The sequence below is a fragment of the Phaseolus vulgaris genome, chromosome 2 (assembly GCF_000499845.2).
Source record: "Phaseolus vulgaris cultivar G19833 chromosome 2, P. vulgaris v2.0, whole genome shotgun sequence".
NCBI lineage: Eukaryota > Viridiplantae > Streptophyta > Magnoliopsida > Fabales > Fabaceae > Phaseolus > Phaseolus vulgaris.
In genome coordinates, this window is record NC_023758.2 from 43032406 (window position 1) to 43169956 (window position 137551).

General features: G+C 31.5%; 18 protein-coding genes and 1 non-coding gene across 26 annotated transcripts; 11 read left to right on the forward strand and 8 right to left on the reverse strand.

The window, feature by feature from the left end:
• The first annotated feature begins 1878 nt into the window (after positions 1-1878).
• Positions 1879-7100, forward strand: LOC137812351 (uncharacterized protein At3g49055). The gene is made up of 5 exons (XM_068614295.1): positions 1879-3819; positions 3914-3990; positions 4174-4285; positions 4489-4605; positions 6465-7100. The coding sequence occupies exons 1-5, from the start codon at positions 2473-2475 to the stop codon at positions 6816-6818; spliced, it is 2007 nt and encodes a 668-aa protein (XP_068470396.1). The 5' UTR covers positions 1879-2472; the 3' UTR covers positions 6819-7100.
• Positions 7101-11170: 4070 nt separating this feature from the next.
• On the reverse strand, positions 11171-13448 carry LOC137812352 (uncharacterized). The gene is made up of 2 exons (XM_068614296.1): positions 11876-13448; positions 11171-11715 (listed from the first exon to the last, which is right to left on the reverse strand). The coding sequence occupies exon 1, from the start codon at positions 12989-12991 to the stop codon at positions 11942-11944; it is 1050 nt and encodes a 349-aa protein (XP_068470397.1). The 5' UTR covers positions 12992-13448; the 3' UTR covers positions 11171-11715; positions 11876-11941.
• Positions 13449-15516: 2068 nt separating this feature from the next.
• On the reverse strand, positions 15517-19813 carry LOC137812353 (pentatricopeptide repeat-containing protein At1g13040, mitochondrial). 4 transcript variants are annotated; one of them, XR_011081249.1, is made up of 4 exons: positions 17900-19707; positions 16917-17781; positions 16654-16710; positions 15517-16121 (listed from the first exon to the last, which is right to left on the reverse strand). XR_011081249.1 is itself a non-coding variant. In XM_068614297.1 (2 exons), exon 1 carries the CDS (start codon positions 19498-19500, stop codon positions 17917-17919), a length of 1584 nt encoding a protein of 527 aa, XP_068470398.1. In that variant the 5' UTR covers positions 19501-19813; the 3' UTR covers positions 15517-17781; positions 17900-17916. The 4 variants fall into 4 exon arrangements, 1 of the variants encoding a protein (XP_068470398.1); XR_011081248.1 differs by having other exon boundaries at positions 16654-17781; positions 17900-19813; XR_011081250.1 differs by having other exon boundaries at positions 16654-17781; positions 18073-19701.
• A 5467-nt stretch (positions 19814-25280) lies between these two features.
• Positions 25281-27135, forward strand: LOC137812355 (protein-tyrosine-phosphatase MKP1-like). 2 transcript variants are annotated; one of them, XM_068614299.1, is made up of 2 exons: positions 25281-25449; positions 25563-27135. In XM_068614299.1, the coding sequence occupies exon 2, from the start codon at positions 25592-25594 to the stop codon at positions 26855-26857; it is 1266 nt and encodes a 421-aa protein (XP_068470400.1). In that variant the 5' UTR covers positions 25281-25449; positions 25563-25591; the 3' UTR covers positions 26858-27135. The 2 variants fall into 2 exon arrangements, with proteins under 2 accessions (XP_068470400.1, XP_068470399.1); XM_068614298.1 differs by having other exon boundaries at positions 25284-25449; positions 25547-27135.
• Positions 27136-28067: 932 nt separating this feature from the next.
• On the reverse strand, positions 28068-30733 carry LOC137812356 (uncharacterized). Its single transcript, XM_068614300.1, has 7 exons — positions 30406-30733; positions 30233-30332; positions 30051-30171; positions 29798-29919; positions 29431-29552; positions 29171-29340; positions 28068-28372 (listed from the first exon to the last, which is right to left on the reverse strand). Exons 1-7 carry the CDS (start codon positions 30530-30532, stop codon positions 28334-28336), a joined length of 801 nt encoding a protein of 266 aa, XP_068470401.1. The 5' UTR covers positions 30533-30733; the 3' UTR covers positions 28068-28333.
• Positions 30734-32056: 1323 nt separating this feature from the next.
• LOC137812357 (uncharacterized) lies at positions 32057-37897 on the forward strand. Its single transcript, XM_068614301.1, has 15 exons — positions 32057-32480; positions 32732-32807; positions 33724-33883; positions 33978-34235; positions 34433-34607; positions 35076-35137; positions 35261-35424; positions 35563-35660; positions 35953-36011; positions 36121-36255; positions 36344-36579; positions 36680-36839; positions 37077-37152; positions 37264-37314; positions 37507-37897. The coding sequence occupies exons 2-15, from the start codon at positions 32743-32745 to the stop codon at positions 37719-37721; spliced, it is 1914 nt and encodes a 637-aa protein (XP_068470402.1). The 5' UTR covers positions 32057-32480; positions 32732-32742; the 3' UTR covers positions 37722-37897.
• Positions 37898-38045: 148 nt separating this feature from the next.
• On the forward strand, positions 38046-40069 carry LOC137812361 (large ribosomal subunit protein P3-like). Its single transcript, XM_068614305.1, has 2 exons — positions 38046-38832; positions 39555-40069. Exons 1-2 carry the CDS (start codon positions 38635-38637, stop codon positions 39714-39716), a joined length of 360 nt encoding a protein of 119 aa, XP_068470406.1. The 5' UTR covers positions 38046-38634; the 3' UTR covers positions 39717-40069.
• A 5460-nt stretch (positions 40070-45529) lies between these two features.
• On the forward strand, positions 45530-52360 carry LOC137812358 (eukaryotic translation initiation factor 4B2). Its single transcript, XM_068614302.1, has 3 exons — positions 45530-47243; positions 51382-51816; positions 51994-52360. Exons 1-3 carry the CDS (start codon positions 46024-46026, stop codon positions 52016-52018), a joined length of 1680 nt encoding a protein of 559 aa, XP_068470403.1. The 5' UTR covers positions 45530-46023; the 3' UTR covers positions 52019-52360.
• Positions 52361-54247: 1887 nt separating this feature from the next.
• On the forward strand, positions 54248-56591 carry LOC137812359 (GDSL esterase/lipase At3g26430). Of its 2 annotated transcripts, none has more exons than XM_068614304.1 (5): positions 54248-54572; positions 54652-54861; positions 55293-55462; positions 55752-56022; positions 56096-56591. In XM_068614304.1, exons 1-5 carry the CDS (start codon positions 54332-54334, stop codon positions 56128-56130), a joined length of 927 nt encoding a protein of 308 aa, XP_068470405.1. In that variant the 5' UTR covers positions 54248-54331; the 3' UTR covers positions 56131-56591. The 2 variants fall into 2 exon arrangements, with proteins under 2 accessions (XP_068470405.1, XP_068470404.1); XM_068614303.1 differs by having other exon boundaries at positions 54250-54572; positions 56113-56591.
• An 823-nt stretch (positions 56592-57414) lies between these two features.
• LOC137812362 (chloroplast sensor kinase, chloroplastic) lies at positions 57415-62840 on the forward strand. Its single transcript, XM_068614306.1, has 9 exons — positions 57415-58083; positions 58348-58512; positions 58616-58936; positions 59293-59358; positions 59435-59503; positions 60258-60350; positions 60854-61080; positions 61595-61868; positions 62313-62840. Exons 1-9 carry the CDS (start codon positions 57706-57708, stop codon positions 62568-62570), a joined length of 1851 nt encoding a protein of 616 aa, XP_068470407.1. The 5' UTR covers positions 57415-57705; the 3' UTR covers positions 62571-62840.
• Positions 62841-71639: 8799 nt separating this feature from the next.
• LOC137812363 (early nodulin-75-like) lies at positions 71640-73179 on the forward strand. The gene has a single exon (XM_068614308.1). It carries the CDS (start codon positions 71657-71659, stop codon positions 72935-72937), a length of 1281 nt encoding a protein of 426 aa, XP_068470409.1. The 5' UTR covers positions 71640-71656; the 3' UTR covers positions 72938-73179.
• A 3504-nt stretch (positions 73180-76683) lies between these two features.
• LOC137812364 (uncharacterized) lies at positions 76684-85050 on the forward strand. Its single transcript, XM_068614309.1, has 15 exons — positions 76684-77152; positions 80395-80539; positions 80659-80767; positions 80885-81025; positions 81940-82044; positions 82757-82840; positions 82923-83038; positions 83187-83288; positions 83569-83682; positions 83783-83839; positions 83919-83985; positions 84090-84143; positions 84250-84324; positions 84422-84457; positions 84631-85050. The coding sequence occupies exons 2-15, from the start codon at positions 80520-80522 to the stop codon at positions 84742-84744; spliced, it is 1194 nt and encodes a 397-aa protein (XP_068470410.1). The 5' UTR covers positions 76684-77152; positions 80395-80519; the 3' UTR covers positions 84745-85050.
• Positions 85051-87791: 2741 nt separating this feature from the next.
• On the forward strand, positions 87792-91887 carry LOC137812365 (uncharacterized). 3 transcript variants are annotated; one of them, XM_068614312.1, is made up of 15 exons: positions 87792-87929; positions 88044-88109; positions 88228-88339; positions 88462-88563; positions 89165-89269; positions 89830-89913; positions 89991-90106; positions 90203-90304; positions 90396-90518; positions 90617-90670; positions 90773-90839; positions 91056-91109; positions 91185-91259; positions 91358-91396; positions 91634-91887. In XM_068614312.1, exons 2-15 carry the CDS (start codon positions 88093-88095, stop codon positions 91748-91750), a joined length of 1167 nt encoding a protein of 388 aa, XP_068470413.1. In that variant the 5' UTR covers positions 87792-87929; positions 88044-88092; the 3' UTR covers positions 91751-91887. The 3 variants fall into 3 exon arrangements, with proteins under 3 accessions (XP_068470413.1, XP_068470411.1, XP_068470412.1); XM_068614310.1 differs by having other exon boundaries at positions 87818-87954; XM_068614311.1 differs by having other exon boundaries at positions 87818-87954; positions 88504-88563.
• Positions 91888-95771: 3884 nt separating this feature from the next.
• LOC137812367 (uncharacterized) lies at positions 95772-98661 on the reverse strand. Its single transcript, XM_068614313.1, has 2 exons — positions 98142-98661; positions 95772-97383 (listed from the first exon to the last, which is right to left on the reverse strand). Exons 1-2 carry the CDS (start codon positions 98220-98222, stop codon positions 96289-96291), a joined length of 1176 nt encoding a protein of 391 aa, XP_068470414.1. The 5' UTR covers positions 98223-98661; the 3' UTR covers positions 95772-96288.
• A 12583-nt stretch (positions 98662-111244) lies between these two features.
• Positions 111245-112457, reverse strand: LOC137812368 (putative clathrin assembly protein At4g40080). The gene has a single exon (XM_068614314.1). It carries the CDS (start codon positions 112279-112281, stop codon positions 111301-111303), a length of 981 nt encoding a protein of 326 aa, XP_068470415.1. The 5' UTR covers positions 112282-112457; the 3' UTR covers positions 111245-111300.
• Positions 112458-116490: 4033 nt separating this feature from the next.
• On the reverse strand, positions 116491-117403 carry LOC137809792 (protein MIZU-KUSSEI 1-like). The gene has a single exon (XM_068610869.1). It carries the CDS (start codon positions 117376-117378, stop codon positions 116683-116685), a length of 696 nt encoding a protein of 231 aa, XP_068466970.1. The 5' UTR covers positions 117379-117403; the 3' UTR covers positions 116491-116682.
• A 5846-nt stretch (positions 117404-123249) lies between these two features.
• Positions 123250-128896, forward strand: LOC137812369 (uncharacterized). Its single transcript, XM_068614315.1, has 8 exons — positions 123250-123596; positions 123731-123847; positions 124432-124658; positions 124760-124971; positions 125092-125194; positions 126210-126580; positions 126683-127169; positions 127722-128896. The coding sequence occupies exons 1-8, from the start codon at positions 123290-123292 to the stop codon at positions 128880-128882; spliced, it is 2985 nt and encodes a 994-aa protein (XP_068470416.1). The 5' UTR covers positions 123250-123289; the 3' UTR covers positions 128883-128896.
• Positions 128897-133431: 4535 nt separating this feature from the next.
• Positions 133432-133503, reverse strand: TRNAQ-UUG (transfer RNA glutamine (anticodon UUG)). The gene has a single exon. It is a non-coding gene; the product is annotated as a tRNA-Gln (tRNA).
• A 740-nt stretch (positions 133504-134243) lies between these two features.
• LOC137812370 (RING-H2 finger protein ATL54-like) lies at positions 134244-135875 on the reverse strand. Its single transcript, XM_068614316.1, has one exon. It carries the CDS (start codon positions 135570-135572, stop codon positions 134514-134516), a length of 1059 nt encoding a protein of 352 aa, XP_068470417.1. The 5' UTR covers positions 135573-135875; the 3' UTR covers positions 134244-134513.
• Positions 135876-137551: the final 1676 nt, after the last annotated feature.

A 137551-nucleotide genomic window follows, 5' to 3' on the forward strand; every position in this document is an offset into this window, starting at 1 on the left:
GGAAGAGGTGGTGGGTAACAAAGTTTAAACTTTTTTTATTTTGAAGTTTTATTATCGATTTTATTATTATGAACTTGTAAAAACTATTGTCATACTTAAGAGTATTCTATTCTAAATAATTTGTTTATTTATTTTGTTTAGAAAAGTGATATATGAGTCTTATTTTATGTTTGAATTTTTACGTTTTCTTATTTATTAAAGAGAAAAATCTTAGGGGTAGAAAGTTCAAATTTTTCACTATAATTGGTAATTTGGGGATGTGTTAAATGGGAATCCTTGCATATGAAAATTGATGATAATCAAATTTGGTAGTTCTATTAAATTAACTGACTTTGAAATGTATTGTTGATTTTGTTTGACTAGGATCATTTGTGGGTTTTAAATGAGTTTTGATCTTTATTAGTATTTTGCGATTAAGAATTTATGTGATGTAATTATGAATGAATGTAAAGGCATGATATTAATGATAGGTTAAATTGAGAGTTAATTTTGGAATCTAATTTAGCAACTCCAAATTAGGTATAACTATATTTTTTTTCTTTTGTTTAAGATAAATAGTGGGGACATTTCACTATAAGTAATATTAATTAAATAAATCTAAGTGCTAATTAAAATTTTATTATTAGTCAATAGCGTATAAAAATATATATTTATTCAAAATTCGATTATATATATGTATATATTTCAAGAATATACATATTCCAAAAAATATTTGATAAATTTATTATTGTAATTAACAATATAAAACTTAATGAAAAATTAAAATTAAAAAATCTGAATAAAAATTTAATTTAAATAAACATTCCAAAAAATATTTAATAAATTTATTATTGTAACTAAAAATATAAAACTTAATGAAAAGTTAAAATTAAAAAACCTGAATAAAATTTTAATTTAAATAAAAATATTTTAAAATATAAAAAAGATTTAAACATAATATTTAACCAATTTCAGTAACATTGATTTCATGTAATAAATACATATAAATAAACAATATCATTATTCATACTTATATTATTGGTATAAAATTATAATTTAATGCAAATTGCTACGAATAAAAATATAAACATAGTTTGGAACATTAATATAATAAATATGAAACTGGTGATTCAATGTTTTTTTTTTTTCACCACAATATCTATAGATCCTTATTTTCTATTTTTATCATCCACTTATATGTATTTGGTTTTTTAATATATATATATATATATATATATTAATAACGAAAATAGTTAAATAAATGTTTTTTTTTTGAGAAATTTTGTATAAAAACAATTATTTACATCATAAAATTATTATCCAAAAGATTAACAATATATATATATATATATATATATATTAAAAAACCAGATATGTATAAAAATTGGAGAGAGTTAGTAGAGAGGATGGAAAGGGGATGTGAGATGGTTATTATACCAAGAGAATTTTTTTTATTTAACTATGGTTCTCTATGAAATTACTAAAAATAATTTAATAGAATGAAAGATTATTATAAAAATAAAATGAAAAAAAAAACGGTTATAAAAAGATCCTCTTTATATAGGTATAGTAAGAAACTAATTTTTTAGAGTTTTTATTAAAATATCTGGTAAATTTTTCTGTTTTTTTTTTATAAAATATAAGTCAAACACGCTCTAAAATTAGTATTTTTAAAATATTTATTTTATAATACGGACAAGTTTGTAATTATGTAAATATTGTCTTTAAATCTATTTTTTTATTGTTGAAATAAAACCTTCATCATTTAGAAAAAGTAAAAGCACAATTTGTTGTGTTTAATAAAATTAAGAAAATAAAATTTGTGTAAAGAAATTGAAAAACAAAATTAAAAATAATTAAAAATTAAAATTAAAGAAATTACGAATAAATGTTTGGATCAAACCTAATATTGATTACCGAAAATGATTATTCGTTCCTTGGTATGAATGAGCAGTCTGACCCCAAACGCACGTTTCGTCCTCATTGAGTCTCTGTGTGTGTCCTCATTCGCTTGCAAACCAACTTTCCTATCGTTCTTCCCACCTACCATCACTCCAATCCGCTGGGTTGGCGCCCACCATTACCATCCTTAGTAAATCAGGCTCGTCCAATCCCACCCATGTTCCTTTCTTTTCTTTTCCTTTTTAAAATATATTTATTTATTCTCTCCATTTATACATTCATCAAGTAGAAAACAAAATAATCAATAACCAATGCTTTTATTTTAACACCCTTAATTTTGATTTGAAATTCTAAACAAATAGACAAATTCTCAATCGGAAATTCCTAAATTCTTCAGAGGCTGACTGGTAGGTACGTTGTGGCGGTGTTTCTTCGTCAATCTATAATCATCAGCTACAATAAGCCATAGCCGAAGACAATTTCACATTAGATTCGAGTTTCTACTTGCTACTCCTCTAATATTGCTTCGCTCCAATTTCTAGGGTTTATCATTACATATATAATTGTGTCATATATATGTTATTAAATTAAATGTCCGGCGCCGGCGACTTAGATGCCGATGCGGTGCTCAGCGACGTTGAGGACGAAGGCGGTGATCCGATTCATTTAGAGACGAATGCTCCCTCCTCGGACGATGTTTCCGTCGAGAAACTCCGGGAGGTTCTTGCAGAACTCGATCGGGAGAGGCAAGCGCGCGTTGCCGCGGAAAATACGAAGTCGGAATTGCAGGTTTCATTCAACCGATTGAAGGCGCTGGCTCACGAGGCCATAAAGAAGCGGGATGAGTTTGGCCGCCAGCGAGATGACGCCGTTCGGGAGAAGGAGGAGACGGCGAAGCAACTAGAAGAAAATAAGAAGCAACTAGAAGAAACGGCGAAGGAACGCGACGCGCTGCGATCGGAGATTGGGAATTCGAGTCATATGCTTGTCACCGGCATGGAGAAGATCTCGGCGAAGGTGAGCAGCTTCGCCGGCAACGCACTGCCGCTTCCACGGTCGCAGAAATACACTGGCATGGCGGCGGTGGTGTACGGCGTCATCAAGCGCTCGAACGAGATTGTGGAGGAGCTTTTGAAGCAGAACGAGGCGGCTGTTAAGGCTAGGAACGAGGCCAGGGAGCAAATGGAGCAGCGGAATTACGAGATTGCCATTGAGGTTTCTCAGCTCGAGGCCACGATTAGTGACTTGAGGGATGAGGTTGCGAAGAAGGTTTCAATTGTTGAGGATTTGGAGAGGGATTTGGCTGTTAGGGACAAGAGGCTGAATGAGGTTGCGGAGAATTTGACTAAGGAGCAAAGTGAGGCTTTGCAATTGAAGGAGTTTGTTGGTGAGTGTGAGGACAAGTTGAGTAGTTTGGAGTCTCGGATAGAATCCCAGAGACCTTTGTTGATTGACCAGTTGAATCTTGTTTCCAAAATTCATAACCAGATTTGTAGTGTTGTTAAGATAATTGATTATGGTGGCACTGAGGAGCTATCTGAATCGTTGTTTGTTCCGCAAGAAACAGACGTTGAGGAGAATATACGCGCTTCTTTGGCTGGGATGGAGTCGATATATGAGTTGACTAAAATTGTTGTTCAGAAGGCAAAGGATGTGGTTGAGGAGAAGAATTGTGAGATCAAAAGTTTAGATGAGACGGTGGCTCGGTTGGTTAGGGAGAAGGATCAAATTGGTTCTTTGCTTCGGAGTGCTTTGTCTAAGAGGATGGCAATCGATCCATCTTCTAGAAAGAGTGAGCTGTTTCAAGCTGCAGAGAATGGGTTGAGGGAGGCTGGGATAGATTTCAAATTCAGTAAGCTTCTTGGAGATGGAAAGGTTGCAGCTTCAAATGAGAAGTTGGATAGAACGGAAAAAGAAGAGGATGAAATATACTCTTTGGTTAAGCATCCATTACTCTCTAGTTTTTAATGAAATTAGTAGTTTGCATTTTGAAGACTCCTTCATGAATTCTTTATGGACGCATTGTGTGCAGGCTGGGGCTTTGGAGGATGTTGTTAAGGCATCTCAGCTTGAGATCATTGAGCTGAAGCATACCGTGGGTGAATTAAGGTATATGACAAACAATAGAATTAAAACGTAGTTGTTTGCTATTTATATAGTTTAAGATTTGATGAATGGAAATCATAGCCCTTGATATCACTGACAGTTGACTGCAGAACTTGCATGTTTGCAATTTCCAGTGGTGTTGACATCATAACTTTTTTTCTTTGCATATTGCTTGACTGCATTAAGGGCAGAGTTGAGCTTACTTAAGCAGCATATAGAAGCTCAGGCCAAGGAGCTTGACCATAGAATGCATCGGATAGAGGAACTTGAAGAAAAGGAGAGAGTGGCAAATGAAAGTGTAAGCTATTGTGTTTTATATATGTTTTAATTTGATCTAGTTCCTTAATCATTGACACTTTTATCTTTATATATATGTATTTTGTCGAATGTAGAATTTGTTGTTTGTGTACACCCCTTAGTAGTCCATGAATAATTTGTTTGGGACATTTCATTGTTTATACTTCTGTCACGAAGTACCAACTTGGGCTATTTGTAATATAGATTGAAGGGTTAATGATGGACATCGCTGCTGCTGAAGAGGAAATTAACAGATGGAAAGTGGCAGCAGAGCAAGAGGCTGATGCAGGCAGAGGTGTTGAACAGGAATTTGTGTCACAGGTATGTTATCTATTTTTCAAATATTCGTAGACTTGCTTGTTATAGGTAGAGGATGTGACCGCTTTTTCCATTTTACCCAATATTCTTAGAGTTTAATGCATTCGAAATTTAATTAACAATATTTTGGGTGCCAGTTGAAACCTTATCTTAGAAAATGGATTTAGATTGAATTCAACCCTACAATGCAAAATGTGGTTTTCAACTATTTATATATTATAGTTTAACTATATTTCTAGTCGATATGTGATCATTAATACGTCCTTTTATACCGAGGACTTAGAAAATGGGTTTTAAACAAACTCAACTTCACAAAACTGACTTGTAAGATGAAAATTATCTTTACCTATATACTATAATTCAGGTATATCTCTTATCAATGTGATATTTTTAACAATTTGATTGTGCAATGATGAAGTGAGGACGTCAGATTTTACCGTTAATTATCCTCCTTTTTTTAATTGTTGAAAAATCAATCCTAGCATCTACCAATTGAAAACACATGTTCCAATGTGAATATAAAGATTTAGATTAATTTGATCACACATCCTAATTACATTCAACAAAGTCAATTTTACCCTACTTTAGAACATGTTTGGTATAACGCCAACTTTTATGTTGGTTGTTGAGGGCCTAGCACAACACTCTTTAACTCCGACTTGAGACCCCCAGCTGTGAAGAACATGGGTGAAGTTACCCAACTTTGAAACAGATAGACCTCAAATTTAATAGCTAATAGTCATGAACCATCTCAAAAGCTTAATGATTACATACCATACATGTTCCCCTCGTATGCAAGAACCTTTGGATTTAATGCACGAATATCGTGCAGGCTCAAGGATAGGAATCTCAAGGAGAATGGCCTAACCAATGACGTAAACTGCAGTAGTAGCTAGTTGACGTGACCAAGTTCAGTGAGACATTTGGATGTTAAAACGGTTGCAAATGGTACCTGCTGAGTTGTTTTAGTTATTATGCATGGTTAAAAGTAAGCATAGGCAAGCTAATTCATGCATGCTTTTCGTAATGACCAATAAGAACAATTTAGGAGGCTCTGGCTGGAGTGAAAGTCGTCTAGATTCTCATAATGACCAAATTTACTGTACTACTCTATGTCCAGCTATACTATATGAGAGAAAGGTGGGTGAGAAATATGAGAATGTTAAAATGGATGTGTAGCTATACAAGAAACGATAAAATATGGAATGATTATATGTAAGAAAATATTGGTGTAGCACTAGCACCAATTAAAGACAATCCTTTAAGGTAGTTTGAACACAAAGTATTGTCAAATTGCATGTTTTATAGTCCTATGAAAAGGAGGGGGGAAGACAAATAAAGGGCGTTGGATGAAGTCATCAAGGAAGATCCCATGCTAAACAATATTTTTGAAGTCTTGGGTTTTAACCTTGCTGAAATGATGTAGTGTGATTCATGTAGTCAGCCTCTCTTAAGTGGGATAAAGGGTTGTATTTAGAAGAACGGGGACAGCAAAAGAATATAGAACTCTGTAAAGGCTTTATTACCATATCATTCACTTTTTTTTCCTGATTTCTCAAACTGGAGCATTTTCTCAAACCAAGCAAGCCTAAGTTTTTTAATTGAAAATGCAAGAATGGTTTATATGTACTGATACCTTGTTTCCATGAATTCCTTTGCTGGAATAATTTTTTGTGCATCCATTGTCTGATTCTGCCTTTTCTCTCTAGAATTATGGTGTCTCTAAGAAATTCATTTCTGTAACTACAGCATGTTGATATTTTAAGCTGAGATCATTTTAAGTTGGTGGATTTTGTTTCACTTCTACTGTTGTATGTTGTCATTGAATATTCTTAGTCATGTTCTTGTTTGCAAATCTGCAGTTGGCAGCACTTAAGCAGGAACTTGAAGAATCAAAGCAATCCATGTTAGAATCAGAGAAGAAACTAAAATTCAAAGAAGAGACAGCTGCTGCTGCCATGGCAGCCAGAGATGCAGCAGAAAAGTCTCTTAAGTTAGCTGACTTGAGGTCATCCAGACTAAGAGACAGAGTCGAGGAGCTTACTCATCAGCTTGAGGAGTTTGAGAACCGGGAAGATTCAAAGAGCCAAAATCGGCCTAGGTATGTGTGTTGGCCGTGGCAGTGGCTTGGCATGGACTTTGTTGGATTTCAGCAGCGACCTGCTACAGAACAGGAGGCTTCTAATGAAATGGAACTTTCTGAACCTCTCTTATGATTGGGCCTTGTCTCGGCTTTTCTTTCTTTCTTTTTTATCTTCTTTTGTGTATCTATGTTGATTTCTTCAAATTCATGTTGCAAATTGTAGTTATCCATCAGAATACCATCTCTTAAAATGCCAGCCACGGTGGTTATTGGTTTAGCATTAGGGTCCTGTAAAGTGAGAAAGTCTCTGAAGTATACAAGTGAGGGTGTGTTCACTCGAGTTAAAGTAGGTCAAATTCTCTAAAACAATTTAATTTTAATTATAACATAAATGCATCTTCACTTCTTCGCTTTAGAGGTTTTCTCACTTCAGATGAGCTATTTCCCTGCACTATCATGTTGCTGCTGCTTCTGGCTTGAGTAACTTGCTATTGCATTTTGGTTGTTTTGTACGACCATTTCGTGAAAACAGTTAACAAATACAATGCCATTGCATTACACTCATGGAATGGTGTAGATTTGTTTGCCAATGAAATACTTTATACGTGTCTGCGGAACCCTTATCAGCTGAATATATTTATTACATTGGTTTGGGTCTGTTCCTAAGTTCTAATTGTCGATTAAGTTAAATTCAGCAAATCAGCATTAAATATGCTTTTGTGAGATCTATGGATTCGTCAACCTCTTCCCAATAGCTAGGAAGTCAGTCTATATAGGAACAGGTGGATCGGTCAATCACTGTCGAAGAAGACAACGGATTCATAATGCCATCACCCTCCAGGCCCACCATTCACCTACCACCTTATGACCGGAGGACTGTTTTCGCCGATCAATCCTTTGCAAGGGAATTACATAACCGGATTGATATTTTCAAGAACCATTCACATAAACAAAAAACAAGTAAGACTTTTTTTTTATACTTTAGGCAAAATTTATAGAATATTTTGCATTTAATTCAGGACATTTTTTACGTTTAACCGATTCACGCTTTTCCTTCCTTTATTTTCTATCAAATCTGTAGAAACTAGTACAGTTTCAACGTCATTGGAATGATATTCATTTCTCAAAATCTTAATTTTCTTTACCATCATAGTACATTTAATACTATTTTACTAATTAAATTATGATTTTAGTACCTTTAGTTTACTCTTCTACGTAAATAGATCCAACATTTTATCTTGCCGTAACAATTGTTCTAAACAAACGAGACGAAATTAAAATGTTGTTCCTCAACCAGGTTATGACTTTTCCCAACCTTAAACTTTAAGGAAAATATTATAGTACATCTTTAACTTTTTCTACACCCTTCTAACACCTAATAAAACAAATAATTGTTCTGGCACAAAATTATGGCAACCTTAAGCTAAAGTGTGTTTATCTCTCTTATTCCAGGTGTTATCATCCTTGTCACGCCTAGATCCCTATTGTATCCCAATAATCTTGAGATCCTAAATTTCTACTTTATAAATTCATATTAATTTGGATGGAGCTTCAATCATAGATCATATTCATATATTGTATTAAAATTTGTTCATTGTAATTGCATAAATTTGCTTTTTAAATGACTTTATCAATCTCGCATACATGTTGGAATTTTATTATGATTATTGAGGAACATCTGATCTCCAACTTGATTAAAGATACAAATTCAAAACTAGTCGACCGCTACATAGTTTTCCTAGCCTCGTAGTGATTGGGCTATAAGGCTAAATACTGATTGGAAACAAATTTACTCTCACACAAACCCCTTAACCATAATTCTTGGGTTATAAGGCTAGATATAGATCGGAAACAGATATATTATCACAATTGTATGTTGTTTTTACGTTATACTTAGTTATTTTATATTCAATGTTTATAATTTTGTCAAAATTGATAATATTTTTGAGAATATCGATGATTATTTTGTATTTAGCCATTAGGCTATAAGACTAGATACCGGTCAAAAACGAACATATCGCCACACAAATTTTTAGTCATGAAACAAACATACTTGTTATATAAGGCTAGTGAATTATGAAACAAACATACTACTATAATTGTCTTTTATTCTTTTGTTACACTTGTTATCTTATATTTGATATTGATAACCTCGTCATAACTGGTAATGTCTTTGAGAATACGAACGAATTTTTATATTTATCTCAATCGAATGATCTTTCACAAATTTGGATTAATATTTGTTATGATGACTATTGGAAGATCCTTCGTAAATTTGGGCAAATATTTGCTATAATGACAATCGAACGACCTTTTATAAATTTGGATAAATATATGATGACAAATATTATTTGCCATAATGACAATTTTTTTTGTAAATCTTGACAAATATTTGTTATTATGGTGATGAGATGATCTTTCATAAATATGGACAAATATTTGCTATTATGGCAACAATGAGACGATATTTTACGAATTTGGAATATTTGTTATTATGACAATGAGACAATCCTTTGCAGATCTAGACAAAGATTCACTATAAGAATAATTAGATAATCTTTTGCAAATTTGTAAGAATATTCTCAAGCATAAACAAAGAAAGTTGTTATGATATGCATTATTATTATTATTATTATTATTTCTCATTAGACCTACATTTCAGGTTATTGGAATGGTTATTCCATCTAGTGTTTCCAATTAATATGCTCCTTTGATACAATTCGAGTATGTGAACACTACTTCATGCGAGTCTTGTTTATTGAAGTTAACCAAGAGTGATAACTATTAAGTGTTGTTGTCAAGAAAAAATTAGGTCTCAACACCACTTACAATTAAAAAAATTATTTTATCATTTTTATTGACTATTTTTTTAAAAAAAATATATAATTTTACTATGGCAATCATATGTATTTTTTTAATAAATAAATAACTTTTAAAACTTTTCTTAATCATAATAAAATACTTAAAATATTTTTATTTTATGAATTTTTAATTATATTTTGTAATAAATACCTATATTTAAACAGATTAATTATTTGGTGAAGAAAAGGAACATATAAGTATGGGGAACTTTATTGATTTTCTTCAGATCCTATATTTCTATCTTCTAAATTCATGTTAATTGGGAGTGTAATATATAGACCATACTCATATCTTGTCTTAATTATATTCAATATCATTCAATCAATGTAATGAATTGGATTTGCTTTCATACGACTTTATTATTTGGTATTGATGTGGGAATTTCGTTATGATTATTCAATAAATATATGATATCTGACTTTATTGAAAATACCAAGGTTTGCACTCAAGTATCCATACTTGATTGAAAAAAAAAAAATCTTTAATAAGAGTAAATAACATACCCTTAACAAACACTTATAATAATATAATAATATTTTAAATTAAAAAATAAAATAAAAACTATTAATAAAATATTAATTTATTAGAATATGATCTGTGCGTTTTTAGTTAACATATCATTGTTCAATAAAAATACGAAAATATTTATTTGAAAATAAATATTAATATTTTAATTATTTATAGAAATTTATAATTTTGTTAATTTTTTAAAAAATTCTAACATTTTTGTATTTTGTTTGTATTTTTATTAATGAGGTTTTTTTCTTTTATTACAAATATTAATATTTATTATGGTTGTGTGTAAAAATATTATAACCATAAAAATACTCAAAATAAAAATACAAAGTTAAAAATAAAAATGTAACCTGGTACACTGCAAAGGCTGATTAAAAAAAAATAAAAAATAAAAACTCAAAATAGTCATGTGTCCTCCACACCAACTACCTAACTTAGCCCTTGGAGTGTACAAGGTTGGTTACATACACGTGGGAAACTACTCTATCACTGCAATAATATTTTTTACTTTTGTAGATGATTCATTTCAAATTATTTTATATTTTAAAAAAGAAATATTATCTAATTAGAGTAGAACCCCAACTTTAATGACTTTAGATTTGAAGGGCAGTGATACTTAACACCCAATTTCACTATCTACATTCATGTTACAATTTTCTTTATTATTATTATTTTATTGTTAATAATATTTTATTGAAAAAATAGTGGTTAAATAGATGTATTTAATGGTGTCCAAGAAACTTTTCCTTGAAGAAGAGAGAGAAACTAGCACCGGAGAGGATCTTGATTCAATTATATCCGTTTAACTAAAATAGTACCCATGTTGTAAGTAGGACAAGAATAAATGAGTGGCGTGAGTTAAACAAAAAAACTATGTGACTAAGAAAAAATGTCTTATAATCTATTTTACATTTAATGTTATTATCACTCAATGCCACACAGAAACTTATCTGCACACTTTAATCAGCTCGAAAAAAATTAAAAGACCAAAATTAGACATAATCTAAGGGACAACAAAATGTTAAAATAACTTATCAGGGAGGAATGTAACTAATGCAACTTGTTTTCAAGTAATAATCATCTTGTCATAAATATATTTTGAGGGGATAAAAAAAATGTAGATTAGGTATCATTATCTGGTTTTGCATGTAAAAGGGCTCTGTTCAGGATACTTGACCAACAAGTTCTACTTACTTCTCATGTCTTATGATGTTTATCCTTGTACAGAGATCCTACATGAACTATTATTAAAAATTATACTCATATATTTAATCAAATCTTAGCACGGTTTCTGAACGAGTGAATGACATCAACAAGAATCATGCATTCAAATCAGAGAAATTAAGTGATGGTTTATGCTGGGTTTTTCCAGCAAAATTATCTTCAACTATTGACTTCTTCATCAGCAAAAACTGTAAACAGTTACTGCTTTTGTTGGTTTAGTAGCAAGCTATGGTGAAAATGTAATGTATAAGCAGTTAACTTTGTAGGACATATCTTGGAACTGCTTATCAGTAGCGGGTGTGACGAATGAGATAAAAAATTTAGTGACAACTCTGGGCATTTGGTAGACGTGTTACATTAATTTGAATTCACCTTTCATGCTGATTTGAGATTGGTTGGTCAGTCAATAAACACATAATTGATCATACCTAGAGTGAAAACACACAAAAAAACCATGCATCCTTGAGTGAGTAATACTACTTTTGATACTATGAACTAATGTTAAGGATGGTGTTATTAGCTTATAATAATCTCTAATAGTTTTGGAGAAGAAAAAAATAAAATACAAAATTACATGTAGCGGCTAACCTTTGAACATGTTATTTTGAGGAGGAATAGGCAAATTAAGAAGAGCAAAAGTATCATCAATCATCTTCAGCGTTTTGTTCTGCATTTCTTTTTGAGCAAAATGCCATCAGGAGGACGTGTTAGCATGACGCTGCAACGGCCATAAAGATTATATGAATACCTTAAAATGCTTCCCAATTTGGATCTTGCACGAAAGACTCCCCTCACTTCAAGAATTACACCATTGCCTTCCATCTGTTTGACAAGGCGCTGGCTTTCTCTTAATGGCAGCTGAACTTGACTAGAGATCATATGGATGGTTGCAAACCTTGATTGAAGCCTTGCAGCTGAGAAAGGCTCAACATACCGAGTGGCAATGAGGGTGCTTCCATAGTAGAGATAAATGATGACTGAGCTGAAGTCCACATGCACCTTCTTGTTTGGATTTGTGAAGTTGGCCAGCATGGTTAGATCAGCATTCAGCAGATATCCAAGGTCAAGGTATGCAGCATTTAAGGTCACACTAGACACATCAAAATGAGGACTTTGTGGCCGAAAAACAAAGTACACTATAAGGACTATTAACCCTCCTATGATTATGATAAGCCAAAATATTACACACAAGCAGGCACCTAACCATGTTAAGGGTTGAGACTTTTGCTCCTCAGGCAACTTTATACCATTGTGGCGGGGATCACTGAGGGGCTTACGCCATGGCGGCTGCTGCCGACGCTCAGGAGGATGGTCGGAGGGGGGCAGCGATGGAGGGGCATCAGCAGAGGGAGGTGGCTCTTGAAAATTTACCTTTGAGGACTTAACTGGTCGCAGACCTTGATTTGTTGGATGCTTACTTGGACTTCTTTTTGATCTGGCATGGCGTGGCTCTTGCAAAATAGGTGGAGGATCTTCTGAGGGAACATGGTGTTCATGTTGAGGTCGTGATCGTAATGGAACACGATCTTCATTCTCAGGTCGTAATGCATCTGGTATAGGTGCAGGTACTTGAGTGGATGGTTGGCCACGACGTTTTTGGCGTGGCCCAAATGGAATACGTGGTTGCTCCTTATCATCATCAGCTATCACGTATTCAGGCTGTGATGATCGAGAAAAATGAGGGTTGGTTTCTCGACGAGACATGGGAATTGTGGAAAAATGTGTGAGGAAAATGAAGAGAAATCTAATGGCAATACTAAGAGAATGATATTAAGCTAATGGAAACAAGGAGGAATCAAGCCAAATCAAAAATTAAAGTATATAAAGGGAATGAGAATGACTTGAAGTTAACTTCAAGGATGATTCACATAAAGGCAAAGAATCGAACATATGTGGGGCAAAATGTTTGTATTCTTCATGCTGAGCTTCTTGTTGTCCTATAACAATGTACAGAAGTTGAATCGGCATTAGAGAAGAAGAGCTTCTGTGAATTTACAGGTGGCATGGATGCTTGGACTGTGAAGGTTTCAGAATTTTCTATAAAACCTCTTACAAAACAAAACTGTGAAGGTTATTCACAAACACGTTCTAACTCCCAAACACTTTCAGTTTCTTGTACCTCAATTAACATGCACATAGAAACAGACACTGCGGATGATACCTTTCCCCTACTTTGGTCCAAAATACGTGGACCCCAAAAGCACACTTTAAAAAGTGAAGAACACCTTATTGAAGATAAGGAACTTGTTATGAATCAACATTCCATCAGTTTAAAAGAAATCATTTTCAGCAATAAATAAATGAAGCTTTTATGTTAAAATATAACACATGCCTCATCTAAAAGAGTTAAGTATGTATGAATTAAAACCATATGGTAAGATTTCATGATCAAATGTCAATGGTTACCATTCTAACTAATACATTCGTACATTCACTACATCTCTTCATTAAGCAAAGAAAAAAAGAAAGGTAAAACAAATCTTTTAAAATTACCTCCATATTCAAAAAGCAAGATCCGGAATTAGAATTATTTACTTGAAATCACAAATTTAGATAATAATATTGCTTCCTGAAGAATTCAAAAATAGCATTATAGCATCATTAGATCGATTCGAATCACTTTGAGAGAAAACAAGTAAAGAAACCAATTGAAAATCAAACAAAAACAGGAATTTTATTGAGACTTGTATGTCCTTTGTACTACAATGAGAATAACCTAGTACAAAAGAGAGAAGGGTAATATAAGCAGAAGCTTTTTATTATACAGAAAATGATTGGATTAGTAGTGTTTTTGCCACTTGCACAGAATATAAATAATTAATTACAAGTTGTGGAATCAATCTCTTGCAAATGCGTAAGTTGAGACGTCTTTCACTGTGTAACATTTCTATAAAATTATATGCATTTTTTCTGAATAATAATATATAACATTTTAAAATAATTTGTCCAACAATGTATGGTTTATCAATAGATAAAATCTAATAACATGCTACATTTTGGATATTACAACCCTTTACATTCTCACGGCCTTCCTCCTTCCAATGAAAGATTTTCGTTGTCACTGATAGTCTATCCAAGTATGCACATTTTGCTACTGTTAAAGCTGATTCTTCCAGAGCCTTGGTGGCTCAGGTATTCATAAAGACTGTTTCAAAATTACATGAGATTTCCAAAAACCAGTAAGTGTAGTAACCATGTACCACCACGTTCTCCTTGTTTTTAATGACCAATCCCATCTCTTTTATTTTAGATGGAACTCACGTTGACAAATTAAAATTCTAAAGACACTTGTCAAATTCAAATAGGTGAAAGGCATAAATTCTTGTACTAAATATGTTTTTTTTTTCTCTTACTGTAAGATTAAATTAGTGTTCGTCTCTGATTATAAAACTAGATAATTATAGTATGAAAATTACTTGAATAAATCATTCTCTATGTAAAATGATTGTTAATTTTTTTGAAAAATTGTTAATTTTTTTGAAAAATTGTTAATTTTTTTTAAAATTCCTTATTGTTTTGATGTCCACTGTAATCTTAAACTGAACCAATTTCAATTACAGATAAACTTATTCAATTATTTTTATACTACAAACATCTAAATATCTAAATGGTAGTTTAGACTAGAAAAAAAATAAATTTCATATTATAATATAGAGAAAAAAAAAACATATCTAATCATAAATTCTTTCTTGAAATCATAGAATTCAAGGTGTAAGATGTTGCATGTGTAATGTACCGGTAGCTAGTACAAAATCGGTAATGTGGACGGTAATGTAATTTTCTAAGACATACAGTTCAAAACAGGACATAAATAACACAAAAAAATACCTGCAGATTGTTATGATAACATTTATAATAAATTTATATCCCGTATTTCACAAAATAAATAGGTTTGATTGAATTAATAAATAAATAAAAATGGGAAAATTTCGGGGAAATGTTATTTTAATTGAAAAAAGTAAAAAAAAAATTGTAATGAAATTATCTAGCTCGTTAATAAGATGAACCGCCAACTTAATTCTTTAAAGAAAAAACTTATAAGTGCTCAACTGTACCCAATGTGTGCCTACAAACAGTATGATCTAACTAAGAAAATGAAGTACCAATGTTTTAGATGATCTAAACAAAAGAAATTACAACAGAATGAAGAAATGATTTTGATATTCTTTAGAAGCCAACATTAAAGCAATGGAAGTCAAAGAAAGTATAGAACTCAAATGCAAAGTATCTAAAAAGTAAAAAACTTCAACTGAAAATGGATTGAATAGAAATTCAGCGAGAAGCCTGCAACAATGCAGGAAATCAAACATTGTTACAATTGAGAATTTACAGGCAGAAGATAGATAGTTTCATCTGTAAATTTGTCACAAAACTTTGACAACAAACCTAGCAATTGATTATTCCCGGTCTGATGATGTTCAATACTGCAGGAAAAGAATCTATTTCTTTTCCTTATATCATATATTCACACAAGTTCAAGCCCAATTTCATTTTGATGACCTGGGATTATATTAGAAGTGGAGCTGGTTAGGAATTTCTACAATTTGTGTAATAATGTGTTATGAAGAACTTGGGATACCACATTGGACTCCATCTGGAAATGAAAATCTTTGATTAATACATAGTCAAGATGATGATCCTAGATTATTCACTTCCATCTGGAAATCATCAATTATCCTGACTTATGTCCTTCACCAGCACTTTCTCTTAGCCCCCTTAACGTATATTTCTTCTCTGGTTGTGAATCAAACCAATCTGCAAATTGCTTATTGTGCTGGTTGTAGTTGTCCTTCAGCTAATCTGTTCCAAGGTTCAACATTGTCTACGGTAGAATCTATTGACAAGGAGATACCAGCATGCAATGAACTAGGGTACATTAATATCATACACTTATTTTGTTTCATAGACTAATACCATATATCATATCACCCCTGCCCCCACCTTCCCAAATCAAACATAAATAATCAAAGTTGCAGTGAAAACATGTACTAATTCCTTAGGTTCAATACAACTACAGAGAATACGGCACCGTGATATTATCTAACTAAATGTAACAACTGCAGAAAGTGTTATTTTAATATAATTGTCTCTCGCATAAATGCACTATAAAGCTGTCCACTAACAAATGTGAAAATTTACCAAATAAGTTAAGATATGGCAGTTTCCAGTCAGTCTCCATTGATTCTCAACAGCCTTCTGAAACACTATGCAACCTTTAAATGATTCATACATCCATTTTTTTCTCACAATATTTTGTTTGTTTTGTTCCATTTGGGGTGAGCACGGGCAAAGGTGGACAAAATCACATTGAATGTCATAGCTCTCTAATAAATGAATGTGCTGAAATTAAAGGAGTAGAAACATACTTTGAATAATTGTAATGATCACAGTAACATTTCTTTAGAGAAGCCTGAAGTTCCATGCTGCAGACACAGGCACAAGCATCATAATAATTTACCAGAAAACAATGCTAATAAAGGTCAAACATGTAAAATTTTATATAAATGTATAATCCTACAATTATGTATCCTTGTATGCTAATCCAAATCTTAGAAGCCATATATAATTTGTGCCAGTCTCAGTTTTTCAGAATCTAATAAATTTGAATCTTGAAGCCTAACAAGGCTACCTATTGAATCTTTTTTCCGCACCCACAATTCTCCACTAAGTTACATATGTCCAGACATATACCCAAATGATAAGAAGCTGATCGTCTGTGTGTCAACAAAAAAGTTCCACAATGGTATGAAACCTGAGTTTATTGTTCAACAATTCACTAGGATGGGCACAAGGACCAAGGCGCTAGTCATAACAAGATGAAATCACCAATAAATGCATATCTTCAAAGTTCAAATTATGCTCTGCAACCACCAACTTCATCTTGATGAAACAGGACCATAATAGTTAGAACCATAAAATGACATAAGGCGTTCATAATCGATGTTTCTGCCATACAAAGGCTGGGCATGAATCAGTCTGAATTGAGCTGTCACTGGTCAAAGATTTACTCAAATAGCATCAAGACAACATAAGAATAACTCAAGCCTGCCTCTTCAACATGACCTCAGAAGAAAAAATTGGGATTTGAATAGGCAGCTAGACTGATTCCAACCAAATCATCAATTACTAATATTAGTTGTGCTAAGTGAGAAACAAAGCCATAGCCCTCCATGTATAACAATTGCCCAAAAATAATTGAATGCTTCATTTTGTATTGACAAATACAATCCGCCAAGTGAATAGTCTGCTGAAACTATGAAACAAAACTTGGATACTGATCCATAAAAAGGTCTAAGAAGCCATTACTTCCATTGGTAGCAAGAAACCATTACAGCACTGCACTCAGTCTGGATCCTTTACAAGAAGCTGGTGTGTGAGTTAATAGTGTTACAGCACAGAGTATTTGGGAGCATAGATACACATAAAGGTATATGAGGTTGCACCATGCATGGGCATCATAAAAGTAGGACAAACCAATTTCCAGATGTCATTACCTGCAGAAAATGTTTGAGGTGAGTTTGCTAAGCTTTGGTGCATTGTATCCAGAGAAAATGTTTTATGTCAGGTTTCCCATTTGAAAGAAAAATGTGATGAATTTGAGAGGATAAAAACCTAAGCTAGAGCCATGTTCATGCACCATCCCTTGATTGAATGGCATTTACTAGAGTCTCGGAAAGATGTTTGTCAAGTGTTAAGCCTTTCTCCATCATCTGATCCCAAACCCTACATGCCAGTGAAAGTTTTTTCCCCCTTATAAGCCCTCCAACTATCAACTTGAAAGTTACCTCATCAGGGTACAAACCATTCCTCTGCATTTCATCATATAGACGCATGGCATCCATAACTCTAGAAGCCTTACAGAATCCATTTACAAGGGCATTGTAAGAGATTACATCCGGATTTACCCCATTCTCCACCATGTCACGGAAAACACTATCAGCCGTATCAACCTTCCCAGTCTTGCACAGATGATCAACTACTGCAGTATAGAATATACGATCAGGAAGAATGCCCAACCTTGTCATTTCATCAAGCAGTTTCTTAACCACTTGGATACTTCCTTCTCTTAGAAAGGCATCTATAAGTATATTAAACGTCACCATATCTGGCCTAATTCCCTTCCCACACATCTCCTCAAACAACTCATAACCTCTCCTAGTACGGCGCACCTTGCAGAATGCTGTGATAAGAGTATTATACGAAACAACATCACACATCCCTTTGGTCTGCATCCTCTCAACCAGCATCAAATAAGCCCTGTCGACCATATTAGCCTTGCAAAAACACTTCAACAGCTCATTGTAGCTATAAAAATCCGGCTCCACCCCGCTCCGCTCCATCGTCTCCACCAACCGCAAGGCCTCATCCAGCATCCCCTCGTCACAACAGTAATTCAACAGTGTATTATAAGTAACCAAATCCGGCACACACCCATTGCGGCTCATAAACGCTTTAATCTTCATCGCCTTATCAACCCTTCCCATCCTACAAAACCCATCAATCAAAGCATTGTAAACCAAGATATTAACCTTCACCCCACCCTTGATCACACCAACAACAAGCTCATAGGCCAAATCAACGCGCCCCCCACCGCACAATCCAACAACAAGAGCAACACAGGCTTTGAAATCAGGGCTCAACCCTTTGCCAGTCAAACCACGCCAAACCCTAGCAGCCTCGTCGTAGCGTTGAGCTTTGCACAACGCGTCAACTATAATAGTGTAAGAAACAACGTCAGGCTCTCTCCCCTCGGAGGGCATGGAGTGGAAGAGTTCAAGGGCGGTTTCTAAGCGATTGTGGCGGCACAAGAAGCTGAGGTAAGTGTTGAAGGCCCAAATGTCGGGGACGAAGCCAAGAGCGTGCATGTCGAGGAGGAGGTCGTGGATGAGGGGGAGGTTGTTGGGAGCGGAGCAGAGGGCGGAGATAAAGCGGGAGTAGGTGAATGGGAGGAGGGAGAAGCCACGAGGGATGACGTGGCGGCGGTAGTAGTGGTGGGCGAGGTGGAGGCGGGAGTGGCGGAGGAGGACGCCGATGAAGCGGTTGTAGTCGACGCTGAAGACGCGGCAATTGGATTGGGTCATTTGGTCGAACAGGTGGATGGCGTGGTTTATGAGACCGGCTTTTACCAACTTGGATATGTGAGAGCGGTACGCGAGGCGGTGTGCGCCAATGCTGCTCTGATACATATCAGATTCAGGGGTTTCCACAGGCATAGCAGCAGCAACGCCCAAACCAAACTCCGATTCATTCCTTCATTCCACGTTATGAATTATGAACGCAGCAACTAAAGTTATGAAGAGGCACGCCAACTGTTTGTGCATGTGTTTCTTACGCTTGGTGAACCATTCAAATTGGGCTGGCACTGGCAGGTTTTGGGGCTGCTACGAACTTGGGTTCATGTAATGCATAGCTACATCAACAACTAAATTAGAAGCTGCTACACCTATATTGGATCACTGCTACTTCCACTGATGAAATCCACTTTACAAAAAAAATATTTTAACAAATGTTAGTTTTTGTTGTGTGACTATACAAAAGGAAAACGGGTTTTCATTTTATGTGCACTCAAGTCCTTTTCCAAAAAACTTATGAATACTTTATTCAGACTTAGGTTGTGTTTATGAAAATGTTTGAAATAATTTATAATCATATACTATAATCCATAATATGCTTTTAGTTTATTTTGTAAGTTATCCAATATAGTTTATGTAAAAAATTTAATAAGACTTTGATATGTCATCCATTATTTCTTTCATAGATTGTCAGTAATATTTATAATAATTTTGTATTTTATACACTTATATCTTCTTTTTACTTGTATTTATTTATGGTATATATATAAAAAAAAAAACTAAAGCCATAATTATATTTTAAATGTTTTATATTTTGTATTAAAAATTCAAGTTATTATAAATCTTTGATTATTTTTATTAGGAAAATGTTACATTAATACAAAAAACATCAATTTATAATTGTAATATACCACGATATAATTATAAAATTATTTTATTTTAATAAAAAAATATTTATTTTTCTAACAGTAATCTATTGTAAAGTTGTCAACACACTATTTTTTATAAAAGTTACTTAAGGATGACAAGTTTACAAATTCAGTGAGAGTAATAGATTAGCCTACCAACCTCTATGTGGTTCATTTATATGATGAGTCAAAGACTTACCAAAGTCCAAATTTATTTATTGTATAAATTATATATATTAAAGATAGATTTAAATATAAAAAGATATTAAAAAATATTATATAGCGGTTATAATCCTTAGAAGGATGAATGAATTTTTATTAATTAATGAAGTGTTAGAAAACTCAATTAACACATGAATATATATATATATATATATAATTACAAAAGTTTGAGACATATAAGAAAAATAACGAAGAAACATGAATAAGTTGTAAAAGAAAAGAAAAAATAAATTAAGAAAAACGTATTACCTTTAAATGGAGTTTCAAATGATAAGTAGAAATTGGATTTGCTACTTAAAGGAATTCTTCCCGGTAATAGTCAAAATAAAAGTAAAACAATTTTAAGAAAGGTTTACAAATAAACTTTCAATCAATGTGAAGATATGAAAATAATTTGTTAGTGTGAACACAAAAGAAATATTGGATACTTGTGTGAAAATAAATTTTATTAAGCTCATGATTACACTTATGTTTTACTAATTTTATGATTAATCCAATTAATTTCTTAATATTGTTTATCACGTAGTAAACCCTTGTAAATAGAGACATGTGAATAAGCACATGTTCCTTGATCAAAGAAAAGAACATCTGAAATTGTTACAATATTTATGTATACTTTTGAAAGTGACATATATGAGTAGTTACAGAAGCATGTGACCTTGAAAATAACATGTTGAAAGTATAAACTCTTAGTGTGTATTTTTATCTCCTTTTATATGTCCAAGACCTTTGAAGGATTTGTGAACCAAGTTAAAATCATCATATTTATTTAAAATGATGTGTTTAAAGGAATCATCACCTTTGTTCATAGATTGAGAATTGTTAAACTAATCTTAAACCAGCAAATTTAGAATGCAAAAAATTCACCTCCTTTAAACATTTTATGTTTCTATCATTTCAACTCAAATTGTGTAATTTGAGCCTTAATATCCGTACAAAATTGTCATCTTACTAACAATTTGTCATTTAACTTTTTGCAAGCGCATAAATAGTGCAAAAATCAAGGAATAAATATTTAATAAAACCCAAAAAAACAAGACAAAAAAAAGTTGATTATTCCCTATTTGCAAATATGTAAAGTTTTATGTAAAGATTTGTTAGGAGACCACTGTTAAATATATATTATATTTTTATATTATTAATTAATTAATTTTATATTTATACTATAATAAAATAAATATAATTATGTATATAATATAAATAATAATAATAATTACTAAAACAATACAAATATTAATAAATGTATAAAGTGATAATTATATAAAAAAAATATTATCAATAATTTATGAAATAATAACTATAATAAAATAATTATAAATAATGAATAATAATGATAAATAATATCAGTAATAATAAAATTAAAACTATTAATTAATTATAATTTTTAATTTTTATTATATTTATTAAATTATTCTCCCACTTTCATAATTTTTATTTTATTTTTTACTCTATTTACTTAATCCAAACAATCTTAATTTTATCATTCTTTCATTTTATCTCCAATTTCTAATCAAAATAAAACAATAATAACACTAGAGAAACTTAAAAATACATTTCAATTCAAATCTAAAACAAAAAAACAAAAAACTTACACTATTATTCAAATTAACATAACTTCAAAAGCAAAACCAACAAATACTCTAAATCAATCTAAGAATACATCAATTAAAACAAGTAATATCAACTATCCTAATAAGCCTTAAACCTCAATATAATTAACAACATGGTTTACACTCTAACTTACACGTGTACCCACTTAAACTAAACATTATTGTTAAATGTTCAAATTTGTTACTCCAATGTTTACATACACAAAGTTTATCAATTGATTTTCAAATTCAATTGAAACTTAAAAGGACATTATTTCAGTAGTTATCCAGTTTTATAAACAGATCTAAAGTACAAAATTATTATAAAGATAGTTTCATTGCCTTAACTTTTTTGTTGTTTAAGAAGTTGCACTCAAAACATAAAAAAACTATAAAAGTTCAAATTTACTCATAGGATACCACCAAATTTACAAACTAAACACATAAAGTACTAATCTAATCTAATATAAATTTATCTCTTTGTCTCTGATCATACATATGCACTAATACAATTCATATCTCAAATTAACGCAAGAAAAAAAATAAAAATCAGAGAAAAATGTATTATAATTAAAATTGATTCTTGAATTCAACATGTTGAAAAAAATTAAAAGAAAAAGTCAGTGGAGCTCACACTATATAATAATAAACGTCACGTCGCCATACATTAGACACAAAAGTGGATGTTTCAACATAAAATGATGAGAAAATTCTTACAAATGCACAAACTTTTACGTCACTTTCTTAAGTAGGTAGATGCACACTTTCCTTGAGAAACACAAGATGTTATCGAAGCTCTTAAAACGTCCAAATCATATCTTATTATTTATTAATAACCAGTCAAACTAAAAGATGTTAAAAAAAAAATCGATTGAATCAAGATTCAATCAAATTTGAGATGTTGTTTTTTAATACTTTTAATAAAATAAACACATGTAATGTATTCAAGAACTTTTATAAAATAAAAATTTATAATGTATGGTATGTACTTGGTTCGTTAAAAGATTTTAAGGTTGTCTTTATCTGACAGTTTCTAGCTCATGGTAACATAAAAATAATATTTTTTAAAAGTTTTCAAAAATATTTGTTGTAAATCAATTTTAAAACTATATTTTCTAAAACATTTATAAAGATAAATTTAAGAAACATTTAATGATGAAAAAATTAGTTAAATTAACTTTGATCCATTATTTGTTGATAGGAAGATAATGGATTTTGTGAAGTAATAGAAAATTATTAACCTTTCATAAAAATAAATGGATATATTTAATTTGATATATTTTTTTATATTTTTCTAATCAATGAATTGAATAATTTTTTTTTTATAGAGCAACACTATAAATAATGGATAAATGAATTATGTTATCACTCACAGTGGTTAAAAAAATGGTTAATTGGAACACATTTATAAATATGTTTTACCTAAATCTAAATTCTAAATATTTAACCACTGTCTTTGGTTAATCACCTAATTAATAGCACCACTTTAATAAATATTTAACATTTTTATAGAATGTAAAGACCGAAAATTGTAAAGATTTATTTAAATAAGTTATTTTAACTATAAGTTTTAATAACCATAATATTTAAAAGAACAATAATTTAACTTATATTTTTTTTGTGATAAAAAAATAAATTCAAATATATAATTGAAAGAAAAACTGAAAATTAAAAATATTTTTTAAAATAAATTATTTTATCAAATCTGTAAATTTATGATTATTTTCATATGAGTTGTTCTCTATATATAATTTTTTCTGATATAACATATACATTTTATCATATCCAAATGAAATTAATTACCTTAAAAATATTTTAAGTAATTTACTTTTAAAAAAATATTATAATTATAATCACATATATTGAATGTACCTCATGTAATAGTTTTTTAATATATAATAGTAATATATTTAAAAATAATTATTTAAATAATATTTTTCAATTAAATTTATTCTTAGACTGGTAAATATTGAATGTACTTTTTATATTTTTGTCGCTTATAAAAGACGTGCCATTGTCGTTCTAATAGCACATTTTACTAATTAATTGTCATTATTTCATAAATACTACAATGTAATTTTTTTTGCTTATTTTACTATTAAGTTTGATACATTTTATTGATTTATTTGATTAACACTACGAAAAGTTTAAACTAAAAATAACAAAATGGGATTATTTTTTGCACATTTTTGTATGAAACGATGGTAGTTTTATTATTATATTTCTTCATTATTATTTTTCATGAAACGTCATTACCATATTAGAAATTGAACGGACCAGTTAAATATGCAAACTTTGATAGTGAATATGCAAAAAAATATGCAAAAAAAAGTTCCTTTACTATCATATTTTTCTTTGAATTGAAAACTTTGATAGTGAATATGCAAACTTTGAATTGAAAACTTTGACAGTGAATATGAAAAAAAAATAAAAATCCTTTACTATCATATTTTTCTTATTAATTATCGTTATTTAACCAAATATTAAATCACGGTCAAATTAAATTTAATTAGTTTCAAGGAATTTGTATAAGAAACTCGAAGACCAAGTTTAATAATATATTTTTTCCTTATTAATATAATATTATATTAGAAAAAATAATAATATTTTTTTAAAAAAAAGTGGTATCTGATTTAATGTTACTTTTTTTCTAACTTTATGCGCGTATTTCAGTCGAAGTATGCATTGATAATTCCACAAAAGAAATATGATATATTTTAATGATATACTAACAAAGTGATAGCATAAAAAGAATTCTACAGATAATAGAAAAAATGAATTAAAATCCATATTCTAGAACAAACATCCAGTATTAGGTGGGTCAAACTTTTTTTTCATTGTAACATCTACTGATAAAGAAAAATTAATATAGTTTGACTAGGAGATTAGAATAACCTAAAATATTTAAACTGTTTCAGAAACACAATATATATATAAATAGACAAACAGAACAAAAATTAAATTCCGTGGGACTTGCTTCACAGGTTTTTAGTGCACAATTAAATTGAACCTTTATATTTATATTAAAACTGGTAACATAATTAATTGGGAAGAAAAGAAGTCAATTAAAAAAATGTGTGACAATAAATGAAGATTTTAAAGAGGCACGTTATTGTTATTATATTTGAGAAAAAAGTGTCTCAAAATGAGGTGGCACTTTTTGGTCAAATTGAAAGACCATGACCATAAAGTCCTACCTTTTTTTCCATTTCTGCAAACTCCAAATTCTTCTTTACCTCCTTCTGCTTCTTGGTTTCCTTCTCTGCAAGATTCATTTTCATTCATCCCTATCTAAATATCTCTGTTTCAATTTTACTCTCTATAAGAAAACGGAACTGAGTCAGAGACTGGGACACAATCAATCAGTTCAGGTGAGAAAAACTCGAACTAGCAGCAAACACAACATTTTCCATTTTCCATTTACTCTTTCTAAAGCTTTTGCTTTCAACCCATTATTACTTCTGTCAGTGTTTTTGAAACCCAGTTAAAAAAATTGCGTCTTGTCGATTACCCATGTTGGGAGAAGACAGTAACAACGCGGAAACCGGTGTTCACTGGAGAGCACATTCCAGATCAGTTTCCTGGACCGACCAGACTCCGGTGACCCGGAAACCGCCGCGATCCCTTCAGCCTCTTTGCATCAGAAAACACAGTGTGAAGGAGTGGCCGAGCGCCGGCAGCGACGATCTCGAGGATTGGCTTCCGCCACTGACCCCAAGAGGGTCCACCAAAGGATCAGCAAATTTGGGTTCGGGTTCGGGTCATGTTTTTCAGCTTGGGAGAGACAAGTTGGCTTTCTTCGACAAGGAATGTTCAAAAATCGCGGAGCACGTGTACTTGGGGAGTGACACGGTGGCAAAGAACGAGGAGGTTTTGCGGCGGCACGGGATAACGCACGTGCTGAATTGCGTGGGGTTCGTTTGCCCCGAGTATTTCAAAAGCAACTTCGTCTACCAAACGCTATGGCTGCGGGACAGTCCCTCGGAGGACATCACCAGCATTCTCTACGACGTTTTCGATTACTTCGAGGATGTCCGACAACAGGGTGGGCGCGTGCTCGTGCACTGCTGCCAGGGCGTGTCGCGTTCGACCTCCTTGGTCATCGCGTATCTCATGTGGAGGGAGAGCCAGAGCTTCGAGGACGCGTTTCACCTGGTGAAGAACGCGCGTGGCATCACCAATCCGAACATGGGTTTCGCCTGTCAGCTATTGCAGTGTCAGAAGCGCGTGCATGCTATGCCCCCGAGTCCTAGTTCCGTGCTGAGAATGTATAGGATGGCTCCTCATTCTGCCTACGACCCTCTTCACCTTGTTCCTAAGACCGTTAACCACCCTTGCGCCCACGCGCTCGATTCGCGTGGGGCGTTTATTGTGCATGTTCCTTCTACTTTGTACGTGTGGGTTGGGAATGAGTGTGGCACGGTGATGTGTTGCAAGGCACGTTATGCAGCTGCTCAGGTTGTTCGATATGAGAGGGCAACTGGGGAGATTGTTGGTGTGGTTGAGGATGAAGAGCCTAAGGAGTTTTGGGTTGCTCTTTCTCACAAGGAAGTGTTGGTGGGGGATGAAGAAGAGGTGAAGAACGTGGAAACAATGCAGGTTGATGTGGGGCTTCATCCCCGGAGAGTTGAGGAATATGATTTGGACTTTGGAATTTTTCATAAGGCACTTGCAGGTGGGGTTGTTCCACCTTTTTCTTTCTCTAATGCTGGATCAGAAAATTGCCTCCCTTCTAAGGAAAATGGTTGGGGGAGATTGAGTAGGAAGGTTTCACATTGAAGAGATCTGAATGTTCATCCTAGGCTGATTTCAGATGATGATATCATCACTGCTGCTGTTGAGGTTGATGAGAAAGGTCATTGTAATGTAGGATAGGTAGAAACCTTATAAGGCAAAGTTAACTTTATTACAATGCTTCAGCTTGTTCTTGTATAGATATAGCCACTGTTGTCTCAAATGATGTATTATTCTTGGAGTTTAATTCTGTTTGAATATTGGTGCATTCCATTAAACACAATGTGAATGTCCAATTAAATCAAAGGTACATGGTTACATCATATATATGAGAGATACTTTTATTAAACTCACAGTCCATTATAAATAAATTAATTTATGGCACCCATTAATTATTATGTCATAAATAAACTTCTTTTTACCCCTAAGCTCGATTTTAACATAAATCGCCATTTAGAATGTATAGCCATTATGAAAGGGCACAACCAAATGAAATATAAGCAATCGAAAAACTATAGCAAAATATTATAAAATTATGTACCAGTCATAGAAAAATACCGAAAAAAATCAGACACATAAACATTAGATGAAATAAATGATTTTTTTTTTCAAACTTGAGTAACAATTATGTTTAATGGGAGAGGATGAACTCCCCATGCCAGCAAGGCGTGGTAGTGTAGGCAAAACAATAGTAAAGTAATAACCAAACATGCAATAACACCTCAATTACATAACAATCATCGAACCTATAAAGTATATTTTTCTTTAGACGTTTTTGACTGATTTTCTTGTTTTTGTTTGTTGTAGCCACCAGTCTAATGTTACATTTTTTACTGTTTTTTTTTTCATTTTTAAAAATTGATAAAATTAATGCAAAAGTGTCATCGTATTACAAGTTATCATTTCGACAAATAAATTAAATCAATTTCAGAAATAATATTTCATTTACTCTACCTTGTTATATTTATGTTTAATTTAAATTTCACTTTGTACCAGCTTAATTGATTCTATTTTATATTTTAGTTTTATTATTTTTATTTAGAATCAGTTTAATTAACTCTATTTATTAATGAACTTTGTTCGTTCCTACTTGAATTTGGGTCATACGAGTTGGAAAAAAAATCTCACAATTACCAATCTCGTATGTGTAATCAGTTTGTAATATAATCTCACATAAAAAAAAACTAACATGGTATTATAAATTGCTAGCAAACCATGGTAATCGTGTGGACTATATATGGTTATACACAATATATAAGAAGAATTCACATGATGTTATTTTGAGTTTTCATAGTTTATACATAGTTTTATACATAAATCGAAGATCAGAATCCATAATAACAAAAAGCTAATTATTGTATCACAATTGTTAGTACACCCAAAGCACAGAATAAGTTTAACATAAAACATTTAACAAATCAAACTCCTTCAACGTGTGCAACTAACAACTAAATCCCTTAGCAATTTATCCTTTCTATTTTTTTTCTTAGTGAGAGAGAATGACCAACTCCTTCTTTGATCTTAGGCTGATAAATGCTTTTCGTGTTCAGTAGAGTTTGCCTGCATACATACATACCAAGTCAACAACATGAGATCAAAATTAGTCACTAGAAAAATATCCTTTGCAAACGGATAATTCCGGAACTACCAAACACGTACTTTCCATTATAAATTAAGTAATAATTCAAATGATATCATAATATCCAGAACATACCTAAATTTTAGTTGGCTAAAAGAAGAAAAGAAGAATGCTTTAAGGATAAAAAAAAGTAGAAAAATCGCATACTGCCTCAATCAAATTATTTCAAGTGCAAAATAAACATCAAATATATTTTAGGAATACAAAAATTGGTAATAAATATAAATATTGCAAAATTCCTTTTTCAGTTTTATTTTATTAAAATTGGAATCCATGGCATAAAGGGAAATACGAATAGTATAGTTTGTTTGACTAGATTTTAGTTTAAAAAAAAATTTGAGTTAAATCCAAGTAAAGTTAAAAAACTCAGTATAGTTTTAAGTCAAAATTGAATTAGATGTTTTAACTAAAATCTAGAAAAACCCATAAGGGGTAGTGAAACCCATTTGAATCTTTTTATTTAATGTCTTCAGAAATATTTTTTAATGAAATAATTGCTTACTAAGATAAATTTATTTTAAAAAGTAGAAATAAAAAAGCAAAAAGTTATATTTTTTAAAAACAAAATATAGTTTCCGCGTTTTTTTATCTGCTACTACTTTTTACAATTTTTAAAGTTAAAAAAACAGACCCAAAGTTAGCACTTTTTCACTGAAATTCTAGTTTGAAAACCTGCATATAACTAAATTTTGTATTGAATGGAGCAAAGTGTTGCATACATGCAAAAGCTTCCCCAAGTAAACACTTCTCTTTGCAAGCATGAGTGTTAGGATGACAGGAACCATTGCAGCAGATAAATGCTTAAGTGTGTGACCACTGACAATATGAAAAGTCGATACATAAATCACTCTATCAGCACCCTCTTGGAGCATAGCTAGAAGATAAAATCCTGCCAAAATTCAAAATTGAAATTAAGGGTGATTGAAAACAGTATTGCATCACATCAAAACAACTTCCATACAGTACCAAAAGCACAAACCTGAAGCCCAGAGCCAATATGTTGAATGCGTGTACATTGGAGGCAAAAAAGTAGCCATGAGAGGTATGGCAATGCAGGATGAACTTTGTGCTAGAACATATAAACGGATGTCACCAAAGAACCTTTATTACAAAAGAATGGGTGAGAAAAATATCTCATCTTCACGTTTTTAGATTATGTTTCTCTGTTATAAGGAAATTGGTTCATTCATTCACACTTTAAAATGTTCTTATTCTCTTCTCAACATGTTTTTGTCCAACCTTTTATCCATGTGAAGAAAAATTTTGCTCACTCTGCAGAAGGATCTATGAGTAATAAATGTCCAAATAATGCAATGCAGATAGAAGGAATGGAGAAATAGCCTTGCCTCCAATACAGATTGCTAATTATGCCCATCATAATCAGAGCTACAATTGCATATGTTCCCTTCCTCACATCAATCCTTTCAATGATGAGGATTGCCATCAGTGAAGCGAAAGCAACAGTCATCTCCAACAACCAAACAATAATCAGAGAATCAAAATTGTGAAACTAGAATATGGAACATGTCAGCATTATTTAAGCATACTAGTTTTGTTTAAAAAAAAACGTTAAATTTGAATTGAAGAGGAGAAACTCACTGGTATTCTGTCCCACAGAAGGCGAGCATCATCTGGGTGAAGATGATAGTATGAAGAACCAAAAGCAACTGAAGTGACACCAGCATAAAAGCACCTCCAACCCCATAGTTCACCTTGCAAACTAATGGCACATATCTTAATCACACAAGCTAATGGAATTGATGTTGAGGAAATGAAAGTACCTGATGTTAAAATAGTTCCTACGATTGCAAAGCACAAGGCCAATGAGGCCAATCACCATGAATGGGAAATTTGATAGGACGTTTAGAGCATTGGAAATGCCTGAAGAAACATGCAAAAGATGAAACCTTTGCAGTCTGAAACCCAGATTAGTGAGTGTTTGAGAAGAAATTACCAAAGAAATTTCGGTTGTCAGCAAAATTATGGTATTGCTGAGGCTGAGGAATGCATGGGGATAAGAGGATGAGTAAAAGGAAGGAAACGAGCGCCAGTAGCAATGCCTGCACACTGTATTTTCCCATTTTCTTCAATTCATGGGAATTGCGTGAATTAGAGAGTGAGAGAAGGCAAGATCATGTAGGATGAATCTTGGAGGTCACGGTGGACGGTGGGCGGTTTGACGGTGCTCTGTGGCGCTATCCGTAAAAGTTGAACTATGTAGAACTCTCCCCATAAGTCCTTCATTCTACTTTCACTGAGTAACAACTATTTGATGGGTTTTCATTTTCTGAAACCTTTTCTAGTATTTTAGACTGCATAAATAAAACGCTAAACATTTTTGTTACTTAAATATGATTTAGTGATTAATATGTAAAATTCTGTTCTTGAGTTTTTCAAAATCATTTTTCTATTAAATTATAATATTCAATGAGTAATTTTTATTTTTAATATCTTTAAGGATTAAATCATATTTTTATTTTTTGAAATTAAATTATAAGTGTATCCTAATTTTAAATTAAAAATCTTTCGACATTGTTAGAGTAAGATTAAGGATATAGTTTATTTTAAAGTTTGGTTTATTTTTAATAGACGTTTTTAATTATATAAATCATTGTTAACTTTTTAGTGTTCTTTTTTAATTTTATTTTGGTGTTTATATAGATAACATCAATATTTCGTATCCAAGTATGTTAATTTCACACGTTTGAATCCATCAATACATATTCCAACTACTATTGTATACTAGTTTAAATTTTGGATTTTTTTTAAAATATTTTCACTGCAGTGAAGATTAAAAAAATTAATAAATAAAAACTAATTCACTCCATAAAACTTTGAAACATGTTAGATACAAGTTAGTGTTCTCATATAAAAGGATTGAGAAAATCTTCCATCAGTGGAACAATTAACTCTTTTAATTTGGTCAGAGCCGATTTTTCCTTTCCTCCTATGTTAACTTCTTTGTTTTGGTCGGCCTCTACTTTATTCACTCCTTTGTTGATTACCTTCAACTCTCAGTCGGAAATACATATTTAGATGTTTGACGTTTAAAAAATTGTTTGACATTCGATACAAACAATAAATATATAATAATAACATATATTTTTCTTAATTATTATACCTTTTTATATATTATCGTGATAAATTGAATCAAGATTAATATATAGATCATGATTAAAAAGATATTATAACTTAACATTATTAATCATTATTTAATCTTAATAATTTTAAACCTATTAAAACATTTACCCATTACATAAATATTTATCAAATTTCATCGATTATCTAATCATTAAATACTCCTTAATTTCTTACAAAATGAAAAATCACGATTCAAATAATAAGAGACACGCTTTCTTCTTCTCATTAAGAATTAAAAAGGCAACTTTAAAAAGGCAACATGGTGGGTAAAAACAAAATGAGGTAAAGTAGGAGTGTGTTTTAATCAATAATTAATAGAGAGTTTTCAAAAGAAATATTAATAATAAGAATAAATTAAGAGAGTTGAATTTTAGCAATTAATGGAGTTAGGAAATTATGGAGAATGGACAAAGATTAGGAGGCAAATTAAGACAAAGGAAATGTCTTTTACTTTAGTTGTTTCTGGTCCTGTGCGGAGGAATCTGCGCCCACGCGCTACCCCACAATTTTCTACACACACGTCCGACACCAAATGACACAAGATGTCATGTTTTGTCACACCTCATGTGTGAAACTCACCCATTATCTTCTTTCTAAGCTCGTCAAAATTTTACCTTTTTATTCTTTCTTTCTTCCCCTACCATTGTTATCTCCAATTTCCCTTTCAACACTGCAAATTTCGTGCACATTTTAATCACCGAAACCGTTCCTTGGGCATCCGAATTTTGAATGAATTGCAACATTAGATTTAGAAGTGGTAGATACGTTCACTTCTCTGCAATTGGGATCATGCGCATAGCGTAACGTGAAGTGTGAGGGTTAAACTTAAACAAGGTCGCGACAAACCAAAATGCGATTCTTTTCGAAGAAAGCCACCACTGTATTCAAGTAAAACAGATAACCGTCACCGCTAATACGTTGCTTTCAATGTCTTCATCATATCATTAATCATCGTGTACATTTATGGTTCCCAACGCATCAACGCATTAACATTATTTTATTTTTATTATTATTATTATTATTATTATTCTTTTTTATATTTGTTTTTTAGAAATTAATTTCTTGCGGTGAATAATGTGCTGTGAAGTTGGATATTTGTAAGTATTTAACTGTGGTGGGAACATTGTTTGGTGGAACAGATGTGCTCGCAATGATGAAGTGCTTCTCTCTGTGCTTAGTCTCCTTTTGGGTTCTTCTTTCTCTCTGTTTGCCAAGGTATGCAACCATGGAATCTTCTGCTTCTCTTGCTACTGTGCATTTCACTTCTTTATGCTATATTTTTTTACATTGTTAAGATATGCGTGGTTTCTTTCCTTGTTTTTTTTATTAATTGGAGGCTTGGATAGTTGAATCTAGAACCTATTACGATTCTGCTTTTTTATTCACATTGCCATTGCCTGCTTCTGGAGGTTGCCAAAATGACTTATTCACACTGCTTTCGTTATTCTGGTGGATCTGTGCACAGAAACCTACCTCGTGAGTGAACAGTGATAGTGATTTAGAGAGTATTCAAGCTTTTTCCACTGATTTTTGGAATTACCAAGCTGAATGTGTAGTTTTGTGCCTCTCCGTAGTCGATGAATCCAAACTTCATCAGAAGTTTCATGTTTTCTGTCTGTTTGAATGTGTAAATTCTCACTCTAAAAGGAAAAACTTACGCATTTACTCTCGAACTAAAAATAATAATAAACGAAAACTTTATTGTATTCGGGGCACTCTTGTTTATTCTTCAAATCATATGAACACAAGAAGGTTGAGGGCTCTCTCACATTAGGGTGGATTTGGTACTGCTGGGTGGTTTTCAGAAGCTGGTTTTATCCGTTGCCATAAATGTAGTATTTGGTAGCTAACTGTCAAAAGCTGTTTACAAAAAAAAACTTGTATTAAGTATAACCTTTAAAATCGGAAAATAATACCACTTTTGACTTAGGTCCTTGAGGTCAAACTTAGGAAGCCCAAGTCCGGTTAATTTGGAGAAGTAAGCTAGAAACTCTGCATAGATTCAATTAGAGCAGTGTCAAACTTCTGTTTTTTGTCCAAATTAATTGCAGAAAATATAAATTTAAAGTATATTAAATTAAAACCAAAGCTGTTCAATCACATTGCTTAATCTTTGAGTGTGTCATTTCAGTGTGTCATCTCAAAATATATCTGGGAGTGGCCTGCAGCAAGCTAGCCTCCCACCAAGAGGTTGGAATTCTTATGATTCCTTTTGCTGGACAATTTCTGAAGATGAATTCTTAGAAAGTGCTGAAATAGTTTCTCAACGTCTCAAGGCTCATGGATATGAGGTATAGATTTCAAAGAACAATAGTTTGTGGACGATTTGACCGTGGTAGCAGTATTTTGGTTAGATATAGACTGATTTCTTTTCAACTCTTGAAGTTTGTCGTGGTGGATTACCTCTGGTATAGGAAGAAAATCAAAGGTGCTTATCCCGATTCTCTTGGATTTGACGTGATTGATGAATGGGGAAGGATGCTCCCAGACCCGGGAAGGTGGCCTTCTTCCACAGGTGGGAAGGGTTTCAGTGAAGTAGCTGATAAAGTACATAGTTTGGGTTTGAAGTTTGGGATTCATGTTATGAGAGGGATAAGCACTCAAGCTGTCAACGCAAACACCCCTATCTTAGATACAACAAAGGTGTGCTTTGCATTTCTGCTATGACTTGAATTTTATTTTCTTTATTTCTGCATAGAAATTTGTAGTGATGGATGCCTAAATAATGTCTTTATTAAAAAAATATATGCAAAACGACCAGCTGAATATGGGAATATTTTTTGTTTACTTAATTGAAAGTTCTTGTTGACCTTTGATTCCTCCTTTTTGCAATCTCCTAGGGAGGTGCATATAAAGAATCTGGACGAGTGTGGCATGCAAAAGACATAGCAATCCCAGAAAAGGCTTGTGCATGGATGCCTCACGGTTTTATGAGTGTAAATACAAAGTTAGGAGCTGGGAGAGCTTTTTTGAAATCTCTTTATGCGCAGTATGCAGCATGGGGTGTTGATCTAGGTACTAGGACTACTAATTTGTAATCTGCTTATTATGAACTATCATGACTTGCATCATTTCACGCAACAATCATGGTGAATTTAAATAATGTGTTGCACTATCTTCACCTTAGTTTCGTTAGTGACGAGTTGTAATGTTCTTCCATAGGTAGACTTAGCTGACAGAATTGGTATTTTTGTGGTCCTATAGACTTCAAGCAATTTATCATATCAAGAAGCTTCCATTTTTACTAAAGATAATGTCAACACTGTCCACTTACTTGGGCCACACTTGTAAACCTTTAAAGCATCCATATTCCCTCGTGTGCTAATTCAGGATTTATGTAGGGAAAAAATGCAATAGAAAGGACATAGTGGACTCTTAACTGTAGGTTTTGATTTTCATTATGATTCGTGAGAATCTATATGTATGTATATATAAGCCTTTGTTTTGGCACCGATGCTGATAGATTTTCTGCTGTTCTTGCAGTGAAACATGACTGTGTGTTTGGCGATGACTTGGAACTAAATGAAATCAGCTATGTGTCAGAGGTATTCTGCAGTTTCGTCTCCCTCTTACCCTATTCCCTACCTCTCTCATTCTCACATGAACAGATGTTGATAATATTTTGCCAGCTCTGTTTTAGCTAACTTATCTGCGATGCGTCATGCCAGGTTCTCAGTGAGCTTAATCGCCCTATTGTGTATTCTCTGTCTCCTGGAACCAGTGTGACACCAGCAATGGCCAAGGATGTCAGTGGACTAGTCAACATGTATCGAATAACAGGAGATGACTGGGATAGTTGGGGGGATGTCAGGGCTCATTTTGACGTAACAAGGTGATTAAATTGTTTATATTTCTGTTTTTTGATATTTTTATCAGTCTTCACTGTGTGTTGCAATCAAGCTACTTCTCCGTGTACACTCTGTTGTTCCATCGCCATATTACATAACTCATTTTATTTAATTGTAACCAGGGATTTTTCTAGAGCTGATATGATAGGAGGAAAAGGTCTAAAGGGAAATTCCTGGCCTGATTTGGACATGCTACCATTTGGATGGCTAACTGATCCAGGTAAAGGAGACTGAGATGCTACTTTTTTATTTGCCCATTATGAATGTCATGACCATCATACTTTGGTTATTACTTATTAGTATATATTTATAGATCCATTTATCTATTCTTCATTGGTGTGAACTACAATCTCCGGGCAGTGTGGAGCATTCTCTGCAGATATACTTATTCTTGTCGATGTGCTAGTTCTTTTTCTATAGAAAACTTAAAAGATGTTTACGCTAGTGTATCCTAGATAATTGTTGGAATATGGATTATAGAGTTATTTCCTTCCCCCCTATTTTATCTGTAGGTTCAAATGAAGGTCCACACAGGTTTAGTAGGCTCAATCTTGAAGAAAAAAGGACACAGGTATTGATAAAGAAACATATCTGAGTTGCTTTCCCTTATATTTGTGTATCTATTTTGATGTGCGTACATGCATTGTGATAGACTGAGTGAGCCTATACTTATTTGACAGATGACGTTGTGGTCTTTGGCGAAGTCTCCCTTTATGTATGGTGGGGATGTGCGGAAGATCGATGCTAGCACTTACGAACTTATAACAAATCCTACCCTGCTTGAGATTAATTTCTTCAGCTCAAATAATAAGGAGGCATGTGAGCCATCTATTTTCTATTAGGAAAATAGGCACATCAGGCATACTACTTATCATGAATCATTTCACTTTACTGCAATGACAGTTTCCTTATATCACAAGCTCAAATAACTTGAAGAACCCTGAAAGACCGAAGCAAGGAACAAAGGCATCATCATATACACATTCATTAGGTTTGATTGGCTGTAGCGAATCAAAGGCGAGTGGTTGGTCTATTGAAAGTCATAACCAATATCTTGAAACAATCTGCTGGAAAAAGGGTGTAGAAAACCAGCACCAAGCTCCATTCTGCGTAAACAAGAGAGAACTTAAACTCAGATTGTAATCATGCTTTATCTTTTTCTTTTCCATTTATCCAACTTCCATTTAAACATTTGTGTTGCTGTTAACAACAGAAATTGTTACATTGGCATTGGTACAGAGATGGTGAGACTACGTCTCAACAGGACTATCGAGGGAAACATCAACTAGTTGCTACTGACAGAATGAAATTTTGCTTAGACGCTTCTCCAAAACGAAAGGTTACTTCTAAAGAGTTCAAGAGAGGAACATTTTCTCCATGCAGATGGGATTCAAATCAGGTATGTCACATTCCATACTTCATGTGCAAGAGTTGTATGTGGCTCTAGCTAAATCTTTAAAAGGTTTATGTGATGTAACCTTTGCAACATGTCTCGATTAGAATTAGAAAATTAATCTGGGGATCAACTTCGTTACGTGCATATTATTATTTTTACCCCATTTGAGTATATCATATGCCTTAGCCAATTTGTATTTTTTTTATTCCAATGAAAACTGATGCATCTGGTGTTCTACAGATCTGGGAACTGCACTCCAATGGAACCATGGTAAATAGTTACTCCGGTCTTTGTGCAACAGTAAAGCTTGTTGAAGGTGAATTTTTCTAGACACTTACCACTTTTTACAACTAATTTAATTTCTTCTTTCTTCCTTTCCCCCACTCCTTGTATTTATCACTCGTGAAAGCAAATTGGTCATTTGCAGATGAGGCTAAGGCTGGTGGGATTCGCTCTTGGACTGCAACAGGAAGAAAAGGTCTCTACTTTTAGCAAACACTCTGGAGGATGACAAGAATTTTCTTCTTTTCTGCAACTGCATAGCATCAAAATTGAAAAAAAAAATGCTTATTTCTTAACCATGAGTACCATTTTATAGGATCAATTTCACCCACTTCACAAATCCTAATATAAACTGTTTTACAACTATGGATGTTTTATCTCTATTCAGGGGAAATCTATCTTGCTTTCTTCAATCTAAGCGATGAGAAGACGAAGATATATGCAAAGACATCATATCTGGAGAAGGTTCTTTCTGACAGAAAGATCGATTCATGCAAGGGGACGGAAGTGTGGAGTGGAAAGGATGTCGTCACAACACAGGGGATGATATCAATGAACGTGGAAACTCATGGATGTGCACTATTTGTTCTAAATTGCAACTAGTCTTTCTTCCAATTAGTTAAACACAGAAAAATCAAATAGCATCTCACTGTTCAGTCTTTTTCTCACTCTATTTAATTATGGTTTCTCTGGTTGGGGTTAGGTGAAAATTTGTGCTTGACAAACTCTGCAACAACACATTTTGATTCTTTCTCTTGAAGCATAATTTCTCTTTATAACAGTTTCAACTTTAGTTAATGAAAACAACATTTATGTATTTAAAAACAGTTTACAGGAACTAGATAGCAGAATTTGTCTAAATAGTTGAGAAACACGTGTTTTATTTGTCTGAGATCTTTTTTCCTTTTTATTTTATTTATTTATTTATTTTAATTTTATTTTGCAAAGTACATATTAAATTAGTTGCAAATAAAGAAGACGTGAATGAAAGTAACTTAACACTATAAGACCGTGAGTTTGTATAATTAAATTTTATATTATCAAATGCTTGAAATTTTCTTTTTGTGCTAATTAATATTATTAAATATTTATTTCTTATTATAATCATGGTATTGGGAGAGACATATTTGAAAACATTTTTTTTTTAAATTGAAACCACTTCATATTCTTATGTTAATTTTATTTTTATTAGTTTTTGACTCATGCTCAAATATCACTTCTGAATCCATTAAGTTCTCAAATTTAATATTAATAGTCATTCTCCAAATAAATTATTGCACCGCATTTAAATAGTTGGTGAGTAATGTTAATTCACCCATAATATTATAAGCACGAGATTAACAAATAATATTATAATAAAATATTGGAATGGGCTAAATGGGCTTTTCACGTCCTCAGCACTAGGGTTCCAAAGCCTCACTGCTACATAAACGATTCTTCCAACCCAAAGGCCGTCACTGCAACTTTGCTCTCTGCGACTCTTCAATTTCGAATTAGGGTTTCGCTCAGAGTGGCCATGGGAGTCTTCACATTTATCGTACGCAAATCCGGCGCCGACTGGACTGCCAAACAACACTCCGGTGACATCGAGTCCTCCGCCGGCTCCTCCTACGATCTTCAACGGAAGCTTGTTCAAGCTGCCCTCGCCGCTGACTCCTCCGGCGGCGTTCAGTCCTCTTTCTCTCCCGTGTCCCCTTCCTCTGCCATATTTCAGGTACACCTTTCACATCTTTGACGAAACTTTACGGTTTATATTTGCTCTGCCTTTATCTTTTCCTTTTAAAATTTCTTTGCTCTATTTTGTAATTTATTTATTTGTTTGGATTTGTTTGATTCCGTATGTTATTTTAATCTACATGTCATTGCATAAAGTGCTTCGAAATGATGGTTATGTTTTTGTTATGCTATTTTTCTTCTGTGAAGAATGCTGGTTCATTTCATTTGTTTGAGATTTTGCTGATGATTTAATGGTTTGGCTGTATTTGTTCTCTTTATTGCACTCTTTGGTTTTTCATTCGGGAATCTGACTTGAAGAGAATTATGAGTTAACTGTTCAGTGCTACCGCTTGTGAAGCTTCATTGTGTTCATTTCCTAAAAGTATAAATTTGTGTGCTGGTGCTTGCCGATGATGGAACTTAGGTGCATTTCTTCAGTTGAAATTGGTGTTTAAATAAATGATCATTAGATCTTTAATACAAGTCACTATTACGCAGATTATCAAAGTGAAACTATGTGAGAATATTTTTACAATTAGATCCTATTTAAATTAAACAATAGTATCAAATGCATTTATGCACCTCCACTAAAGTTGGTTGAAGAATACTTATGTTATTGGTGATAGATCATGTGTTTTTGCCTTGTTGGTTTATCTTTTGGATTCAAGCATTTCGTGGTGGGTCATTGATGAGTTTATATTTATTGATTGTTTTATTCAGGTGATAGTGGGTGGTGCAGTATTCGTTGGAGGTGGTGCGGCTGCAGCTGCTCCTGCCGGGGGTGCTGCCCCAGCTGGCGACGCTGCCCCTGCTCCTGAGAAGAAGGAAGAGAAGGTGGAGGAAGAGTCCGATGACGATATGGGCTTGGGTCTGTTTGATTAGAGTTCTGCTTTTTATTGAGTTTTGATTGGAAAGATATTCTAGTGTTTAATCCTATAAATTATTTTGTGTATTGCATTGCTCCAGTTAATGCTACATTGAACTCCATCAGATAATAGTTTTTTTTTGTGATGTGACCTAAATCTTTCATCTGTATCGGGTTTTGCTAATTATTTCTTTTTAAAAAATGGCTCGCTCTTGGTCTAATAACTGGCGGATAGACTTCGTGGTAAAGTTACCTGCATACATCTTTCTACCATTAATGACTTTATTTTCTCATCTACTTGTGATTTGATTGCAAGTGAAATGGAGGAGAGGAAGTGAAAATAGGTGAAAATTAATGAAGTGGTTTTGATATACAGTTCAGAAGTTGTATAAACATTTTCAATTGATAAACTAATTCAACAATAAACATGTTCAACAATGATAATTGGTTATTAATATTGATTACTGATTACAAACTTTTTTTTAAACGTGAAATTATTTATTTCAGTGTTGCAAGAGTTACATAATTGATTATTGACTATGACCATGAAGTTTTTGAAGTTAGTTTTTAGAAATTAAATGTTAATATTTTACACCATTTTTTTCAGCCTCATATTTCTCGTTTTATCCATTTTTCCCCAATAAGAATAGATATTGCCTTAAATTTCCTTGATGTTAAGACTCAGTAAGTTGAAAATTAATCTGTCTGAGTAAAAGTGAAAAAAAAAAAACATGAAGAAAAGTGAAGAGGGGACAAGAAAGTTGTCTCGTGTTTAGGGTTTTATTTAAGCTTGTTTGTATGCCACTTATTCTAATAAATATAGGATTGAAATTCTTAATTTTTAAGAATGAGTAAAAGGAGTGTGTTTTTCTAATGTGGAAAAAGTGATCTTATTATATATATATATATATATATATATATATATATATATATATATGAGCTTGTGACATCCTAAAAATATAATGTTTTTTACAAAATGGAATGAAAAGAAATTAATTTTTTCTTAGTGCATATATGTTCGTGTATGTATGTCAATAATCACAATTCATAAATAAACAAAGATAAATTAACAAACCAAAATTTCAACATACAAAATATAATTAAAAGTACTAATATGATTAATAATTCATAATTATTTTAATTTTCACCCAAATATAATCATAACAAAAATCAAAATATCAATCACAATAATTTGATTTTATTTTAATCATATAGACCACTCATACCTCTATATAATTAGATTTCATTAGATACCAATTATGTATTTTCAATTATAATCATTAGATTTCATTTCAATTCACAATAACTTGATTTCATTTCAATCATATTAACTAAATATGGATTTATTGTTTTTCAAATTACTCATTAAGTATTCTCCTACCTAAATTCAAACATGTAATCCTGAGTGTCTACAACGAGACTCATTGTATGCAAACTCTCTCCTCCCCTTCTCAAAACCTAATATCTTAGTCTAAATGACTTAGATTATCAATGTATTAGAATATATGTTTTTTTTTTATATTTAATGTACTAATATACAACATCTCATACATGATCCCAAATGTATGACATCTCATAGAAGCTTTCATCATTCACATAGCACATTATTCACATGCAATGCATATCAATCACTCATACATTATCTAAGACCTCTCAAATTACATATATATCTCAATTTCATACACCTTCCATCATTCACAACAATCCATATTCTTTAAACATTGCACTATTCAATTGAACATATAAACTAATATTCATTTTATATTTATAAAAATAAATCATATATAATAAAATTCAATGAAAATACAATAAGAAAAGGAAGAGAAAGAGACATTGTTCAAAAAATCATTCGTGACTAAAATTTGTTCAAACATCATTCTTCAACTATTTCAATACAATCTCAACTATTCAAATTCATACTCATTAATCCATAATCAATTTCAATTTATCTAGCTTTATACCTTAGCATGCATAATCCAGTTTGATCCTATGTGATAATCGTTTATTTTCAAACGAACTTCGTACTACTTTAATTCAATGTGATGATTATTTATTTTTCAAAGTACTTCAAATTATTATTATATTCGTAAATTTTCAAATAACTTGACAAGACTTTATGATGTAAAAAATATATTTTATTAAATAATGTGTCTTATTCAAACCTTGTCCAACAAAATAAAACACACCTTAGAGACAACAATTGAACTAAAAAAAGTACATCATTCGTTTACCATGTTTCAACTATAGTATAAGTTGTACTATACTTTTTCGACTAGTCATAAAATCAAAGAATTTTCCGTTGCTTAATGTTGTTACATGTCAATTATTGTATCTTGCAGAATATCCTTGTTCTTCTGAAAAAATACTTTCCACGTATGTTTGAAATGTATTAACAAATGATGAGTCAATCTCAATATTGATGAAGTCGAGATGATACTTTGAATTTTAATGAGAACATGAGAAAAAAATTATAGAATATTAGTATAAAAATAAGTAAGAGAATTGATCATATAATTGATTTATATTTGTAACTTCTTAGACTAAATGTGAATATTTTAAAATATATTTAAAATAAATCAAATATATAATTTAGTAACCATTTATCATTTCATTAATTATAATCATATAGGATTCATATTCGATATAGACTAACACATTCTATTTGATTGAATTCTATTATAATTATTGTGTTGTGATATTTTTTTTAGATAAATTTAAGAACAGAAAAAGGGAGGGTGAACAACTAAGAAATTCCTAACATTGTTCAGTTCAAGTGAAGAAAAGGCCATGTTGTATGCATTCTCAATGGCTGTAATTATTGAGGCACGAATCCTAAATACAATGAATGGAATATTCCTTTCCAATCGTACAACAAAATGTTTTAAGAGTCAAAGCATATTATGAAAACAAACACACATATATATATATATATATATATGTGTGTGAAGGATTTAACAAAAATGCACTTCAGGGATGAAAAATTATAATACAATTCTTCAATCAATAATGATTAATTATTATTATTAGGGGAAATGGTCGAATCCGTAGGTTCACATTTTCTTACATAATTAAAATAATTGTTATATAATAATAAAATAAAGGAAAATTAGTTTGTAAAATAAAAAATTATCTCAAATAATAAGAGTAAAATTGTAAAAAGAATTTTGTCAAAAAAGCTGAGAAAATGACATGATACTTATGTATCAGTATAGATGTAATTAAAAATATTAACTTTTGTGACGATTCTTTTCAAATCATACTTAAAGTATTCTCAAATTAATTGGTTTTAAAAAAAAAGTTATGCTGCTAATTAATAGAATTAAACTTATAAAAGAAATCAAAATTACTTTAACAATGTAATTATCATTACTAAATTAAAATATTACTAAATTATTTTTTTTATAAAAAAATTAGTTGAAATGTTATATGACTATAAATTTAATTATAAATATTGCATTATTAAATAAAAACATGTGGAGACTTTTTTAAAAATCATATGAATACAAAAACATTTTTTCAACTTAGTTTTTATTTTTAAATTGCATATATTTTGCTGTGAGTAATACTCACATATAACCTCGATACATCAATTGGAAAATCTAGAATTAGATAGATTTATAATGTCTTTATCATACATTTTGCTAATAAATAAGTGAAACAAAACCATAACTTATTGGATTTGTAAATATTTTATCATAACATATACATATATATGATTTAAATTAAATATTTTTTCCAAAATTAAACATGGTTTTACAAAAATATCAAATTGTTTAGTTATTTTATTTATTAGTATTCTATATTAATATCATTTGATCTATCTTGAATAAATGACACACAAATACATCATTTTAATTTTTTTTTTTATAAATTTATAAAGATTTTATTTAATTCCAATAAATTAGATTTTTCTTATTTTCTTAAATGTTAGAAAAATTGTTCTTCATGTTTTATACATTTGTGGTAAATGAAAATAAATAATATAATATTTAAGTATTCTGGATCAAAATAATAGTTTATACAAGTTAACTGAGTAAAATAATATTTGTCAAAGAAACTGATGGAGATGATATTTTATACAAATTAACTTGGTAAAATAATAGTGATTTTTGTATTATAATAAAAAATAAATTATCTAAGAAAGTCTTGTTATGTTTATCCTTAAGAAGAATAGTCATAGTTAAAATATATTTATTGCATTAGAACTTTGTTTTAAGAAGAATGACATTGAGAATAAGATAAAAAAAAAGAGTAAATAAGATGAGGGTTTAATTGTTTATCACAAATAGAAAAGAAAGAAATAGTAAAATAACATAAATAATATATTTTTTAAATGACATAATTGTTCCTTAGTCGAAGGAGACATAACAAAGGAAATACAAATATTAAAAATAAATATAACATGAAAATACTATATATATATATATATTTGTAATTATTTATTCATTTATAGTGAATATATATACTATATAATAAAAAAAATATGTGAAAAAAGAGAAATTAAAAAAATGTATTTAAAAAATAGTTATTTATTGTATTTTTTATGCTTATTTATTCTAATATCTCACATAGAATAACAAGTTTACTTTTATCTAATAGTATTTAAATATTCTCCACTCTCTTTATTATTGTTTTGTTTGAAATATATAGAGAAAAATCATCTTCGATATTATATCGTGTTTCCTTTCCTCTGTTGTTTTCTATTTTTCAAGAGAAGGATTCTTAATAAGCATTTTTTCTTCTTCTACTTACAGATGTTACTTTTTGTCAATAATTTTTTTTTATTCTTTGCTTTAAATGCTTGTAAAACTGTTCTTAATGATTTGTGTATTGACAATACCATGATTTCGTTTCTGGTCGGACGATTGAACTACACACGTCCGTCGGAATTGAACTACACACGTCCGTCGGGCTGATCGATATTTTTGGTCCAATTACGCTTCATTAAAGTCAGTAAAACTAAATCATCTAAATATGATTCATTTTACTAATCTGACCTAACAAAGTAAGTCCATTAAAATAATATAAATAACATACATTTCAAAATGTAAGTATATCATTAATTAGTGTACTCTGACATCTTAATGCCGAACTCCCTTTGCTGACTTGAGTATTAGAGTATCTTCTGCAGGTACCCCATTCAATGTTTTCCAGAAGATTGAGTAACTGAAACTCGAAGAAGTAACTGAAACTCAAAGAAGTAACAAGAAAGGTGAAATATAGATCGACCGTCCAATAAGAAGAAGAAATACGAGTTTCTCAATACTTCTGTAAGTCCATTTCCCTAGTAAAAACAAATTGTTTATTTATGATAAGATGAAAACAAATAATAAATATATTAAAGGAAAAAATATAGTAAAAAGATATAAATATATTTCTGAATATTATTATTCGGAACAAACAAATAAAACAAATTCTGTTAAAATAAATATTATTTCACAGTTGTTATTATTACCTTCATCAATAAAGTTTGAATAGGAATCTTATATTTCAAAAGATTGATACCTTTTACAATTTTAAAAGGCTGGCACCATTTTAAATGGAAAAACACTTTATTACTTGAAAAAGTTATTTAAAACGAAAACATAAAATAAAAAGAGTAAAATTACTGAGTTAGGTGTGAAAAAATATTATTTTATGTCTCATTACTTCTTTCATGTAAATAAAAAAAGTTGGGTGAAATTATACTCTAAAGATAACAATAATCCAATGAAAAAGTGATGAAAACTTAACTAGTAAGTATGAGGACAAATAAAGTAAAAACGAACAAATAAAAGGAGAAATATTATTTAAATTTGATATATCTAAATGAATATATTATGTTGATGTTATAAGTAACAGTATATTATTTAAATTTGTAAATTGAAGAAGATATTATATTGATAAATAAAGAAGGAAATGATTTAGAAATAAAAATAGTAAAAAAAGGTGGAGTGAAAATGGCCTAAAAAAAAGAGTAACGAAAAAGAAGGTGGGTAACACGACGACGCATTGCTCTAGGCCATCAAAAAAATGCCCAATGCTGCTTTCCCAATTGGAAGGAAGAATGCACCCCTCATCCGCGCGTGAGGAAATCCAAATGCACGCGCCCACGCTCCCAAACGAAACGAAACCAACAAACACACAAACGCACGCTAATGTTGGGCTCCTTCATCATCCTTCTCACTCCCAACCAACGCATTCTACGCTCTCCTAATCTTCTCCCGTTTCCTCTTCTTTGCATGTCATCGGAGCTCCGGCTCCACTAGCGGAGCCCCGGCTTCAGTTCAAACCCAACCACAAATCTAAGCACAACTCCATTTTCTTTTTTTTCGAGATCTCAAAATGTCCAAACCCTGGGGCAACATCGGAGCTTGGGCAGCGGATTCCGAGCGGGCCGAGGCCGAGGAGCGCGAGGCCCAGGATGCGGCTGCGGCCGCCGAGACGCAAAACTTCCCCAGCCTCAAGGAGTCCGTCAACTCCAAGCCCAAGAAGAAGAAGGGCACCACCATCACGCTCTCTGAGTTCAACCGAGGCGGTTTCGCCTCTGCCGGCGAGCACCAGGGCCTCACGCGCGACGAGATGATGGCGCTTCCTACCGGTCCCAAGGAGCGCTCCGCCGAGGAAATGCAGTTCAACCGCCTCGGCGGCGGTTTCTCTTCCTATGACCGCTCCGGAGGTCGCTCGCGCGACCGCGACGGCGGAAACAACGACGGCTCTTGGGGAGGCGGTGGGAGAAGATCCTACGGCGGATTCGACGAGGAACGCAGGGGTCCGAATCCTAGGGTTTCGGAACTCGATCAGCCTTCCAGGGCTGATGAGGTCGACAATTGGGCGTCCGTGAAGAAATCTGTCCCCGCGTATGATTCTGGCCGGCAAAATCGCTATGCTGGAGGTGGTGGTGGTTTTGGCACCGGTGGCGGCGGTGGCGGAGGCGGTTTTGGTGGCGGAGGTGGCGGTGGTGGTTTCGGTGGTGGAGGTGGCGGTGGCGGTTTTGGTGGTGGAGGTGGCGGTGGTTTTGGTGGTGCGTCTAGGTCTGATGGTGTGGATAATTGGGCGGTTGGTAAGAAGCCTGTTCCTGTTAGATCTTCCAATTTTGGTTCAGGTTTTCGTGATTCCGGCGTGGAGCCTGATCGTTGGTCGAGAGGTGGTCCACCGCGTGAGACGGAGCGGATGGAGCGGCCGAGGCTGGTATTGGATCCGCCGAGGGTCGATGGTTCGGTGAATGAGGCTCCTGTGAAGGCGACAAATAAGGGCAATCCGTTCGGCGCGGCGAGGCCCAGGGAGGAGGTGTTGGCTGAGAAGGGATTGGATTGGAAGAAGATGGATTCAGAGATTGAGGCGAAGAAGACGAGCCGGCCCACGAGTTCTCACTCTAGCAGGCCTTCCAGTGCTCAGTCCAATCGCTCTGAGGGTCCCGGGTTGCAGGGGGTCGATGCTGTGCCGAAATCGAGACCCAAGTTGAATCCGTTTGGGGATGCCAAGCCCAGGGAGGTTCTGTTGGGCGAGCGAGGCATGGATTGGAGGAAAATTGATCTTGATTTGGAGCATCGCTCTGTTGACAGGTTTTGTTTTGTTTCTTGGTTAATTTATGCTTTTTTCTTTCATCTGTTCTTTGATCCATTGTCTCAACTTGTAAATGTTGCCGTGTTTTTACTTGGGATTGATAGCTGTCTTAGATTGGTCTTTATGTTTTTCTTTGTCGCGTCTGGTGGTCATCCATGATTCTCATGCATTATTCAACAGTTGCAAGTAACTATCATAAAGAGCTTTCGTCCCCATGTGTTTTTATTGTGCATTGTTGTGGTGTGTTGAGTGGGTTTGCTTTTTGGCTACATTTACGGATTAGGTAAATTTTTTACTGTATTTTATCATGTCTTTATTCAGTTTTTCGTGTAAAAACGGTCAGCCTTTCGGGTTTTTAAAGTTAGCATTAGTTGTTGTGCAGGATGGGCTATCTTGCTCAACGATTCTTCATTATTCCCCTAAATTTTTTATGTTGAGATGGTAATTTTTAGTACGATAACTGTGTTCATGGCACTGAATGAAGGTGATTATTGTTTTTAACTATTATGTCCATATCTCATTCTTTAAGAGTGATGCCTGATATTTTTTATCAAAAACATTTGACCTAGTTTGTCTCTAAACTGGCTCATTGGAGAGGTTGTCAATGCTCAATATAGTTTGCAGATAGGTTATATATTGTGGTGAAACATACTATTATTAATTCTTACCATAGTACCACGTGGCAATGTTGTCAGGATTTCGAGTATACTTGATAACTTGCTCGAGCTTGCAAGCTTGGTGTTGCAGAGCTGAGAATCTGCAACTGTTGCGGGATTGCAATTTTGCTTGCGAGATTGTGCATCACATTGATCCCTAAGGGTTTGTTTGCTATGGTTTTTATTACCCTATTAAAAACATGTGTTTGGGTGTTGTAGGCTGGGTTCATAATGACCCAATTCAAAAATTAGAAACGTAACCCTTTGCTCTAGGGTTCCCTAAACCTGAATCAGAATCAGAAACATCTCCGCTTTGTGATAGCGACGAGCTTTGTTGCTTGACTCCATTTGAAGCTGCTGGCTCTGGTGGTCTATCACCATCGCCAGTCATTCTGGATACTGACCTTACCTGTTGTGCCTGTTGTTTGGTGTTTTCTGGATGTGTTGTGTTCTTTCTTCTTCATGTTCTTTTCTGTTTTGGAAGAACTAGGAGTATTCTGTTATTTTTTCTTGTCTATATTATTTTTAGTGTATATGCATGTCTAGAAGTATATTTTATTCTCCCAATTGGTCCACTATTGATCCTTGAGTTTGACAGCAATGCCACCTGTCTTTAGGTGGGTTGGGTCTTTAGACAATAGTATAAAAGTTAATAATATTGTTTTCAAACCAATTTTTCAGATTGGAGTTCAAAATGCTTATAATATTATTTTGTCATTTAAATTTCAGACAATCAGACATAAATGGTTGTTTTATCTAAATGTTGATGGTTTTTGATTTTTGATTTCAACATAAATCTAAATATTGAAGGAATACTAACAGCCTCATCTTGTCCAAATTAATCAACACAAGTACACAACCTAAACAATCATAGCTTGCAATTTAAGGGTGGCTGTTATGGAAGTGTGTGCTTTTAGCTGTTGAATGGTATTACTTTGATTTATTTTTCACACCCATGCAGTTATTTAAATCTCCAAGTTTTGGTTGTGCATGACTCGCCAACAGCAGACGATTGCAAGCAATGAGGTTTGGGAAATTTTTTGGTTGGGTAAGATGAATTGCCTGTAGTGTACAGAGGAAGAGATCTAGAACTTCATTCCATTTGTGCCATACATTGGATTCTGGATGTGTTAGGGGAGAAGATGGACAAGCAAATTTTTGTACATGCCTTGAATTGAAAGAATGTTTTGAGCTTGGGTTGTAGCTGTATATCTCTAGATTATAATTCCAACAGCCAGGGGCTTCTGAAACATTTTATCCATTGCATTCCCCTGAACTTTTTTGTGGCTGTGTGCCTTGAGATCCAATTCAATGGATTGGCTGGGGAAATATGAAATATGGTTTGTTGTTAGTAGCTATTATGTGGGCTCTGGCAGTTTAGAGTAACGGTATGGGGAGTGAGCAATTGGTTTGGAAGCTAGTTTGCAGAGTGTGCCCATTTAGTTGTGCACTAGGTACGAGTAAAGGAAGTCAGGCAATAGAACAGAGGTGATGATGTTCTTGGATAAGTAGGCACTAGACAACCTGAGATCCAGAATGTTGATAACATCAAAGAGACAGTTGTGGTAGCACCTAATGTAGAAAAATTGGTAGAATCTTGCGTTATGTTGTTTGGGCTTGTGTGGAGAAGACTTACAGAAGGCCCGATTAGCAGAGTAGAATTGATTAAGGGAGTCTAATCTCCAGAAAGTAAAGGAAACTGAGATAAACTATATGAGAAACCATTAAGAAGGATTTATAGGTCAATGGTTTGTCTATAAAGACATGATTTAGTATGGAACATTGTTATCATTTTATCCATGTAACTGTTACACACCTAGTGGGGATAAAAGGCTTGATTGGTGTTGTATTAAGCTCTTGTTATGCAGAGTTGAGATTGTACTTGCAGTACTAGTACTTATTCAAGTTATTGGTATAAATATTACATTATACTTTCATTTGGTTACTACTAAAGTTTTCTTTCAGTCTTTTCTAACTTTTAATGTATAATTATGACGTGATTCGTCATACTTAAGGATAATGAGCTGTCCTTTAATCTCTGTTGAGCATGTCAAAATTATGTTTCTTTTAAATTTCTAATCATTGTTGTGAGAAGGGTGTGTCCTAAACACAGCTGAATCTCCATTGGCTGGTGACCTACTGTTCAAGTGACCATGGGGTTGGTGTGGTAGCAAGAGTTTGCAAGTCACTGTTGGTCAGCCTGATGTGATGTGCTGGCTGTTTTTCTGGGTGCACAGTAGTTCCCATGCACTCTGTTATTAAACTCTGACCTGAGTCCCTTCCTTGGGGGTGTTGATGTTGATAGTTAAAGACATCAGTTTGCCTCCTCCAGCTTTGTTTTCTTCTGACTTTGTTTCAAAACTGTGATTTGTTCCCATTTTATGTTTTTAATTCTGCTTCTTTCATATCTGTTCTGCTTATGGGTGGCATTTACCTCTTTATTTGTAGCTTTTTTTCCTTTTTGTGGTTAGAACCCTTGATTTCTTTTTCTTTAATTAGTTTGCCTCAGTTTGTCACTCTGGTGTGTTTGATTGTTTTTATGCTTGCGTTTGGCTGCCGTTGTCACCACTTTTTGGTCTCTGGATTTCGTTATGCTTGGCTGGACTTCTCTGATTTTGGACTTATTAGGGACTGTTTGGGTGAGTTTCTCCATAAGCCTCTTCTGGAAGAGAAAAAAGAAGAAAAATTGAATTTAGTTTTCCCATAAGCTAAAATTAGCTTATGCATTAGGCTAATTTGTAGTTCTCCCTTCTCTTAATATTTTTTTAACTGGTGAACAAGTTATTTTTAGCTAATGGAGAAGTAATTTTATTTTAAGAAGTGCTTATGGAGAAATTTGTCCAAACATGCCCTTACATGTTGTTTGGGGCTTTGGGGTATTTTGATTACTGGGTGGTATGAAAGTACTGTCTTTAGATATCAGTTTGCATGTCAAGGGGGACCCTTAAATGAGAAAATCAAAGGCTTCTAGTAGCTGTCTACGTAGGACATGGTCAATAGTTTGATATTCAGGTCTAGTAACCTAAATTCTTCAAGTGAAATGGATTGTGTTATTTTTCGTTTTCCCATGATTTTGCTATTTGTAACAGGCTTAACTGGTTAAGCTCGAAGGAAGGAGAGTGTTAGAGTCTTAGGATTAATAAAGTTATTTGCCTTGGGCTTGTAGTTACTAAGTACTAGACACATTGTTTAAGTACAAGTAGAAGTAGATTGTGGTATTGTCTTGCAGCTATCCCATCAATTTCAGTATATTAGTTATCTTTCTATCAACTTTTCCTCTTCCTTACCTAAACCTTTTAATTCAGAAAGGTGGACTTGCTGTCTTAAATCTCATTCTTCTCCTTATTTATTGTTCACCTTGCTTGGTTACGCACAGCGTTGCTACCTACTTTAGTGTAACCAATTAGGTCATGCTTTATATGTGAGTTGTTGTCTTTTGAAATATTCATTTTCCTTATTGACTCATCTGTTAACATTTCAGGCCTGAGACAATGGAGGAAAAACTATTAAAAGAAGAAATTGATAATTTGAAGAAGGAACTTGAGAAGGAGTCTCCAATAAATTCAAACAAGGAATCTGGGGATGAGGCTGACCAAACCAGTACAAATGGAATATTACAACAGAAAGAAAAGGAGCTGGAACTTCTTGTCCGTGATTTGGATGATAAAGTACGGTTTGGACAGAAAGCCGTTGAGAGGCCAGGTTCGTCAGCAGGAAGGTCTTCTGGTTATTCTGATCGGCCACCTTCTAGATCTGGTTCATTTGAGGATTCTAGAAGTGTAGAATATACAGATAGACCCCGATCAGGTGGTACAGGTACAGGAGATGCGTGGACCCGTCCTAGTGGTGATGACAGAAGACAGTTTCAAGGTAGCCGGGAAAAGGGGTGGTTTTCTGGCAGCAGAGATTTGAATAGGTGAGAAATACACAATTCTGTATTTGCAGTGTTATCTCATAATTCTTACCACCTCTGGTAATAGTTGTGGTGTGGCTTTGAATTCAATTTTTGTTTTTGCCTTGTATTTTTTGGCGGATGTAGTTTTTAAATGTTGGGAAGTATTTGATAATGCTGATATTTGTTGTTTTCTTACAGGTCAAATTCAAGAGAGAGATGGTGAACAGCAGTTTTGAGTGGATTAAGAGTTATCTTCAACTTTTGATGACCAGAACCTAATACTATTTTATTACTTGTCTTTTCTAATCGTTTTGTTCATTTTACTCCAGGCATTTGGAGCAACAATCATTGAGTACTGGCACAAACTTTTGCCTAATCTGTTATTGCATCTCGAAACATTGTAAATTTGTTTTTCCTCTTTATGTTAATTTTTTGGGTGTCTGGATGAAGGCAGAAAGCCTGTAATTTTATTAGGACTAAATTTTTATCGAGGATTATTGAACTTCCTAGTTAATGTTAATGTGATATTGTTCAGATATTAAATTATATTCCTTTCAATTTTGCATCTGCTCCATTGCCAAATTTAGTGCTTCAAAACATCATCAGTAGTTTCAAGCAGCTTTCCTCTGTAGCTGTGAAGGGTGGTCAAAATTTAGTATCCTATATATGCTTCAAAGTTATTCTCATCCCATTATGTATGTATGCAAAGGCAAGTCCTTAAGCTTGGATCAGAAACTTTTACAGACTAATTCTTTTTAGAAATATTTTAAATGGTTTTTGCTGAGAATTTAATAATTTCATATTAAAATTTTGAAATCGTGAAAATTTTGATCATTTAAAATTGTAGAATTTCATATTCTATAAAAGAAAATATTTGAAATTTCTTATCATCCTCTCTGAAACCTGTCTTCCCTACCCTTCACGTGTTCATTTAAATCTCTCAATCTTCTTCTCAAATGAAAGAGTTTGCCAAAGTAGTTCATTTAATATTAATAAATAAATAAATATGAATTTGATTTAAATTTTGATAGACTCTATTTTTAAAAAATTAACGAGAATTATGTTTTATCTGATAAATATTTTAAAAAGTGAATTAGTAGCATAAAAATAAATATATATTCCAAACGAAATACGAAGAATTGATATTACTTATTGAGAGTTCAATTAATTAGTATTTTATTAAATATTGCTTTAAAAATGTTAAGAAAGTTATAGGAGCAATATTTTAAAAATGAATTTAAAAGAAATGGTTTTATATAAATATTGTAAAAATATTTCAAGCGTAGATATAATTTAACATTTACGAAGATTTTAAATGGAATTTTTTAATTAATTAAAAAGTAACAAATATTATTCATATAATATAATTTTTTATCTGTAACGGTTATTATAACGTGAAATAAATAACGTTCATGTGAGACAACAAAAAAAAAACGAAGAAATATTGTTTTATAAATTGTTGTACAAATAAAATTAGAATAGCTCTTTTGAGGACGAATTATACTGATTAATTAGTGCAAAATTACTCACAAAAATATTGCGAGTGTATAAATTAAGCCTATTCTTATTTTTTTTTCAAAAAAATAATTATTACATTTTTCAATAAAATAAAATTTTAATATATATTGATCACATTTATTTTATTGCTCCAAAATTAATTTAATTTAGAGTTTTCATTATAATTATGGTCGTGATCTACAAAATAAGTAAATTGCTAACAACATATTACCCGTATTTCCCAATAACTATGTTTTAAGGTTCAGTAACATTATACCGTTTTAAAAACAATTTTTTATTATAATAACTTGACCTCTGTATCTGTGTCTGTTTTCTTTTTCATATTATCTTCTTCTTAATAATTAATGAATAAAGTATAGTTAATGACCAAAAAATTATTAATAATAAATAAAATCATATTTCTTTCTTCGAGATACAATGTTAAATTACTATTTTTAATGTAAAGTTAATACTTAGATTTTAATGTAATTAATTAGTTAAATTATAGGAATTTTTTTACCTATCTTTCCTAAAATTATATTAAGCAACACTCATGCCTTCTTTCCTTTTTAAATAGACATCTCTTTTATATTCATAATTAAATGACACTCACCTTCTTTGTTATTTTTAAATATACATCCACTTTTTTTTTTTAATAAATGATACTCAACCTTCTTATAATTTTAATAAAATAATGTTCACCTCCTTTATTCTTTATTTTTTAAATTATTCAACTTTTATAAAAACATTCTTAAAGTAATATCAATTTCAAAAGTAGAGGAAATGTGTCATTTGTTAAATTTTATTGAAGAACTACACGAAGAACATTTTTTTGTTCCTTCTTTGTTTTAACATTTAGAAGAAGGCACACTAATAAAATCAGTAAATTTTAATAAAATATTTTAATTTTGTTTTTGCACTGTCAGAATAAAAAAAGCATTAAAATTGATGACTTTGTTTGTGCCAAATTGGGGAATGCAAAAATATCTGAATTGAATGAAGTGATATGTGAGAGTGAGAGGGTTTCTTAACGAAAACCATGTCAGTGAAATTGATACAATTTGTGAGATGGCTTGTGATTTCAACAACACTAATGCAGAGTACTGTGATTGGTGGAAGAGAAACCAATTTCAGAGCCATTTTCAACTTCGGAGACTCCAATTCTGACACCGGCGGTCTCTCGGCGGCGTTCGGACAAGCTCCTCCTCCCAACGGAATCACTTTTTTCCACTCTCCAAACGGACGATTCTCCGATGGCCGCCTCATAATCGATTTTATAGGTAAGAAAAAGTAGCAATTAGATCTGTTCTTTACTGAAGCATCATCGCATGAACGTTTGATGAAAAGGAATTTGAACAGCCAAGAGCTTCGGCTTGCCTTATCTGAATGCTTACTTGGACTCGGTGGGGTCCAATTTCAGCCACGGAGCGAATTTCGCCACCGCCGGATCCACCGTCAGACCTCAGAACACAACCAAGTCTCAGAGCGGATACAGTCCCATTTCCCTAGATGTGCAGTTCCAGCAATTCCGTGATTTCAAAACCAGGTCCAAATTCGTCCGCGAACGAGGTACAGTACACATCACTTCTACATGTTGCATATGCAATTGTAAATTCAAATCCCAATATCACAAATTAGCTAGCTCCAAAGTTCTCCGTATTCAAATTGAAACTCCTAATTTTTTTATACCAACATTTAATCATTATCGTAACATATTACTCTTTATGGTTCTCGATAGTTTGGAAATTAAATTCATATATTTGGCAAAATTCACGTAAATTTCATCTGGTGAGAAAATTAGATAAATTGTGTTGAATATATAATGTAGTGGGAACATTTTCTAATAACAATAATGTCTCCTTGGAAAAGACTTGGGTTGGATTTCTGCTCTTGTTGTTAACTATTCCTTAGCTAAGTTCAACTAAAGGGAGAAAATTATGATTAAAATGGGAGAAACTAAAAAAGGATGCTAAATGATAAACTATTTTAATGTGATACAGGAGGGGTGTTTAAGGAGTTATTGCCCAAGGAGGAGTATTTTTCTGGGGCTCTATATACCTTTGATATTGGCCAAAATGATCTCACAGCTGGCTACAAACTCAACTTCACCACAGAACAAGTCAAGGCCTATATTCCTGATGTATTGGGCCAGTTCTCCAGAGTTATAAAGGTCAGTTATGTACTTACCTTGTATTTTTTGGATTCTCTAACTTTTCAAAGAGATAATTAGTGTAATGTAAAAAGAGTGTGACTATAATATTTATTAAACAATTAAGGAATCTAAGTGTAAGAATTAAATAGCCAAGAGTGTTTGCAAAATTTAAGAGAACCTTAGAACTTTATTATTTATTTTCCTTTCTAGAAATCCAGAGAATTCTGTTCAAACATCTCTTGTTATAATTTGATGTGGTGCATGTAATTTACTGAAGCACTGCATTATGATTAATCAAATGAAGTAGGGTGTGCATGGGGAAGGTGGAAGGACATTTTGGATACACAACACAGGCCCTTTGGGATGCTTGCCATACATGCTGGATCGCTATCCCATGAGCCCAGCCCAAATGGACGAGTTTGGGTGTGCCAAACCATTCAATGAGGTGGCCCAATATTTTAATAAAAGATTAAAAGAAAGTGTTGAGAAACTGAGGGAAGAATTGCCAGATGCTAAAATCACCTATGTTGATGTGTATAGGGTAAAGTACAGGCTCATCAGCCATGCCCAGAAATATGGTATGGTTTTTAATTTCTCTTTCATTGTTGTTGCGTATTTAAACTATGAAAATGTAGTGAAATAATAGTGTAGAATTTTGGAATGAAAAGGTTTTGAGAAGGGGTTGATAGCATGCTGTGGACACGGTGGGAAATACAACTTCAATAATAGAGAGAGATGTGGAGCAAGCAAGCGAATGAATGGGAGAGAGGTTGTGATAGCCAAAGCTTGCAAAGATGCAAGTGTGAGGATCATCTGGGATGGTATCCATTACACCGAAGCTGCCAATAATTGGATCTTCCTGCAAATACTCAACGGCTCGTTTTCAGATCCACCTACGTCATTAGGAGATACAAATTCACGTTCTTGAAATACTGGATTTTGATCTGTGTGCTTCAACTAGCAGGTTTTACCAAGTGTTTGATGAATCCTGCTCACAAATTTTATTCATCTTTCATATATAATTTTTACGACAGTGTAACATGTTAATTAGGATTATGTGTTAACACACTCTGTTAATGTATTAGAGACTACAAAACTAAGAATCTAGTGGAGAAATATGTTAAATGAAAAATAAGATCCTTTCAAATGTTTGAATTTTATTTCTTATATTTATCTTATATATGTAATACAGGTGCTAATTTGTAAATAAAATAATCTTAAAAATAAAAATAAAAGTATTTCAAGTAAAATATTATAATAGAATGTAAACTTTTTGTTGAGAATGAATTTTGTAAAATTAAATTATCTTTAAAGTTCACTTTATGATATCATAATTTTATAAAGTTTATAATAACATGAGTTAAATTTAAAGTCGTAAAATCTACTTTTAATAGATATCATACATAACTCGTGAATGTCAATCAATTAAATAAATAATAAAAATGCATAAAAATATTTAAATGTCACAATGAATATAATTTAAGTCTAAAAAATTCCAACTAAAAGTTAAATCATTTGAAGTTAGGTTTTACTATATTTGATATTTTTCAGTTAAAAAAATATCAACCAACTTCAGTTAATATATATATATATATATATATTTACTTTCTATAAACAACATTTCACAATTTTAGAAAATTTAAATATATCGAATTTAAAATATTTTATTTTAAGCTTTTAATATTTCAAATATTTCATTTGAATAAACATTCAAATTTATTTAATTTTTTTACTATCTTATTTAAAAGAGTATTATTAAATAAACATTACTTTATTATTAAACAATATTTAATGATTTAAAATTATCACTGGCAGTTTTCAATTAAGGTTGAACAAAGTTGTTCTTTCTGACAAAATTCGTTAAAATTTTACACTTGAGTAAACAATTTCTTTTCTTCATTAACATTTGAGGTTATCATTGATCCCAATTATTTTAGCTATATTACCTTTTCAAGTCTTTCATCAGAATCTATTTTGCCATTTTTTTTTTGTTTTTTTCTTTGAGAATTTTTCGATTGGAAAAAAAATAGGTTTGATATTTACAAAGAAGACGCACTGAGTGTAAGCTAAACACTCACTTACAGAAAAAAAAAAAACTTGTTTGTTATAGTTGAACTAAGAATATTAGTATATGAAGCAAGATATAAAGATTTTGATGGTTGAATGGTGAAGATTGGAAGAAGGTGCAGCAAAGGTGTGAGAAAGAGATAAAGAAGAGAAATGGTTAGTAGAAGTAGTAGGAACTAATCAATCCAAGGGAAATGCTTGTCTGTGCAGCGAGCGCAGGTGTGACTCACCCTGCTCCACACTTCCTCACCTTCTGCTCTTCCAACGCCAAATCCCATCGAATTTTCTCCAATTCTGTGAGCCTCCCTCTCACGCATGCGCCCTCCTGCTTCCTCCAAACCCTCAACGACAACCCTACCTCCGATTCCGATGACGCCCTCCGCCTCACCGTGCCCTCTGCCGCCGCTGTCGCCTCCGTCATTCGCAAGGCCTCCACCTCCCCCGTACAGTTCACCCAGCGCCTCCAGAGCGATCGCCAACCCGGAGTCGTGCTTCCCAGCACCGACTTCCATCGACTGTGCCTCCACCAGCTCCACCTCTTTCGCAGGATCGTTCCCGAAGCCCTACTCTCGGTTGCTCCTATCTTTCTATAATTACCTGCGTTGCTCGTTGATTGGGTTCAATTATAAGTCCAATTTCATGCATCAAGTTGATGGACGGATGATTACTAAGATAGGGACTAAATTTGTTTTGTGTAATATTCACGGCCAAGTTGGCTGTTGTTTACAAATTTATAAACTAAGTTGGCTGTTTCTGAGTAAGGATTAAATTTTTTGTTTGCTTAAACTTAAACTGAGTGATGTGATTAAGGAGCTATGTTGTTTTTTGTTGTTCAGGTGTATGTTAGACCAGCTGGTAGTTATGTGATGGATCGGTTGGAGCTGCGACGGGTTGCACTGTACCCCGGAGATACAGAGTCAGAGGCCATTGTCATTCTTGTGGGTCATTTTAATATTCCTGCAGGCTTGCGTGCTGCCGAGGCCACACTTTCCAATTTGCAAGTGTGTTTATTATCTTGAGCACATAGTGTGCTTCTATTCCAACTGTGCCTGTTTATTCTTGCTGGGTATATAAATGTAATGCAAGTGTGGATTTTAATTGTAGGTTCATGTTGTCCCTGAATGCAAGGCTGTCATTCTTCCGATGGTGAAACACCCATTTGTTGTTGGTTTCTTGGTTGCTGAGCTTCCATTGGTGGAGCAGGAACAGTGTCAGAAACCTCAAAGTGATGGTCCAGATAATCACACGTCTGTTGATGAACCTTATTCGTTGCCTCCCTTCTTGGATTTAGATAAGAAGTCGAGGGAAATTCAGACTCTTCGGGTCAAGGACGAGGCAGTTGGTATGCGTAACTTCACTTCTGAGCAAAGATCAAATGCTGTCAACATTTCTCAGTCTCTTGCTATGGCATATGTCATGGATCAGGTTTATAAGCTGCCACCTTTTTTCCCCTGAACAAAAGAAGAAAATCCATGACATTAACTCATTACTCTTCAAATATGAAATGGTTGAAAGTTTGACACTCCTCAAATTTTGTGGGATTTGCCTGGAAATTTGCATTTCATAACAGTTGCTACTTGAATGTGTGCTTTGAGAGTTGTTGCATTGAATTTCATAATTATTTTATCTATCAGTTGAGTAAGACAGTGAAACTAAATTACTGTTATATTTTAGTTTATTTCTCTATAACATTGTTGTATGGTTTCACGACTGTAATAACAATAGCTTTAACCCTTTGTGTGGGCCTAAATTTTTAGCTCATTGTTATGCTCCTTTTACAGAAAGCAATGTTACTTCAGCAATCAACATGGCAAAATAATGTCAGGATGGGTAATCTGGTTGAGCAAGTATGGGTTATTGACTTCTGTTGCATTCCTTTAATATCTCATTTTTCATCTCGATCTAATGTTTCTTTTTTGACAGATCCGTGGTCCACTTTCCAGTATTCAAACCTTAAGTCAAATCCTGTCTGCACAGACAAAGAGAACTCAGGTTTGAAGATTGTCAAAATTGTACCTGATGAAATGTAAATTCACATACATTTACATTTGTGTAAGTGGGGAACCCAAGTTGCCAGTTGGGCAAGGTCCAAGCTGAATCAAGTTTGGGCCAATGGTGTGGATCTGGCCACATGATCCAAGCCCATGGATAAAACCCTGTTCTGGTGGGGATCGTTATCTTTTTTGGGTGGTGAGATCGGGTTGTAAAATGTGTACTATGATCGTTATTTTATTGTAACAATAAAAACTGTGTCATTTCGTTACCATGTTAATTATAAGTCACTTTCTAAAAACTGAGTATTCATACGTTAGGTTTACAATGAACTGTTTATTTAAACCAAGTCAATCCATTAGTTGAACTGATATATGATCATGTCTAGTCTGTTATATAAGTGCACACATTTAATGTATCATAAATTACCTTTTTAGGTAGATTTACTATTTTGAAAAGCCCTTGTTTGAGCATGCACTTTATGTGTACTGAATGTTCTAACTTTAGTGAGTTGGAGATTGCTGGCTATATTCTTATTAATGAAGCCTTGAATTGAATTATTTTATGGTTTTTAATGCAATAATATTGGAGGTTTTAGATAAAAGAATTACTAAATGAAAATAGATCAGTTCAGAAAATTAGTGCCAACATGCTGCAAAATGAACAAGTGTTCAATCTGAAAGGATATTGAATCTTTGTACATACCTTATTATTTTTATATGTCAAGAATGTCTCATAATTGGTAACTACACAGATTTCATATGACATTGTTGAAGACCTCTTGGTGCAAGGTGATCGTCTGAGGGACATTTTCCAACAACTACAGGATGCTGTTTATTTGACAAAGGTAGTTCTTTCTTTTCTACTTATAATCATGCTTGCATGCAAATACTTTTCATTTACCAGTAATCAATTAGTGACTTGATGTTCAATGTACATTGGAAGATCTTGAGCCTCATTCCATTTTGTCTCTTCCTCTATATAATTGTTGCATGCAAAAATGTACGTCTAAGTGTGTGTTGGATTGAACTTATTTTTGCAGCTCGATAATGTTTTTTGAAAAATGAAGTGACTATTTCCTTAAAAAATAAGCGCAACCAAGTTTCTATTTATCCTATAAGTTTTAATTGATTGTGTATTGTCATCATCATCAGTCTATTAATTAACTCAAGTCGTATTAGGAAGAACCAATTTTGAAAACATGCTAGAAGTACATTTTTTTTGAAACAAAGTTTGTCTTGACCAGTTTCTTATGGAGGGAATACTCAGTAAGCATTTTAGAATAAACAAAAAAGGGAAGCAAGCAGCTGTATTAGTACCTCTGATGTTCATATTTTGTCCAATATGTAGAATAATATAGTGCGCTACAATGAAGAGGCAATCAAAAAAATGAATGGTTCTGCCCACATACTTGCTGAATCAGCAAGGTCTCAATTGCTAGATAGCTCCCCAGGGGATGATGTCTCTACAAATAAAATGAAAAACTCTAGTCAGTCACTTTCTCTCAGTGCTGCTGTCCATGATATAGAGATGCCACTACCGCCTTTGGCCCTTGCTCCATTGCAACATGGAATCAGGTGGGTTTCACTGGTTAACAAATGCTGACGCTTCTTATACTGTCATCACTCACCCCCATTTTCATCTCTCTCTATATATATATGTGTGTGTGTGTGTATGAAGAGTGATCAAATTATTTTCAGGTTAACTTTAAGAGAATTTTTTTTCGTTTTGACCCTCGATATTCTCTTAATCTAATGGTTAAAGATGAATTACTTATTAGAACTCTTTAGATTAAGAGAAAATTTAAGGTTAAGATGAGAGTAACTCTCTTAAAGTTACTCTTGGAGCAACTTGATCCTCCCCCTCCCCTCTCTCTTTATAAACATTCTCCTGATTCTGTGATATCCCCACTCAACCTAAATATACTCGTAACCCAGCACTTTCTTTTTGATCAATAATATCTTGTATATTTAATTTCTTCATTAGCTTTCAGCTATGCTTTTGGCTTTTAGATAGTTATTTCCTTTATTTTTATCAAGTACTTTCTTGTATGCATTTATTTGGCTTATGCTTTTTGTTAATGTCAGGAAGATCATGCAATGTTTCTGAAGTATTGACAGACTTAGTTGATTCAGTGAGACCACTTGCCCAGAGTCAAAAACGTTTAGTGGAACTAAGTGAACTCTCATCACCTTTGGTAGCTGCTGTTGAAGAACCTGCATTGCGCCAGGCTTTCAGCAATCTTATTGAAGGTGCTTTACTACGCACGCATGTTGGAGGAAAGATTGAAATTGTATCTACTGAAGCACCAGCTGGTGGCACCCTTGTACTTATTGATGATGACGGACCTGATATGCACTACATGGTAATTTCAGTTCACTCCAACTCCAACTGTACTTGCTTTGTTTTCTTTTAAATAAGCTGGAAACTGTTTTATCAAGTAATTTGAGAATTTGAAGCGTCTCCATGGGAAACTTGGGAACAATTAATGCCCTGGACTTGTCAACGTCTTAGTGTAAGCATATTTAATGTGAGATACTATTGCAGCATTTTTCCAAGTATGAATTGAATGATTCATACTAAAACTCGTGTAGATGTGAAAGCCTCCATAAAATTACCTTAATATTGTAGATATTCGAACACTTGCTTCATGATACATAGCACATAGACTCCGACATTTTTCAAACTACGGAAACCATGCACTTGAAGCCCACCTATTCAAACAGTTCTTCTATCGAGTGTTTTTTTGCAAGTGGAATTGAATTTTGTAAAAATAGAAATTAATTCTCGGTTATGAACATGTATGCAGACTCAGATGCACTCACTCATACCTTATGGACAAGAACTGTTGTCTGAAGATATGATTGAAGACAATATGACTTGGAACTTTGTTGCTGGGCTGACAGTTGCCCGTGAGATACTAGAGAGCTATGGCTGTGTCGTCCGTATCGTTTCACCTCGGATTAAAGATGCTCCTCTAGGAGCTGGGGGAACACGTCTAGAACTGTGGCTTCCTTCAATGGTAAAATCTGATTTGAGCAGCCACACCCAAGAGGGAATAGCATGAAAGTTCCCATTGAAGATAAACACATCCATTCTCAAACAACTCTACATTGTAGCACATGGTGAGTATAAGATTGTTAAATTAAGGGTGGTAAATATTACTGGATCTTTCTTCGTTATTGCTGAAGATAACTGTCTGTGTATATAGCTCGTAAACATTTCCTTGGTACAGCGTTAATTTTATGGCATTGTTGTGTCATGTAAACATTTTTTCAACACATTAAAGTGTATGTATGCATATTACATCACAGGAATACTTATTGGGTTTTAAAAAGTGGAAGTATCTGAAGCTTCAACTTTTGTACCTTTAGAATGAACTCCTTGATCCAATATAAAGAAAAGAAAATACGCAGTTTTGGAAATGACTCCTAATTTATCCTATTAACGAGCAGTACAAAGAAGTGTACTGGTTAAAAGTAAAATACATAAACCAGATTTCAATTTTAAAATATTAACCGAGGAAGGCATTTTCATATTGTTATATTTTATGTATTTTTAATTAAAAATGTGATATATAATTAAAAATCAGTCATTGGTAGTGTTTGATGAAGAATAAGAACAAAAAATAATTATGATTTGTATTTTTTTTTGGAGAAAGTTAAGAACTATTGGTAGGAAATCTAAGGAATCTAACTGGTGGAAAGACCTGAAGAAACTGTCAAATGAGTGGGGGAATAACTTTGAGGACAAATCTGTGACTTGGTAGTGAGGCTTTAGAAGTTAAATTTTCGGGACTCTTCTCTATATTCAAAGACGAAGTAGTTAATCTGTCATAGGTAGGATATTGGAACAATAATTAGTGGTTTTGGAAAGTGGAGTGGAGACAAACCCTATTTGAATGGGAAGTGGGAGAAGTAAACCAACTCATGAATTTTTCAAACGACAAATATCTTGCAAAAGATTCTTGGGATCATTAGGTATGGAAGGTAGATGAAAATCTTGGCTATATGGTTAGTTCGGCATATACATATTTAAGGATGGAGATAGAAGAAGACTTTAGGTTTTTATGAGTCCTTTTGGAGCATCAAGGCTTTACTATCATCAATGATCATTGTATGGAGAGTTCTAACTGTCAGACTCCCAACAAGAGTTAATTTGGAGAAAAGAGAATTAATCTTGGATAGCATCATCTTATATGTTTTGTGTGGGGAAGAAGAGGAAACATGAAGTCATGTTTTCTTCAAATGCAAAGTAGCTTGGAGGGTTGGTTTCTGTGTTGTAAGTGGGTGGGTGAGAAACAACGTTACATTGGGATGCCAAAAACCACTTTTTGCAGTTAATCTTGCATGGACAACTCAAACGATGAATAGATCATGGGGTGTATGTAGATTGTAGTGGTTGGGCAAATTTGGAAGCAAAGGAACCTAATCATTTTCAAGAATAGCAGGGTGGACAACTCTGAGATTTTTCTCTGACCTAACTCAAGGCGTGGTTATGGTTATCCAGTAAAGAAAACTTAGCTAATTGGGTTCGATCGATAAAAAAAAGAAAACATAAGGTTCGATGGAGTAATTGAACCACTAAGAGGTATGCTAGTAAGCTACATGGGGAAATTTGAGGTCTAGGATGTGGTAGTAATATCAGGGTAGTTACAAGTTGTTTTCTTTGGACTAAAGTTTATGCGTGTTTCAGTCTAGTGGAGTTGGTGCTACTAACGGTTCACTCATGTCAAAGTTAAAGGAATAACTGTTGTTAATGGTGATTAAAGTTATTTTAATATGTAATGGAGTATTTGTTATTGTATTGTCTTTTTTGTTATATTTTTAGTGGCTGGGAGTAGATCAAAGGTGGATATAAGTTCCTTCGAGGCATGTTGTCACGAACTTTGTGTTTATCTATGTAGTTTTGATTAAGGTTTGTGGATAACAAAGTTTATTTATAATATCAGATTTCTTGTACGTGTCTCCACTTAGGTTTTGGTGCTTTTGTGAAACAGACTTCCTAATGTGATTGATCTATTTCCTTTGTATAAGGTAAGAGATTGATTTTGATATTTTCTGTATAAGGATTGAGACACCCTTCAAATATTTCACATCTATTTCTTTTATTCATTGTTGAGAAAGAAAATAATTATTATTTTTTACATTCTCTGTGGATTCAACCTTTTCAAGCAAAACACTCTTTTCAAAATTTGGACACTTCAATCTCACCTTACCATGTGTGTTAAAGCTTTTTCTCATATATATTTATACAACTAAAATTTGATAGTATTTCTTTTATTAAAAAAGGAAATAAAAAATCATTTTTGGTACATAAACAAATAAAAGTTTAAGTATACGTTTGATATTTTTGTACGGCTAATTTGATTTTGGATTTTTCATAATTTTTTGTTAAAATTTAAACCTCAAATTTTTTAATTGTTAGAGTAAATTCAGTCTTCTTGTAAATGTTACTACGTTCTTTCTTTTTGGATTTTTTCTGGTACAAAACATAGAAAATTATTTTAGTAATTACCAGTATATTGGTTTTGTAACTGTTGTTTTTTTAAATTACATCTTAATATGCACAAAATATAGTACTAGATTCTCAAATATTTATGTATATAATGTTCATGATGTATTTCAGAAGAAAAAAACAATCTACATTTTTAAATATAGGACAAATGTCATGTAATACTTATTTTTTATTACTAATATTATATATTTATATAATTGGGATGCATTATTTCTTTTTAAAATCTCACTTCCTTAGACGAAATTTGCAATACTAAAATAATTAAACTATGTGTATACATTGTACTATTCCAAATCAACTGAATGAAATATCACATATGAAACAAAATCTAACTTTCCTTATGTTTTTTTAAAATTATATCCTTATATATTAAAAACTCCTTTTATTTTCATTGAATCAATATCAAAATTAATTCCTCAATAATTGTATTCCGATTCATTACATATGTATTAATAATATAATGAAATTATAAATTAGAACAAACAATTTAAAAAGTGAGACTCATTCAACCCATTCTCTCTTAACTAAACATGCTAAATATTATTTTTTTTTCCATAATTTAGATATGCATTTCAAAGCTACTAAATGTTTCCTCACAGCCATCTCAAACTATTTGTTTTTATCTTAATTTTTAAATTTGTGAATAATTAAAATTAATCTTATATTAAAATCTAAAATGTAATTTATGTATCCAAGGACGTTTATTTATCATAAATCTTAATTATAAGATTGTTTATATATTAAACATACAATTATTCTATTCAGTGCATATATTGCTACTTGTAAAAAAAGTGTTAAAAGTAAATATTATTAGAAATTCTCATAATACTTTTTAAAAGATTAGATTAAAACAATATTTATGAATACTCATTGATGAAATATCTTATATGGTATTTTTTATTCTTTTGGGTCTTGTTTTAGACTATATATCATATATATTTGATTGTCACACCAATGCTTTGTACATACTCAAGATCAATACTAAGTCTTTCATTTTGTCTTCTCTTTTTTACTCTTTTCTTTTCTATTCTTCCCTTCTTATTTATTTTCTTTGTGTAAAAAAAAAAGGAATGCGAGTTAAACAAAACTATGATTACTTTTAATATATGTTTCATTTTTTTAAATGAAGTCATGTCATTTGCATAACTTTAATTATTTTTATATTACACTGAAGTCATCCTTTACACTATTTTTTTTTTAGATTCTTAAAAAAAATAGTTTATAATTTATTATATTATTATTTATGTTAATATTCATATATACTATTTTATTTTAAAAAGCTACTAATATGTTATTATTAATTGGTTATTGAAAAATACTATTTGTGAAATATAAAAATTATTATTGTGCAATTATTAAAAAAATCAAGATCAATAGGTAATTTTATAAAAATTATAAGAAAAATAATTTATGTTAAAAATATATAAATTATTATAAGGATTGTGATTAAGGATGCATGAAAATTTGCTCTTTAATTTTATACAATTATATATTAATATTTATTTTATTATTTTGTGGGATAAAATAAAATTATAAATCAATAGTGAAAAATAAAACAAGAGGAAAATTAATAACGGAAATTGAAAGTAAATTTATCTATCAATCTTGTTTATATGGACAATTGCTTTTATTATCATTTTCATTATGACAATAAGAATAATTTTTTACTTATGAGAATTGACTCACTCATTTCATTAAAAATACGATAAGTAGTTGGTCTTCCTGTTTTGTGACATTGCATCACGGGGATCAAATACGAATTTTGATCTTGTGTAAGTAGATCAATAATCTTTATTTTAAAGATAAAATTGAATCTCATTAATCTTATAAATATTGTGGAAACTATAGATTAGAATAACAAACATGGTTAGAAGTAAATGACAATATAGAAACAACAATGACATGTAAACATAGTATTTGAAAATTTTGAAACTCTCCACAATCAAACCACCATTTATTTTGTTGATAAAAACAATTACCTACTGATCTTTTTTTTCCAATTGCATAATATTAATTTTTAATTTCACAAATAATATTTTCATTAACAAAAATTAATAATAAAATATCAATCACTTTTTTTAAAATAAAAAAATATAATATAAGAAACTATACAATAAAATTAAAAAAAATCTCATACGTGTAAAAAGTGTACGATTAATATAAAAATAACTGAAGTTATGTCAGATAAAAAATAAATAAGTAATCAAATTGTTTAAGATTTTCACCTCACCCTTATGTTCGGAGTGGAGATTTATCTTTTAATAAAGTACTACAAAAATTATTAAATAAAATTTAATACTGAAAATAAAATAAAAAATTATCTACTATAATAATTAAATTATATATTTTTTTATAATTTAAAAAATTATTAATATTTAAAATAATTTATATGATTAATAAAAATATATACACTAGTCTATAATGTTTTTTTAGGCAATATTACTCACCTTTCATTTTCATTTTTCTTTTGTTTCCTCAGTCGTATGGTCTCTTTTTTATAATCATATATAAATATTTTTTATGTTGTCTTTAGGACATAAATTATTAAGCAGTTTAAATTAACCCCACGACTCCTCTGTGTGTGAATAAAATAGTTATATTATTTAAATTTCAACTATTCATTTCAATCAGAATGACTCGGATTTCCCATATAGAGATAAATACTCAGTAATAATTGCTAATAAGAAAATTAATAATTAAAAGTACAATAAACTAAAACACCTTTACTTATTAAAATTACAGCAACTGTATATGTACATTACTCTGTAAACAATAAAAACTATCGTTTACTATTATAAGATAAAAAAGACTATGCATCAATAGTATAATACAGTTTTATATATGCTAATTATTATTCGAATACAAATTATCATATATATATAAACTATTGCTGTGAGTAAAAAGAAAAAAGGAAAAACTATTTCTGCAGGATTAGCTTTAACACATTCACGTAATAATATCCTGTTTATTGTTAATTATATTTTTATAAGATTATTGTTAATTATATTTTTATAAGATGAAGTTTTTATTTATGTTGGAGATTGCCTAAAAATAAAAATATTTTATTATATATAAGTGAGTGTAAACTTCACTTTATGAGTCGATTTTATGGGGTTGAGTTAGGCTTAAAGTTCACTTTATAATATGGTATAACTTATAAGAGCCATTTAAAATCTATCTTAACAAGTGTTTATTGGACCTATCGTGTCACTCGCTATCAGACCGTTATCGAACTATCCATAATATGTTGTCCCACACACGAGTTGTCATCTCAGCGTGAAGAGAAGTGTGTTGAAAATCCTTTCAATAGACTCTTGTTAGATTTATACTATTTATATAACTATAAAATATTCTTATTTTTAATTAATATTTTTATATTAATTAAGAAGTCTACTTTTAAATCTAACTCAATTTCGTAAAAAATTACTTTAAAAAAGTTTGCATTTCCAACCATTTTAGTTAATAATATTTGAGAAAATGAACAGTTTTTGACCTTTCATTAACAAGCAAGAGAACCATGCATGCTCCAATTGTTTTCAAAGATTAGTTAACATGTCACTTTCTCCGACAAACACATGCATGAATCTAAATATGGCTACGTGCTAAAGTATGAAATAAACAATTGATATAAATTATATTGTTGATGTAAATTAAAATTCATTAACTTTCAACCAACAATAAAAAATGTTATTCCTTCTATAGAGTGAAAATAATATGAAAGAAGGTATTATCTCTTTGAGTGAAATCTTTTTCATATGAACTTTCATGAGTTGGAAATACTGTGCTCAAATTTGGCAGCAACTATGGAGCCTCAAACCCTGCAAATCCAAATTAGGCCAGCGTAGCAATACATTAAATAAGAATATAATTCCACATTTTTTATATTTATTAGGTTTCGAAATTTTAAGCTATCACAGAAGCTCCAGAAGAATATGATTTATGACTTTAATTATATATACTTGTCAGTTACGTGCAAGTAAAAAATAAACCTTTACTAAGTTCTAACTATTACCAAAATAAGAATTTAAAAAAAAATGGTAATAAAAGTAAAAAAAAAAATAGACCTCCATAATTTTGAAGCGGTGGCGGTGGAACTTGTTCATGTTGCTGAAAGAAACTTGATATTTTTTTAAGGGGAAATAGTGTGTAATTTTTAAACTTGATTTTTTTTTACAGACTTTAATTTTTAGTTGTCTCTATTTATTTTTAAACTCTTTCTAAATAAATTTCTTATTTCAATTGATCTTTTAAATTTAACCATACACTTTTTGAGTTTATCTAAAATAATCCTTAAAACTCACTCCATTTTTAAATAGTCTCGTATTATATCAGAGTTAATTTACTAAATACTTAATAAAAAATGTCATTTGTTTCGAATTTCTATATTTTTTACTTTAATAAATCACTTTTCTAATCATTAAAACATATGAAAATAAATTATTTTGACCATGTTATTTGATAAATTTAACCAAATTGCCTTTATATTATATTGATAATGAAATATTATAAATACTCAATTATAATTTTTTGATAAAAAGTATTAAGTTAGTGGCCGTTATCGATATAAAACAAAGCACTTATATTTATTTTAAACACACTAACCTATAGATAAATACTTTATTTAACCAAACTTTTTCACAAATATTTTAAAAGAAAACAACAAGAAATAAAATAATTTTTATTTTGTTTTATTTTTAAAATTGATGCTTTTACAATTATTTCAATATTTTTTAATTGGGATTTAATAAGTGTAAAATATTAATCCTGTGAGAATAATTTTATTTATTTGAATTAATAATATTGATATGTTATTCTGGTAAAATATTTACAAGTAAGTAAGTTCACATGTGACATCATCAAAATTAGTACGTAAATACCATTAATTCAAAAATAAGAATATTGGAATCAATTTCACATATTTTATTAAAATATGAGTATACAATAAGAATTAAAAAATTGAAATTTTAATTTTTAATATGATCCATTTTTTAATTACTAAAACCTATTTAATTCTACATTCAAATTATGATTTTTAAGAAAATTCTTCTTTTTTCCTCTCTCTCTCTCTCTCTCTCTCTCTATATATATATATATATATATATATATATATACAAATTAACTTTAAATCATACTTCTTGTCAAAACATATTCAAATACAGTATCTCTTGTTACAAATTTAAAATAAAATAAACGAGAATACTAAAAATACTTTAACTCATTAAAAACAACATATTTAAAAATATACACACTAAAAAACTCAAACTCTACACCAAAACTTCTCGGCTATAAGCTAGATAGAAATCCCCACCAAAAGAACTAATCTAACCCACAACAAAAAACTCACCGTAACAATCAACTTTAAAATATAATATATTAAGATTTTAAATTAAAAAATAGAGATCGAATATATTTTTTGAAATTGATTTTTATTTCTGATCCAAACTTTAAACCATTAAAATATTTACAGTATAAAAATTATTAAAATAAGTTTTTCTGATTCAATTTAAAGTTTCACTTCACAATTATAAGAATTATTTTCATACACAATAGATATATCGTATAAAATTTTGAACTGAAAATCAATTTCGGTAAAAAACTATATTTAGCCCAAAAATAAATAAATATTTTTATTTTTTTAGTAATATGAAATGAATGTATTTTTTGTCTTTTTAGAGATGTCAAAATACCATATAATATTTTATTCCAATTATTTTCTAATAGTAGACTGTCAAACAAACTTTATTTTTATATTTATCCATACTATATGAAACTATAAGACTTTGACACTCCCATTTTTACCTTCTTTCACTTTACAACGTATTTTATGATAAAATATTATATTCAATTAATAAATATAAATACAAATAAAATTTTAAAATAAAATAATAATATTATTAATTATTAAGTAAAAGTGTGGAAAAATATGAGGGTCAATATCATTCTCCTATTTTTATTTGTATATCTACTTTTACACAGGCAATTTATATAAATTTTGTTTAGATAGATAAATTCTTCATCATCACTCTAGCTATTTTTCACTATTCTATAAATCACCTAAAAAACAATAGTTAAAAAGAAAAAGCACACTTCAGTAAATAAACTTTTTTGCTGTCTGTAATGAAGATAAACACAATCGCCTCAATTTCCATTAAGTCCGGTATGCAAATTCTTTGATATTTGTGTATAGTTACACTCATAATATTACTTTCTTTTCAATTATTAAATTTTTAGAAATTTGTTTATTTATACTTAACTGTGGTTGTTAATGTTTAAGATCGTATTAATTATTTTTTTGTTAATTATATTTTTATTTTTATCTAATTTTTAAATTAATTTAAAATATAATAATATTTTATTAAGATATTTTATTTAAAATATTTCTTTTTCTTACCTCTGCATCTCTGCATAGTAAATTTAAAAGAAGTATTTGAATTCTTACAGAGAAAACTTAAACCCGAATTTTGCACAATAATTAATTTTGAAAACTTAAATAAAATAAGTAAAAAAAATCATATTTGGTTTTAAAAATGAATTTAAAAAGTAATATACCAAGTAAAATAATTTTGCATGTATCTTTTTCTCCTATAAATAGTTTCCAAGTGTAATGACTTTTTTCTTCACCAACAACTGAGACATATGAGTTGTTTACTACACTCACTTCTTCTGCTCCTTCTTGGAGTGGTGATTCTCACCACTCCAGTCTTTGCTTCTTTCAGGCCACGCATCTTCTATGACCCTCCTCCAACTCAGGAACCACCCACCTACCAACCTCCACCACCACCGCCACCCCACCACCCTCCACCACCACCTCACCACCCTCCATATCAGAAGCCACCACCTGAGTATCAACCACCTGAGTATCAACCACCTCATCACCATCATCCACCACCAGAATATCAACCTCCTCATGAAAACCCTCCACCAGAATATCAACCTCCTCTTGAGAAACCTCCACACCAAAAACCACCTCCGGAGTACCAACCTCCCCATGAGAAGCCACCTCCAGAATACCAACCTCCTCATGAGAAGCCACCACCAGAATACCAACCTCCTCATCATGAGAAGCCACCACCAGCATACCAACCTCCTCATGAGAAACCACCACCCGAATACCAGCCTCCTCATGAAAAACCACCTCATGAGACGACACCACCATATGAAAAGCCACCACCACCAGAATACGAACCACCTTATGAGAAACCACCACCAGAATACCAACCTCCTCATGAGAAGCCACCACCAGAATACCAACCTCCCCATGAAAAGCCACCACCGGAATACCAACCTCCTCATGAGAAGCCACCGCCGGAATACAAACCTCCTCACGAGAAGCCACCACCGGAATACCAACCTCCTCATGAGAAGCCACCACCGGAATACCAACCTCCTCATGAGAAGCCACCACCGGAATACCAACCTCCCCATGAGAAGCCACCACCGGAATATCAACCTCCTCATGAGAAGCCACCGCCGGAATACAAACCTCCTCACGAGAAGCCACCACCGGAATACGAACCTCCTCATGAGAAACCACCACCAGAATACGAACCTCCTCATGAGAAACCACCACCAGAATACCAGCCTCCTCATGAGAAGCCACCGCCGGAATACCAACCTCCTCATGAGAAACCACCACCAGAATATGAACCTCCTCGTGAAAACCCACCACCAGAATACGAACCTCCTTATGAGAAGCCACCACCAGTGTACCAACCTCCTTATGAGAAATCACCACCAGTGTATGAACCCCCTTACGAGAAGCCACCTCCAATAGTGTACACACCCCCACCATACCACCCTCCTCACGAGAAACCTCCTTATGAGAAACCACCAGTTTACGAGCCACCACCATTGGAGAAACCACCAATCTACAATCCCCCACCTTATGGCCACTATCCACCATCCAAGAAAAACTAATAACCAGTGGCCAACATCACATGTTTTGGTCTACTCAAAGTTAGACCTGTCGTTTGTCATATAAAGTTTTTTGTTTGCGTTTAGGAAGCACTTTTAGTGTTTGAAGTACGTACAATCTTTCCTTTCTGCGTGCACTGTTTCTTCAGAATAAAGGCTCTATGTGCCTCTTTGTAATATATAACTTCAGTTTCCCTTTCAGCAACCATATAACTATGGTAATGTCAATTATTAGTGCTTTTATCTGTGCCTGTGTTTCAATCTTCTGTCTCTACTCCTTAAGAAAGTACCAACAATGACTAAACTGCGTTATGCATGTTTGAAATATTTGATATGAATGTAGTACAAACAAATAAATTTGTGTGTATTTCTTCTTGGTTTGACACGGGCAACTTAACAGTATAAACTCAGACTCAAATATTTATTCTTACAATTAATATTTTTTATTATTAATTTTATTCCTCTTATTGTTATTTTTAAAAAATTATTTTTACTATTATTATTATTGTAGTTTTTTTGCTATAATACAAAATTGAAAGATGATATATAAAAAAAGTTAAATATACTCTTAAAAAAAATCATGAGTGTTGACAGAATATAGTCAAATTTAACGAACCCGTTTTATTGAACTTTATTTCTAAATATATATGAACAAGTAATCTTATCCTTCAACCATTAATATTTATTTATTAATTAAATATCAAAGTATGGTGAAAAAGACCTAAAAGTATTTAGCTTAATTTTATTTAATTTGCATATATAAGAAAAAATTGGTTAGTTGTATCCGTCTAAACTTTATGGATTAAGACTTATAAGTGGTACTTTTATACAAGGGTTAGAGCATTTTAATTTATTTATTTATTGATAAAAAAATCCAGTCGTATAGAAATTTTAGTTTTACGACTTTTTCACTTATAGATATCTTAATTTCTTTTTCTACTAATGTTTAAACTTATTTTTTGTTTGATTATTTGAAAAAAAAAATTATCAACTAATTTAACTTGTGGCTGAAATTTTGTTTTATTTGATTATATTTTACTAATTGGTATCTCACACCACATATTTTTGAAATATAAGTTTTTACAGCATTTTTATTTGACTTATTTATATAATTTCAACTATTTTTTTAATATTAACAAATATTTTTTTTCAAGTAAAAGTGAAGTTCATGTGAGCAGAAAAATAAAACGTGACTTTAAAAGAATAAATTAAGAATTCAAAGCTACTTTTTATGTTAAAAGTTGTGAATTAATCAGTGTTTTTTAAATATTTTGTAACAGAAACAACTCATTCTTAAAGGGTTAAGAACTTAATATATATAATAGTGACAGAAGTAATATATATAAGTATTTTTTATTAGGTGAAATGTATATGGTGAGGTGACAGGTCGAATTAGTTGGATGGGTAGATCCTTTCGTGCAAGACGACAACAAAGCCAAAATGAAAAATAGTTTTTTTTAAACTGAGAGAGAAAATGAAATGAAAAACAAAAGGTAAAGTGAAAAGGAAAGGAAGGAAAAAGTGAAAACAAGGTTAATTATGAGAGTTATGATTTATGAACATCTTACCTTTCTTTTTAAATGGCATATCGTATGGTAAAACACTTATCAAATGAAATGAATAATTTAAAAAATATTTATTAAATTTTTGATAATTTTAGTATAATTTTAACATTATTTTAAAAATATATATATTAATTTTTTAAAAATTAAAATTTTATTTTATAAATTATTATTATGATTATAAAAATAAAAATTAAATATTTATGAACTAATCATGAAAGATATTTTTCTCCTCCAAAAAATAATTTAAAACATACATATAAATCTTTATTATTAATTTATATAATTTATAATTATATAATATATAAATTCGTATTTCCATGTATTTTTGTCTCTGTTTCCGTGTTATTGTGTCCGTGTTATATTGTGTGTGCTACATATATTATGTTATTCACAATTACAATTACACATTAAATTTCCACTGGAGATGTTTATGAGCTTTTTCTAAAAAAATGTAATTATTTGAAACAACTCTTCAAGATTTTGACTTATTATTTGAAATTGTTTAATTTTTTAACTGTCTCTACATACAACTAATACTTTAAGCATAAAAAAAAATATTTTTCTCAAGTTTAAATTCAAGTTTAAGTTAAATATATATATATATATAATTATGAATTATTATAATATTTTAGTAAAATACAATTGAGTATAAATTACTAAATAATTATTTTATACATATTATATTTTTATAGAATATCTTTAATAATTCTTTACCAACTTGTAATTTTCGACGCGTCTTAAGCATCGAAGAATAGGGGTAACAAAATATATTGAACCGTCAAACTTATTTATCCCAATTTTTTTTTTCTAGCCAGATTGTTATTTGAAATATTATTATTTTTCTTTTTTTCTTTTAATTCATGTATTCTTATTTTATTTTATACTACATACATAACTATTAGTTTGAATTTGAATTATCTATTAATTTCATTAAAATATTTATTATTTTTTCTGCATTTTTAAAATGAGTTAACCCATCAATCTACCAACTTTTATCAACATTTTTTTATTTGCCTTTTATACGAATATTAAACCTGTATTGTCACTTTATTGCATAGAGGTACATCAGAAAAAAAAATTTCAACATATCGATCAATATTGCTTCAATTTACATATAATTTGACATTTTTTTTAATTAGATTCTTATTATTTGTCACAGGACATCAAATTTAATTGTATTATTATTGTTATTACAAGAATATATTAATTTAGTTACTTTGTTATTTAAATAATTACATTGTTCGTTTTGATGAATTGTTAAAACAAATACTTACATGGTCATTGTTTTGAAACTGAAATATTAACTTTTATATTTAATTTCTGTATGTCATAGACACGAAGACTCGTGTATTTTTCTTATTTTGTGTGATTCTTTCTATCAAATCAAATCAATGCTTTTAAGGTCAAAGAACCAAAATCATTAACCATTTAATCAATACTTATATTTTCTACATTGACATTAATGAGATGTTTAACTTTGTCGATGATTATTTCTATTATTAAAAAATTAAAATTCACAAAAAAATATTTTACAAAAGGTTCACTAGTTAAGTTGTTTTAAAATTAAAACTGTATACTTCTGTTTTTAAATATTTAACTAATAATAAAAGAACAAGTAAATTAGTTAGATAATAAATATAAATCTGGCTACGAAAATTTATCATTTTACTATAAGAAATAATTAGAATAGACAAATGATAAAAGAATTAGAAAATTGTACAAGTTGTTCTCCAGAGATATAATTTTAACTTTTCATTATTAGTAATAGCGAAGTTCTATTTGATACATGCGATGTCATTTTGTATACTTTTTTTAGTTATTTTTTTAATAAACATATTTTCTTTATAGAAATCGTAATTACTAAACATGATTTCTATTTTTTCTTTTTTTTTTATTAAAGTTATATTTGATAAATATGATTTATAAATTTCTTCCACTAAAAATACAACTTTAAAAAAAGTAGATAAACAAAATATTCATTAAGTATATGAAACAAAATTATGTATATCCAACACGAGTTTTATATGGTAAGAAATAAAAAGTTAAAATTACATTAAAAAAATTATGTTTCCAAATACATCTTAGTCAAATTTTTAATTTTTTTATAATGGTAATCTCTGGGCAGAATGGTAAATTTTGCATGTGGATGTGACTTTAGAAAGGAAAGGAGAAGGGTGGCGTAAAAGAAAAATAGTTGAAAAGTGTGACTTAACCATTTTTCCGCTTGAATTTTGCGCAGTGACAATTATCGTTCAGATCTTACTGTGCAACAGATTCAGGTGAAAGCAAAAAAATTACGACAACAGTAGTTATAAGTTCAAATATTCGTCTCTCTTTAAAGTTTGTGTACCAATTTTCTGAGGAAGAAGTTGCACACCAAAACGAAGACCGAAGTGCTAAAAGCAAAGCGAAATGGGTGTTGGGTTTGGCGGTGTTACAAACCCAAACCTAAGAGAGAAGATTCCAAACACAATTCTTGTTTACTCTTTCTGCTAAATCCTTTCTTTTTCACCATTGTTCCTCTCCTCGAAGAACTCCATCACCACCATCACCATTGCCGCAAACCTCAGATTTCGCTTCCCAGCAACCACCCTGATTCTTGTTTTTCCACTTAAAACCCACTCTCTTTGCCAGATCTTGCTTCCAGTTTCTGGTGCGCTTCTCCTTCTCCCCTCTTCTATTGTCTTTTTGCGGTTTTTAGAGATCGTGTGATATATATTATTCTGCCACTTGCTGTTATTAATTTTTCCTTTGTTGTTCCTTGTAATTGGGGAAAATGACACATGGTTACTTAATCTCGGAGTATTTTGGGGACATTCCTTGGTTGCTTAAACGTTGCTTGCGGTAGTTATTTGGAGAAAAGCAGCACGTGATTTTCTTGCTTATGGTTTATTTAATTTTATTTTGTTTTTTCAAGAATTAGGATGAGGGAGTGAAACGTCTTTGTAATCGGAGAATTCAAGTTGACAGACTGTTGAAATTTTTGGGTTATATGAAAAAGGGAAGAATTAAGCTGATAATTGATGTGACTGAGTGTTTAAATTGTGACAAAATGTATCCACGTGATTTAAACCAACATATGAAGTTGTTCGAATCTATTTTTTCATTAGGGACGTAACTCCTCACCTTTGGTTTTGGTTCTAAACTAAATTCTTTACTTTAGAGGAATAAAATCCTTTCACTATCAATGTACTTCTAGTATTAATGAAGTACGACTAATACATGGAGAAGTCCATGAGATTAGTAATATAGATATGACTCCTAAAACACTGACAGTTTTGATATTCGAATTCTTCCCATAAAGTTGAAGCTTGCTAAGATCTTAGCTTGTTACATGTAAACACACTCTTAGAAGAATCTGAAAGTTTAATGTTTCCCCCAATCAGAGAAGCTGGAGAGACAACATAGTAGATGAGACATTGAAAAGTTGAATAACTGCTGGAGAAACAACAAAAATATGACTAGATTGTCAGATGAGATTAAAACATTAAATAAGAATGGGGTCGTTCACAGACTGATGGTGAGATGGTCAGAATGTGGCATGGCCAAGGAGGAAGGGACACTGATGGAATAAGAAGATGCATACAAACAATCATGCACATCAAGTCCCAAACTCTCTAAATTATTAAATCAGAAACAACATTTGCAAGCTTCAAGCATAAAGAATTTTGGAGCTTCAAAAACCTTGAAAACTTAATGTGGCTTGAAAACAGCTTGTGGTTGGAAGCGAAGATGTCTCATTGGTGGGGAAGCGTAGCTAACATGGGTGAAATAAACCGTGAAAACTAAATATGGTTTCAAACAGAAATAACAGAAGTATTCGCATAACTAAAGCAGGGGAACTACTCGTGGAATGGAATGTTGCATAACCAAACTGATGTAAATGGGCAGCTAGATTTGTTTGTGAGACCAAGAAAAAGTCAAATGAGTGGAGGAGAACACTTTGGTCCCTATATTTAAGAACATAGGGAAAATTCATAATTGTGCTAATTATAGTCACCCCCATGAGACTATGGGAAAAGGTTACTAAGAGTAGATTAAGTTGAAGACATGGATTGTAGAGAATCAATTTGGTTTTATGCTGAGAAGGCCTATAACAGAAGCAATTTATCCTTTACAGAGGCTGATGGAAAGATAATTAGCAAAGAAACTAACATGGTTTTTTCTTGACTTGGAAAAAGCTTATGATTGAGTGTTAAGAAAACTATTGTAGAATATTTTGTACAAGAATGTTGAGTGCTCATATTTGGGCTGCATAAGACATGTATGTGGGGGGTAACTGGTGTGAAAACATTAAGAGTTGAGATTATGGTTTTTCCAATTACACCATGACTTAGGCTAAAGTTCTCTTGTTTAATCTAATCACGGATGTGCTTACCAGGGACATACAAAATTCTATTCCTTATTGCATGGTTTGTGCAGATGATATAGTTTTGGTTTTGAGAATCAAATGAAGAACTCTCAACTTAAACATAGGAAACATTACAATTTTAGCAAATGACAAGAAGAATTGATGTGGAAGTAAAAGTGGGAGAAGATATCATACCACATGTTTTTAAGTTTAAGTATTTGGGATCAAAACTACAAAACAATGAGGAAATTAATGAGGGTGTCGTAATAGGATACAAGTGGGGTGACTAAAGTGAAGAATGACATCAAGGGTTATTTGTGACCTCAAAGCACCTACCAAACACAAAGACAAGATTTATCATATTACTATGATCTGACTAGACTTTATGGTTGTGGGTGTTGGACTTTGAAGGGACAAGAGAGAAAGAGTTGCAGGAGTAGAAGTGAGAATGAATGATAAGAGGGATGTGTGGCCATACAAGAAAAGACAAGATACAAAATGAATGTGCATGAAGAGAGATTGGTGCGATACCAACAAAGAAAAAATAACATAAAATCAATTAAGGTGGTTTGGAATTTATTGAGAAGAGTAGAATGTACATGTACAAGGAAGGCCTCAGAAGGCTCTAGTATGAGGAGTAGATTGTATGATTTTTGGTCCTAGAAAGAGGAAAGGAAGATGAAGAACAAGAGGAGATATTTGGGGAAGTGCTCAAGAGGAATCTCATGGTAAATAAATAACCAAATCAATTAAGATGGTTTGGTTGAAGTCTATTGAGAAGAGTCGAATTTACATGTACAACCAAAACCAAGGCCCCAAAAGGCATAAGTATGAGAGTAGATTGTATATTTTTTTGTCCTGGGAAAAGAAAACGGAGATCAAGAAGGGATATTTGAGGAAGTGCTCGAGAGGAATCTCATGGTAAATAACATCATTGAAATTTTTGTCTATATTCAACCTGAATGAGTGGTCTGTAGAATCTTAAGACACTTGAATGCTCCAAGAAAAGTTTTTTTTTAAGAAAAAAGATCAACACTCAAAGCCCAAATTTCGAGTTCCATATAGGGGGATCACAAATTTTTCTTTATTTTTGTATCAATTATTTCCTATTAAGCCTTGATTTGATTTTGTAATAAATCTGTTCAGAATCAGATTTGAATAAAATTATGATCAGATTGTAGATGATAGGCTATTTGTTACTTCTTGATTACAACAGATTTGGTGTCCTCTTTGGCATTAATTCTGTCTATACATCAGTGGCTATTTTATTAAAACAGAATAGAGAAATAAAGTATTTTCTTCTCTCTTCTAATAATGAAGAATACAGAATCATCGCACAGATGTTTTACCAAATCAACAAAGTATTAGTGTGGTACAGTAATAATTTATAATATTCTAACAGGATATTCTTTTGGCAGCAGTGGGATATTGTATCGAAGTCTAATCTTTTTGTCTCATACCATGGTGTATGTTCCTCTTTTTTTAAAGCCATTTTCTAGTTCCATTCTGTAACATGTTTAGTTGGTTCTTTGTACTTTCTACAGGGCCTGTTTTCTTATAACAAGTATCTTTGCTCCTTATATGGGGGATCCGTGCCTTGCTAACTAGTGAAGAAGAAAAGCTCTCGTGTACAGTTTTATGAACATACAATCAGAAAAGCTTGGATATAATGGGGATCAGTACACGCAGGTCTAGTATTCATGGATGACCAACTTTGTTTATGTTGTTTGTCATTTCAAGAAATTTCAAATGTTCTAGTTTACATCAGAAACTAAATTGAATTGACACTTGCATATTGCTGAATACAGTTCTACCAATAGGAAACCAAGTGATAGTATGAGACTTATTGTGACAACTTTTGTTGGAATAGTTTTTGGCTTCTTTATTGGAGTGTCTTTTCCGGCATTGACTACAAAGGTGCAAACTTTTAGTACCTTACTGTTAGGCATACCTTGTGCTTCAGCATTTGATGGTTAAATATGAATGTTGTTGGACTTAATAATTAAACTCCAATGGCTCTTTAATGATTTGCAGTTGAATCTCCCATCCAGCCTGCTTCCTGCCATTGACATTTCTTACATTCAAGAGAAATATGCAGTTGGCAATGCACCGTCTTCTGTAAAAAGTAATAATGGCGACTCATCACAGCAGAAGTTAATAAATGATACATTGAAGGTACACAGCTCATGTCAGCCTTGTTAAGGACATTAAAATTGCTGGATGCAAGAAAGTTAATATCTGTATAACTTCTTTCATTGAGAATGAAAAAGATATAATTGGATAGTATAGTTGGAACAGATTTCACAATCTCTTTAAAGTTTCATGCACATTATTTGTTGAATGAAGGATGGTATAGAAAGTGTAATGAGTAAATGGACAAGAAGAATGAAGTAAATTTTTTCAATTAATGTCAGTTTACAATTTTAAATTGAGGTTTTGAGAATCATGCTTTAATGGGTTGTAGTGGATAGGCTCTCCAGATTAAGTGGATGGAAACTTGAGTTTCCGAATAAATAGGGTGCTGAAATTATTCATTTCTGTTGTTAGTCTTCTGCTTCCCTTTTATTTATTTATTTCAAAGGAAATACAGCTGTAGTAAGAAACAAGATTTAAACTGGCTGGCTGGCTTTCCTTAATGTAAATCTTCCTTTCAGTCATGCAACAGACTGCTGAGCCTAAAATTAATCATTATGCATTCTTGAGTAAATTTGTGAATTCATAAATTATTTAACTCTAGTTAAGATATGCTTAGAAAAGCTGTCTCTCTCTCTGTCTCCCTCTCTTGCACACCCACAAACTACTTCACCATCAACAGTCTAGGGAAGTTGAAATGTGAAAAGCAAAATTCCTTACAAGCAGAAACGATGTGCTTTGGTAAATCGTTGATTCAAATGCAAGGAAGAGAGTAGGAAATTAGTGCTGTGTGGTGATGTTACAAAATTGGAAAAATTAAATAAGAGGTGCAGAAAGGCCACATGATTAATTTGTTAGTGGCTCTTGGGTATGATTTTGTATTATACAATATTGGGAAACTGGTTTATTAAAGTCTGAAGAATAATTGCTGCAAATTTCATGATTCGGTATTGCAGATATGGGTTCCATCAAATCCAAGAGGCGCAGAAAGATTACCTCCTGAGATTATTGAAGCTGAGACAGACTTTTATTTGCGTAGATTGTGGGGTCAGCCCAGTGAGGTGTGTATCCTAAAACAACTTTCTTATTTCTTTTCCTTCTTTCTCCGGGAGCATATCTGAGGGTTAAAACATAGAAAACATGTTCTTTTGCATGCATATGCATATATAAATACAAATTAAGGTACTGTTACTGTTGTTAATAAACTTGTTAAAGAAGACTTCATGCGTTCCAAATTACATAAATCTTTTGATTTCACGTTGGATTTTCTAGAATCACCTTGAGATACAATTAATGGAATTTTAGATAAATTTCATATGTTTGGTTTTATGTTGAGGAAATTATTATGGTCACAACTTTGGATATTTTTTCAGTTGGATAAAAAATTTATGCTGAGTTTTAATACTACCTTGTTTTTATAGTAAAGACATCCAAACGTAAATCACATTACTTCAAAATCAATTTTAACTGTAATCAATTATGGAAAATCAATTTTGTCAATGGGCATCCAAACACAAACTTATATGTTTTGACCAGATTCTTTGTTTTGATGATGGAAAATCGATGTAACCCCTCAATTACAAGATTGAGATAATTTGGGAAAGAATACAGTCTAGAAAACTTTTGTTGCTTGGCACATGTGCATTTTTCTTCTAGCTTGATTTTTTATATGTTTGTTATTTGTTCAGTCTGTAAAATTTTGGACTGGAGAGGCCCCTGATGCTTTTATTGCGGTATATCATAAAAAGCATTTCATTAAGTTTCTGCTTGCAGGATTTAACCTTAAAGCCAAAGTACCTTGTGACTTTCACTGTCGGTCATAATCAGAGATATGATATTGATGCAAATGTGAAAAAGGTAACTATTAGTTTTTTTTTTCCTTTTTCTGATGGTTAAGCTTGTGTTTGGGTTTTTAAAGTAGTTTTGTAATTTGGAACAGTTCTCAGAGAACTTTACAATAGTTCTGTTTCATTATGATGGCCAAACAACTGAATGGGACGAGTTTGAGTGGTCAAAACGGGCAATTCATGTGAGTGTTCGCAAACAGACCAAATGGTAAGAATCCATTGTTCTCAATCATAAGTATTGGGTGCCAAATCTTCATAGCTACTTTTACCGTTATTGTTGTTTTCCCAACTAAACCAAAAGTGTTCTGGTAATGGAATATTGATGACATTAAGCATTTAATTGTTTTCCCTTCTAGGTGGTATGCCAAACGGTTTCTGCATCCAGACATTGTGGCACCATATGACTATATTTTTATATGGGATGAAGACCTGGGTGTTGAACATTTTAATGCAGAGAAGTGAGTTTTTAATGATACAAGACAAAGTTTAATTTTTTATATCCGTGTAAAGTTTTACGGTATCATCTGATTATTTGTTAATTTTTCTAAAAAGATTGTCTTTAAGTTAGTTAGTCAGTCATTATGTTACCTTTGAAATGTGGTAATATGTGATTAGATGGCAGTGTCAGAAATTTCTGTAATTGATAATGAATCAAAACAATTACATGTACTTTTGTATACTTGAGGTTTTATTTTTATTTTACTCATGAAGTTTGATATGCTCTAATGTCATTCGCAGATACTTAAAACTTGTGAAGAAGCATGGATTGGAGATTTCGCAGCCTGGTTTGGAACCTAATAAAGGGTTGACATGGCAAATGACAAAGAGACTGGGTGATCGCGAAGTTCACAAGTAAGAGAGGACTCTAGTGCTAGTTTTCTTCTGGTGCTTGTTATGCATAAGAATAAGAATGTGTAATAAGTTACTGCTTACTTTTTGTGATTTCAATCAGAGAAACGGAAGAAAAACCAGGATGGTGTAGTGATCCCCATCTGCCTCCTTGTGCAGCGTAGGTATCAATTTGCAGTATAATTGTTGTATTATCTATTCATACCAAACGGTATCCAATTTTGTTGTTACCCATGCAGTTTTGTTGAGATTATGGCTCCAGTTTTTTCACGTGATGCGTGGCGTTGTGTGTGGCATATGATTCAGGTTAAAGTTTACTCTTATTATTTTTTGCAAATATTCATTGGCTTGTTGTTTAATGTCTGTTTAATCGCTCTTTAATTAAGATTGTACCATTCTGGGCATTTCAGAATGATTTGGTCCACGGGTGGGGCCTGGATTTTGCTCTTAGAAAATGTGTTGAGGTGAGTCTGCTGTCTCATCAATTCATCAAATTTTGATTTTCTTTAATTGCAGTTGCTATCCTATTAAACCCTAAACATCAAACAAATATCTCTTATTATCATGTAGCCTGCACATGAGAAGATTGGCGTTGTTGATTCTCAGTGGATTATTCATCAAAGTGTTCCCTCACTAGGGAGTCAAGTAATTTGTTTTCCATGATTATTAATGTTAGTCTCATTGGTTGTTTTCATATTGCCGATGTAAGATATGCATCTTTTTCTGTGTTTTTTTTTTGTAGGGAGAATCAGAATCTGGGAAGGCACCATGGCAAGGGGTATGTTATATTATACCTGTTTCATACAGTTTTATATGTCTCTCTCACATCTATGTAATGTTTTTCTTTTCATACTTGTTGAACATTATTATACTTGTTATTTTACGCAAATACTTCGGTTACTGAATAATAATATGCATGATGATGAACCATGTCCATGGTGTCGGTGGCAGGTGAGGGAGAGGTGCAAAAAGGAGTGGACAATGTTCCAGAGTCGGTTGGCAAAGGCAGAAGATGCATATTACAAGGCCGTGGAAGTAGATATGTTCAATTCAACTACTCCTTAGTGGGGAAAACGGCAGAAGTTGACTTGTACACAGCCATCACCATTGTTGAGTTCGATTTTGCATGATATATAGTTTTTTTTTTTAAAAGTTTGTGGCACAAGTTACTTGCACTTATAATTCAGAGTCCTAAACAACAGTTCAATGCGGGGTTGCAGTGTTGGGAGTTAGAGAATTAGATAATATAGGTAAATGAAACTTACTGTAAGTAGTGTATTTGATTATAATATTCTTTGTTTTAGGAACGTTTGCTTGCAGGGAATACGAATGCAATACCGTGTAAAGGTATACACAATTTAGATCTGATAAGGAAGCCCTGGTTGAACCTGTAAACAAATCATGTTAAAAAATTCATTTGTCAAATTATAACTTAAATAGGAACGTAAGTTATAAAATGAAAAGAGATAGAAAGAAAATTATTTGTTTTTCTTCGCAAATAACTATTTAAAATTTGATATTTCTATTTCATTTATCCGTATCGTTTCTTTTCTTTATGTTTATAATCAAATAAAGTTGTGTCGGAAAAGATCACAGGTGCTTTTCAACAATTTCGGTGTGGAATTTGAACATAAAATGCTTTGCCACCTTTTTCCTGTGATGGTTATGACCAGGATTATTTTCTTAGGTGTGTGGTTTTCGGGTATGAGATTTTTTTTGGTTCCACCTTTTTCAGTTATTAAAGTAACTTGTAATGTGGTGAATGAGGTTCCTTGAAGCATACTTTTCTCTCTGCTTTAAATAGTTTCCCGAATATTAAGGACACATTACGTTTCACGAATTCCAAGGGATGTCAAATTGAAAATAGTTTATTGGTGTCGTAACGGAGAAACACATAATCCCAAAACATGTTTTACCAAATAAATTGTTTCCAATTCCAACAAAACCGCGTTCACATTCTTTGGTTGGTAAACAGTAATATTAGTTCTTGTAATTTCCTGTGACCTAAATTTCAGAAACCTTGAATTCAGAAATGACCTTTAGTCATTAGAAAAACACATAACTTAGTGTCCAATTTCAAAATATTTTTATAAAACAAATAATGTAATATTTAATCAAGATTTTTAAACATTTGAAAAAATTATGGTATTCAGTCAAAGATCACAAGATTAAAAAAATCACTTGTATTCAGAATTATATAAATTTCAATAACTTATTTTGTTGTATAAATTTGTGTGGATTTTGTGATATATATATATATATATATATATATATATATTGTATAATTTATTTTATAGAAAATTTGAAATATGTTATTTAGACAGGAAATTTTAAAATAAATTAAAATTCTATAAATTAATTAAAGCAATTTCATTACTTAGAATTGTAAAAATTTTAAATTTGACCTAAAAGTAAAAATATGAAGTTCTTAATGTTCTTTCTTCTTTTCATATAATCTCATGTTCAACCTTATTCGAAATATCATCAATTTGTTCCTTAATCAAGATATTTTGTAGTTGATGTCAACAAATCTTTTAACAACATTAATAAAATTATTATTTTAATTAATATTGATATGTTATTTTTTTATTCATATTATTGAAATTATTTTTTCATCGATTTAAACCAAAATTAATATTTCAAATTAGTCATTTATTGATGTTATGCATTTTAAATTATATCATTTGTTGTTATTGAAGTCTTTGAATAACTTATTATTATCATTTTAGTTAAATTATTGCTATTTTAGGGAAACTTAATTGATATTTTGAAAGTAATAGTTAGTGTGTTAATAAGAAGTTTTTTCAAAAACAAATGACACTTAAATTACACTTTTAGAAAGAAAAAAAAATCACTTTTCAGAAGGTTTAGTGACAATAGATTGTCTTGAAGATAACATGAATCATATTTATCCAAGGTTTATTTTCCAAACCCTAAAAAGCCAATGATACATTCACACAATTTCATTCACTTAACACCTAAAACAGTTATTTTATTATAATATAATATTTTATTTAAAACATATTATAGAATTATATATATAATCACAATAAAGTAGGAGTGATCTGGAGGGAAATAGATTGTTTTTATTAGCTTATTAGGAAGAAATTGAAAGTGTGGAAAGACAATGAAATAAGAAATGAGGTTCCTCGATAGTGTGTCGTGGTCTCGTGATTCCATGAGAAACACACGTGTACCAAGTCTTACTAAACTCTTATCCTTCTGAAAAGTAAACATAATTTCTGTCAATTTTAAACATTATTTTAATCTTGTTTGATAAAATATCATTAATATTATTAATCAAATAATAAATAACAATAATAATAATAAAAATAAATATAGTGTGAAATAAATAAATTTATATAATAATATTATTATTAATTAAAAAAAATTATATTTTTTATAATAAAACTAAATTTACTAACTTATATTTTACACATTTAAAAAAAAAATTACAATCATCACATCATTTACGGATTTCAATAAACTTTTATCACAAAGTCTAAACAAACTTACTTTCTTCACATTTTCTATTCAAATCACTCCAAATTCACTTTCTCAAATCTTTTCTTGAAACCAAACAGATGATAAGGATCTCAGGTTCTATAATTTAGACCGTTTAGAGTGTTTCGTCTAATGAGTACTGAGTACTGTTATAACTTATAACACTGAGGGTCTAATTCAGAACTTATCTACTACTGTATAAAAAATTCAATTATCAAATGGTGTTTTTTAAAGCTCTCAAATCAAATGGTGTGTTATTTAGGAAGAGTTCCATAAACTTCACTAAATAATAAAATTGAGTTGAAAAAATTTGTGGGGTAGTACATTTCTTGTATTAGAAAAAAGTGGACGTAGTTTCTTAATTTCTGAGCCACTGAGCTGGATATAACGTGATTGTGCTTCTTAATTTGTCAAAGAAACTTCACAGGTTACTTGGAGAGTTATTAGGGGAAAAAGCACATGCGTTACTTAGTTATGGTTCATCAGTTTCAACAGTGGCTTCTTTTTTTAAATTTGGTTCCTTTTGCTATTTCTTGGATCACACTTATAAGACCTGCTTTTCAGAGGATTCAGACTTCTACAATTGTCACTTTATTTATATGTTGGAAAAAACTATTAAGAAAATCCTGTGATGACTTTTCCACTTGGGTTGTGGAAGTGGAACAAACACCTTCACAGTGGAAGTATAACTAATCTGATTTATGAGTCTCACTAGATAACTATTTGGGGTGGTGGTATATTCCAAAGTATGATATTTTTCTCTCTTACCATGTATGTGTGTGTTTTCCTTTTGTTCTTTTCAATGGTAATCTGGTTGCCTTTGTTGAACTTCTTTGTTGTCTTATTTTCACTTTCAACAGGGTTTTTAACAAGCGACCTAGTTTCATATATGGAGGAAACAATCAGAAAATGGTGACCGCTCGCAGGTATAATCTTTGGAGATACATAACTTTGTTGCTGTGCTTGTTCTTAAGAAATTTTACATGTGCTATAATTGAAGTCAGCTACTACCTTGAATTGACATTTGCATTTTGTTGCCTGCAGTTTTGCTGTTAGGAGGCCGAATGAAAGCATGAGACATGTTTTGATACTTTTTGTTGGAGGATTTTTGGGCTTAATCATAGGATTATCACTCCCACCACTGTCCATAACAAAGGTGCAGAAATTGAATGTCTTATTCCTGATGTAACCTATGCTTGAGAGGGCATTTGTTCATATGGTTTGATGTTTGTTAGCTTGATCATGGAAGTAACTCTAATGGTGCTTAACAATTTGTAGTTGAACCTACCATATGGCCTGCTTCATCTCTCTTGTGTACAGAAAAAGTATATAGATAGTAGCACCACGTCCCAAAATCAGTTTCAAAGTGACCCAACAAAGGTACGTTTCTCTTCCAGTCAATGCTTCTCTTCCAGTCAACCATGTGAAGGACTTGGAAATTGTAGGGATACAGTGATTCAAGAAAGTTAGGGGGAAAACAGATTTTATTCAATTGTATAGTGGTTTAGCACCTTACTAATTTAGCATCATCATGCATCAAAGGGTTGTAGCAGTTAAAGTCTCCTGAGGGAGTATAGAGGGTAAATTTAGACTGAGTAAACGATGTGAGAAAGTGATTGCCTTTAGAGTTGTTTTATTCCCAAGTAGAGCTGTAGTATAATCACTACAAACCGTTATTGAAAACAGAATTCCTTGTGAACAGAAACAGTGTTCGTGATCAAATCAAATGTAACGAAGAAAATGAGATATTATTAGAGTTTTGCGATTTTATCTGACAACAGTGGAGAAGGAAAATTAAATGTAGCAAGATTCATAAGACCTCTTGGCTCTTCTTTTCCTATCTATCCTTTTGTTTTTTAATTACAAAAATATAAATGTTGAAGAACTTCTACTGTATATTATATAATATTTGAAAATATGATGTTAAAGTCTGTATGATGATGATCAGACAATTGCAACTTGTTTTCATGTTTGTATACAGATTTGGGTTCCAACAAATCCAAGAGGGGCAGAAAGATTAGCTCCTGGAATTGTTAAAGCAGAATCGGACTTATTTTTGCGAAGATTGTCGGGTGTTCCTAGTGAGGTGAAGTTTATGTGCTCAATGTAGATGCAGAGTAATATATATTTCGTGTGTTCTCTAATTATAAAGTTTGATGTTGATAATGCACATTAACACTTAAAATGAAATGTTTTGTTATATAGATTATCAAAGTGAAACTTTATTCATGATCTAAGAACAACATAAAGATACCTATCTGTATATAAGTTTCTTCTTATATAAAATGCAGCTAAAGATAGTTTAATTAAGGTGTTGTTAAACATAATGCAATAGTTAATAAAAGGGTGAAAGAAGTCTTATTCTATGACGTATACAATATAGAGTCTAACTCAAAAGTATAGTCCATGTGTATTAAATAAGAACACTCCTAAACTTAAAGCACCATATTAAGTTTCTTATTCTGCAAAATGCAGATCTTTAATATCGTACTTTAGGATTGTTTGAGAGGAATATTGCACAGTGAATACATGTGTTTTTCATTTATAGTTTTCTGTTTTTGTTTGATGCTGTTCCGTATCTTGGACTAGTGGTGCATCTAATACTTTTGGTTTATACAGAGAATTTGATCAAACTTCTATTTGCAGGATTTAACCTTTATACCAAAGTATCTTGTGACCTTCACTGTGGGGTATGAGCAGAGAAAGAATATCGATGCAGCTGTGAAAAAGGTTTTCTCCCGTTCTCTTTCTTTCTCCCTCTGCGTAGGCTTGTGGACGCGTGTTTAAACTAGATGTCATTTGAACAGTTTTCAAAGGATTTCACAATCCTTCTATTTCATTATGATGGCCGAACAACGGAATGGGATGAGTTTGAGTGGTCAAAACAGGCAATTCATGTCAGTGTTCCCAAACAAACCAAATGGTAAAAAAGTTCTGTGCTTAAATTTTCACATGGACATTTTCAGCCAATATTGTTGACCAATCTTAAAAGTGGTTTGTTATTTCTTTCTCCTCTCAGGTGGTACGCCAAGAGGTTTCTACATCCAGACATTGTGGCACCATATGACTATATTTTCATGTGGGATGAAGACCTAGGGGTTGAGAATTTCAATGCAGAAGAGTAAGTAATAGATATGGTATGTAATTACGTATTTTCTTTGACTTTTGGCATTGTTAAGAAAGTTTGAGTGCCCCTCTAATTCCAATTGCAGATACCTAAAACTGGTGAGGAAGTATGGCTTGGAGATATCACAGCCTGCCTTGGAACCTAGTAAAAGTACAAAAGGGGTGTGTTGGAATATGACAAAGAAAAGAGAAAATAGTGAAGTTCACAAGTAAGAGTGATGTGAACCTCCTATGCCTACCAGTTTTCTTCTGCTTTTTGTTAAATAATGTGAGATTCTTGACTGTTTATTTCTTTGATTTCTACTAGAGAAGCAGTGGAGGCAGGAAGGTGTAGGTTCCCTCTTCTACCTCCTTGTGCAGCGTAAATAACTCTCAAATAATCATTTCTTTTTCTGGGGTGTAAAAATCCTTATTCCATTTTTATCTGCTTCCACCATGCTGTATTAATAGTGTCAACATGCAGGTTTGTTGAGATTATGGCTCCAGTGTTTTCACGAAGTGCATGGCGCTGTGTTTGGTATATGATTCAGGTACAATGGTTACTCTATTTTATTTTTCAGACATCTCTGCGTATAAGCTATTCAGAATAGTTCCTGCATATCAAGACCACTTCATACCAATAAAAATGATCAACATAACATTGATTTGTTGTGTCTAAATTTCTGTAGCCAATTGTCCATGCCAGAATTACTCAATTGTTTATGGTTTCTATTAAGTTTATGATTGAAACACACTACTGATTGCAGAATGAATTTGTGCATGGATGGGGTCTTGATTTTTCTTTTAGAAAATGCGTTGAGGTGAGTCTATTACCTGATTACTTCACTCTCTATAAAAATGATATCAATGGTAAACTGATACTTCTTATGTTATAGCCTGCCCATGAGAAAATTGGAGTTGTTGATGCTCAGTGGATTGTTCACCAAGGTATTCCCTCACTAGGAAATCAGGTAATTATTTTTCCATGATTATTCCTATCATATTTAATGTTATTATTCACTCAAATGTAGCTATATATTACTTATTTGCTTTCCTTTGTGCTTGTCAGGGAGAAGCACAAACTACTGGGAAACCTGCATGGCGAGCTGTATGTTATGCACCTTTCAATGAGTAACATTGTTATTGGTTAAAATTTATCAAAGTCTACAAACTTCTGCTAATAATAACAAATAATGTCTAATGTTACTAAGATTTCTCTGCATATAAACTGGTTTTAGAATTGTTACCTAAGCTGAGGAAGAAGCAGTTTTGTACTGTTATGTTGGGTGTTTAATGGAGTTTGATTCTGAAATATGTGGTTGATTTCATTTGGTATTGGTGGCAGGTGAAGGAGAGGTGTGGCATGGAGTGGAGGATGTTCCAGGGTAGATTGACTAACGCAGAAAAGGGATATTACAAGTCCAAGGGAATTGATTTTTCTACTTTGCTCCTTCATAATTAGGGTCTCTTTGTTTACCATATCATTGTTTTCATATCTTATTGTTTAATTTGTAAGGAAATGTTTGGATCAAATTTATCCAATGAACAGGGAAAAATTAAGGAAATCATAGAATAAAGATTTTTTACACCATGAACCAATCATAAACTGTGCAAAAATCTTAGCATTATAATACTACAGCGAATTTAATTTATGATCAAATCAACTACGTGCAAAGACAAACAAAACTAATCATTGCATAATTAGAAATTATTAACCTTTATAATGTTTACTTGAATAATCTCTTATCTCTTAACTCATTTTTTAGTAAAAAGGAAATCTCTCGTCCATTTTCTCAAATTAACTAATTAAGCAGTGAAAAAATTAACTTATCATAAGTAATTAATGCACAAATCTTATTAGGGACTATATGTGAATTACAAGTTTTAATCTTTATCTCTGATATCTAAGTATTCATATATGCATTTGTCACCGGTGCTTCACAGAGTCAACAAAAAAAGAATTAAAACATTGGTAAAACTGAAATCTTTTAAACATAATAAGCAAATAACATTAAAATATAATCATTCCACGTAATTATACATAGATGCAATGTTCTAATTATTAAAATTGATTATATAAAGTGTAAGACCATATATAATTTGATTGCACCCAAACCAGATTTTGTTTTATGTATTACACACTGCAGGGAGATGGTGTGAAGAAAGTTTCCAGGTGTTGGTTTTCTTATATTTAACATTTTTTGAAGGATGAAGAGGGATTATCAAATATGAAAATGAGTAGCCAATTGTTTTTTTAGTTCAGATTTGATGTAGTTGCTCTGCTCATCTATTCACATGTTTCTCTACTGTTTGATTTCTGTGCTCAAAAATGTGATCAGCCATGAATGAAGATAATAACAAAATAGAAGTTAATGTTTATAGACTTACCCTTCTACAAAGTAAGGTTACCAAGGCTTTTATGTAAGCCACATAAGAAAAAGGATCAATGAGTTAGAAAAAACATAATATAGGCCCCTCTTTCTCCTTGATTACCAATGCCAAGAAAGCACTTTCATCGACAAACCACATGAGAATTTCTTAATTTTTCTCCTACCAGTAAGTTGTGTAAACTGAATAAACAACAAGAGGGAGATAACAGAAGTCGAATCAATGAAAAAATTAACCAAGATAAGAGAAAAGATTAAGAGTAAACATGTGATTAGAGTTTTCTTGGACAGAACTGCAAAAGGGACATATTTTGTTGAAACATACCAAACTCAATAAACTGACACATTCTTTGCATTATTCTACACATATAATACAGACTGCAATTGGAGAAAATCTGTAGCCACAACCCATTATAACTCCAAGAAAGTTTGTATTAACTCTGCAGGGGCTATGAGTATGTCTTGTAATCTGCAACCTTTTAATAATTGTTTTTTGACAGTAAAAAAAACTCCAAGAAAAGTGAAAAGAAAAGACCTTGATGCATTCATTTAGGAAGTAAAGACAGAAAGAAAGAAAGAAAGAAAGAAAAAGGTCCCTGAGTACTTCAGTTGTAGATTATTTATGATATGAGAAGTGGATAGTGAATTTGATACCATCTTAAAAGGGAGGTAAAAATTTTGAGGGATGAATTATTGGTAAAACTTTATATAAAAGTCTCACCCCAAAATCTTTGAACCATTTTAAGGGTCACCAAATTAATCATACAGCAATTGACATGAAGCCCCTGGATATATATATAGGTATATCATATGAATATACACAACAGAAGTTCAGGCACCCCTTGTTGACATGAGCCTAGCCATTTCCATCCTTTTGTGCTCATACAGAATAAAAGCCTCAGCTTCTTGATCCACGCTTTTATAAGCCTTGTGATTGTGGTTAAACCCAGTACTTTCATAACTTTTCTGAAAGTTATTGGCTTCTGCTTCAGCTACACTGTCTTCAGAGTTGGTTCTGAATGTCACATGACCCTTGCGATGCCTAGGATGTGTAACCTCTGCTGGAGGGTCGTACACTGGATACTCCTCAGAGGGGCATCGCCACCCATAATTGTTCCAATTGTAGTTTTGGTATGCCATTTTCTTTCTAATAAGAGGGAAATGTGTAGAAATGGTTGGTTTGTTCATCATAAGTCCAGCTACTATATATAGTTTTGTTCTTATTCCATGACGATGATGATGATTAGACTGAATCTAATTCCTCTTCTCTCACCCTTTAAAGGGCTGCATGCAATGATAATGTTCGGAGATATTTGAATGGAGCATCCAATTCGGTACTTTTGATGGATCAAAGAATATTCCAGTGCCATCAACTTTAATTTGTTCGAAGATAGCACAACTCAAATAAAATTTGATTATTCTCACGAAGTTGTTCAAAAAAACATCTAACTTTCTTGTTCAATCTTAACTTATATTTCAGTGCCATGGAAAATACTTCATAATCTGATGTCTAAAAGTACATGATCTGTTAACACCATACTAGTTTTTTTTATACTCATCAACTGTTTTGAATCTCTCTTTATTCTTTTTTATTTAAGATTCAAATAATCAAATGTTTGATAAATTAGTAAGTTTTTCATAAATGATCCTGTAGATAACAAAACCCAAGTCATCACTGTGACATAAGAAATTGATTACATGCAATTTTGTTTTCAAGTCATGTATCCATCATAAAAGATAGTGAAGAAAAAGGTTAAATTTGATTCCTAATTTGTGGAGGAAATTATGAGATACCAATATTCCTTCTTTCTGATAGAATGCAGTTATTAGGTTGGACCCGTAAGACAATTACAAGGGGTGAACAATGTGCTAGATTCATTTTATTCTTACTTATTTTTTTACCTTAAGTTTGGCATGTTTACTTTGGTTTCAACCACCATAGAAAATAATTAGAGATCCAATTTTAAGTGTGACGTTAGTTTATATTGTGTTGCTATGTATAAGTAAATTGGAAAATACTTTCAAAAACCACTTTGTTATGTTTTAGTTTATGCTTTTACCTTTCTTTTAATAAAAAGTTATATGTGAATTCCATGGAAAACTAATACTATCAATTCTTACAACAAATCCATAGTCTAATCATATATATATTATTAAATAAATAAATAAAAATAATTAACTCTTATGTTATGAATTAAAAAAATACCCAACATAAAGAGTAAACCTTTCGCTCTTCCTATTCTCTAATTAATTTAGTGATTATTAAAATTCATGATTTAAAGTAATTATTCGTTAGAAATGTAAAAGATGATGCTTATATTTAAAATATATTTATTATAAATTTAATTATTCAAAAATAAATATACTTTATAAACTGAAAACACTAATAAATGAGTAGCAACGTGACATGCGCTGTCAAACAAGAATGGGACCTTTATCTTAATTGACTTCCTAATTATCTCCTTAAAGTTCGTCTCTTTGTAGATAAAATATATTACAGAACAATGTTTCTTTTTATAGGATTAAATTTGTAATAAATAAATACTCTTAGATATATAAGTTATATCATGAAAATATTTTATCAATATTTTTAACCATATATTATATTTTAAATTTTCTCCCCTCTTCTATTTAACTTTTTTAATCAAATAAATTGAAAGTAATATATAAAAATAAAAACTCTCCCAACGTTCACTTCTCTTGAATCAAAAATACTGAAAATGATACAAAATAAAATTGTAATTGTAGAAAAAGAAGAGAGAAGAAACCAATACGTTAGGCTATATACATTAAAGAGCACAGACAAAATCTTCCCAATATGAAATTTGTAGATACATAGGAAAGGCTGAACAAAAGCCCGTTTGGATATTCAATTTCAACAAGAGCATTTCATTGATGATAATAAACACATAATCCTTATTCTGAAATGGTTAAAATCAATCTATTAGAAAACTTTAGAAGCCATTGATGATAAACACATTAGCGTTTATTGTGAAATTGTTATGATAGAAAAACAGTCAGATATCACTTCTTTGAGCAAAATAAATTTCAGGAGATTTCGAATAGGAAAATAACATTATAATGAAGAAAAAGAAATTGATGGAATAAACCAGACTATATATTTATATAACGCAAAGAACAGAGTCAGCATTGTCATGAATCATGATATAGTAGACCAACCAATCGGATTAGATATTTAGCATAAACAAAGAATAATACGAAAATAATTGGTCTGCAAAACAAAACTTCCCAAACAGGAAAAAGTGGGGGATTTTAGACTACTCTCGTGTATTGGGGATCAATCACGTTAATGATAAACACGGTTGAAGACAAGCCTGTTCTCAAACAGAACTTTCAGTCGATCATAGGTAGAAATGCTGCTGCTCCCCTCCAATGAAATCCAGGTCTAATTATATACAGAACTCCCTCTAGATCAAAGAATTTATCTGAAATGAATGAATCCCCAAAGAATATCTCACTGGACAAAGATACAGCTGTATGAGTGACACCGACACACAATCATCACAACCACAGTTAAAAACTCAGAGAGTCATTTGAGCTGTACAAGCTACAAGCTCAGAAACAAGCCAGTATCAGAAATGACTTTCCAAGATCATCTTTCTCTTTGGCAATTCCCAGGCAAAAGAAATTTATACTTCTCAGCATTTTCCAGAAGAAAAGCGGGAAGATGAACTGCAGAATAGGAATGGGGTATTGGTCCCATTTTGCCAATGATATCCTTGAAAGTGTACTCCTCCGGCAGCATATCAAACAGATCAGCACCTTTGCATATTACCTTCTGAATTCTGTCAGGATTTAAATAGTGAGAGAACCTGACTCTATCATAGTGGCTGTAGGCTTTCATCTTAAAAATGAAATCGCTGATCCGACGGAAGCAAAAGCTACAATGCCAACCAGCATCAGCCAGCATGTCCTCAGATTGGCGATAGTGTGCATACCTTGTCTTCCCAGTCTGATACCTGTGAATTGAAGCCCTCCAGCTCTTATCATCCACGCGAAATTCAAATGAATAGAGATAGTTTTTCAGCTGCAGATGAAGGATTGAGGGTACTTCATCACACCACCTCAGGAGATTAATAGTGTGAGCGCTTGGTATCTCATCCACATCAGACATAATCAACAAGTCATCATCAGTAATACCAGCTATCTTGAGGAGCTGGTCCAATGCTACACGCTGATATGCCTCCTCAACAAATGGGTTTTCTCCCTTCTTAAATCTCCCACCAATGGTACCATAAGTTAATCGTGGCTCGATAAATTTGAATTGCTCTCTGTTGCTTTGGAAAACCAGAGGCTTGGGTAATCCGGTAAACGTAGAATTTGACTCAAGGAGAACAAAGTCAGTTATGTAAGGGTACAGTTCTCTCCAACGCAAGGTTAGTATTTCCACCTCATTACTAAACAATACAGCATCATAAACACGTCTAGGATATTCCCGGACTCCCCAGCCATGAAGTCTGCAGAGATTCTCCATGGTGACATTTTCGTTGTAGTAATGAGGGATGATATTGAAAGGCTTCGGTGCTTTTTCCCATAGAGGCCTCAGAAAGTAGGAGATCTTTTGCCCATGTATATAGAATCCAAAGATGCACATTGGGACAACTGCAAACATGAACATATAGGTTTTAACGTCCAAACCACGCAGAACGCAGCGAATCCTTGCCATGCTTGAAACTTGACTTGATTCCTGCATAATTAAGAAACAAACATATAAGAAAACAGTAAAAAAAAACCCTTCGAGAATGAACAATCAAGAAATAAACATGTAATGCAGAATCATACAATCTTATAGAAATCCAATTGCTGCTTTCTATTGGTGCAAAATTTCAAGCACCATACAACTTTAATCCCTAATCATAAAGCCAGAGCTAAATCATCTATAGATAAGAAACATGCCCCAGAAAATCCCAAATGCAAACGGTGTATGCGAGAAACCTTGCACCCGTCCAAATCCAATTATGGCTAGAACAGAAACGAAAACCCCTTCCCCTCCCAAGTGAAAAATCTTCCAAAAATAGGAAGAAAAAGAAGAAGAGGGAAATTATGTCTTCCTTTGCGTTCACTTACAATCCCAAAAAATAGTTTCGCAGGATTGCTAAAATTAGACGAAAAGAAAAAAAAAACAACCGCAAAAAACATCCGAAACGCAGGTTTATCGGATACCTAAATTCAGATCACGAAAATCTCTCACGCACACCAAATTCATTTTAAGAAAAGCAAAAAAACAACAGAAAAAGAGCAAATCTAGGAGAAAATTTCCCTGACAATCCACACAGATATAGATCACACAACAATCCACATCAACAGTGAAAAAGCATTGAATTTGAGTTTTCTAATATGCGAATGAAAGTCACAACAGCAATAAGATAAACTTTTATCCACACCACAAACGGAAAAAAACAACGTTTAATTTAATAAAAAAAAAAAAAACTTTCCAGAACATACCTGACCACAAACATTGCTGCACAGATCATCGCTCTTCTTAGAGGAGTAATTCCCTCCGGCCTCGCCCATCATCCACCACATTTCGGCGTGCAAGGAACGAACGAATGAAAAGAAAAGAGAAGCAGATGGAGCGTTTGAAACCTTAGCGTAAAAGCAAAGAAGCGCGTGCGAAGGGGTGTTTGGACAGAGGAAGGAAAATCCGAGGTTTATAGTTTTGATGTTGGGAGGAAGACAGTTAAGGACGGAAGAAACAAGGAGGTAATGGCCTCTCTGTATGTATCTAAGTATGTTTTGGGAATGGGTGGTAGTTGTCGTCTCCACACAGCTATGCCAGCTCTCGAACGGAACTGATAAAAAAAGTTCCGTTACCTGATTGATTGAGATTCCTCTTTCTCTATGCTATTCTCAATTTCTTGTTTATATTCTCTATGCATCTCAATATTTATTTATTTATAACATAAAGTCTTCACCCATACTATACTTTTACTCGGTCTCCCACTCACTACTCTTCTCCACGCGTTCTCCTTATACCTTTTATTTCTTCTTTTAAATCTTATTTATCTCAAATATTTCAAATCATATATTTTCAGTTACGATACAATAATATCATTTTTTTAATATATGATAGGAGGGATTTCTTATTATAATCAATTTTTATATTTTTTGTTACTCAAAATAAGTGCACTACACGTGGCAGCCAGCGTATATGTTTCCGGTTTTCCTTTATTATATTCAATCCAATATCTTCGTTACACAGTAAGTGGCAGAAATATTTATTTTCCATTAATATATCTTTTTCAAATCAAAATTATCCAATTTATTTTTAATATTCAGAAATCAACTCCGGGGGATACCATTTATCTTCTTCTATTTCACCACCTGCCCGTCCAAATTTCGCTATTAGAAGTTAAATGAACTTAAATCATACATACTTAATAATAATTTTGGCATAAAATTTAAAATTTTATTGGAAATTATTATATAGTAAATTATAAGGTTGGAAAATGTTGATTTGAATCATTTTTTATATATTAACAATTGATATTAGTAATCTAAATATGTGTTAGTAAAAAATTGAATTAAATTTAGTTATCCGTTTTATTATTAATATAAAAATGTGATAATTTATTTACGTTAATGACTTAAAATTTTTTGTGAAGTTTATAAAGAAGATAAATTATTGATTTTTTTTAATAAATTAAATATTTGGCACTTAACTATGTAATAATAAGAAAAAAAATTATATAACTTTGTTTCAAATTTTGATCGTTATTTTTGTTTTTTCTTGATTTTGTATTATTCTGAGAAATTTTCATAGTATCTCATTTCTTTAAATAATGTCTCATAAAATCTTAAATACTTTTTTAATTTATAAATAAAATCAATGTAGATGTTAAAATCGTGGTATGGGTGGATGTATCCATGCCATGTCCCAAACCAATAAATATTGTTTCAACTTCCTCACTCTAACTTTTCTCTCACTTTTATTTCAATATCAATTATAATATAAGATTTAATACTTTCAAAAGAATTCAGCAATAACTAGATTATAAAATAAATGTTTGTTATTGTGTATAATACACATCTAAAAATATTACTGTTTAATTTAAAGAATTAATTAAAAAATCTAAACAGTTTTAATACCGTGGTTAATTTCGCCTAAACTTTATTAAAAGTTACATGAGACCTCGTTAAACATGAAATGAAACGTATAAATTACTTTGCGTAATTTTTCATAAAATTAGCCAATAATAAAATGCATAATATATTCAGAAGTGTAAGGAGCGAGTCACATTTGTCTCGTTGGTACACTTGTGAGAAGACGTCGTCGTTTTGAAGAGGAGGAGGTAATTGGAAGCGGCAAAGGAGGTGTTTGGCTAATGCGTGTGCTGGAACATCCAATCCAAAACTGGCACGACGCGATGATAAAGGGTTTTATTTAGGAGAATAAGTTAAACTAATTAATAAATTATTATTATATAGGGTTTAATTTGGGGGTATAAGTTAACCTAATTGATTATTATTTATTTAAATAATGATAGAGTAATAGGGAAATTGACAAGTGCGAGTAAGGGAAACACGTTAGGAGTGGGCCACGTTTAGTAATGAGATGGAAACTGGTTGTGCCGTGGGCCCCCACCACGAGGTTGTCGCTTAGCGTGGCCCGCTTCGTTGTGATGTGGGCCTGCCCTTGAACCGCCAACCAAGTCACGCTTTAACCAACGTCTTCCTTTCACAAAAACCCAGATATTTTATTATTAATATTATTCTTTAGATTATAATTACCAATGTGACTGAAAAAAATAAAGAAGAAGGAATCATTGCATGCTCTATTATTTTCTATCTTGACCCTACTAGACTAAATTGTTCTATACGAGATAATGATCCTATGTATAGGCTAAGGGATTACAAGGTTTCTTAATCTCATGTCACATTTTTTTTATCACATCAAGAATCTCATCCGTTATACTTATTTATTAAATTATTATAAATAATATAAAATTTAATTAAAAATATTATAAATTGTAAAAGGATAAATAGTACATTCAATACAATAAATATTAACATATTCTTTTTAATATAATCATAAATAACTTTTTTCTAAGAAATAGTTAATTCTATGACAGAATATTCAAAATAATAATTTATTTTGAACAATTAAAAAATCGTGTGGATTAAATGGTTATATTTAAAAAGGAAGTGATTTTGTAAAAAAAAAAAGTTTGACATAATGAATCTTAATATTCTAAACGTAATAATATTTTTTTGCTTATTTTTTTTCCAATCAAGTTTCCTTATTTTAATTAAATAATACTAAAAAGTTAGTTTACATTCCTTTGCAATCGTAAATAACTTCTTTTAAAGAATTTACTGATTTATGATATATCTCATACTATTTTATCCATATATCAATATGGCAAATCTCATACTATTTATATCAATATACCAACAATAATATTTTATGATTGGATATACATATTTATTATTTTTTTATAAAATTATATGAAATTTTATTGTAAGGAGGAAAGAAGGTCATCTTATCACTTATCTAATTTAAAATATATGAAAAAAAGAAATATTTAATCACAAAATAACCTATTATTTTGACTTTTTTAAAACAAACGTGTATGTCTTATATAAAAAATATTAACGTTTGAAGAAAAAGTGATTCTTCTTATAAGAAAAATTCTCATATTTTAAGCATGATAACATACTTTGTGTTCGTATTTTTATCTCCCCAACAATTAAATTTTATATAGAGAGAGAGAGTTTTATGAAATATTTTAAAAAACAGAAAGAAAGTTATGTTTTTTTTTAAAAAAAATTGTCATTTTTTGAAAAGTCTAATAAATACTACAGGGATCATTTTTAGAAATTAAAAAATAATTTATATTCCTTTACCATAGTATTTTTTTTTAAGAAACAAATAAATTTATGAGAAATTTGTGATTACCTTTGGAAATTCTATTAGATATTTTACGATTTTTTTTAGAAATTAATTTATGTTCCTTTAAAATCAATAATATCTTTTTCAAAAGAAACAACGCATTTCATAACAAAATATTCAAAATAATCTCTTATTTTGAAAAATTGAATAAATTTCTTAATTTAAAAAAAATAAAAATCAAACCACCTTGTAGATTTTCTTAAAAATGATTGCGTTTGAAAATGAAATTACTTTTCTACGAAAAATGTGCAACGAACTAATCTTAATATTGTAAACGTCAAAATATATTTTTGTTTTGTATTTTATCCTCCCAAAAACTAAATAATATTAAATAGTCTAGGTATTATTATTTAGAAATTAATTTATGTTAGTTTATAGTTGTAAAATATTTTTTTAAGAAGCAACTAAATTTATGATAAAATATTCATATAACCTTTTATTCTAATGTTAAATGATTTAGGTATTCTTTTTTAGAAAATAATTTATGTTGCTTGACAGTTACAATTTTTTTTTTAAAGAAACCTGTAATCTTACGATAAAATAAAATAAAACTCTTATTTTTAAAAATTAATACAGAAATATTAAAATACTTAGAGTTAGCTCAAAATTGGTGCTATGCATATTCAGTGTGGAAAAGATCAATCTATTATCATACACTCATGAGTCGTGAGAGGAAAGTTCACACATAATAACGCAAGCTCGTTTTTAATATTTGTTTTATTTACAATATACCATTAAACTTTTTATACATTTTTTTTTAGTTTATCATAAACTTTATTTATTAAATTCATTAATCTTAATTTCAAATAATAGTTTTGAAAAATGATACAAATGTATAAACATAATTTTTTTACTTTTGGTTAAATAATCTGTTTTATAGCTTTCTTCTTGTGATATGCTTGTTTGTATTTATTTATTTTATAATTTCTAATTATTTGCTCAATTGCATTTTTAATGAAATGCATGATAAATTTAAAAATTGATGTGTGTATTTGAATTGAATTAAATGAAAGACTTGGCCCCTTATGAAGAAAGCAAGATAAGGTCCATTATATCTCTCTGTATGGTAAGTCAAATGGAGAAAGTTTTGACAAGTTACTCAGAAGAGACAAAGAAACATCACAACCATACTACCCACTAACCCTTTAGAAAATAAGACTAGTTCACCAACTCTTAGAAATTTTTTTCCTAACTTCATAAATGAGAATAGTCATCAAACGAGCATCAAACACTTTTCAATTACCTATTATAAATATATATTTAAGGTTCTCTCATGCAGATTCTAAAAATATTTTATTTTTAATGCAACTTTAAGTGAATTACATATTATACTTTGTTTTTTAAGATCTTACATCAATAGTATTATATTTTTAGTGGTATGAGAGAATTAACATGCACTTTTGTTCTTTCAAATTACGACTTGAACAATCTAACTTAGTAAAATAGGATACTAAATCGTATAATCATGGTAAAACTTGATATAATCATTATTAATTGAATATATCATTTAGCAATGAAAATTGTTAAGTAAACATAATTAATTCATTTTTCTCACTCAAATCTTGGTATATTGAGCAACGTTATTGTTTGAACGACAAAGTTGACACTTTAATCGTAGTACTACATCTGAAACTAAAGTCATTATTTAAGTGTTGTCTAAACAACAAACCCAGAATTTAAGTGAGATATATACAATAATATAAAAGATCATCAAGTTACACAATCATTTATAATAATATATTCAATGATTCTTATATGCTACATGTTTTAAACATCAATGTGCACCTATTTTTGAAACCAAAGTCATAAATTTATGTATACCTCAAATTATGGTTACATAAAAGCTAAATCAAACCAAACCATTCCAACACATTGTTTTGTTTTGACATTATTCAAATATATATCAAATATGTTGAAAATATATTCCTCAAAGTCTTAAGGTTGAAATGGATGTAGATGATTATGGTAATTACTCCTATGTTTAAAAAAATAATTTTGATCCCTATTTCTTTAAATTTTATTTTTTTCAATTATAAAAAGTTTAAAGTTTAATAGAAAAAAAATCATTCTAAATTTAAATAATTAAACAATATTTATTTTCTAAACAAATTTCACTTAATATATGATCAAATAATGTTGTCCTCTTGTGACAAAGAGTAATGCAAATTAATTGTTTGCTACGGTTGATAAACTAAACTCTTCGGTTGTTCTTTATAGAAATATAATTGGGTTTGCTGTTTCCGGAGTTTAAACAAATTGGACTTTTATTTTCCTTGCATCTCATGATTATTAACTGCACCTCATGATTATTAACTACACCCCATACAACAAGCAAAATTATTAAAATACTTTTTTTGCTGCACCATATTATCGCTATTATAAGCTTTGTTCTCATCACCACTACACTCTTTGAAAGGAATAAGAAAGAGATAAAAGAATGAGTTTGGTTGAAAGCTTCTTCTAAAATGTTCATTCTATAAAGCAACATATAAGCTTTGCAAAGCTTATTTTAGAAATTGTATTATAAAAAGTTCATTTTACAAATAATATGTTGATATGTTGTTAATTCTGCACCACATTACAATTAAAATATTTTGAAAATTATGTTTCAAAAAATTTATTTTATTTATACGTTCCAGAAAGTTTGTTATAGAAATCTTATTACAAATATTTTTCTGCAAATTATGTTTCAGAATTTTTTTTTTAAAAAAAGAATATTTATAAATAAAAGTAATCAGGAAATCATATTTACTAAAGGTAAAGTGTCATTTTAAAAGTTATGGGAGTGCAGCTAGAATTTATGGGTGTGCAGGAAGGAAAAAGCCAACAACTTATCCAAACTATTTTTTATGGTCCACATCAATATATTGAGCCCATAAACACCAAAAAAATTGTAGTGGAACCCATTAGAAAGGGGTGAAGGTATAATTAAAATTTATTTCAGTATTATGATATGAAATTCTTTCATTAATTTATACATAAAAAACCAATAAAGTTTAATGTTACTCGCTAACACATAATTAAGTTATTTATTATTTTAATGCACAAGAGATATTTGCTTGATAAACTTGTGCAATATAAGTCGCACTATGAATAGTAAAATAAAAAGTTTAATGAGTATACCTTCTATGCAATTAAGAACAAAATTACCATTTAAATTAGTTATTATAAAGTTCAAAACTTATGGTAATTTACTATTAAACGACACATAAAACTAATTTTCATTATCAACAAAAGTAGAAACGGAGGCTTCTATATTTTTTTATGATTATAAAAACAGTAAATAGAATTTAATTCTTGTATAAATATTATTACAGAGAAAATAATTATCAAAACATAAAAATAATTTTTTTAATAAAATATATGAAAAAATAGTTATAAAAATAATAATTTTTATTAGTTATTACAATTATACAATAAAAATACTTTTTTATGACAACTACTTCTTATGGCCAGTTATTATAAATCACAAAAACTAACAAGTGTCTCAAAGAAGATAAATAGGTAAAAGAGATAAACAAATGTGTACATAAAAAAAACAGTTAAAAAACGAATTCTCTTAAGACACTATAAAAATTAACATATCAAGATTATTACTTTAAAAGTAACAAGGTAATTATCATGAATAAATTCACATGTTTATTAATATTGTGTATTAAACAACAACAAAATTAAAGATGTAATGTAAAATCAAATAATGTGGATGACATCAATGTATCTTCTCAAATGTGGCTTAAATAGATTTATGTTTAATCAGTGCAAATTGAATTCTGACTAATGCCTAATAAATAAAATAAATTAAAATCCAATCGTCTTTTGCCTACAGTTTTCTGTTCATAAAAATAATGATGCTGTTATGTGAGTCCTTTACACGAGTCAACTAATCTTATGGGTGGCCTAGTTCTATTATTTTAAGAAATTAACATTCGTCCAGAGTTCTAAATATTCAAATCCAAATTACCTGTCAACAAATGCATTCAATATAAATAAAAATAAATGAAGCAAAAGTCTAACTTACCATTCATACTACGTATTAGGACAAGTCAAAAACCTATTGAGCAAGGTAATACTGCTTTATTTATCAAGGTAATATCACTAGTCTGATTCAAAGTAAAGTAATGATTTTAAGTGTTCTTTTTCAATATGAGACATGCCATATTTATTAGAATTTTCCCATTTGTATTTGTTAGATAAATTTAAATATTGAAAAAAACTAATTTGAGAGATAAAAGATGTAGATACAAAAAAACCAAAGTTAAAATGATTTGGTTGTTTCTTAAACTAATAAAATTGTTATTTCTCTTATCGTTTAAAAGGCGACTTGTCGTTACCTAACACATTATTTTAGATTTTTCCAACACTTACTTATTTTACTATGAGGTGTCCCATTTATTATATACTTAGTCTGACATGGACTGATGTCCAAGATGTTACACCACTCCCTAGTCTTAAGTTGAATAAGACAAAAATGCAATTTTTTCTCTCTAAAAACTCTCCTATAGATCCTTAAACATCACATCCACGAGTTTTTAAAATTGTATCATCACATCGCTTCGGGACTTCGCGTCTACTTAAATGTCTCTCCATGTGTAACATTCTAATCGACACACTATACTATACTGAACAATTAATATGGAATGACTATATAATAGACACAATAACCATTTTTATCAACAGTCTAATTGCTAAAAATCTACAAATAAAAAAAATCTTCCAAAAGTACACATAAAATTTCTCATACTCACTTACACACTGTTTGTTTCCAGGTATGATAAAGGAGGAGGGAGGAGCGAGCACGAGGAGTTTCTGTTTGGATCAGTGTGTTTGAGGGTGTGCGTGCGGATGGAGGAGTGGGGTGAAAAGTTTTTTTACTCCTCACAAAACTGAGAAGATTTACGCTGATTACACTTGGCAGAAGAGACACAAATACAATTTTACTTTCGTATCCTTCAATCAATTCTAAATATATTAAACAATGTGAGCAATTCTACATGCGAATGAGTTTTTTTCTTTACGGTGCTGAGTGCTAGCAATGGTGCAATTCTGCATGCAAATGAGTTTTCTTATTTACTGTGCTCAGTGCTATCAGTGGTGCAAAAGAATATTGACCAAAAAATTGAAAATCTGTGAACGCGAACTTTGTCAGTGTATAAATAAAATTAGGTTTGTGATAGTTTTGTTAATTGTGAAGTTTGCTCATGTGTCCATAACAAATGAGAGAATTGGTTTGAGGAACGAGAAAATTGATTTGAGGAACGAGAGAATTGGTTTGTCTTCATTTTTTTTAACAACACTATACATTCATAATTATTTAAAATTGATTCTGGTGGTTGTTTTAAAGAAACAAAATTGATTTTTTTGAATTTTCCAAGTATAGAATCGATTTTTGTATTTTTGTAAATACTACATAATCGATTTTCCGACTTCCAGCTAATTGTAAAATAAAGCTATCCGTGCTTCAATTCCTAGCTTGAAAGCATTCTTTGAAGCAAAAATTCCGGTAAATCAAGCCTGCGTAGAATACTTTACTTTTCAATGTGCAAGACCACAAAAAAAAGTATTCCCCCCTAAAGCTCAGCTCTGCGAAGGCCTTTCGGAGATTGACCTTTCTTTCGAATTCGTATTCATTGGCTAAGTACTTAGAAGCTTGGCCTAAGGGATGGGGTTTCTTCTAGTCTTAGAAGTTCGTTTTTGTCTTAAGTAGTACTTATCATATATGGGACTAGCTGTGAGCTTTGAGGAAAGCCTGTAAGTTATCTTTCTACTTCCCCTGGAAAAATATACATAACATATCCCTAACTCTATAGGATATAAAATAACCATAACATATCCCAAACTCTATAGAGATAAAAAAAAGCTTCCTTCCTCTCCTTTCCTTCCAGTCGGGGAGAGATCACATTCTATCCGGTAAATCCCCTCTTTTCTTGGATAGAATCTTTCTTTTAGCTAGGTATCTCCTAACCTAACCTGTCTCTATCTATCTTTCTTTATGAGTATAGTCCTACTAAGATGATAGATCAATCGATCATTGAATGGTCAGGTATAAGCTAAAACGTTTGAACTCTTTGATTACTAAATAATCTATATTGTTTAATTTTCATAGGAGTGAAGAGAATAAGTAGTAGCTATTATAGATAGCTAAAAGTCTATATAGGGATAAAAGAAAGCCTATATGAGATCCATGGTATGCTCAATTCTCTCTGAACCCTCAATTTTGAGGCTCTTTAACCATTCCCCTTTATCCATATCTAACTAGCTACTTACTATGGTACACAACTTTCATTGTTCACACATCACATGTGGATTTCGAATACTTGATGCTGCTGCGCATGCAGCCATTTTTATGTATGGTAAGAGACTATGATCCAACTACTCGATACAAGGATCTAAATAGAATAGATCGTGTTCTTAGGCAATGAACTATGGCTGTCATCTCCTTCTCTTGCACTTTGTATCCTCGCTCTATATCATTGAGTTTGCGGCTTTCGAAGGCGATGGGATGTCCCTCCTGCATAAGCACATCTCCTATGGAAAGGTCGGAAGCATCTGTGTGGACTTCGAGCACCTTTTCGAAGTCTGGCAAGACTAGAACAGGCTCCTGTGTCACAGCTGCCTTCAACTCCTCGAAAGCATTCTGGCACCTCTTGGTCCACTCCCACGACTTGTTATTCTTTAATCAAATAAATAGTTCCGCTTCTTTTGCCTTGATGAACCGCCGATAGTCATTCACCAAACCCAGGAATGACCGTCACTCAGATACCTTGGTAGGAGGCTCCCACTCTCTGATGGCCTGAACTTTATTCTCGTCCATCCTGATCGTACCATTCTTGATCACATGGCCAAGGTTAGCTAAGCCGCCTTCGCAAAGGAGCACTTCTCCTTCTTGATGTAGAGCACCTGAAGACTGTGTTCCAGGCGGGGAACTCATCACATATATAATAGAATCTAGTTGTTGTTCGTACCATCACACTATGGTCGAATGGACTCGTAAGGACGAACTTAAATACCCCATCATAGCACTCTAAGGTCCCGCGGGGAACTATTGAAGCTTCCAGCTTTCCACCTATATGGATTGTTTGAGCGTAAATAGACACGATCTTCGTTCGGTACGGTCTCTCTAAGCCCTGAAACTGTAACTATGGCTATGTTCTGAGATCCGTCTTTTCTGCTGTTCAAAGATCTCTCTGATTCCTTTTCTTTCGAAGTGGCATTGCCCAAAGTCGAATCAAAGGCTTGACAGGGTCTTTTTAGCCCAGGCTAACTAGAATAGTTAGTAGCTTATAGGATCCCAAAGCAATAACCACAGATGGAGGAGCATTCGTCTTCTTTTGAACCAGTTTTCCAAAACCAAGATATCCCACCTATCCCGAAAAACGGACTCCCTCAAAAAGTAGCTTCGTAGCAAGAGTGGTTTTGACTAAGCATATGATGAAGGCTCGGCCGAAGCTAGAGCTAAGTGGCTGTTTTAGGCTAAGTATGGAAAGCATAGGTCGACTTATGAACATTGATTGGATTGGCTAATTTACTTAAAAATCCGAAAGCCTATATACATCATTTGGAGGGAAATGAACACTAAGATGATGAAAAATATAGACCGATCGAGTATGTGAAGGTTGATTTGAAAGAATAGATTATGTAACTTTTAAAGGTAGAACGAAAATCGATTCTCCTTTGTGTGAGAAAAGCAGAGGAAGCGTTATATTTTTTATTTTCAAATTGGATCTTAAGTCATCTTTGATCTAGTTGCAGCCGTGATTCTTTGCTTCTTTTCATCCTAATGTTTTTTCTTCTACTTTTTTAATTAATAGGAAATTGATTAGTTTTTTTTATATGTTAACTATTTGTAATTTTTAATTTTAATAATTAATTTTTTTACAGGTTTCTTCTGTTTTATTTATTTATTTTGTGTTTACTATTTTTATTTTTATAAATATATTTACATTTTTTTTTATTATATGTTTATTATTTTTGAATTTTTTATTATTTGTGTACTGTTTTTATATTTTTTATTATTATGTCTTTACTATTTAATTTTTTATTATTATATGTTTACTTTTTTATATTTTTTATTATAGTGTGTTTACTGTTTTTACATTTTTTATTATTATGTATTTATTGTTTTTATAATTTTTTATTATTATTTGTTTACTGTTTATAATTTTATTATTATTTTGTGTTTACTGTTTAGAATCTTTATAAATTTATTTAGAACTATAACTAAGTTTTTAATTTGATTTTAATTTTGTTAAATATGGTGCTTTAATTTGATTTTAATTTTGTTAAATATGGTGTTTTAATTTCATTTTAATTTTGTTAAATATGCAGTGTTATTATGTATTATAATTAAATTCATATCATTATGATTTTAAATAAATTTAGAATTAGTTATAAAAAACTATTTAGTACTAGTGGTATTAGTTATTTTATTTTCTTATTTTATTTAAATTGTAGATTATTTTTAAAATATATAATTATTCAAAATATTAATAATATTAATTATTTTATTACTATTATAATTATTAATATAATTATATACTACAATATAAAAATTTAAATATTAGATGAATTTATTTAATAATTTCAAAAATATTTCATTATACTATTAATAACTTATAATTATAAACAATAAAATAAAATGATAATATAATAAACATATATAATTATATAAAATAACAAATATATATAATAATAAATATTATTTTTATAAATTTTAATGTGTTTAATAAATTTATTTGAATTTAACACAAAATTATTTTTTGTTGCAAAATAACAAGAATATTATATATTAGAAAAAAAAAATTTACTCAAATTTACATAAGAAAGATATACCATAATTCATTATTAAAATATTTATTAATAACAAGATAACTTTATAAATTACATTTTACATCCTTAAAATAATTTTTAAATTATCTTAATTATCATATTACTAACTAATTCTAATAAATCATCTTTACAAATTCATTTTATTATCTCTCAATCCAAACAACCTCACATATCCTCACCGATCCTCTCCAATACACTCTCTCCTTCCCACAAATATCCACCTTAATCAAAACATATTATTACTAGAGTACACCATTTAATTTCTAAGCATATTGTTAATTTTAAAGTGGGAAAGTCTTTTTTCGTATAAACATCATACTTTTTTATTTTCGACTAATATTTAAAGAACTTGACTTGCCGGACAATCACTTTCCCTTCACCTTTGGATTCCAACACTCCAATTCGGTAAGAACAACAAGAAAATATTTTTCTATATTAAAAACAAAACAAAATATTAATTAGAAAGTAAATTTGATAAAATATTTACATTAAACTAGAAATGTTCTGCAACAGAACTTAAAAAAATGAAAACCTTAACGAAGAACATTAAAAGTAAATTAAGATTAGTGGGATGACATGATTGTTTAGACTATTTTTGTGGCAGGTGGGACTTTATATTGCCTATTTATTTCATCACCCATCTGATTGGTTTATTGCTTTTTTCTTAGTTGGGGTAGCTTATTTATTTATGAGAAAGAGAGAGAAGTAAATCATCATCACCTTCTTGAAGGGATAGGAAGTAATAAACAGTATGTGAAGTGCTTTCATCCGCATGCAATCCTAAATCATGATATAATAACGAGAAACAAGGGTAAGAAACAAAGAAAAATAAAGAAAAAATGGGTTTCTTTGTTGTGCTATTTATTTACATGAAGGTAAAAAATATTACAACAATCTCCCGGAGGGAAACAGGAGAAAGTGCCGGGAATTGAGAACCCGACCGGAAAACCTATCGGACTCACTGAACCTTAATTTTGGGGTATCTCTCCGCAACTTACTCTCTTCTCTGTAGACCTCAATCTCAGTCATGTCCTTCACAAGGGTCACCATATCCCACAATGTCAAATCTCTTGCCTCATCCATCATAGCCAACATCTTTTCTTCGCACTGTTCCAACCTCTTCAAACAGCAAACTAACTCAACGGCTTCCCCAAACTTAAACCCCCCGAACCTCACCTTAAACTCGCTCAACCTCACGCGCACCTCAGCTTGCACCACGCCCCAATCCCCACGCGCCAGCTTCACAATCTCCTCCACTAAGAGGTTCCCGTTGGGCTCGGGCCTCTTGCAAAGCCCTTCGATCAGAGCCACCAGAGACTCAAACTCGGTCAACAAATCGCCGTTGTCCAGACCCGACGCTCTGTCCTCTCTGTTCTCTTTGTCGGTTGAGGTTCCGAGGAAGAATCCCAGGATGCGAGAGGCGCAGAGAAGCTGTTCGGTGTGCTGTGCGAACCACCGAACCCAGGAGGAGAGCTGCCACGTGGTGGGGTCGGTCGTGTGTCGGAAGTGGGAGAGGTTGAGGTAGTTTCTGCCGCCGGAGTAGGGGTAGACCGAGAGCTGATCCTGGAGGATGAAGCTGCCGTGGCGGATGATGTAGTGCACGGCGATGAGGCACTTGAGTGCCACGGCGGCGTTGTTCGTTCCCTGCAGCCGGTCCATGAGAACCTCCACCGCGGCAGAGGCTGTGGCGCGTGGCCCGTCTCCCGATGACATGAGCATGGCCAGGTGCTTGCTCGTTGGGGGCGCCGAACAGTCGTGGCTGGTGGCGCGTAGCAAGGAGAGCGTGACGCGTTTGGAGAGTAGCGCCGCCTTGCTCTGCGATGCTTTGTCCTTGAGTATCCCAATTAGGTGCGTGAGTTTTGTCATGCTGCACAAACAAAAACGCTGTCACCTCGCGCGTGGTGTCTAAATATCCCAATACTAGGAATTGGGAAGGGAGCGTTCGGCTTTGGCCTAGTAGTGGGATATGCTATAATAATCACGTTCCTTTCTCTGCCTTAATGACGAGTTCGATATTTTTAAATAAGCTTAGTTCATGTTTGGGCATGTTCTCATCGAGTGGTTGATGACTCTAGAACGTTGCAGATACACACTTACGTGTTCTATTTTAAGAATATTTCAAATTAATAGTGTATGATAGATAACAACGTAGGTCAAATTGTTAATCAATTTAGATAAGCGAAACTTAGATACAAGTCTATGAATATTTTTGGCATTTTTTTTTGTTGTTGATAAAATTGAAATTTGATGTTAGTAATATACTAATAAAGGTTTAAGTTAATATGTATACATTTTACAAGATAAATAATTGTAGGATAAAGGCTTTGGAATTGAAATTTATATTAGATTGCAGGTAAACAAATGTAGCAAGGAAAAAGAAACAGTTGACCGGTAGTTTCTTAAAAAAACTAATCTAATAACGGTTGACTTGTCAAGGAAAAAAAAAATACCGATTGATTTGTCCATTTGCCACCAAGTAAAAAATATATATACAAACAATGCCAATTCAAAGATTCCTCCATTCTAATGGATTAGGTCGAAAGAGACAACTAACTCAATTCAATATTATTATTATTATTATTTAATTCATCTTATTTTAATTTTTAATCAATTTAAGCTAAAATGATTTTGGTTGCAATAACTTAAAAGATATTTAAATGTGTTTTCTGTACAAGTAAAGAAGGTAGTTGTGACATTCAAATATTTGTATGAGAATAATGTATCTTATGATATGTTTCTCTTTTGCTTATCGAAAAGACCTATTCTTAGTTTAGTAAAAAACACGATCTTTGTCTGTGAAAATAAATAAGTGAATTAATTGGATTCCAATATCATGAAAAGCTCAATTGATTGGTCATCTAAAATAGGTATGAGAGTTAACATCTGTCTACACAAAGGAACTATTTGAATGAACACTCAGTCAATCACTTGCAAAAGAGTACAATAATAGATAAATAAATTTTAAAGGATGTATTTTTTATATATTAATTAATTGCTACTAGCTTAAAACTAACACATCTTAATTTGAATTTTAAAATATTAAAAAATCTGTATAATGCTACGATTAGTATTTTGAAGTTACATCATATTATCTTTTATTAATTAATTGTTCACTCTTTCATTCAGTTTTGTGACTTTCTAATACACTAAAAAAATAATGAAATATACTAATAAATTCTCCGCTATTTCTTTTTTTAGCTAATTTAAAACTAATAAATTATAAATCATATGAAATTAGTAAGATAAGAGGCGTTTTAAAAATAAGAACACAAAAAGTAAACAGATTAATGTATTGATTTTTGTACGTATTTATCCATTAATATCAATGGTATTGTTTAGGTGGTGGTCGGGTGTCACAAGTTCAAAGATATAAAAGGTTTTGCTTTTTCATGGTGTGCTTAGTGGTTAAAGGAATGTTTGCGTGAAAAAAAAATCAATACTCATATTAGTTTGATTTTATATAATTATATCTTTCAAATTTGTTTGATTTTATTTGTTTTGTCTTTTTTTCTTATCTAAATTTCTTAGCTTGAATCACATGAAAATGATTTTTAAAAATATTTTACTTAATATAATACATAATAAAAAAATAAAATAAGTGTTAAAAAATAAGAACTATGAGTCAATAGTCACTGAAAATAATATAAATAAAAGAAACATAAAAAAATGGCTTGAATAATTATAAATTTGTATGGTGTGGTTGGAATAGTTTTTTGATAAAATAATTTTAATATATTTTTATGAGTTGCTAATAAGAATTTTAACTTATAAATTTTTTTATGACAGTCTAAGATTTAAGGATTTTTTTTACAAAATTATATTAATAAATTTCTAAAAAATATCAAAATTCTTATAAAATTATTTATAATTGTTATCAACACCCACTTCTCTCAATATATATATTCTATCCTCTTAGATTAACTTCTTATGTTTTCGTCTTCATGGCTTCTAGGTTTAGTGATCTTCAGTTTGTATTTCCTTTCTCCGAGATGAGCGGGGTGGGTACCTGCGAAGACGCTTCGACGCTCAAGTTAGTCCGAGTACAATATGCGGGTGAATTAAGAGTGAAAGATTACCTTTGAATGCTGGGTCTACTCTGATATTTATAACTTTGAGATGAGCCTCAACTGTCATGGGCCTGTTATTGAATTCAGATGAGGGTCCAATTATGTCTTAATCATAGTTTATAATTAAACTGGTTTAATTACAGTTAATCACAAATTTATTTTCTATTCTTAGGTTCATTCAGCATTGTCGACCATTCGGCCTCTCGACCATCCAGTAATACAAAATATATATATATATATATATATATATATATATATATATTTATATTATGTGTGTGTAAAAACATGATTCCCATAATGACAATAATTATGATTAAAATGGTAAAATGTATTGAAATTTCAGAGAATGAAAGATACTGCATATAATTCATTTTTATTCTGCAATTAAACAGCAAAAGCAAGCAGTTAATAGTTTCAGGGGAAGGCAAAACCAAAAGTCTATCGACTATATAGCCTTCTCCTTCAAAACACATAGGAAAATTTGTCAAAGCGGTGCTAATTTGTTAGTCAAATAAAATATTTTAAAAAAATTTAAAGGCATGTATAATTGTTTGTTGTGAAAAAATCGTGTTTGTAAAAAAAAAAATTAAAGTCAAAATTTAATTTTCCCTGAAATCGTATATGAATTTATACATAAACACGACATTAATTTAATTATTTTTAAATTTATTTTTTTAGACTAAAGTCGTTAAGAGATGATATAGTTTCCGTAATTATGAACTTCATGTAGAAGTCGTGTATGAGACATAATTTTCTTATGTTTTCCAGAAGTTGTGTATGGTGTTTTGTTTTCCAGAAATTGTGTATGGGTTGGAGAACTTCTCTGTGATGTTATTTTTTTAAACTGCAAAAAGTTTCTGAGAAGTTGAGAATGTTTAATGGATCCAATGCAAAGAGAAAAAGAAAAAGTGGGAGAGGAGAAAGGAGAAAGGAGAGAGGAGAGAGGTACATATGTTATATATATATATATATATAATTAGGTATTATTAATTATTTCTATTAAATTATAAATTTAAATATGTGTTATATAAGTATTTGCTTAAAACTTGAAGAGATGCTAATTTAAGAAAGGAAAATGATAGTGAGAGAACTCAAAGAGTTGTATACAACTCTGATGTGATAGGTTTATAAATAAATATTTATAGTAAAAGGTAAATTTGTAATTAAATGATATAAAAAAGTATTAAAATAATAGTATTAGAAGTTGTAATGTGGTTGTATAAAAAAAATGTGCTTATTCATATATCATTGCTCTCTCTCTTAAGAAAAGTAATCTTATGCTGGAAAAAAAAAGAAAATAATTCATGAACACCCAAAGAAATATCTAGAGAGAACAAAAGTTATAGGGTTTATGGAATATATGACCTGATAAGAATAAAGATATAAAAAAATGAAGAAAAATGATAGAATGAAAACTTTGATGCAGAGTAGAACCTTCTTTCTATGTTTAAAATTTCAAATTTAGATAAAATAAGTGCTTAATAAGTGTGTGCTTTCTAATTTTGATCTGAATCCAGATTCATTCAGCTGCCACCATCTTGATTGGGAAGATCGAACAAAACAAACCAATCATCATTTTGATGATTGCATTGTCATTTTTCAGATCCCAAGCATAAGAACTAACTTTCATTCATTCCTTCTTTCTTGCAATTTTAGTTCATGAAACCGAACTGGGAGCTCAACAACTGCTGCAACCATGAACAGGTGGTGTTTCTGGTCACTGTTGGTGTCTACACTGTTGGTGACATTATGCAGTTTTAAAAAAAAATAAACATCACAGAGAACTGTGAACGTGTCATCCCTTAACCACTTTACTTTTAAAATAATATTAAATTAATGAAAGCAATGTTTGTCATATACAACTTTTAGTTTTTAAAAAATTATTAAATTAATCAAATTCCTGCTTCTCATATACAACTTTTCAGTCATTTTCCCTTTCATAAACATGATTGTAAAACAACAAAGCATCACTTACCTATGATAACAATTTTTTTTAAAAATGCCCATTCGAATAATTTGCAAACAAATTTACATCTTTAGTAGTACATTTTCCCAAAACCATCAGTGGGAGGCAAAATATATAAAATGAAAGAGTTGGAAGAATAAGTAAACTAAAGCCATGCTAAGCTCTCTCTGCTCTGATAAAGTTAAGCACAGCTCAAAAAGTTAAGCCAACTTGTGCAAACAAATAAACAAAAGGTCAACTGGACCTTAAGAAGAAAACACTAAGCTCCTGATCCATGTCCCCTTCTGGATGAATCAAGTGGAAAGTTTCAGAGTTTTCTGAGCCACGAACCCTCTCAAAGCTTCCTCTAAGATACATGAGTTGACCATCTTCTTTGTTCCCCAACTCCTTGCACTTCATCACCCCAGTTCCCACCACAACCGAACGCATCAACCTCAACGCTTCAAAATCAGTGTTGGAGGGTCTACGCTTAACGGCATACCCTACCTTCCTCCCATTACAGTGCATAGTCCACAAAGGAGTGGACAAAAGTGTGTTTGTATTGTTATTATTGATGCCCTCACTGTCACCGCTGTTATAACTCTCCAAAGCGATTCTGAGTGTTCCTCCTCTCATTTCCTCGGCCAAGATGGTTGTTGGAACTGCCAACTCTAGGAGGAGAATAGGGTTGGAGTTGGCGTTTGCCTGAATGCAGAACCTCACCTTTCCTCTTCGGTATCCGAAGATGGTGCCTGTGATGGTGGTGGAACTCATCATCAGTGATGGTGAATAGTATTTGGTGGGGTTTTCATGGCATTCGTTTCTTAGATCTTGGTCATCTATAATGGTGGCACAATTGCATGTGGGAATCAAGAGTTGCATGAGAGAGCGTAGCAGCCTCCATGATCTAACTTGTTTCTCGCAGTCAACTGTAGTGACGCCACTGGCCATGTATATCTCTTACTTCTTGCTATTGTTTCACTCTATCTCTTCACGAACATGGTTTAGGGTTTGTTTATATAGTGCACAGATACTGTAATTAACATATACACTAATATATTTTATTCTGATAAAAAAACATAATGTGATATCTATTAATGCTATTTTGATAAGCAAAAGTAATAAATAGTTTGATCATATATATATATATATATATATAAAATGCTGTTATCAATTTGTATTAATGCCTTAAAGTGGCTGAGATTATTGAAAAATACAAAAAAACTGAAGCTACGAAAGAATATGTCAGATTTTTTTTATATATGATGTCCTTTCTTGTTTTTGTTCTTACCATATTTAACTGTTGACCTGATGAACACTTGTTTAAAAAGAAACCACACAGATTGAGAGATCACAGTTAAATGTGTGGAGTTAGCCAATGGGGTTCAATATTTTTGGGGTGCCAACTAAAAGGTTTATCTAATGCAACACCGTTGCTTGATTCTGAAACAACTCATGCACACGCTTTCAGTGGATAGTTTTTCTTTGTTTGTCCCCACCTTTTCCCATTCCCTTTTGAGCCTTCTTTTCGGTCGTGGACAAAAATCAAGCTGGAGCAGCAATGTCTGAAAATAATAATTAATATGTAAATAATTGGGTGTCTTCTTCTTCCTATAATTAATTAACTTTGATTGAAAAATGCAGGAAGTTTGGGACAGCGATTTCCGTACAGTCATAACCCACCAATGTCATTCAATCATTAGGGCACTAGATTTCGGACCACAAAACTCCAAATTCATACACATTTAACTTCTTATTTTAACTTATAGTTTAATATAAATACTGAGACACAAGCATCTTTTATGCTTTTTCCCTCGATGACAAGACTTGGCTCACCAAAATAAAAGAGAAAATAAAATATGTAGGACATATTATAGCAGACCCACAAAACTAGCACTAAATCTTATTTTCGTGTATTATTTGCATATTGCATGTGAGATGAACTTTGGGGGCAAAGCGTGTTGTGTGGAGGCTAAAATAATGTGTATGTTTTTAGCTTTCTAGCCTGGTTGCTCCACTCTTGTCCTCCCCCTTTCCTTTCTCTTATTTGTCTGCTACTAAAGAGACTCACAGGGAAATATATTCAGCATGAAATTTGATGCAGCCACTGTTTTTTTTTATTTTTTTTTATAACTGAGTATATGTAATAATGTAAGTCTCCCTGATATTATATGTTTCTCTAAACAATTTTTTTTATGATAGTACTTAATAGTGACTTTTACTTACGTTTTTTCATAGTAAATGGGATACACAACTTATTCTATTTTTAGCATATATCTGAACTTTGGATTTATAGTCAACTTCATCATACATGACTCAACAAGTGATCAAGATAAGACATAATTCTTCATGCTAAATACTTCTTAAAATACTTCATTCAAAAGTGAGGGACTGGAGAGTGGAAAGTTGAGGGTGTGAGAGAGTGAGAGTGTGAGAAGAAAGTATGAAAAAAGTAAGTGTGTTTGAATTATGGTATGTTAGAGTGAATGTGTGAAGAAAGTTTATTGAGATAGTAAGTAATGAGATGGTTGTAAGAGTATTTTAAATTATTTTGAATAGTGTAAATTGTAAGATTACAAATTTACCCTTATATATGTTAATTAAAATAATTTAATGTTTTATTTATAAATAAAAAAAAATGTAAAATTCAAAGAAATAATTAAATATAATTTTAAATGTAAGTATAATTTTATTATTTTTCATTTTATTAATTTAATTAATTTTGTTACTTAAGTTAATTTATTTAGATAATTTTAATATTATTTATGATTATTTAAATTATGTTATGTTATATATATACACAAAATTATTATTAATAATAATTTTCATTATTAATATTATTGTATGAGAAAGTAAGAGCACCATGGTTTTTTCATCTCATTTCACTCTCCTTTCTCTTCAATTATGAGAGGATCCTAAATATCCTCAACTTTCCATTCACTCTCATCCTCAATCTCCCCTCTCATAAAAGCAAACAACGGTCAATTCACCATCAACCTCAACCTCCATCATCTCCAAAAACAAACACACACTTAGTCTTTTCTTGATTTTTAAGTAATTATTTATAAAAATTAACCCACTTAAATATTATAATTTAATTAAATTTTGAGTTGATATGAAATCTTTAATATATTAATCAATATATTAATATAAGTCCAACAAACTTGATTAAAACAAAATTCAAAAACTTTGATATTATCTTATAAAAGTGAAGTTTTAATTTAATTCAATCCTATAAAAATTATCTGGTAAGTTAAGATTTATATCCACATGTATATTATAATTTAATCTTTAGATTTCTAATATCCTAAATTAAGGTCTGCACCTCCTATTTTTTATGTTATTTTTGTTGATTTTGTTAACTATTATTTTAATTTGATTGTATTTAGTCATGATTACTTGGATTAGAGTGTGCTAGTTAGTTGTTAAATTTGCTCCTAAGTTAACATTTGATATCTATATATATATTCTTGCTTGCTTGATTATAGGCCAATATTTATAGACTTACTTAAGAAAAATAGGTATCTTCTGATTTATTGGTTTGTATTTATAATGTTATTTCCTTGTTGATTCTGGTAATGTTGTGGCTGAGTTTAGTGTCAAAGATAGGTTACAATCTTACCTCGTTACAATACTATATTTGCAAATTCCTATCACTAGACAATATGTAACTCTACATAATGAATCCACTTTCATGTTGAAGACACGTTCTCGAAGGTAATACCATGGTTTCTAAACTAATCAAAATTTTCTAATAACCTTTCGATAACAGGGTCAACGCCTGTTTTGCTTTGGGGACCATGTGTGAGGACCCGTTCCACTTTTGTCAATAAACCTTCCAATTCACAACCAAAATAATATTTAAGGATTAAAGTGAAAAAATAAATAAAAAATAATCAATCACTTATAACTTTGAAAGACTACTAATACAAGGACTAACTTGACAACTATAAAAATTTAAGGACTCAAGTGAAAAAGAAATTATTAAAAAAACAATTAGCTGACACTTTTATCTTTCAGAACCCATTAGGTACTTTATTCTATTCAAAATTGTGTCAGTTCTATATAAATGTCATGTATTTTTTTGAAAAAAATAATTTTTAAACAGTTACATTTAATAAATATTTTTTCACATTAAAATATCTAATATTATGTATGTTTATATCATATTTCAAATATTAGTAAATTTTGGCTACATCAAATTTAAATTCATAAAATTAGGGTTATTAAAAAGTTTTAGCCCGTCTAAAACTTGCTTGGGTCACATCATGACCCTATTGCTTTTTGTACAGTGTTTAATTTCTTGGCTGGACCCAATCTTTTGTCTATACAACTCATTGAATGCCCTTTTCCCCCTTCCATGATTGTTGGGCCTTTTATTTGATTTTTTACAATTGCAAAAAGTTTTGTTGACACTCTAATTTGTTTGTTTGTTCTTTGGACTAATAAGTCCACGTCTTTTGAGAATTTTGAACTTCTTCTTTAACCCCAAACAATTAATAACTCCATTATGAATTATATTAGAATAATTATTTTAATTTATTTTAAAGATATTAATTAATGAAGTTTTTTAAAAATATTTATATAATTAAATATACTTTTAATTTATATATACACATTAAAAAAAATCATTAAATAGAAACTAATTTTAGAGATAAAAATAATTAAATGTTATTTGATTAAATTAGAGATCATTTTATAAACTAAAAAATTATTAGTATCTAAAGTGCTTTCTATTATTAATAAAAATTTATAAAATGGTTTCTAAATTGGTATCATTATGTACCAATGTTTAAACTACTTATTACTTTATATTTTAACTTAGTCTCTATTAATATTTTAGAGAGTAATTTAGAATCTAAAATATTAGTCGCTAAAACTTAAAGTAGCTAATTAGGTACAAATTTAGAAACCATTTTATAATTTTTTATTAATAATAAAATATTACTTTAGATATAAATAATTTTTTATTCTCTAAATTAGTATCTAATTTAATTAATATAATGACTATTTATTTTTATTTTTAAATTTAGTTAATATTTAATGATTTTTTTAATGATATATATATATTTGTAGAGCATTAAATGTATGGTCTTTTTCTAAGTTTTACTAATTTTAATTATACATTATTACCCTATGGAGCTTATAACTCTTTTGTTAATTTTTTTTTATTTCCTAGTTTTTTTCTTATATATATTTTTTTTATTTTCTTAATTAATTATTATTTGACTCTACTTATTAGGCTTTATTATTTTATTTAGCTGCTACCAGTCTTATTTATAGTCAAGTATACCCTATTGGACTTATAATCTTTAGCTAAAAATAAGGTCTTCTTCCCCAGTTTTTGCCTCATGTTATCGTTTATTTTTTAATTAATTATTATTTGATCCTAATTACTTATATTAAGATTTATTATTTTATTGAGTAGATTTGTGATAAAATCCCTCTAATAATTATCCGATACGAATATTTCTCAATTTATTTTTCGATAATTATATCTTAATTTTTCTTATTAGTCTTTGTATTGGTATGAGGTGAGACTGAGCTGATTGAGACTCGGTCTCCGACCGAGATGATCGAGACCCCGTGGACGGTCTGACCAGCCGACACAATTAATCATTAACGCTCAAATCAAGGTGAGTGAAGCTAAACCATCATTAAGAATTAGGTAATGCAACCATATGTGTGATCCATTCCACTAATAGGCCCAATGAAATAAATCCATTAAAATAAATAACACATATTCCAAGGAACAAGGTACGTCATTATTACTATACACATATCCGAGTGCCGAACACCCTTTTTACTGACTTGAGCGTCGAAGTGCCTTCTGCAGGTACCTCTCCCATTTGGCATTCACCCGAGACAGAAAGCTGAAGGAGTAGCGTGACGGCCGGAAGGATCACAGTAGAGCCCTAACACCCTGCTCGAAAAAAGGAGAAAATGAAGCCTTCAATAATTCTCTAGATCCATCTCCCTAACAGGAACAATATTGAACAATAAAACTTATCTAAACCAGGTAGACATTATAATATAAAACAAATTTTAAAAGAAACTTGTCAATTGGTGAGTTAGCTTTCTAGACAACCCTTCTTGACTCGTTGAATCAAGATTTTCAGCTCATCTTACCACATCCGACCAACTCATCTCATCCTGTTTTTTGGTAGGTCAATGAGAGATTGTGCCAAAATGAGTTAGACTACACCATCCCTATGAATTATTTGCTAAAATAATACAAATGGCAAATGGTAATATCTCAACTATAGTTACGAATATATGGAAATGGAGGGATGCGAATATTTTTGAAAGAGTAATGTTTGACAAGGCAAAAGTACTCCAGGATGTTTCTTTTTGCATTTTGTGCGGCTTAAAGCATCCAACAAGAACTTCCTTTATGCATTTTCACAATGGCATCTCAACCCTAGCATATGTCTTCTTTCATAATGTTGAGCATTGGTTGTATTCGGGGAGCAAATTGTAACTTTGATTTATCTCGTAGATACATGTTTCTCTTTTATAGGAAGACATGTGTATAGATAGCTTTTATACCATATTTTGCTGTAAATGTTCTTTAAAATCACTATTATATGTTATTGTAGAGGTCACTTGAGAAGTTATTAGAACTACTTGGTAAGAATTTCTCTTACCTTTTTTTGTTATAATTTTTGGTTGAAGGTTTTCAACCTATGAATAGTGATTCGGATTTCAATTCTAAAATCCAAACCAACCTTTACTTTACACACGTAACCTACTGATTCATTAGTGAAGCAAAGCAAGCACTAGGGTGACTCACCTAACTGTCATCCTTGTTTCGTTAGTTAGAGAGAAGTCCGGGAAGTAACACAAGGTGGACAAAAATTGCATGCACTCTCCACCTTCTATTCAAATCTCCCTACCCCAACCACAACAACATCGTCATCATGTACATGTACATGTACATGCAAATGCTCCTCTCTTTTTTCTTAACTCTCCCCTTCTCTTCCTCTCCCATTATTTCAATGTCCTCATGGGAAAAACCAAAATTTTCAATTTTTTTGCCAATGGCACCAGTAATTACATGCTTCCTACCTCCAATACTATAAGGCAGTCTCTTGTAAACCGGCCAAGTTCCCACAAAGATTGCTTTCCCTTTTCACGCTTTGGATTCTTGCGCCGCTTCATTCCTTCAAGTATTCCTTACCTTGTTTTCTTCTTCCATTTTCCCTCCCTTTTATTCACACTTCTCTCTAGCTAGGTACTGTTATATTATATACTAAGGTATTAGTTTTGGTCTTCTGCTTATCTGGGTTGAGTTCAATTGTAGGAAAAGTTAATGGGGGCTCAAAAACTGAGGATGAGGAGAAAGTCTACTCTTGGTTATACACCTTGGCTCAGACTGATAAGAACTTGGTCTTTGAGTACGTTAGGTCCACTGAAAGAGGCAAGTGTCTTCACTGTGCTGTACTTTGTGAATTCTACATTGGCACTCAAAAAATGTCTACTTTATTACTTTTTTTTGTATGTGTAAAATGATTTTACTTGAGTTTGAACTTGTGACTTTCTATAAACTATCTTGATTACCTATAACTGCAGGGTCCTGTGTTTTCATTGTTATGGTTAGTGAATTTGTTTGAAAATCGTTTTAATCCATCATTCCTAACTCGTCTTTGTTGCAGTATTTTTTTGTTGTTATCTCAATTGCTACCTTGAGATGATGATTTAGTCCATCATTAGTTAGAGATTGGATTTAAATTATGATTATGAATCTTGGACAATCCTTATTTTATAAACCAGTGAGATTAAGTTAATTTTAAATCCAAATTCTAAGATAATATTAAAATTCCAGTGATTATACTAACCTGCCATAATTGCAGTCTCTTCGGGGTTGCTTTAATTTGCAACTTCAAGGGATGCTTTATCAGCTGATTTATGAGATTAAGATAAAACCAAACTCAAATTCTAAGAGAATTAAACATCACCATCCAGTTTTGTGTAATATGAAAGGTATTTTTCAATTATTGGCAGGCTTAAGCTTCACAGAAGCAGAGAGGAGACTTCGGGAAAATGGGCCAAATGTTCCACTTGAGTATTCCTTTCCAAGATGGTGGCATCTTCTACGAAATGCTCTTTTCCACCCTTTTAATATCATTCTGATTGTTTTGTCAGTTATGTCATTCATTGCCCGTGACAGTCCAAATGGATTTATCATGCTCGTGCTGGTTTTCATCAGTGTCACCCTCCGTTTCTATCAGGTTTTTCACGTTTTTCTTCATTAGTTGGTTTCCTTGAAGTAGTGGAATGGGGGTTTCTCTTCCTTTCACTCTAATCTCGGAACTTTGTTTGTGTATATTAGGAATACAACAGCTCAAAAGCAGCAATGAAGCTTTCAGAATTTGTAAAATGTCCAATAAAAGTTCAAAGATGCGCTGGTAGAGTTGTTCAGAAAGAACTTGTTGTTCAAGTTGATCACAGGGATGTAGTTCCAGGTGACATTTTAATTTTTGAACCTGGAGATCTCTTTCCTGGAGATATCAGATTGTTATCTTCTAAGCAACTTGTTGTGAGGTATGTTATTTCAATTGGGAAATCTGTTTGTTTAGTAAATGGCCGTGGACACTTGTATTCTACCTTTTTCCATTTTAGATAACTAAATAACAAATGATGTTTTTCATACCTTGTTAACAGCCAGGCCTCACTAACTGGGGAATCTTGGACAACTGACAAAACTGCTGATATCAGAGAAGACTACACTACTCCTTTATTGGATTTAAAAAACATCTGTTTTATGGTGAGTGAGTTAGTAACACATCCCTGTCTGTATTTTTGTTCAATGCAAGTTATAGCTTCAGTTTACAGAACAAAATTTGGTGGAACTTGAATACTCTATAAAATTGGAAAGGACCAAATCCTTCCTTTATGTTTTGTTCAAAGGGTCAAATCCAAGAGACACATCCAAGTGCAAATCCATAGCTAGTACTAGTCCAATGTCAAGTCCAAACCCAAAGGACAAAACCAATTTGCTGTGTAGTAATTCTCTGTTTTCTTTTTTCTTCATACTTCTTCATGCAGGTATTGAACCATGAAATTTGTTTTTATCTCTAAGAAGAAAGTAAAAGCTTAACATTGCCCTATAGATTTTGAAAACACGAGGAGAGGACTTGAATGTTGTTTAGCTGTGAAATCTTTAACAGCATTAGAGCTTGGCTTGGATGCTTCTGCAAGACCGAAACTGTAGAAAAAATAGAAAGCGAAAGGTTTAAAGATGCGACAATTACTAGAACACAATAATCTGCTTGAGGTTAAAGAGCCATGAACTATCAGTGAATCTTTGTGTGTGTAAACTACTAAACTGTTTCAATGATAGATGAAACAAGGAACACCATACCAATCTTCAATTAAGGTTCTAAACAATGTCCCTTTATCTGAGGCTCCATTCTTTACAATTCAAATTCCTCACTAAAATGTAGCAAGTTTATTTCTCTTATTTGACAAAGATAAATTTCTGTGGACCTTAAACAGCCATAAAAATCACAGTAATATACTAATACATGTCAAATAATTTATGTCTTGTCTTTTGCGTTAAGAAACTCAAATCACAGTAATATACTAATACTTTTGATGTACTTAACTCATGCATGAGGATCCAAATTCGTGTCTTCGATTCATTAATTACCTATTTTACAATTTTGTAATTTCCTATATCTTTAAGATGTTGTAGCCTCAAAAATATTAAATTTGGTATCAGAGATTGTCTGATTGAATGGTGAGTTTTTCTGAGAAATGATTAGTCATTAACATCACAGGGCACAAACGTGGTATCAGGTACTGGAACAGGCCTAGTGGTTTCAACTGGATCCAATACTTACATGAGCACCATGTTTTCAAAAGTTGGGAAGAAGAAGCCACAAGATGAATTTGAAAAGGGTCTCAAATGGATATTTTACTTGCTTATTTCTGTTATGCTAGTAGTTGTCACCACCATGTTTGTGGTAAATTACATGACATCTCTTGATTTGACCCAAAGCGTTCTTTTTGCCATCTCTGTTGCATCTGTCCTGAATCCTCAGATGCTTCCCCTTATCGTTAACACATGCCTTGCAAAAGGAGCACTTGCTATGGCTAAAGACAGGTGTATAGTAAAGAGTTTAAGATCTATACGCGACATGGGATCAATGTAAGTATTACTTAGAAGTCAATTGATTGATGACCTGGACACTAAATGTGCATCTTTCTAGCTAATTCTTTTTCCATGTACTTATATTTTTTAATGTTGCAGGGATATTCTTTGTATTGACAAGACAGGCTCCCTTACAATGAATCATGCAATCATGGTTAATCATCTTGACTACATGGGTTTACCCCAAGAAAAAGTTTTACGCTATGCCTTCCTCAACTCCTACTTTAAGACTGATCAGAAGTATCCTCTGGATGATGCTATTCTGGCATTTGTATATTCAAATGGATTCAGGTTTCGGCCATCTAAGTGGAGGAAGATAGATGAGATTCCCTTTGACTTCATAAGAAGAAGAGTATCTGTCATCTTAGAAACAGAGGACAGACACTCACAATTCTTTGGCAGGTTCATGGTAACAAAAGGAGCACTATTAGAAGTATTGAAAGTTTGTTCTTTCATTGAGAATTTCGATAAAGATGAAATTTGCCTCTTCTCTTCCGATGATTATCAGCGTATTTTAAATCTTTCAGAAGATATTAGCAATGAAGGGTTAAGGATTTTAGGAGTAGCTATAAGGAAGCTTGAAATGGTGTGTCTTTTCTTCTTTTTAATCTTTCTTTTCATACCAATGACATTGATTTTGCATTTTGCATCAAGACAGTTTGAATGGATTAGAACCACTTGTGTCTTCTTTAAATTCTCTTCTCATTTAGATAGGAAAAGTTCACTAAAAAGAACACTGTCAAAACTATTCTCATAGGATAAATTACAGTATGGTTCCAGACCAGCACATATTTATGATCATGGTCAATCTATACATAATACATGACTGTGTTACAGTTTATGATAAAGAATTAGTAAAATTCCGCTTTATGTCGCATGAAAATTTACTAAGACCATGGATAATACCATAATTTCTCATTATTGTAGGGAATGGTCCTCTCATGTTGAATATTTACATGACAATGTTGTGGCTATCTCTCTATGCATAAGCATTAAATAGGTTGAACCTTGTCAATATATTTTTTACGGAGAGTGTTAGAAACAATCTCTGCATAACAAGGTCATATAAAAATTTAGTATGAAAGGATTAGAGAAGGAGCACCTCAGTGACTATTTCAGATTACATGTGATATTGCAGACACAAACATGTGAAACAAGTAATGGAAGCAAGAGAGAAGACGAGGATATCGAAAAAGACATGGTGTTCCTTGGCCTCATAACGTTTTTCGACCCACCTAAGGACACAGCAAAGCAAGCACTGTGGCGTTTGTGTGAGAAGGGAGTGAAAGCAAAGGTTTTAACAGGTGATTCCCTCTCCTTGACAACGAGGGTATGCAGGGAAGTTGGCATAAGCACCAATCACGTAATAACAGGTCCTGAACTAGAGCTACTTGATCAAGACACGTTCCATGAGACAGTTAAAAGAGCCACAGTACTAGCACGTCTCACTCCAATTCAGAAACTCCATGTGGTGCAATCCTTGCAAACAGTTGGAAACCATGTTGTTGGGTTCTTAGGAGATGGAGTGAATGATTCACTGGCTTTAGATGCAGCAAATGTAAGCATTTCTGTGGATTCAGGAGTGGCCATTGCAAAGGACATGGCAGATATTATCTTACTTGAGAAAGACCTCAACGTGCTTGTTGCGGGAGTGGAGCATGGCAGACTCACTTTTGGCAACACAATGAAGTATGTTAAGATGTCAGTTATTGTTAACTTGGGAAGTGTCATTTCACTCCTCATAGCAACACTGCTTTTGAAGTATGAGCCCCTAACTTCTAGACAGCTTCTTACTCAGAATTTCATCTACAGTGTGGGACAGATTGCCATTGCCTGGGACAAGATGGATGAAGAGTATGTTAAGACACCTCACAAGTCCTCAGAAAGAGGCTTGTTCATGTTCATATTATGGAATGGATCAGTGTGCACTCTGTGTGATGTGGCAACACTCATGCTTCTTTGGTTTTATTACAAGGCTTACACTGATGTGACTCAAAAGTTTTTCCATTCAGCTTGGTTCATTAAAGGTCTCCTCTTGCAGACCCTCATCATCCACTTGATCAGGACAGAGAAAATCCCTTTCATACAGGAGGTTGCATCTTGGCCTGTGATTTTCTCTACTGTTCTGACTTCTGCAATTGGGATTGCACTTCCTTTCACATCCATTGGGAAGGTCATGGGATTCTCCCTTCTGCCTCTCTCATATTTCGGATTTTTGCTACTTCTTTTTCTTGGATATTTTGTAGTTGGCCAGGCAGTTAAGAGATTTTACATATTGGTTTATAAGAAATGGCTTTGAATTTCAATCTTTTTCATCCCAGTGTTTTTTTTCTTCAAATGCAGTTATCAAGTCCATATAAAGGATTTTTTTGTTTTGCCAGACACATATATCCAACATTGTCATAATTGTACTAACAATTTTCAAAACAATAGGAACGACATTCATGAATGAATAATTCATGCGTTAAAACTTGTGTACTATATTTAGCCAATTTAAGATAGTTGGTAATGTTCCGTTGTGCTTCCAGTTATTTTTCTTCATGTGCAATCAATTCTTGATTCCGCTTCACCTTCAGACAATAAGCATCTATGAAAACATGTGGAACATTTGAAATTTTCTTCTTCCTGCATTTGTATGAGTTGCATATTTTCCCAGGGCTTGCATTAATTCTGTTTTTTTATTGATAACAGCATCTATTAAGCGTAAAGTGAATAAGAAAACACAGGAAATTGGAACTGCTGAAAGCATACTTTATTCATATATGTGAAGCGATGTATCTATAAAACGTGTAAACAAAAATGCTGATAAATAAGCAAACCCACTAAAAGATCATGCCTAAAAACATAGGACTAGCATAACTTTATCTTATCAGTAAACATGACTTTTACTAAAAATAAAAATCTGATATATTGTATTCTATTGTTTGTTAGTTGATTCCAACATTTACATTTCAACACTTCTCCTAGGCATTGGAACTACGAATTCCAAACTTTGATCTTGTTCTCATCGGCTGACGTGAATCGGGTGGATTCTGGCCTTCCTTTTGTTGATGCTTTGAGATGTCTAAAATTCACAGTAAGGAAAGCTCTATTTATTGACAAAAACTCCGACGATTAAGCGCATATAAAAATTAGTATGGGGTGATGTGTATGAAATAACACTTACCTTTGTTCACTAAGACCCTTTTATAGTACTCGGTGATCCTTTAGAGGAGTTAACAACCATATTTTGTTAATGTATACCTTTATTTTAGAGGGTGTGAGTAGAACATTATCTCTAACTGTTTATTTTCGTCGAATTTAGGGTAAATATATATGTATAACTGATTCAGTTATATAGTTCTTTTATATTTGTAATATAGAGTAAATATATTTTCTAAATACTATCTTAAAACTCAAATCATTGGGTGTTACAAGTAATTAAGGATGAGTTTGGTAGGCCTTTAGAGAAAAGAAAAAAATATAGAAAAGACGGAGTGTAAACAGTTTGAAGAAGTGTGAAAAAAAGAAAACTAGTCCCACAAGTAAAAGTTTCACAGATTTATATTACATTATGGGCTTTTACTTCCTGTACTCTCCATTTTCTAACCTGCACCTCCATAATTGGCTGAAATAATTGAATTGTCCTCCGTCGTTTCTACTCACTCCACACCACCACCGCTATCTCCGCTACTGCAGCATCACCGCTGAAGAAGAAGAAGAAGAAACACATTTCATGTTCCAGAAAGCTCATTTCAAAAAGTTCATTCCGAAAAATGTATTTCAGGTACTATATACTTTCTAAAAATCCTGTTTCAGTAAATTTGTTTTAGAATATATTTTATGTATCCTAAAAATTTTATTTTGAAAATCTTGTTCTGAAAATTTATATTATTCAAAAACTATATTTCATGCATTTCAGAAATTGTATTATGATTTTTTTTAAAAAAATAGATAATCCGGGAGTCACTTTAAAAAAAAAGGTAAAATAGTTATTTTAAAAAACTATGGGAGTGTAGGTTAAAAAATGAGGTGCAGAAAGTAAAAGCTACGACAATTGTTACCCCATTTACATATTTTTTCGTGAATAGGTTTTAGGTTAGTATGCGTACTCAATCTCATTCCCTCAATTTGTTTTTGGAGTGACATCACACATTAAACAAGTTTGACTTTAGTTTCTTATTCTTCATCGTGTTTTGCATAGTGGATGTGATTTGTTCACTTGTTTAGTATAGATAGATTGCTTTAGAAAAAAATAATTACATATTTAATTTTGTTTGAAATTGATACAGAATAATTACTTCTCTTTTTAAAATAAGTTAAACCTAGCAAGTTATCTTTAGTATGATGGGATCTTTCTGAACAAAATGACTTGCTTATAATTTATTTCGCCAAGGATTAATCACTACATCATACTTCATACTAAACTTTTCAGAAACAGCTAAACATAACATCACATCTATTAAGTCAACATAAGTCAACATATCTACTTTTGAAGGTGGAACATTTGCATTTTTTTTCCTTTGTTTTGTTTTTCTGATTTCCCCTTTTCCCTTTGTGTTTTAGTTTCTTGTTTTTCTCCTTCTAAAATATTTGTTATTTTTGTCTTGATGTTATTTATTACGAAGTTTGTATTCTTTAATTCTTAGTTTTTCATTATGGGTTGGATTTATAATCTCTCATTTTACCTTCAATCTGATTCTTTTTTTGGTTTGCTAATTTTGCTTCTAAAATAAGTTATCGATGATTGGGAAGGTTTTCTCCAAGAACGCTTATAGCATCCATATCAGAAAACTCCTATGCTAAATAACTTAAACAAGAGTTCTTAGTTAACATGGTCTAAGATCTTGTTGAACCTATATGAAACTATAACAACTTACATTTCATGTAAATATACGCTACTCTGATCAAATATCATTACCAGTAGAAATTTTAAAATTTTATGGGAATTTTTGTGCGAATTTTGTATAAAAATTTACAAAAATCATTTTTTGTTGGAATCGTAATCCATATGGTACTTTCTCTATAAATAATCAATTAGATTATGTACAAGTGGTATAAATAAAATAAAATATAAACATTTTATTATTGAAGTGTAAAACTTATAAATAGTAAAAATTACTTATTCAAATTACTTTTTTCTTTTTCTGACTTTTTTCTAAGATTCTGAAAAATCTATTATTTTTTAGAAGATATAGAAATCCTGATAGAGAGTATAACAAGTCTATCAGGTCATTATTTCTTTTAAAGTAAATTCATTTTTCCTTTTTTTTATTTGAACTAACTTATGGGTTGCATGCATATTATTATGTTTTCATGTGACGTTTTTCAAGCAAAAATATTAAAAAAAATAAAATCAAGTACTTGATATGTTGATGTTTTTGAGTTATGATATATATAACATAAGTAGTAAAACATATATGTTACAATAAATCTTTTGCAGTTTTGCAAAAAAAAAATTCTTAAAAAAAATATTTATTTCAAAATGTGTAAAATCTTTTGTTGTGAATTTTAAATCTATGAGTGAGTTTTCTATAATGTAGGGACTGATGATGAACTTAATTAGTTTAATTTCGCTAAAGATGAATGCAAGAAAAAATTGAAGAAAAAAATTAATAAAATATATATTACTTAAAGATAACTCAATCCTTATATAAGAAATAAGAAAGAAAGAAAAAAATAGTACCTCACACCTCAATCTACTCAAACTTTTAACAAAAACTACTAACTATTTCTTATTCCATTTAAGAATCAAATGATAAAAAATTGAGAGAGAAATAATGTATAGTTCAATTTCATGAGGATAGATGAAGTTTCTCTAATAAAAAAAAAATCGAAATGGATGATAAAAAGAAGAATTTCTTTTAGTTATAAAGGGAAAAATGAAAAACATGAAACAAAAGTAAAATTATAAATGGTAACATTAAAGGATATTATTAGTGAATTTAATTGAAAATTTTATTATTACATTTTAATTTTAAAAATAGTAAAAATATACAAATCAGCAATAGAAATTATACGAAAAATTGAAAAAAAAATACTTGCAAAATTTTAAATAATTATGTTAACTTTTCCTGCAAATACAAATTTACAACAAATTTTCCAAAACTATAAGCTTGCTGTGAATTTAAATTCTGCACGAAAAAAAATCATAAAGTAAATAAATCCCCATTAATCTTTGCATGAAGTTCCTGAGAAAATAATTCAATAAAAATCAGCAGGAAATTTGTGATTTTGTAGTAGTTTAGAGCTATGATCCTCGAAATATCCTTCAATTGATACAAATGGATGAGTCATGTGATGTTGAAGTTTGCTACCTACTCTGCTGACCAAGTCAAACCATCTTCTCCATTTCAATGCTCTTTGGTTACCTAATTTGGTGTGCATTGACTATAAACGAGAAATAAAAAAAAATAAAAAAAATAAGTGATATAATAAAAAAATAGAAAAAATATTATAAAATAGCGTAAAAAATATTATGAGAATAACTTTACTCATTGCACAATCACAATTAATGAGCTCTAATCACTCTCACAAATCATATCTACTAGCTATATGTCGAATTAAATACTGTCACGCATAATTAATTAATATTGAAATAAATAAAAAAAACATTCTTTTGTGACTATGTTCTATTTAATGGATTCTTTTTGTAGGAAAATCAAATTTTACGAATGAGTTGTCTTTGATGATTAATTCATCTTAATATTAATTGATTTAATTATTAAATGCACTTTTAAAATAAAAGTACCATTAAAGTAATCGCGTCGTATAAGCATGTGTTACAGTTTATCTATTTTTTTAAAAATCTATAATTTAAAATTACAATCCCAATTGATGAAAATAAACTTACAAAAATTAAAAAAAAAAGGTCCTACCGGGAGTCGAACCCAGGTCGCAGGATTCAAAGTCCTGAGTGCTAACCACTACACCATAGAACCACATGTTAGCTTTATCCATAATAAATTTAGTTATAACAATAAATTAATTCAAATATTTTAGGTATTTCAATAAATTCTTTTAAGTTAGTTTAACCTTAAGTCTAAGGATGAAATTATAAATTACCTCAAGTTCAAATACATGTTATTAAACCGAAAAGAATGTTTGGGATAAATATTTGGAGTCTTCTAACAATGGAGACAAAAATATAAAGGAAACATTTAAACTTTAAGTTTATTAAAAGTTTCTTTAACATTCATTACTGTTGGTATAATTTCTGAAATGGTTACTATAAAAGTTAATAAATATATCATGTAAAATATTATCTATTACGTTAAAAATATCATATTACTTAAAAATATAAATATTTCATAAGATGTAAACTCCATTTTATAAATTACTTTTATAAATTAAGTTTAAATGTTAGTTTTTGTCTAAGTGTTTTATCTTAAAAATGCATTAACCATCTCATCACGGAAGCAACTTGATTTTAATTTAGCTTTTGTGATCTCATGCTTTTTTGGTATTTCACTTTTGTTTGGATGCAAAAGTTTTATAAGACTATCATTTTAATAAATAAAAAAACGAATTTTTATTCTCTTAGTCTAGATCTTATTTAAGATTATATATCTTAAATTTTATGTGTACCAGATAAATTCTTATAAGAATCCTAATTTATAACTGGTATACGAATCATGCACCACTGGAACGAAGGCGTGTTTCATACAAGTTCACCAAACACTTGCGAAGGTTTCGATGTGATATTCTTTAGAATAAAAAAGAGAACATCTATACATCGCAGAATAAGACAAAACAGTGGTCAAAATTCTTAAACTTTTCTATCACTATAATCTTCTACAGCCATATACGTTTAGTACATTCATAAGGCTAAATCTGAAGCATAGTTTTGTCGGTTAGGGAACACAGACAGAGACATGTGTATACAACCTTCATCTTCCTCCATTAACATTCATTACACAGCACAAAATCCCTCGATGCAGTGTTAAACTCGTTATATTGGAAGAGTAGAACTCTGACTCCTGGAGTGTGTGGAGAACAAAAATTTCCTGTTATGTGAAAACGATCGTCTCATTGAGACTGGACCCTTTTGCAACGCACGTCCAACTGAAGCCAACTTGTGAATGGTACTTGAACTTGAACTTGAACTCGAACACGAACTCCCACTTCCATGTTTCTCAATAATACTCATACGAGTCATGCCCTTGTTAGTCGAACTCACTTTTTCGCCATAAGGGGTGTCTATATCCACCCCCACATCACGAGACACCATTGAATTTGAAGCAGAAGAAAAACCCATCGAAACCGATCTCCTCAGAGGCTGTGTTTCTATTCCACCAGAGGACTCACCAGAACCACCACCACCACCTTCTAATCCCTCTCCGTCATCAGAATCCTCCACCTGAACCACATGATTCTGACTCTGATGATCAGACACGCTCGAATCCATCTGAACATTCTGATCAACGGCTCCAGTTTCATCGCAGACCACGGGTGCGCGGCACAGGGGGCAGTTTTTGTGGGACCGGAGCCACGTGTCAATGCAAGGCACGTGGAACGCGTGGCTGCACTTGGGCAACAGCCTGAGAGTGTCGTCGTGTTCGAACTCTCCGAGGCACACGGAACATTCGGAGCTGTCTATGATTCCCTCGTTTTTTCTGTATTTGAAGACGGTGATGGAGTCTATAAGCGATTGTTGGAGACCGACGGTGCGGATGTACCATACATGGTGGACAGCCGCCAAGTCGTCTTGGTCCACGTCATTATCGTTATCCGAAGTGGGAGAATCTCCGTTCAAATCGAACAGTATGGGCGTGTCTCTTGTTCCATTTGGGCTGCGGTTATATCTCCTGGAGTAAAAGTACCTTATGAGTGTGAACACAGTGAACAGAAACATGAACACGCCAACTATGCACGCCACCACAATCCACGCTAGTGGAAAAACATATTTATGATGTTCTTCTACGGGATATATGGGTAACTTCACAGATTTCAAAGGGGAAGCTGCTGGGGTACCATGGTGAGATTCTGGGATTTTAGGCTGAGGAAGCATTGGTGGAAGAGAAGGAAGGTATTGAGGGGGTGAAGTAGTGTTCTATGGATGTGGAAAATTTGGCATTTGTTTTTGCAAAGAATGTGGCATGATTAAATGGTGAAGTGAGAAAATGAGGCATGGTTTTGATGGGACCATTTCGTTTTGTATGGGAGACTCTGACTCCGGAATTTACTTGGTGGTTTCTTTTCCAATCCAAATCATGAACCTTTTTTATGGTTTCCGCGTTAACTTTAATGGTGGTGGGCCATTCTCGCCTATAATCGACTACACAATCCTTTTCGAGGGAAACTTTCTTTTTTTCCTCTAATACGACACCTTTTCTTTCTTGCTTTATTTTAAAATAATGCCAATATTCTTCATTCTTAAGTTACATTTAAAAAATTTACTCATAAAAATAATATTTTAACATTTCACCAATCATTTAACAACTCACTTTTAAGAGTAATATACTCATTAAAAAATGAACTTTAATATAAAAAAAATAAAGGATACAATGAAGAATATAAGATGGGTGTAAAAATGTGTTGGATGTCAAAATGTTATGATACAATTACAAATTTACTCCTTTCTAATAAAAACATTGATGCATTATATGGTAAAACAAAACGTGTATATTGACAAAAGAGACTAATAAGAGAAAATTTTATTTGACACTATTGAACAATAAAAAACATATATTTAATATGTCTATAATAATATTTTAAATTAAAAATAAAATAAAAGTAAATAAAATATTAATTTATTAAAGTATAAAGTATATATTTTCCCTATTAAGAATGTTAATATATCAGTACTCCAATATTAACTATATCACATTATGCTTACCAATAAAAGAAGTAGTGCATTACATGGTAAGAGGTATCTTGACAAAATCAACCAATAACTATATGACATTTGGCTTATGTATTACATTTTTTTTAAATTACACATTAGTTGCTTCTATCCTTTAGTCTTTCTTAAGCATTTGAAAACCCTACGCCATATCAAAAAGTGTGGAAATAACCGCAAAGGGCAAAGGCATATTCGACCTTCTTTCATCTAACAATTTCTTGTCATCAATTCTAATTGTTTATATCATTCATATTCTTTCTTTTACTTCTAAACTAAACTAAAGACTTGAAACTTTAATTAACATAAAATCAAACAAATCATTAGATAAAAATAAATTGTGGAGATAAAAATAATTAATTTTCATATTAACTAAATTATATATTATTTTAGAGACTAAAAAAGTATTAGTATCTAAATTAGTTTCTATTATTCATAAATAATTTTTAAATTAGTATCTGATGACAATGATTAATAACAAAGCAAGTCACATAATTTGTTGCTTCAATTGTAAGAATAGAGATTGAATTTCATCTTTCCCACTCTTTTGTATTTTGATTAACATGATAATATTGTGTCATTGATTGATATTGATATTGATACTCGCATAAAAATAATTTATATCGATTTTTCGCATATAAAATTATTAAGGTGTTTCCTAAGTATTGATTTCTCGCATATTTATAAAAACAATTTATCATTTAAGATTATACGTTGATAGCAATTAACATTTTAAGTCTATTTTCAGCACTCAAATAGGTTAAGTATTATAGTTTATGTTAGAATTCTAAAACTACTTTATAGTCCAATTTAAGATTCTAGATTATATAAACCAAGCATTTAAAAGCAAAATAATAATACCAATCTTCAATAAGAATAAAATAAATATTATGTTTAGATATCATCTCAATACATAAGAGTTTGAACAAATTACTCATAATTCCAAAGGGTAAAATGTTTTTTATTATAATTTTATAAATTTTTTAATATTTCAATAAAATTTATAAATAATAATATGTATGTAAATATTTTAGCATAATATAGAATTACTTTCTATTTGTACAAAAAAAATACTCCTCTTTCTATGATTATTTATATGATATATATGCAATAAATATTCATGATGATGAGGGAATATGAATATTAAA

Bases quoted from the DNA above. Each gene is read 5' to 3' on its own strand.
- LOC137812363 (XM_068614308.1), top strand. From the start codon at position 71,657: ATGAGTTGTTTACTACACTCACTTCTTCTGCTCCTTCTTGGAGTGGTG.
- LOC137812367 (XM_068614313.1), bottom strand. From the start codon at position 98,222: ATGTGGTGGATGATGGGCGAGGCCGGAGGGAATTACTCCTCTAAGAAG. The intron at 97,384-98,141 runs GTATGTTCTGGA...TTAATTATGCAG, and splicing joins GCAGCAATGTTTGTGGTCAG to GAATCAAGTCAAGTTTCAAG.
- LOC137812359 (XM_068614303.1), top strand. From the start codon at position 54,332: ATGTCAGTGAAATTGATACAATTTGTGAGATGGCTTGTGATTTCAACA. The intron at 54,573-54,651 runs GTAAGAAAAAGT...GAATTTGAACAG, and splicing joins CCTCATAATCGATTTTATAG to CCAAGAGCTTCGGCTTGCCT. The intron at 56,023-56,112 runs GTATGGTTTTTA...TGGAATGAAAAG, and splicing joins CAGCCATGCCCAGAAATATG to GTTTTGAGAAGGGGTTGATA.
- LOC137812368 (XM_068614314.1), bottom strand. From the start codon at position 112,281: ATGACAAAACTCACGCACCTAATTGGGATACTCAAGGACAAAGCATCG.
- LOC137812355 (XM_068614299.1), top strand. From the start codon at position 25,592: ATGTTGGGAGAAGACAGTAACAACGCGGAAACCGGTGTTCACTGGAGA.
- LOC137812353 (XM_068614297.1), bottom strand. From the start codon at position 19,500: ATGCCTGTGGAAACCCCTGAATCTGATATGTATCAGAGCAGCATTGGC.
- LOC137812351 (XM_068614295.1), top strand. From the start codon at position 2,473: ATGTCCGGCGCCGGCGACTTAGATGCCGATGCGGTGCTCAGCGACGTT. The intron at 3,820-3,913 runs GTTAAGCATCCA...CATTGTGTGCAG, and splicing joins AGGATGAAATATACTCTTTG to GCTGGGGCTTTGGAGGATGT. The intron at 4,286-4,488 runs GTAAGCTATTGT...TTTGTAATATAG, and splicing joins AGAGAGTGGCAAATGAAAGT to ATTGAAGGGTTAATGATGGA.
- LOC137812364 (XM_068614309.1), top strand. From the start codon at position 80,520: ATGGGGATCAGTACACGCAG. The intron at 81,026-81,939 runs GTACACAGCTCA...TCGGTATTGCAG, and splicing joins TAATAAATGATACATTGAAG to ATATGGGTTCCATCAAATCC. The intron at 83,039-83,186 runs GTAAGAATCCAT...TTTCCCTTCTAG, and splicing joins GTTCGCAAACAGACCAAATG to GTGGTATGCCAAACGGTTTC.
- LOC137812356 (XM_068614300.1), bottom strand. From the start codon at position 30,532: ATGGGAAAATACAGTGTGCAGGCATTGCTACTGGCGCTCGTTTCCTTC. The intron at 30,333-30,405 runs GTAATTTCTTCT...ATGTTTCTTCAG, and splicing joins TGACAACCGAAATTTCTTTG to GCATTTCCAATGCTCTAAAC. The intron at 28,373-29,170 runs GTATGCAACACT...GTATGTATGCAG, and splicing joins ACTTGGGGAAGCTTTTGCAT to GCAAACTCTACTGAACACGA.
- LOC137809792 (XM_068610869.1), bottom strand. From the start codon at position 117,378: ATGGCCAGTGGCGTCACTACAGTTGACTGCGAGAAACAAGTTAGATCA.
- LOC137812361 (XM_068614305.1), top strand. From the start codon at position 38,635: ATGGGAGTCTTCACATTTATCGTACGCAAATCCGGCGCCGACTGGACT. The intron at 38,833-39,554 runs GTACACCTTTCA...TGTTTTATTCAG, and splicing joins CTTCCTCTGCCATATTTCAG to GTGATAGTGGGTGGTGCAGT.
- LOC137812370 (XM_068614316.1), bottom strand. From the start codon at position 135,572: ATGCTTCCTCAGCCTAAAATCCCAGAATCTCACCATGGTACCCCAGCA.
- LOC137812365 (XM_068614310.1), top strand. From the start codon at position 87,932: ATGATATTTTTCTCTCTTACCAT. The intron at 89,914-89,990 runs GTTTTCTCCCGT...TCATTTGAACAG, and splicing joins TCGATGCAGCTGTGAAAAAG to TTTTCAAAGGATTTCACAAT. The intron at 91,397-91,633 runs GTATGTTATGCA...TATTGGTGGCAG, and splicing joins GGAAACCTGCATGGCGAGCT to GTGAAGGAGAGGTGTGGCAT.
- LOC137812362 (XM_068614306.1), top strand. From the start codon at position 57,706: ATGCTTGTCTGTGCAGCGAGCGCAGGTGTGACTCACCCTGCTCCACAC. The intron at 58,084-58,347 runs GTTGCTCCTATC...TTTGTTGTTCAG, and splicing joins TTCCCGAAGCCCTACTCTCG to GTGTATGTTAGACCAGCTGG. The intron at 59,504-60,257 runs GTTTGAAGATTG...GTAACTACACAG, and splicing joins CACAGACAAAGAGAACTCAG to ATTTCATATGACATTGTTGA.
- LOC137812352 (XM_068614296.1), bottom strand. From the start codon at position 12,991: ATGTCTCGTCGAGAAACCAACCCTCATTTTTCTCGATCATCACAGCCT.
- LOC137812357 (XM_068614301.1), top strand. From the start codon at position 32,743: ATGATGAAGTGCTTCTCTCTGTGCTTAGTCTCCTTTTGGGTTCTTCTT. The intron at 35,425-35,562 runs GTGATTAAATTG...AATTGTAACCAG, and splicing joins GCTCATTTTGACGTAACAAG to GGATTTTTCTAGAGCTGATA. The intron at 35,661-35,952 runs GTAAAGGAGACT...TTTTATCTGTAG, and splicing joins TGGATGGCTAACTGATCCAG to GTTCAAATGAAGGTCCACAC.
- LOC137812369 (XM_068614315.1), top strand. From the start codon at position 123,290: ATGCACTCTCCACCTTCTATTCAAATCTCCCTACCCCAACCACAACAA. The intron at 123,848-124,431 runs GCAAGTGTCTTC...AATTATTGGCAG, and splicing joins CGTTAGGTCCACTGAAAGAG to GCTTAAGCTTCACAGAAGCA. The intron at 124,972-125,091 runs GTATGTTATTTC...CCTTGTTAACAG, and splicing joins TCTAAGCAACTTGTTGTGAG to CCAGGCCTCACTAACTGGGG.
- LOC137812358 (XM_068614302.1), top strand. From the start codon at position 46,024: ATGTCCAAACCCTGGGGCAACATCGGAGCTTGGGCAGCGGATTCCGAG. The intron at 47,244-51,381 runs GTTTTGTTTTGT...TTAACATTTCAG, and splicing joins GAGCATCGCTCTGTTGACAG to GCCTGAGACAATGGAGGAAA. The intron at 51,817-51,993 runs GTGAGAAATACA...GTTTTCTTACAG, and splicing joins GGCAGCAGAGATTTGAATAG to GTCAAATTCAAGAGAGAGAT.